Source organism: Aspergillus nomiae (assembly GCF_001204775.2).
Source record: "Aspergillus nomiae NRRL 13137 chromosome Unknown contig00036, whole genome shotgun sequence".
NCBI classification, from domain to species: domain Eukaryota; kingdom Fungi; phylum Ascomycota; class Eurotiomycetes; order Eurotiales; family Aspergillaceae; genus Aspergillus; species Aspergillus nomiae.
This window is the reverse complement of record NW_015378091.1, coordinates 1-134148: the sequence shown is the minus strand read 5'-3', so window position 1 is coordinate 134148 and position 134148 is coordinate 1. Positions and strand designations below refer to the sequence as shown.

Sequence of the window (134148 nt, the reverse complement as noted above, 5' to 3'; positions counted from 1 at the left end):
CCAGCCTGCTTATTTCGCTGGTTTCCAAAGAATCCAAATCCTTGGCGGCTAGGGTCCTGCGTCTGGGACCGTGGCAGACCAGGGGTAGCTTCGCTCTCACTTGTACCAAATGCACGATTGAGGCCCTTGGTTACACCCTTGGCAACGTTTTGACCTCCCTTCTTCCAGTTGAACTTGCGAGGTTGTCCCTTCCGAATGCTGACAACTTGGGGCCCGGGAACAATGGTGGCTGGCTCTGCCTCTTCAGACATGTTAGCTGTCGACATTGATGTGGCCAAGTCATTACTGCCAGCCTTAAGTGCATCAATGGAGGACAATGACTTCTCCTTTCCATGTGAATAAATACCGAGACCATTTGCGCCGCGGTTGCTCTCTGAAGAATTAGCTTTATAGAGCTCCTGGATTTGGTGTACCAGCTGGTTGTTCAATTCAGCCAGCTGGGCATTCTTCGAGGACAGCTGCTCGAACTCCTGGAAGCTCTTGTCCTTCATACGGTTAAAGTTTGCGAGTTCTTCGGCAGTCTCGTTGCGTTTCTGAACCAGTTCCTCGATCTGAGGTGTGAAGGAGTCCTTCAATTTCTGGATGGACTCGACAAACTCCCGCAGTACTTGATTCGTGAGCTTACCAAGGTCTAGAGTGCCGCCACCGCCGCGCTTCTCAGCTTCGAGATGGTCGGTCAACACCGAAAGTTCACGCATGACAATCTCCTTGCGAGCGTCCAGCACAACCATGGTAGAGCGCTTCTCATTAAGCTCCGTGTTGGCTTGCTTCACGTCCGCAGTGGCGTTCAACATTGCCTCCATTTCAACAATTTTATGGTCCCGCTCAAGGACTCGCTGGCGCTCCTTGCGCAGCTCACTCCGCAACCATGCAACTTCTTCAGGTCCGGCGCTCTCTGGGGAGACGGCGGTGGGACTTCCAAGGTCTTGGAACGGAGCGGTCCCATTGACCGGCGACTTGGGCCATTTGGTATCCTTGGACAAATGAGAACCTTTATCACTGAAGCTGCGACCATGACGCACTGAGTTTGAAACACGACGCAGGAACGACTCGCTATTCTGTGCCGACAGAGGGTCATCAGATGACATAAGTCGGGCCATATCCTCATCCATAGAAAAGTCGCCCGCACCACTATACCGTAAGACCGATGGAGACCCCGCACGGTCTACCTGGCGCTGTAAGTCGGACTGATGGAAGGTGTTGATTGAGTTCGGGCGCGGGGGCTTCGACTGCTCCAAGTTGGTATTATTGCGTGAAATCCGAGGGGATTCACCTAGTTTAGGCGAAGCCTTGGTTCGGTCGAGCCACGGCTCACCCGGGGCAATAGATTGTGGGCGAGGGGGCATACCGGGCTCCTTTCTGGTAAGGTGCAGCTTGCTTTCCAACGAATCTCCGCGTTTGGGAGGGTGTTGCATGCTACCAGAGGACAGGAACGACCGCGCAGAGTCCAAGGACCCGCTATTCTCGTGCAAGCGACGAAGCTCATGTGATGGCCGAATGGGTTGAGCTACAGAGCTATCTAGCGTTGATGTGTCCCGGTGAGGAGTAGCTGCCGACCTTGTACTCTCAGGACTCGAGTTGGAAAACGTGCTGGTCTCCTTATGACCCGGGGGCAAATCTGACCGAGAACTCTGAAGAGAGCCCGACCTCGCACGTCTTGGCAGTTCAGGCGGCGCTCTGGAGTCCTCACTAGTTGTTGGACGAGAGTAGGCGCTGGTATCATCTTGCCGCCAGCGGGCGGTGTCAACATCAACACGTTCACGGCCCTTCTCTTGGTACGCTATATGTGGTGACGAGCTACCCGAGGGCGCCGACTCCGTTCCCTCCCTAGGGGACCGATGCAAAGAACCGGGAGATTTAGAATGCTGAGGCGACCGCTGTTCTTCAGAAGGATCAAATGCCAGGGGAATAAGGAATTCTCCGCCATCTGCTTCGGGTTCGCGTTGTACCATCGAGTGACGGTTACTACGATATGTGCTCGAAGGAAGAATTAAGTTGTCTGAGACAGATCCCGGTCAGTAAGTGTCATCAACCTTTTAGAGTGAATCTTACCTTGATCAGCAGTAGTACGAGTACCAGAGGAACCCTGCATCCTCCCCGCGTCCAGCGCAGGCGTTATACCTCGCGACGACCCCTCTGGGACTGGTTCTGCATAAGCGTCCGGTCCTAGGTCGTCTGTGAATCGTGCGTGGTCGGCTTCCTCTGGGGGTAGCGAAGGTAGCGATTTGTCAAGTTTCACACCGGGCGCTGGCTTCTTCGAAGGCGCAGCTGCACGGTTTCGCTTTCTGCGGCGTTGCATTAAAGACTCATGACAGTCCATGCAAAAGATACCCTGTGACGTCCGTGCATAGCGCAGATTTTCGATTTTCCGTTTACAGTTTCGGCATCGGAAGCACTGCGCGCAAAATGCTTGTTCTCCGGTCAAGATGGCTAGGTCTTCAATTTTGTTTCCGCAAGAACTGCAACTGTACGTGCAATTGCTACAAATCAGCGAGCCGTCACCGAGTAGGAGGAGGTGGGCGTCCGAGTCGAGGAGCGTGCCACAAGTGCTGCAGCAAAAACATTCAATATGCCACCGATTGCCCGCTGCTAACTGTCAGCTTCCGATACGATATGGCCACTCCGAGTGCGAACCTACCCAGCTCGAATGCCTTTCCCTCTTCCAAAATCTAGTAAAAGGCACCAAAATTAGTATATGCCACGTATCTCAATGCCGACTGGGCTCGCATACCTCTCCACAGCCCTTGCAGGGAAATGGCGTGTCGTCCTGTTCCATAGGAGACTCTGGGTACACTGCAGGAGACTCCATCCTGTCCCGCTATGTGACGCCCGATAAAGGGTGAAGGAAGTATAATATGGGCTGCGACAGGTTCACCAAGGTACGAAAAATGCCAATATCGACGACGCTCGAGGCGCGCCCGCGGTGTTGCAAATAAACGCTTTGACGACACAGGGGTGAGGTATTAAGACCAGGTTTTGCATCCGATAGCAAAGAAAATCAAGATATCAGGCGAGAGCAAAGATGTTGACCGTAACGACGCAGGATGGGAAAATACTGGAACTCTAGCGAGGGGAGGGCGGTAGGTGACAGTTGTCGGTGGGAGGAAATAAAACACGACGGGGTGTTGAGTGGATGGCAATTTCCGCTAGAGAATGTAATAAAAAGCTCTCGAGCCTATGGTAAGCAAAGGAGACGACGTCAGTATCAGGACAAGATCGACAAGGTCCATCGCGGACGCAGCTGAGGGGTGGGTGCTCAAAAGTGGTGTTGAGGAAGAAGTACCCCAGATCGCAGGACCAGGGGTAGGGGAGAAGAGGGGGGACTGGACAGGGCTGGACTACCCATGCAGGAGAAGAACGCTGTAGATCTCAGTGATGGAAATCTGAGCTATCCCAATGGGACAAGAAAGAAAATATACACCAAACCAGACCAGAACTCAGACAAGGAAACAACAGGGGGAGAAAGGACCGGAAGGAAATAAACTGTGGTGATTGCGAAACCAAGAAAAGTGAGAGAGAGGAAAATGAAACACACTTAACGGTGAGCGACTGTTTCAGATAAACTTCGGCGACAGGACGCGGAAAAACGAACCCCTCGGAAGCAAACTCAGCTGTTGGCGCAACACTCAGGAACAGGGGGAAGTCCGATTTCAATGTGTCAATTAGGTCATTAGATATTAATGATGAAGAGTAAAACAGAGGAGGAAAGGAAATGAAAGGGAAAACAGGCAACCCCAATGGGGGAAAAGCGTGGAAATGAACAGGGAAGTGGAAACGGGAAGTGAGAGAGGAAAGACGGTCTGGATTCTCGCGTTCAAGCCCCAAGAAAAGTCACACCCTTCCCCATACCCTACATACTCTCTCCTTCTCTTTCTTCCCTTCTTCTCTGAATGAACCATGACAAAGAAATCAATAGATCAAATGCAATTCTCTCAGACAATTAGAATGCTGATTTCTATAGCTATGTATACCCTATTCTATCAATCCTTAACGCCAAGACACGCAATGGTATTATTAAAGTACTAGACAAATGGCCGTCCCAAGGATCCAACCCAGAATGCATTGTACAAATGCGAAGAAAGATGTGAACATTTTGCCCGCCTTTCATGGCGCAAATGCCTTCATTTGAAATTGTATGCCAAAAATAGTTATTTTGATGTTTGTATTTTCTCGGTTTATCGCTCAACGTTGGGGGCAACCTCACGTCTCCAACGACTGGTGGATCACACTCGTTCGGTATGTCTCACTCCGCTGGATCAACTCCTGATGCGTGCCCTGCTCCACACAACGACCCTCTTCAATCAAGAAGATCTGGTCGGCCCGATGAATCGTGTTGAGCCGGTGAGCAATTGCGACGATCGTGGTCCGTCCGGCCAGCGTAGCCAGTGCTTCCTGAATCCGCTTCTCAGATTCAACATCCAGTGCACTTGTCGACTCATCCAACAGCAACATGCGTGGCTTCCGCACCAATGCTCGTGCAATAGAGAGTCGTTGACGCTGGCCACCAGAAAATTGCTTGCCATCTTGGCTGCACATGGTCTGGTATCCTTCGGGCAACCCCATGATCACGTCGTGAATGTTGGCCATGCGGCAGGCCTGTTCGATCTCCTCCTGGGTTGGTTCATGTCCGGGGCAAGCTCCGAGCCCGATGTTGAAGGCCACTGTACCTTCGAAAAGCACGTTCTCTTGAGGCACCAAAGCGATATCATCACGGAATTCCGTCCCCAACTGACGCGTGACATCCACGCCGTCAATGATGACTGATCCAGATGTAGGCCGGTAGAATCGCTCCAACATGGAGAAGGTTGTGGACTTTCCAGACCCACTAGGCCCAACCAATGCACAAAACTGTCCCGGCCTGATGTTGATATCGAGCCCCCTCAAGATAGGCCGTTCGGGTCGATTCGGATAGGTGAAATGAACCCCCCGAAGTTGAGCCCCGATAGCATTGTCAGACGTCCGCTTGCGTGGACCACGGGGAGAGTCCACAGCTTCAACATCCTGCATTGCTGCCTTCTCCTCTAGGAGGCTGCTAGAGGCCTTGAAGTTGTAAGATGATCCGGGGGTGAGCTCCTCCTCTGCGGATCGAGTAGTGAGCAGCTCGACGATGTTGGATGATGCAACTCGAGCCTTGGAAATGTCCGGTGCCAACGCAAACATCTGGCCACAAGACTGGGTGCTAAATAACAAGGCCGGTAGAACAATGAAGAACTGGGTCTGGGAATAGAGGCCGGCGGCGATCTGCTTCGAACCCCACCAGTATGCGAGCGCATAGACCAGGTTACTAATACTGAACGCTAATGCCAGCCAAACATTACCGTGGACGATTGCTTTCATGGTGTTCCGGTAAGGCTGTATTAATGCCCGGCCAAACACTTCGTACGATTGCTTTTCCAAGGAGAATGCAGACACCGCACGAATATTATCAACGGCTTCCACAGTAATCGCCGTGGCTTTAGCGAAAGCCTTTTGGTGCCGTTCGGCGAACTTGGCCTGAACCCGAAGCTTCATCATACCGGCAACCAAAAGCACGGGAATAGTAGGGAACAAAACGATCGTGATTTTCCAAGCGATTGCAAAGGAGATCACCAGACCAGCCACCAGGTTCACCGCGGTGGCCAAGAGAAGACCGATTGTCGAGCCGGTGATTCCACTGAGAGCAGAGGCGTCACCAGTGATATATGTGATTAGTGTTCCCGGTGATCGATCATCCATACCGTGCCATTGCATCGTCTGGCCTAGGAGAGACCGCAGGGAAAGTACCCGGATGCGATATAAAATCTTATCAGCTGCCCAGCCGAAAACAGCGCCACCGACCACATTGGCGGTGAGTTCGACGAGGGCAAGGATGAAGAAAAGCAAACCGTAAAGGTTACCGCTGTGGCTGATAGCATCCGCACCATTGCAAGGGTTCAGACTTCCTACGGTATGACCGAAAACGATTGCTTCGGCGGAGTAGGAACCACCGATAATGCAAGACATGACCAGTCCGATTAAGATCAATGGCAAGTTCGGTCGCATGAGAGAGAAAGTGTACTTGGTAGTAAACCACCCAGATCGCTTCTTTTTCTTGTCTTTGTCACTGCCATCTTTGGACCCAGGCGGCGTCTCAGCTACAACTGTGTCCTCCGTAACGTCTGATCCGCCTGTACCAACAAGACCACCTTCCTTCTCGTCAACGGCCTGAACGCTTCCTGAAGTGGAGTAATTTCCGCGGGGTGCATCGCTGATTGCATCTTCCGAAATCACAGCATCTTCGGCACTCAGCTTTCCGAGATTCTGAAGACGCACCATCTCCGCATAGACGCCACCATGCGCGACAAGTGCCGAGTGGGAACCTTCCTCGGTAACCCGGCCACTCTGGACCACCACAATCTTATGAGCGTCCTTGGCAGTCGCTAGCCGGTGTGCAATGGACACAGTGGTGACATGTTCGGATACTTTAGCCAACGCCGCCTGTATCAATTGCTCACTGGTGGAATCAAGCGCGGCCGTCGCTTCGTCCAGAATCAGCAGTGTCGGCTCTCGCACCAAAGCGCGAGCCAGTGCAATCCGTTGTTTCTGACCTCCACTCAGCTGATTACCCGCCGTCCCGACACTGGTTGAGAGTCCGTGAGGCAGGCCTTCAATAAAGTTCAACGCGTTGGATGTAGCAGCGGCCTTTTTTACGAGATCGACGATCTCGACTACGCGACTGTCGCAAGCAGACAGGGCATCTTTTTCGGTCACTCCGCCCCTAATCTTCTCCGCGAGTTCCGGTAGGCTCGCATCCATGATAAAAGGTGCCAGTTCCTGATGCCTAGCATGTGCCGAAGAAACAAGACCGTATGCAATGTTCTCAAGGATCGAACGGTCCAGTAAAGATGGTTCTTGCTGAACGAAACCGATATTTCCACGCAAGTAGCGGACATTGATATCTTGGAATTTAGTCCCACCAATGGCCACATACCCGGATTTCGGATCATAAAACCTCTCCAAAAGAGAGACAACCGTCGATTTTCCACCACCGGAGGGTCCAACAATGGCTGTATGCTTCTTGGGTGGGATGACGAAGCTCATGCCCTGCAATACGGGAACATCCGGGCGTGATGGGTACGTGAAGTGGACATCATGAAACTCGATATCCTCCTCACCGAAAGGCGCCGACTTATCGCCCTCGTCCGACGTTCCATCAATAGCAGACTTCCGGTTGATGACCGCCAGAAGTCTTTCCGAAGCACCAGCTGCGGAAGCAAAAACATGGATAAAGGGGGCGACCTGACTCAGAATAAAAGAAGCATCGATGAGGACGAAGATTACTGTATACACAGCGCCCACAGATACGCCTGAGTTTTCATTGGCCACGGAGTGAGCGATCATCTGGGCACCTTCCCAGAAAGCCAGGGCGTTGGCGGAGTAAGCAACGAAGTAAAGGAAACCAAGCTGCGCAGCATGTGTGCAGGCTTTCTTCAAGGCGTCCATGTGAGACGCTGAGAGATACGAGGCGAATCGCATCTCCAGGCGATCGTTTGCATTGAACGCATGGACTAATGTCAAGTGCGACAAGCTGGATGAGGCGATGGATGTCGCTGAGCCTATGTTTTCAGTCATACGGCCGGCAAACTTCTTGATATAGTGGCCCCCAAGCAATGACATGACCATGAAGCAAGGGACCACCGAGATGAGCATTCCCGCGATTTTTGGCACTTTGATGAACGCCACGATATAGGCAGCCACGAAGTATGAGATAGTCGTGATAACCAGACCTACCTTCTCCGAGGTTCCTGACTGGATGACCTCAACATCGCTGACCAGGCGCGAGATGATGTCACCAGAGGGAAGAGTCTCAATGAAGTTTGCCTCCTGCTTGATTATACTCTCGAAATACCTCCTACGATAACGGCGCGCGAGTCGTTCGCTCACTGTGCACCAGCATGACGTGTGAATGTAGATGAAACAAAAATTCGCAATAGTGATGTATATCACATACAGCACCTTCTTGGTCACACTGTCCGAAAGCTCGGTTGTGGCTTCCGTTGAAGCCGAACAAGTGACTGTGTTGAGGTCGTTGATCAAATCACCAAAGACAATGCCGAGCAATGGGAAAGGAACTCCACCGGCAATAGCAAATATTGTACCACAGATTATAAGGAACACATCTGCTATGGTGTAGTCGAGCGAAAAGAGCAGGTGAATGTATGCAAAGCACTTCCTAAGGTCCTCCTTGGTCGGTGTGTATTTTTTTACGGCTTGCATCTGGTACAAAAGCTATATCAGCAACCGCCGGATTTCTCACAAGGCTACCCTGCAAAAGATAGTCAAAACAACCAGGACAGCAACATACAAAGCCATTGCTGGTATCATTAGGACTCTTCTGTCCATTTTCGACATTCTCAGTCTGTGACATGATGATAGGTGTTTAGGAAACCCCGCAAGTGAGAAATAGAGAAGTGGAACGGCGACAGCCTTTGCTGCGGGGTATTAGGATATACAAGATCCTATCAATCCCTCTCGTGCCCAGCGCACATTCAATGAGATGGGCAACAGCTTGTCTCGTGTTATTTCCGAGAGATGTTGGCAGTGCGGTCCTAGAATTTCGTAGTCGAGGAGCACTCAGGCAGTCAAACGACAAACCAAATGAAAGATTCAATGCAGAGTGCACTTGATCTCTCCAGCTAGAACTCAAAACTCCCCACAATTGAGCAACCAGCAATAGTGGGAGAGTGAAATGGTTCACTCAGACAAACACCCCCAATAAGCATCCCCTGGGGGAAAAACGATGCTCGAGAACAGTGGACAGACACCGCGTACAAGTGACACCAGAAAACAAACAGGAAGGGTCAAGGAAGGAACAGAGAAGGGGAAACCAAGAAGAAGGGAGAAAAAAGAATTTAGCTAGGAAACCATGACACATACCCATGCCCTCAATGGATACGCTAGAGGCGAGGGGAGTTTAGCATTAGAACGGCTCCGGTTGCGGCGTCCAGATGCAAGACTGGGACTAACCATTGATTGACGCCATGGACAACAGCGGGAGACCAAGAGATTTTGCTCTACAAAAAGCGGAGTAGCCAAAGAGCGAAACAGATGGGAGAGCCAGAGGTTACGAACTTACGAGGGGCATGATCTTCTCCACTTGGCAGGGGAGCGAAGAGGGGCGGCCTCTGGTTAGTCTCTCTCAGTGGATATCCGATAGATTGATAAATTTTTTCTTCATTTTTTTTCTGTCATTTCGTTTTTCCGCCCAGCAATGTGGGAAATGATCGACCACTTCAAGTGGGTTTTCAGGCAGTGTGAATTTTCTGATGCAGAAGCACGGCACGAACCGACTATTGGGCATCTTGTCCAGACCAGTGGGGCGAGTCCATTGGTAATGGTGTGGTTCCTAAAGCTGCAGTGGGTAGCCGAGGGTATCATCCTCGAGGAGGCATTCTTCTAGTTAGAAAAGGCGAGGCGGGACGGTACGGAGTACAGGGGTACAAAAAATTCAAGCAAAGAAAGAATAAAACTCGGTTGTGGAGGTCCTAGTCAAGTGGTATGCGCATCATCATAACAAAATGTTTCGATGCTTACTGCACAGTAATGATAACAGTGGCGATCAATTACAGTTCAACATAATACCCATTATGCAATGGAATCGGACAAATGTAACAAGACCTGCCGTGGGGTTTTTATTATGGAATAAAGTTATATGTTTGTTGCCAATAAGCAAGATGGGGGTCTGGGCGTGGGAGATTTCTCGGTTCGGAAATTCTCATCTGATAACTCTGTCGAAGAATCACCTGCAGCCTCGTCACCAATCACGGCCCGCGGGTCGTCACTTTTACTCGAGCCGAGGAAAAAGGACCCGATCGCAGCTTCAACTCGTCGTCTGCTTCTCCTTCCACCATCTTCTCTCTTTTTCTCCAAGTTTGTCCATTCTCAAACCCATCCCTTATGCGCCAATGATCGACCCATCCGGATTAATTTATGTTTCACAGCCTCACAAAATTAATCGCCCAGTCCCAACAGCCACACTAGATAATAATGTTATTACTTGATCGACTAGCCCCGTTCAAGGACCCAATTCTGGCCTAGAAACGACGAATTATAGACTCATGAAGTTTCCAAATTGGTTCATGATGGGCTTTTTTTTCACCCGTCAGCACCCACCTTCTGGGTTTGGGAGATTTGGATATACGTAGTACTTGTATGTACTCGTCACACAAGGAAGGAACCTTTTTATTGATTTTATCTAATCTGATCGATCGATAACAACTTCACCCCTTAACAGTTTCAGACGGATTCCTTGGCATACCTCGACATGGAAGTGCCCCCCTCAAAAAAAATAAAAATAAAAAATAAAATAAAATAAAAATAAAATACAAATTAAATTAATGTATATAGATCTACACAGTACAACTCACAGCCCAACATGCCCAAATGGTAGCGTGGTGGCAACTAATTTGAATGCAGGGCAAAAAACCATATGCGAGGAAAGCCCAACCAAGGAAAAGAAGTGACTCAAATTTTAAAGTCAATAAAAAGTGTCATTATGTGAATCAATTTTTATTCCCTCATTCCCGTGGTAGACACCTTTGGCTTGCGTCAACCAGCCGATTCAGAAATCAAAAAAGGGGCATCCCAAAAGCTGGATCTAATCAGATCGGCATCTAATCAGATTCGCAGATTTTACTTCATTGGATACCGCCGATGATCGGGCCTGTCCGGCTCTTCCGGCGTCACCTGTCGCTCCAGGATATACATCTTTCATCGATCATGATGAAAAGTACAAATAGCTGGAATGCTTCGGCTGTGGCAATTTCCCTTGAGAAATAGCCCCAGTACCTCCATGGCCGAGCTACCTAATCCTATCAAGAGCATTCTCTAGCATTGTACCTGCGTATGCAAAAATTATCTAGAAAAAATGGCACTCAATTACAAAATAAAGAATGGGCCAAGACCTATCCCTTCGCTGTGTAACACGAATATGAGGTTTTTGGTGGCGTCCTGCGGGTGGCCAATATAGCTCCAAGACTCTTCTTCAATGACGCTTATACCGTGTAACTGGGTCCAAGCTTGTGTCATTTTCTAGTGGCCTCTATTGGTACGTCCAATGGATATTCGTCCGCGAATACTCCTATCTCCAACAAGTCATCCAGAACCCGGTCCCCTTTTTATTAAATTCATTTGATAGGAGTGATCGCAAAGGGCTCGCACGGGTGAGAGTTGTTTTGGACAGTGTCCATCTTAGAGAAGTAGATGTTGTCAACGGAGAAAGTATACAGGTATGCCTAACTAACTAGATATCGAAGTAATATTGAGGAAGACGGATACAACGCATTTTGGATGATTTACGACTCAATGAGTGATGGTAGAAGTTCGTGCTCATTGAGCGACTGAGGTTTAGGTTTAAGTTAGCCACAAGGGGTGTCTCTTGAATAGGAGAGGAGCCACCTTTAAGTTCCGTAGCTTAAGTATATTTTACATGTTGCTTTAAACCTATTAGGTATGAAGTGATGCATTAGCTGATTGGATGTAGCTAACCTTTAGACCGCCTTGGTGTGGACATTGCCAGCGGCGCTCATTGATACTATATCATTGCATATTCATGGCATGCTGGGAGAATCTGCTGATATGTAGATAGGTTGTTGGTAAGCCCTGGGTATACCTTATAATGCTTGAATTGTACTACACTAGTAGTAGGTACACTAGTACTTCTTTATTGGTATCTTAATGATCTTAGTGGCTCCGCTTCCATCAAGCTCTCAGTATCTAGTATATGGTCTACTAGTACCAATGCTCTGTATCCTAGAAATAATCTTCCAATAACCCTAATCCAACGGGCCCAATTCTAATCATACAAAGGGGTATATAAGAAACCATTGAAAAGCCCAATTCAAAAACAACCAGAAACATATCAATACCCAATTTGCTTAACCAAAGCCTCCCCTCGCACCTCACCCTCGATATCAACATCAACATCAACATCAACCTCCACCGGCCCAAAAAACTCCTCAAAGGCGTTGACCAAAGCTCCTCACTCAACTGCATATGCTTCCCAGGAACAGACCTGAAAATCAATCTCCCCTCCTCATCCAGCTTCTTTAACCCAATCCAATCCTCTCTATAAATATCCCTCTCCCTCACGCCGACAACATCTCCTGTCTCCTCGTCCAGCTCCCCAAACCAGGCACTCTCCTTCGGATGCACCATCTGATCCTCTTCAAACATATACATCGCAAATGCATTCAAACGCCCCAAATTCTTCCGATACGTCTCATTCTTCTCCTCGCGCTCATTGTTCACATCAGCAAGGAAATTGCTACTGGCTAGGTACTCGTCCAGCTCGGTCGGATCGCGGAAATACTGTGCCGGGACGAACCGACCCTGCACGAAGGACGACCAACGTCCTGCCCGGAGGAGAGCTTCCGCACCGCGGCAGATCCAGTCGCCCCAGCCGCATTCTTGGAATTCGGCAATGCCGTTATGCTGGCTGCCGAAGGTGACGAGGTTGTGGACTGGCGGCGCATTGCAGCGTTCGACGTAGCCACGGAGGAACTGGCCACCTTGAGAGAATCCGAGGGCGTTAATTGCCGGGGCCGTGCTGAGGATGCGGTCGGAGGCGAGCTGGGCGCAGACGGTGTCGATTTGCTCGCTGACGTTGCCGAGGAAGGTGGCTTGGCGATCGCCGGAGGCGGTGTCTGAGAGATGGATGAGGTGGACATAGGTTCCTGGGTTGGTTTGTTCCGCGAGGGAGGCGACGGAGAGCAGGCCCTCGCGTTGGAAGTCATCGCCTAGGCCATGCCAGATAACCAGTGGAAGGGGTGCGGATTCGGTGGTTTTAGGTTGGTGGAGTGGAATGGCAGCTGTTAGGAGAGGGATAGCTAGAAGAGTGAGTGTGTGCATTGTTCTGGTTTTGTTGTTATTGGGTGTAGTTTGCTGAGGTGTGAGGTTGAGACAGATTTGGTATAAATTAGAATTGGCTGCTGTTGTTGTACAGTGAGGCTGCGGTCACGAGTCCCGAACATGTGATCATGCAATCAATGTATGTTATAGATCGACACCATCACTGAAACTAAAAGTTAGGTTACACTGCTCTATCCGCAGTATTCAGTCTTGATCAAACCAGCCTACACGTATCAAGGATACTCATTCGTGTCTTCCATGTATATACACAAGTTGTCCTTAGAAGTAGGGTATCTTTCGGTTCTGAGGTTATCCAGTAAGCGATGGCGGCTACATATATACAAAGCATCACAATGTCATGGAATGATAAACCGCATATATTCACAGAAGCTAACTCAAACCACAGAAAGCACGCGAGACCTTTTGATGCAGGCAGAAAAAGCAAAGCTCGGGTGGGTAACCATAGAAAAGTCTATCAGATCATACGCCATTATCGAGGGAGATAAGTGAGATGGCAAAAGCAGGGCAAGATTCGGACAAAAGGAACCCGAGAATGTGATGCAGAGCAAAAAGAGACTGTAATGATGGGAAAAAGGTATAAGATAAAACTGGATATGTGCAGGGTCAAGGGAACGGTAGAGAAGCTGCTTTGCAACCACAACAAATGAAAGGTAATGATGAAGGAAAGTCAAGTACACTAATACGACATCTATAGGTATGCCATCAGTAGGGAGGGCGGCCAAGCCCTCCACTCACGCCTCGTCGCCCTGTATTACTTCGGGCCTTCCGTCTGCTGCCCTTCGTCTCCGCATCTGCTGGCGACAAGAACCCTTCCAGTAGCTTTTGCACGTCAAGGCGAGCGCTATCAATATTCTCTGCATACGGCTCAACACCGTCAGTGGCAACCGCTGCCAAACCTGTGCTCGATCGACTTTTATCTCTGCTAAGAGACCGACCAGGCGACGTACCAGGCGTCCCTGCCTTTCCATTCGTGACAGATGGTCGGCGAGGTCCGGGAGCAGTTGAAGGACGACTAACCGAAACAGATCGCGGCTGACCATCTGAAAGACCTCCTTGAATAGATATAGTTGGAGGGATAGGCGGTACAGGCGGAATATCATCAGCATCTACCATGAAAGACAGAGCCGAGGCCCTGGGGGTTTCCTCTCCATCGAGAGAGATCTGCCCGCCTCTGACAGACTGGGGCTTGACCGAGGCACCATCTTCATACTCGGACAGTGAATAGCCACTAATCATACTGTCGCTACTGGAAGAGATAACACTTCGATTCGAGCCGTCAAGTCGACCCCTGAGCGGGCTCATTCGCCGGGCCTTGCCTTCTTCATTGACAGAGAGGACACGTCTCAATTCATTCACGTGGACCGGAGATTCTCTACTAGTACTGATGAGTTGTGAGCCGGACGAGTTCGGCACACTCGTTCTTCGGCCATTCTGCAGGCCAGCTACAGATGCGTAAGCACCTTGAGGCACGGATACGTTTGAACCTGCTGACGGAGAACTAGTCCCGTTCTGATGAACATGGTTGCGTATAACTAAGGTTCCGGTCCGCGATCCGCTCAGGGATTTGGCCTCTGCTCTTTCATTTTCAGCAGCTGCCAGGCAGGCTTCTCTTGACCATGGAGATAGCATCTGCTCCCTGACCGCAGGAGGAAGGACGTAAGCCTTCGGTGTAGTTGCGGGCGCGACATGTGCGGCAGTACAGGAGCTGTGATGCTTCGCGGTGGAGACCCGACAGACCCCGGAGAGCTTGGTGGGCTGTGAGTAAGTAACGTAATGAAGGAACCATAAGATGCTTCGATTCGCTGGATGAGTTCTTCACCGCCGTCAAACGGAATCAGGAGGCCCACGTCCTGAGCACCACGGCCACTAGCCTGGACACTGCTGCTGTGGACAATCTTGTCAAGGTTGACGGGCGGCAAACGGATTGTCTCAAGCCAAACACCGAGCTGTTGTCTTTTCTGAACTTCGCTCTGGATTCCGTTGCCAATCTTGGAGGTTTCCAAATCGAACTTCTCAGATAATGCCCACAGGTAGCCATAGACCAAGCTTCCAATATTCACCAGGGTAGGGAAGGACTGGCCATCAGCGGTAGTCATATTGTCCTGAAGTTTCAGTACCATGGGGAGTCCAAATCTAACAGCGTTCACCCCAAGATGCTTCACCAGGCTTACTAATAGTAGATGAAGCAGCATAATCTCGGAAACAGACGTCGGGTGATCAGTCGCAAGGTCAAAGATAGTGAGATGAAGTAAGCGAAGGAAGTTGGACTGCGCAATGAGAATCACCTTTTCTCTCTGGTTTCCGCTCATGCTGGCAGTGCGCTTTCCAGGCCGTTCCGTGGTGTCTGATAAGTCAGTCTTGACCGGTTGACTGGCCGGCCTGCCAGTTCTCTCCTTAACCTTAAGATCATCGGTAGATGTTTCCAGGTTCAGCCAGGTCAAAAAGGCATCGACGTATGCATAACGAACATCCCTGTCGGGTTCACTCAAAAGCCACTGCGTACCTTCCCATACATACAGACCCACCTGATGCCTGGGTTCTGCGGTCAGTGTGACTCCTAGTCGCTTCGTGTTTGCAACAAGGAGAATATTCTTGATCGCTTTGAGAGCTGCCGTTTTTGCGCTGGGCAGGGAGAATGCTATTGGGCCACCCTCCCCAGACGAAACCATACCATTGCCGCCTCCCAGGGCATCAGACTGTGTTGGGGACGAGGTTATTGCCTGCTCGTTGCCTCTTGAAGGTTTGAACCGAGTCAAAATCGTCCTGACCATGTCAACAACCTGCTCGCCATAGTAAATGTGCGTCGTGAGGTTGCCTATACAATCCTGCAGGAGTGAGACCACCTCTGCCCTTTTCGCTGAAAGCTCGAAAGGGGCTGAATGTCCGTTTTGCTTCTCGTCTGGTGTCGATTTGCCAGCCCTCGAGGGTGATATCAAGAACGACATATGACGCAAGAGACCCAGTAAGACATCAATAACACTAAGTCCGATCATATTCACGGGGGATTTTAACAGCCGATCAATCAGATAGATGATGGCGTATGATTCGTCCAGAGACTCTTCTGCGGGAGGAATGTCGTGCAGAATATCCATAGCAGCCACCAAAATAATGAAGCGAACCTGAACAGGACACCATTTGGCGATCAGTTCAACCAACGACGTAGCCCAGCTGTCCTTGTAATTCTGACCTAGGTTATTACCACTTTTGCGCAGAATAAAGTCCAGCACAACCTGAGTCGTGACACGAATCTGGCCGCGGCTGCTCCCGTTGACGACAATCTGCTCCAGACACCGCAAAGCGAGCAACCTCATATCCATCTCCGCTTTTCGATCCACATCAGCGGTATTCTGAGCCGCCAATGACGCATCCCCCTCCACCGCGTCGACCGTTTCCACGGTGGCCGTGCTAACCCTGCGTCGGTGCGCAGTCTCTGATTCGTTCTTGTCCACTTCGAGGAGCTTCAATTCGAGAGAACCAACCAAATTGTCATCCGGGCTGTAGAGGTTCTCCAGAATGACCGGGAGAATGACCCGTATCGAATCTCCGCCATCCGCAGCCAAACCCGCTTCGGAACTAACCACACCTTTGATCGCTCTCAATCCCGCCGTCTTCCATCGAACCGTAACCGGAGGACCCGCAGCAAGCTTCGATTGAGTAGAAGAGTCGCTTTCCGCAAAACCCGCATACGACCGCACCACTTCTCGGTACTGTGTAGCAAAATCCTGTTCGGCAGATAGTGCCGCCATATCTTGATGTCGACAGAAGGTCTCGAAGGTTTCAATGGAATCCTCGACCATGGAGATATCCTGCGAGCGTACGACCGTTTCGAGGACTGTCATGACCGACCGTGCGTAGATCGGCAAGTCACGGGGAACTTTCTCGATGAGCGCGCTCAAGATCTGAAGCGTAACCTGCACATTTCTAGAGGACGCAACCACAATGTCAGCTGACTTTCACCGAAATTTCCCGCAGACTATTTGCCAATTTCATTCATGACCTTTCGCTCGCCTTCCCCAGTAAACTCACCCTATCTTGCGGCGCCACACATCCCGAGCGGCTCTCTTCTCCAAGAAGGCGCCGACCTTTGTCAGCTTGCTGCGGCGGGTGCTCACATAGTAGAGCAGATAAGAGAGTTCACTTGAGTTCGGCTTGACCACCTGCACTCCTTTCTGGTACTGTGGATAGCATTTCAAGACCAGAACCTGATGTTTCGGTCTGCATTTCTGGCGTACACCCTCCATCGGCTAGGGTTCCCGGGGAGGTTATTCTATGTCCGTGTTTGAAGTTTTAGCGGTACAGGGCGTCAGGCGCGATTCCAGAAAGTGCCAGGGGTAGCGGCTGGGAGAGACAGAATTTAGTGGGTCAGAAAAAAGAGTCTGGAACCGGACATGGAGTCGAGGTAATTGAATGGTTTAGTGTACGCGTCACGGACACAGGGATCGGTGGGAAAATGAAGTCCAGGGCAAGATAGTCAAGTCACCAAGGGGTGGGGTCTGTCCATCGGATATATTAGGTAGTAGTCGCCAGTTATGTCGTGGCGGGTAGTCTGTACCAGGAACGAATGGCAGGTAAGGAGTGACGCTGCGGTCTTACGGAAGTTCAAGTGTGCTCAAGGAGTGCGCGGCAGATGGATTACGCAGAAGGGGTTGTGCGTGTGGAGAGGGAAGAAAGAAAGGACGAAAGAAAGACAGAAGGATGAGAGTTGTAACTAGTGACGGAGTTTAAGAAAAGGAACCTGTCGGGAAAATCAGTCTGTTCCTCTCTGGCCCCGTGAGACTTGGCGATCGTCGTCGTTAAGGAGTTTATTATTACCAGGCTTACTGGTAGATTGTATTTATGGCGTCTGTCAAATATTTTTGCTCGTTCTATTTTATTTTCTAAGCAATTTTATATTAAATTTCATTCTTGTCTTTCTTTACAAAGGAAAACAAAAAATGAAGTAATGGCCCACGTCATAGCGAAATGAACTCGTATTTGTCTAGAAGTCGACAAATGTACACAACAATTGGAACTTGAATATTCAATACAACTGAAATACTAAGAGCATCTAACATTCCAAGTAAAATCCATTCCCAATTCCATGCTACCGCCATCGGTCACAAGGCGCGCTCCCTGTATGCATGTATTCCCATAGTAGTTACTAGATACATACAAGCAGGTGCTCTCCACATTTAGGGAAGATACCGAACGATAATCAAGCTACATCCCGAACTATGCAGCACAGACATAGCGAGTACCCCAAAAAGGACGTTATGACACTTCGCAGGGTACAAATAGCCGACATTGACGAACTATTCAAGGAAAAGCGGCCGTGCCTCGGTCACACATGACGCTCCGCGCCATCGCGAACCAACCGGCATCAGTGTGTCCGCACCTCGATCGAAGCAACTTCGCGGGGAAGAAGCGAAAAGGGTTTGAGAAAACCCAATTCTTTTACCTCCGGTGTAGATCCCCTGACACTTCTCCGCCGCCCGCAACGATTTCCTTTTTAGGTTGCATCCGAGCAGACCGAGCGTGGAGACCGAGAGAAATGCCCGCGGCTCTTCTTTATATTCATCCCCTAAAGCCGAGCTCAGGTCTTTGAACTATTATTATTCCCCGCTGCATCCTGTTTCCCTTGTTCTTCCTTATCTTGTTCCCCCTCCTGTTCGATAGTTGCATCGCCTTCTTCGTTGCTAATGCCGGTCCCCGCTAGCCCTTCGATAACTTGGGGGCGAATGATATCCCGGCGGAATGTGTCTTCTTGGAGGAGTCGTAGCGCGCGGAGGGTAGCACCAGGATGAGTTAGGAATTGGGCATATTCGGGAGTTTTCCAGTATGAGTAGAGGTACGCAAGGTACGCGGCGAAGGCCTGGGCGTCAGGATCCGCAGCGTCCTTGGTCGCGTCGCCTTCATCGCTGGCGTTGGAGATTCCTAACAGATGGGGATATGTGACTGCGAGGTGCGAGAGATAGTATGGGTTAGCCAACGAGGAAACGAACTCGAGCTCGAGAGTAAAACGTGGATTTGTAAGAGTCGGCGGTGGGGGTTGCTCAGGTTGACCGGTGGGTGGTTGTGGCTGGTCCATGGCGTAGGATCAATACGTTTATTGGAACGCTGAGCGGAGGTAATTATAAAGACAGCTGCAACAACTGTGGGCAATAGATTGGTTTATCGTGGGGAAGTCATGGAATAGTGAAGGGCAAAGGAAAAGGTACGGTCGGTAGGTTCGAATAGGTTGTGGTTGTGGTTGTTGTTGTTGTTATTGGAGAGTTGGAGATCAAAGGTGATAACATTTCTGGTAGGCTAAGCTATGAAGGGAAAAGGCCGCGGTGTACGATATAAATATTGTTTGATCTTGACTTCACACTGACCCACTACTTTCTCCCCACTGTTCAGATTTGTGAAACTCAAGCTCAGACAGCATAATACAATACTTATAGGACATGATTAAATATTTTGCGAAATTGAGTATAGATGTTCCCTGCATAAGTTTACGTAAGTTTATAGTATAACTACCTGTACAAATTCTGATAGTGGGAGAGCTCACTTTGATCTCTTCCTAGAGATATTTATATCCTCCATATTATTGATTCTCATCTCCTCCATTTATTGTGAAAATAATGTGAAAATAAACCAATGTGTAGTAGATGCTCGATTTTGTCTGAGTTTAGCTGCTTCAAGATATATATTTCCTTGCATGCGGGCACGTGAGAGCCAGAGGGGTCCGAAGAGTATATATCAGGGAATTCATGCCACAAGTCAACAATCGAGAATCGAGCCGTCACTTGACCCTTCAAATTTAGACAACTAAAGCCACCGTCTACTATCCCTAAAACGTATGATGTATGAGCACCGGAGTCAAGCCCTACTAGGTAGTCGAGGAACATTCTATAAAGGTAATCTCACTTTGGTACCTGAGTCGAGCCTTGGCTATGTCTCCTGATTCTTGTCGCAGCCCTAGGGCAACCAATACAATTTCTTCGCTTAATCTATCCAGAGAGTGAATCTCGTATCTCTGCAAAGGTTTCTCGCTTTGACGGAGACCCTGAGAGTAAATATTTAGTAACCGAATCTACTCGTTGTCCACCCTCCTCCCAACATGGCCAACGGAAGCGTGAACGATGAATGACACCATCCAAAGCCCCTCTCATCCGAACATAATCAAAGGAAACCATTCCATTATTTCCCCCAGGAATAGCCCACGTGCCCAGCCAGAACCTTGGCATGGTACTCCGTGCCAAGCCACAGTTGGCTTGGCGGAGGACAAGGGCCGTCATCCAAGCTTCCCCATTGAACGCCCCCCTTCTGCACGTGTAGATGATGGTGGATTCCGATTTGTCTACGGGATCCTAGCTAACGGTTCCCTGGTAGAATTCGCCAAGCACAAGGTACAAGGATTAGCAGCTTTCGAATGAGATTATCTCCCACGTAGACTTAGCCCGTATCATTCCACCCAGTCAGAGATGGATGACCCGTACACAGGAGATGAGATAGCCATGCGAGGGTGGTATCTGGTCGTCGCATTCCCTTGGCATTCCATGTTTTAAAAGGACGTGTTTCTCCCGCCTGGGAATTGGTCTTCCTCTGTCCTTCAGCTGCAGGCCTCGTGTTCTACTTCTGCCTCGAGATCACATCATCTGCATCACGATGAGGCTCGTCTCAATTGCAGGTGCGGCGATCTTCGCCTCCTGCGCTGTTGCCCAAACTTACCAGCGTTTGGGTGGCTGTCCAACCTTGGGCTGTGTTTTCCCTCCTGACCAGTATGCCTTTTATCCTTTGATAGTCGTGACTTCAAGTCGGTGTAATTGGCGGCGGTAGAGCACTAGGGCTAATTATTGTACTCCTACTAGGGCGGATTTCCTCCCCGGACAGTACTTTGACATCCGCCTTGAAGTCCACTCGCCTGTCAATGGCTCTGAAGCTCGCCAGGGCCAGCCTGATCCGGACTTCAAATTCACTATCGCGAAGAAAGGTGAAGAGGGGGTTGCCGCGGCAGAATATTTCGAGATCGACGAGCCGGAACTTGAGAGATGGAACTTTACCTGGTATGAAGGTAGGTTTTGAACCGCCCCGCTGGATAAGAATATAGCATCGACTAAGTGGTGTAGACCTGTTCGCGAAGGATGCGCATAAGCCCTCTCTCGTCAATGTCACTGCCAAGGCATACAGAAGGGTCGCTCTCTACGAGCCTGGCGAGTACGAGGCGACGCTGACCTATTACGGCCAGGAAAAGACGGTTGCCAACTGGCTGGTGCGCGACCTCCCAGAGAAGCGACGGGCGAAGAACGTCGTTCTCTTCGTCGGAGATGGTATGACAACTAACATGATAACGGCCGCTCGTTTGATCGCTCACCGCAGCATTAATGGCAAGTACTTGACCAAGTTGCAATTGGATAAGTTCCCAGTCTTGGGCCACCAGATGACCCACTCGATGGACTCCTTCATCACGGACTCGGCCAATTCGGCCACGGCACTTTATACGGGCCACAAGACCACAGTGAACGCTCTGAACGTGTATGTGGACTCGTCGAAAGATCCTTTCGATGACCCGAAATTCGAGACCATTTCCGAGATCTTCCGCCGCCGGTACCCCGATGCCGGTATTGGAATAGTCTCGACCGCTTTCCTGGCTGACGCCACCCCTGCTGCCTTGGCTGCTCATACTCGGGACCGTGGCGAGTATGACCACGTTATCAGCGCCTATTTTGAAGGGCTGACCAAGTATGAATGGACGAACTGGGACGGTCCGGACGTCCTCCTCGGCGCCGGTGCGGAGAACTTCATTACCAGCGAAGACGCGCCTCGGGATTACTACAAACTGTTCTCCGAGAAGGAATATAGTATTAGCTGGAACAAGACTGCTCTGCAGGCTGCCCCGAATGACACCAAGACCCTGGGTGTTTTCTCCACATCCAACCTGGCTACTTGGCTCGATCGCAACGTCTACCAGGAGAACCTTCGCAACAAGAGCAACTATCCAGATGGCTCAAAGCGTGACGCAGAGGATCTTCCTGGACTGAAGGAGATGACCCTCAAGGCAATCGACGTATTGAACGCCCGGCACGAGGATGATGGCTGGTTCCTCATGTCAGAAGCCGCCAGTATCGACAAGCAGATGCACACATTGGATTACGACCGGTCTCTAGGCGAACTGCTAGAGCTTGACGATACCGTGCGCGCCACGATCGAGAAGCTCAAAGCCCTTGGGCAGTTGGAGGACACTCTTATTATTGTTACCGCTGACCACGGCCACGGATTCGACGTCACCGGCTCGGTTGACACCGAATACCTGAACGCACAGGAAGATGATCGCGACAAGCGACGGGCTGTCGGAACCTATCAGAATTCGGGACTCTCGCAGTACACCGTGCGCGGCCCTAACGCCTTGCGGTACTCGGAAGGGGTCCATTTCCCGGCCCGCTGGGATCCGCGCTACACTCTGCATGCCGGCGTGGTGGCGTTCCCCGACCATCAAGAGAATTATGAAGTGCACAAGGAGGGACCTCGGAAGCCCGCGACGAAGCGCAGTGGATCCGACGGCTACTTTGCCAACTACAAGGACGCGGTGACTGGGTTCCTGATCAACGGCACTTTACCCGTCGATGCGGACCAGGGTGTGCACTCATTGACGGATGTACCGGTGTTTGCGCAGGGCCCTTGCCAGGAGCTGTTTGGTGGCGTGTACAGCTCGGTGGACATCTTCTTCAACATGGCCGAGTGTCTCGGGTTGGCTGACCATGGAAAGGATTAAGCTCTGGCCGTCATTTGTTTTTCTTTGCTGTTTCCGGGGGTGGTGTTAATTTGATTGTTGATTGTAGGACAGCGGGTCATGTACAGTAAAACTCTAATGAGAGATCTCAGATGAATGAAATAAACTTCGAATTTCTGTTAAGCCCCTTAGAGGAATGTTGACGCATGTCCTAGGATTTTCCCCGACGTCATCCTTTTCAACGCGGTCGCTGGTGATGCAGTACTCTGTGCTCCCTGCAGAGTGCAATCGGGGGCTGGGCCATTCTTCTGTACTTTGGTTAAGCAAAAAGAAAGGTAAAGCGCAAGCTTCCGTCATCAAGCATCCAACAGGCACTGTCTGCCAGGGCGTTCCGATGTAAGGGTCTCAGTGGATAACTGCCAAGGAAAAGGATAACGTAGGACAGAGACTAATAATGTCGATCATTGAGGGACGAAAAGCCAAATCAACCGCCGATCCGCTGCAGAGTGAAGCTGTTTTGTGTGATTGAGGGGTCCCTGATGCAAAGTACCTGGTCGGGATAGAATATAAATCGAAGAGAACTGATTGCATTGAATTAAAAATTGCATCTTACTCTTTTTGTATACTCCGTACATTCCTTGCGGAATGTTATTTTGAGTAATTCATGTATGTGGAAGGGTTAAAGTTGGTGGTGGTGGTGGCGTATTTTTCTCAAAATAGAATGGGCTTCAATCATCCCGTGATATCGCTCAATACGAACGAAAGTCTGGAATTGGTTGGTTTGCTCTGTGTCTGAAAATCAAGGAAGTAAAACAATCAATAGGAGATTTCTCTTTGCTTTTTCTCCTGCCCCAAAACTGGAAAACCTCCATGTACAAGAACCTGTTCCTGTGCCTAATGCCTAAGATAGTTTAGTGGTCTGGTTTGATGATTGATTTCTGGGGTACCAGCAGGCAGCAAGTTAGCCCCGGTATTAATATACGGAGTCGAGCATGGCGGGTAAAAAATTCAGGTCTACCAAACGGATCCAATACATTGACCAAGTGCTGATGGGGAGCAATCCGCCACTCAGGAAGCGAGGTTTCTGTTCACCGGTGGTAAATTACAAGGGCTAGGGTAGTGAACCTCGGGAGGAAGAGACGGTCTACATTAGTAGGTTCCTTACTACTACTACCTAGTATGTAATTACTGTAGTCACTCAAGCTATCCATCCCCACGGGATTGACTCAGTGGATCTTGCTCATATGACTGACTGTTCGGGTGCATTGGGAAAGGAACAGGGAAAGCTGTGTGTATGTGTGTGTGTGTATGTGTGTGTGTGTATGTGTGTGTGTGTATGTGTGTGTGTGTATGTGTGTGTGTGTATGTGTGTGTGTGTATGTGTGTGTGTGTATGTGTGTGTGTATGTGTGTGTGTGTGTGTGTGAGAGAGAGAGAGAGAGAGAGAGCTCCTTTTGCCGAGCAATTTAATACTAGTACCTAGTAGGATATTACAAATCTACTATATAAATACCCTTGTATTGGAGGCAGTAATCCCAATCCGGCAGTTGAGTGGATGATGTCGATCTGTATTTTATTACCAGTGGTGGTGTTGATATTGTGGTCGTTATTGATTGATTTACGCTGTCTATTGTTTGTTTGTTGGGGTTGATTTATCAAAGTGTGTTTGATATCTCGATGGTTATCTCTAATAAATTGTATTGTATACGTATTAAATTTCTCTCCCTCTCTGTGGATAATCTGAATAACAATAATAAAATCACAACTCAAGCTAAAGTAAACCGAGAAAAACAGAGAAAGAGGAATTACAGCTCCTGTGGGACATCTCTTGTCACTTTCTCTCACTTTCTCTGTGCTCTTCTCCAATGATGGAGAATAAATCTCCATGAATCCACCTCGTTCCTTCCTCCCACCCCCCCTTTTTATTAATTCCCTCCGACGATCCCTTCTACTGGACAGGCTCCAAGGGGCGCTCCGCCGCTTCGTTTCCCGTCAATCAACCATCACTTTACTACTTTACTCTACACAACTCTCTTTCCACTCCTTCCTTTCTACTAACTAGGGTACTAGTCATTTCCCGTTTCTCTCTTTCTTTCCCCTTCGCACGTTTCCTTCCCTTTCTGTTCTTCTTTTCTTCCGCCACACCCCTACTTGGTTTGGAAAAACACAGAAGATCAAATGAAAAGAGACAAGGGGACTTCGCCATCCACGCAAGCTAAAATACTAGTCTCAACGGTCTAATCCATCTCCATAACTGCATCTCCGAAATCTCCTGCAATAAAAATCCCCCTCCAATCGTCACCGGCCCCCTGACCGACTTCCGAGGCATCGCTGTTTCACAAACCACCGGCTGGGATTTTTCTTTATTATTTTCTTGTTTGCTAGCTCGGCGCTTGCGATCGATTATCGCATTATTAGAGCTCTCCTTTATTTCCCGTGATCGTGTTTTATGCTTCCCCTGTCATCCCCAATCGTCGCTTTTCACTCGCCCATCCTCGTGGACGCATTGCGTGTTCCGCCAACATGAATGCCTCTCAGCAACCTCCCACGCTCTCGTACGCTTATCCACCCGCCATGGCGCTGGGTCCGCAAGGTTCGTCATCCGCCTTTGTTTGGCTGGGCTCAATCGCAGAACGTTTCACATCGTTGCGGGGCCCGACTCCCCTTATCAGTGTTGCTTCATTCCGTCGTCATTTTAGACCGTGTCTGGCCTGCGAGTGCTTAGAGATAAAACTGACATGGATTTTCTATTTCTTGTACAGTCTCCCCGGTTCGTCAACCGTCGCCACAAGTCCCAGGGGTGAATCTGGGCTCCAACAACCCCTTCAGGAACCGTGCTCTCTCACCATCAAACTCGATTGCCTCAGGCAGTCGCCCAGAACGACCAACCTCGACGAATCCTTTTCTCGACGATTACGGACCCCTGTCGCCACAGTCGGCGCCCACTGGCACTGGAAGCATCATCTCCCCCATCGATCGGTCCGATATGACGAACAATACGCGCGATCTCTTTGTATGTCTCCTATCGATGCCACACCACCCAAACGGATCTAACTGTATATCTTTCTCGCATAGGAAAACCTCTCACTCAACTCCAATTCAGCCCCTCAACAAACGGGCTACCGACCCGCTCCGTCTCGCCCCGATCGGCCTTCGCAGAATGGTGGTGCTTCGAGCGGTCACCGCCCAACCACGTCGAAGGAACGTCCGGAGCGCCGGGGGAAAGATCCGCTAGACATCTTCGCTGACCCGCCGAGTGCAGGCCTGCCGAGGCCCCGGGACCGTGATCGCCGGCCTCGTCGGAACTCGGAGTCGTCCATCATGGAGCGTCCCAAGCTGCTTGACCCAGAAGACGAGCGACGCCGACGGGAGAGGAGGCGGCGGGAACGGGAAGCTCGTCATCGAGACGGCAAGTCTCGTTCCTCGAAAAAGACCAACTACCAACTTGACATTATTGACAAACTCGATGTGACTAGTATCTACGGCACTGGAAGTAAGTGATCCCACCTGACATGGTACTTTATATCTGAAGCATCCGACTAATTTGTGGGTAGTGTTCCATCACGATGGACCGTTTGATGCGTGCAACCCGAACCGTAACCGCAAGGGCTTACGCACAGCCCCCATGCAAGCCTTCCCTGCAGATTCTGCCAACATGGCCTTAGGAGGCTCTGGTCCCGTCAACCAGAACATTAATCTGGATCTGTTCCACGGAAGATCGGAGCAAGGTTATAACGATTATGGTGCAGTCGAGACTCGTAAAACAGAAGGTGTGAACTTCGATCCGACCTCGCGGATCGAGCCGGTGCATGGCGAACAGAGTATGGGATTAGGAACCAGTACCTTCTTGGATGGGGCTCCCGCCAGTAAAGCTGCCATCCAACGCCGTGAGAGCGAGAATGATCAACAGATCAAACAAGGGGCGGGAGGTCTGCAACGGAAAAAGAGTTTGGCGCAACGACTCCGCGGAGTGGGTAATCGCCCATCCAACGGCCGCGTGGTATCACCTGAAGCATCCTATATGGCACCCGCGGGTTCCGGTAATATCGGAACGATCAAGGCCAACGAGAAGAACCCATTCTTCCAGGATTACGATGATGCGTGGGAGAAGAAAGGTGCTCGGATCGCCGAGGAATCACAAGGACTGGGACGAGCTCGCTCTTCTAGCAGCCCGAAGCAAAGTTCCGGCCTGGAACGGAGACATACAGAGGACCGATCATACGGATACGACGAGGGTCGTAATGCCAGCGGGGGTGGTGGTGGCGGCGGCTTTATCAATCGGATGAAGAGCTTGCGCAAGCCCCGTCCCGAGAGACGAATCAGTGACGACTGAAGGCTTTGAGATGTCCTTTTTATCATCATTATTCTGTACTCCTTGCATTGGGACCGCACGACTGGTCGTTTGGGAAGACACAGATGGAATAATACTGGAACGCATCATTTCACGGCCCACTAGGACACTTTCCCAAAGGTAGATAGCAATGTGGCTTGGTCTAGTACCTCAGGAAACCTTTCATCGATTGACATCAGGATATCATGACTACAATGATACCCTGTAAGTCTGGGAAAGTTCCATTCCCGCAGGAGGGGTGGCAGGGACAGGCGAATACAGGATAGCCTGGGGCTGTCTATGGTGGGTGGTACATGGTTTATTTTATTCACTTGGCAGCGCGGACGAAAATGGACGGCGTTGGTTGATGGTTACTCTGGGGCTGGGAACGGGACTGGTTTTCTGTAGTTTCTATGTGGTTTTTTTTCTATTCAGTTGTTTCTCTCAAATCACATGCTGTATGTCTTATCTGACTGATAGTTGATCAACGACATTCACTTCCAAATCCACAGGAGCACAACACTGAAGACCCTGAACTCCACACACTGAATGTAAAAATATCTCACCATGAAACCCATAAGAAAAGATTCATCCAAGTCAAATCGACCCGAATTAGATCAGGTCAAATGAATCCAGAATCCACACACATTAATGTATCTCGTTCAAATTTCTATTAAAAAGGAAATAACAAAAAAATTTGATATCATAGCAATCCGAATAAGCTCCCATTAATTAACGTAAACCCCGCACAGTTTATATTCACATAAGATCTAGTAAGCCCGAGGCGCAGCCGCCTTAGGGATATACGGATTCGGCGCAGCAATACCCGCTTTCCGTCTCGACTGAGGCTTAGGTCTAGATAATGTGTACCTGTTTTATAATTGTCAATACCGTATTACTTGCAAATGAAATGAAGGCGGTGAAGGAGAGGAAAAGAAAAGGGAAAAGGCAAAAAGGACATACTTGGCAAAAGCCCGAGAGAGAGCCTTCTTGCAGGAAACCTTCTGACTGCCGATGAAAGAGTCGACTGTTACTGCTATTGCGCGGTCGATGTCTTGACTGGAGCAGTATTCCGATAGACGCATCTTGCAGAAGGATTCTGCGATACGCATGATGGCTTCCAAGTGACGGACCTGTTAATGTGTTTGTTAGTTTGCTTTTTATCTGATTTGTAGGGTTTATTTGTGGAAGCTTACGGTAATGGGGTATGCGCCAGTTGCGAGGGATTCGCGACGCATGTCTGCGAAAAGACGGGCAATCTTGTCTTGATCGATTTGGTAGAGCTTCGGGTGGCAGCGTTCACGGGCGTAAAGAATGTATTTGCGAAGGAGTTCCTGGGGGATTTCGCCCTCTTTTTCTTCTTCGATTTTGCGGTTTGCGGCTTCACGAGCGGCGATTTCTTCGGGGGTGAATGGCAGGCGGTTCCCATCCTTATCGAGGCGATAGCCTTCTTCATCGATGCGGTTGCCGTCGCTATCGATTAGGTTGCCTTCTTCGTCTCGCAGGGGACGGGCTGGGTTGGCGCGATGGTGGGATTCTACAACGAAGTTGGCAAGGCGTTCGTCTTCAGCAGGATCCACGAGATCGCGGACGACGCAAAGGATGTCGAAACGAGAGAGAATGGGTTCAGTGAGCTCGACGTTGGCGTTGAAAGGTGCAGTACTGTTGTAACGGCCGCCGATGGGGTTTGCTGCTGCGACAACGGCGCAGCGAGCTTGCAGTGTGGTGACGATACCAGCTTTGGAGATGGAGATTGTTTGCTGTTCCATGGCTTCGTGGATGGAGGTACGGTCTTGGTCGTTCATCTTGTCGAACTCATCGATCAGACATGTACCGCGGTCTGCAAGAACGAGAGCACCACCTTCCAGAGTCCATTCGCTGGTTAGCGGGTCGCGGCGCACGCTGGCTGTCAGACCGACGGCACTGGCACCTTGACCCGTTGCAAAGACAGCACGGTGGGCGGTCTTTTCAACGTATTTAAGGAATTGAGATTTGGCAGTACCGGGATCACCGAGCAGTAGGACGTTGATATCTCCACGGATCGACATCTTTCCTTGGGCTTGCTTGCTAACACCACCAAAGAGGGAGAGAGCGACGGCTGTTTTCACGTCTTGGTGGCCGTAGATACTGGGAGCAATGGAACGGACGATCTTGTCCACGATTTCTGGGTCTCGCGAGAGGGCGCGGATTTCACGCTCATCTTCTTCAGTCAAATGGAAACCAGCCAGCTGGTCGTGAGACTTGATAACATGATTTGCTTCGATAATAGTGGCGAACACAGGGAATCCATTCTTGTTGTTGAGCTGGGCATCGTAGCTGTTGCGGTAGATACCAGTCACTTCAACTTCGTCACCAGGCTTAGCGGAATCAATGAGGTCTGCAAGAAGGATCACTTCACGTTGGCGTGGAAGTCGTCCAGCGGGGACGGAGCCAGGCGATTCTTGAAGAGTCATCTTCTGGTAGTTGCGGTAAACCGTCTTCTCTGAGTTAACGGTGAACGGCCCCTTGGACTGGCAGTTCTGGCAGTAGGAAATCTTTACTTCCTGGCTGGCTTCCTGCTGGAACGGCCCCAGAGTGATATTACATTTGCCACAAACGAACATGATATACTTCAATTGCGGGAACACACCACTGCGGCGCGTAACGACACCAGTGACACGCACAAGGGAGTTGAGATGAGACTGGCGCAATTGACGGAGAGTACTGATGGTAGGAAGATCGATGATGCGAACGTGGATCTCATTATGGATGTCGTGGTACTGGGGGTAATGGAATAATGTGACATCGAGAGCAACTTGATCGAAAACTTTCAGAACCTCGGTGGGCTCATTGGCCACGAAGTATGCCAACACAGCCCTGGTGCTGGACAAGTGATCGTAGGAGACTTCGAGAGAGGCCGAGTTAACCTCACCAAGAGTCTTGATCTTGTTTCCGTACACCGAAGCACCGGAGTCGTCAGTGAACTCGGTCAAGAACGCCTTGAATTCTCGGTAGATGGAGCGCAGGACTTGGGGCTGCAACACCCAGTCTGTGACATTAGGGGCCTTGATATCCATCATCTCTTCCAATGACAGGTCTTCCATGCCACCTTCACCCATGTCAATATCTTCTCGGTCCTCGTCGTAGTGATGCCTCCGCCGGCGAGGCTGGCGAGTAAGATCTATGTTTTGGTCATCGTCGTCTTGCAGAAAAGCACGAGGCATGCGACTGCGCCGTGCCAGTTCCCGGTCTCTCCTGTTCAAGCGAGCTTCCAGTTGGCGACGTGTGCCTATGTCTAGCTCTTCTTGTTCTTCGTCATCAATGTCGGCTCCCTGATAACGATCGTCTTCTCTGCTCGTGTAGTCTCTTTCGAAGCTGTCGCCGAACAGATCAATGCCCTCTCCTTCCTCTGCCATTTCGTCAAGGTCGTCAATATCTTCCAAAAGCTCTGCTTCTTCATCGCGGTCGTCATCTTCAAAAGGAAGCATGGGAGGGGAAGAGGGGGGGGCTACGAAGTCAGTAAGGACACAGAACAGATTCTTTCTTCATGCTTCTACTTACGACTAGAGGGGGGAGCGATTGAAGATGTTTCATCATCGGGCTCTCTGTCTCTCTTGCGACGGTTCAAATTGCCTAGCCCACGGTTTGCGGCGGTATTACTGGGGCGAAGTGGTGAACTGTGTAGCTCTTAGCCTTGCTCGAAAAGTTGAACAGCAGGGAGAAAAAGAGAGAAAAAATTTCGGGATGGATAATGCGCTACATGCAGGATATATTTTGGTACATACCTCATTGTGTGTGTGTATATTAGTGTGAGGGATTCTAATTTGAAAGAATGACAAATTGAACCAAACCCACAAATGTTTTTGAGTGAGGGTCTTTTTGGTGTGCTGCGAGGAGGAGCAAAGGGAGGGATTCAATCAATCGGTTGCTGGGGCGGTGATGCGTGCGGGTATCGAGATACGCGTCAAAACGCGACATGACGCGTCTTTTCAATTAAACCCGGTTTAGGAAAGTCTATGACTTGGTGCCTGATAATATACCCCAGAGGCCTAGACATGGTCTGGTTGCACTAATGTAGAAGCTCTGGAGCAAGTCTCTACGCGCTATTCCCTTCTTAGGATCTCGCTCAATGAGTGAGACTTAGAATGTTCATCTTTCGTCGTTCAACGTGATTATCACGATGGTGGATATAGTCCTGGAACAGACATACGGTATGATTCGCGATGCGCTTCATAACCGATGTTTCCATGGTTTAAAAGTAAGTAAAATTCAAATTATACTCTCATCATTGATCTAAAAAAGAAGTATTTATATGTATATAACAATATAAAATGTAAAGCAAATAAATCACGCTCGGCTCATTACTAACTGCAAACAAAGCAAACACTTAAAGTGCTCTGGCGCCGCGCCGTGTCTGAACGCATAACGAGAGCTAGGCGCAGAACAGTTTTTATTCATCCTACCATCGCTGTTTGATTAGTATACTTATATCTAAATCAGCGGCTCATTTAATTAATATGGATAACTCTGAGACCGTGCCGTCTGATGCCGACCAGACGAAGAACGGCCACAATGCCAGCAACCGGCGCGAGAGCTTCAGCTCGCAGAACTCGCAGACTGCGAAAGAGTAAGTACCCACTCCATGTCAAAGTTGATGAAGAGTACACTCGTGCAATGGGCGATCCAAAATAAACCAATATCTAACAGTTCACTTTAGATTCATCGAAAGTCAGATGCAACTCGAAGCTGATGCACGCGAAATCTTACCTTATGTGAGCATAGCCTGCGATATACCACGACACAAGGAACTGACCTTTTAGTCATTCGACTCCTGCACGAAAGATTTAGGGCCATTGCGACAAACTTTATACGCTTGCTTAACCTGCAACCCTCCTCCAAAGACCGCCGATGCGCCGCACACCGCAGCAGGAGTGTGCTACTCCTGTTCCATCGCCTGTCATGGCGAGCACACACTCGTCGAACTATTCAACAAACGAAACTTTGTATGTGATTGTGGTACGACTCGTATACCATCGTCCGCTCCATGCACGTTGCGCAACGACCCAAAGACCGGCGCGAAGGGCGTCCATTCTGAACAAGCGCATCCCGAGAACAAGTATAACCAAAATTTTCAGAACAAGTTCTGTGGCTGTAGCGAGGACTATAATGCGGAAGAAGAAAAGGGAACTATGTTTCAGTGTCTTGGACTGGGAACCGTTGAATCGGGCGGCTGTGGAGAAGACTGGTGGCATCCAGAGTGTCTCATCGGGCTGCCGCGGGATTGGTATAAGGACTTCAAGAAAAACGCGGGTGGGAATGGTCAGATTGAGGATGATGAAGAGACGCCACTTCCTCCGGGATTTCCTGGGGAAGACGATTTCGAGACTTTTCTCTGCTACAAGTGCATTGACTCAAATCCCTGGTTGAAACGATATGCGGGAACGGTGGGCTTCCTTCCCCCTGTGTACAAGGAAGGTGGATTGTCCAAGACTGCCGGGCCTACACCAGATACTACAACTACAGATGTCAGAGAAGAACAAACCACTAATCCTAAGAAACGGAAAATGGAGGATGAGGAAGAAGGCGAGCCGACTACGAAGCGGACCAAGGAAGATACTGAGAATACCCCCTTGGACTCGAAGCCAGAGCCCAACCCAACACCAAAGGAAGAGCTTACCCAACCCCCTTCACTGAAGAACAAGCATGACTCTCTCCCCGACCCTGCTCCTTCCGGTGCATTCTCCTTATTCTTGAAAGAAGACTTCCGCGACCACTTCTGCCGCTGTCGCGACTGTTACCCCAATCTCTCCCCGCACATCCAGTTGCGTGAAGAAGAAGAAACCTACGAGCCCCCGCTCTCTGAGAATGGGGAAGCCAATGGTGGTGGCAGCACTGGCACCGGTAGCCTCCTTGACCGCGGTGAAGCTGCATTGAGCAACATCGATCGTGTGCGAGCCATCGAAGGCGCAATGGTATACAATCATCTGCGTGACAAAGTTAAGGAGTTTCTAAAGCCATTTGCGGAGACGGGTAAGCCTGTGGGTGCGGAGGATATCAAAGCTTATTTTGAGAAACTTCGCGGCGATGAACAGCACATTCAAGATGCTGCTGGCCAGGCGTCTGCACTCTCAGGTAAGGACGATGATAATGATAACGATGAGGGGAACGGACGGAGAGAACAAAATGGTACGTATAGAAACAACCCTTCGTTTTCTGGAATGATCGCTAACTATGAATCAGGCTACTAAGCCGTTTCATTTGATGTAATTACTTCTGATCTGAATTTCTTCCAATTTCTTCTCACGTTGTTTGACATTTGGCACTGGGTTCTTGGCGGGTAGGTAACAGGGATATTGGGCGCGAATGTGGGAATGTATCTTGATTGTCTAGTTTACTACATCATAGGTGAATCTTCGGTATATCCATTTACAATGAAGATGACGCTGAACGGCTAACATTCTACTAAATGTTCTATATTTATCTTATATACTGTAGATATGCTAAATTTACCATGCCATCTCGGCAGCAAAACCAAACGAACGCCAATGCAAAATGCCACAAATGAAGTGTATGCAGATTCAAAAGCCCGCAATTACTCCCGCTCCAAAGTATAAATAGGTTCTCAACGTATCGACTATAATTAGGTTATTCTTTGAGCCGTTTCGAGGCGCGTCCCATTAAACTATCATCTGGTAGCCCGCTCCGCTTTGTACCAGGCAGGCTTCCAGACCGGATATCATTGTCATCCTGAGTGACACGACGGTGTGGATATTTCCCTTCAAAGCCCTCGAAGCAGTTGGCGGAGATAGGCCCTCCGTTCTTAAAGTATGGGTGCTCTAGTGCCTCCTGCGCAGTTATCCTCTTGGTAGGATCGTATTCGAGTAATCTCGACAACAGATCATAGCCATCTGCCCCAGGGGTCCCGGCACCGGACGAGGTGGCATACCCGCCATTTTTCAAACAGCTTTGATACCAGCCTTCCAGGTTCGAAGACCGGGGAAAATGTCCGGGAGCACGTGACATGGCTAGTGACTGGAGTTGGGAGTATTCGGGCATCGACACTATGCCCGGCCAAATGTCTTTGGTGGGGAGACCCATGATTTCGATGATTTTCATCATTTGATTACGTTGAAATGGCACCGTTTTCTTGCTGTCCATCTTGGCCTCCTCGCCTTTAAAAATGGGGCGGAGGGATAAAAGCTCTGCAAAAATGCATCCGACGGCCCAGAGATCGACAGCTGGGGTGTAATGACGACTACCCATCAGTAATTCTGGGGCACGATACCAAATCGTGACCACGACTTTATCGCCCGAGAAAAGAGAGTTGAGGGGTTTGTAGAAGAGACGAGCCAGACCCAAGTCTCCGATACGAATGGCGCCACTTGACGTAACCAGAATGTTGGCTGGCTTCAGATCTCGATGCAATACCCAATTAGTATGGAGATAGAGTAGACCGTTGAGAAGCTGAAACAGAATCGACCTGACCATTGGGGCTGGAATAGCATGTCTGTGTGGTTGCGTATGATGATGAATAATCTGCAGTAAATCATGTTCTGTATATTCGAAGACCATGAAAATGGCCTTGTCCTCAAGGATAATCTCTTCTAGCTGTACGACATTGGCATGATCCAGTTCGGAACACAGGGCCATCTCTCGAATGGCAGACTGTGAGAGGCCGGTGTATTGGATGATCTCTCCCTCTTTATCCGGTTTAAACCTGCGACTGGTCAGCGATCCGAGACTAACGGAAGAACGGATGGATCCTGCCAACTTTTTGATTGCAAATTCACCCTTCTGACCATTTTTGCCAAGGGCTTTGTAGACTCGTCCGTAAGTGCCGCTACTAATGAATCCCACGATGTGGTATTTGTCGCGGACGCGGACTTTGCTGGTATATCCAGTTCCAGACGGCTTCCTTGGATCTAGGTGCTCTTTAAACATCATAATAGCGTTAGCTTCCAATAGTCATTTTCCACAACATGTAGATCAACAGTCCAAATACTATAGCATAGTACCGATAATAATTTTCAGGGAACACAAGGAGTCATTAAGAGGGAAACGGTATTTGGAGTCTTTCAATCCAATGCCAGTCAGGGAAAGCCATTACCACGTGGATAAAACCCGCCGATAGAGTTGAAGAACGGGAAGTTCCTTCCAAACATGATGAAAGAAAAATGCAAAGAATATCTTGGTGGACAACTGATCGCCTTCTTTGTGAAGGTGTAATATAGAAGTGGTACTATAGGTGTTCATACGATTGCAGACAAGAATATCTTTCACTCAATCAGGGCACATCGTGACATGGCAACCCTAAAAAATAAAAGAAAATCGATTGAACAAAGAGAATGAAAAGGTAACAGGTTATGAAAAAACGAGAATTATAATAGAAGATAATAATAACTGGTATTACCATCAACAGCGGCCTGCAGGTTCTTTTTCAGAGACAGACTCTGGCTGACGGTGGCCGCAGTGGGCCTGGACGAAGCAGCAGTTAACGGGCCGGAGGATGAGGGTGGGTTTGTCAGACTCATGGAGAGAGAGGCAAGAGGCGAATGTGGAGATGGCCGAGGGTTAGCTTCAATAAATCAGGAGACAGACCCATGGAACCCAGTGGGTGGTGTGGTGCGAACAGTGCACGAAGATAAAAGGGAGGTACGGGGGGTCAGCTCCACCGCTAGACCATGAGACCTGCAGGATGCAGTAATAATGGTGATAGGGAGAAAATGGTATGGGGATCTGAGAAGCTGAAAACACGATCGCTGATTTGTATTTGTTTGCATCTGGATTTATGCCCTGGATTGTTAGTCAGCAATCCTAGTGAATTGACCAATGAGTTGGTTCTTCCACCCCCATAACCCTAGGTGCTCAGTAGTCAAATCCATCTAACTGTATCCCTATCCAAGGATAATTCAAGTGACATTGCATGATAAGAGCATTTTTTCTTGGTTTTATGTACAACCAATCTTATTGGCTATTCACTCATATAATGATTCAACCACGCAAGGTACCCGCAACTTACAGCTTGACATCTTCACTCTTTACAGCAGCTCTACTGCCCGAGCAAGGAACTTCAACCCTGTAAGACGTACTTAACAAAGGTCACGTCATCTTCTTCCAAGGTCAAGTCAAACACATGCTCCTCACCATCTGCCAGCAACAGATCTGTAACGACCCCCAACCCCTTCAATTCTTCATGAGCCCGTTCACTATAACGATGGTGGGTCATTTTAACTGCTGTACCATAAATATGGTTCGTGGAAACGAGGTCGAAAGCCGAGCCGTACCGTCAATACAACTCTTATCTTCATTCTTGACTATCTCATCTAACAAGGTTCCCTGTTTCATATAAGTAGCGAACCATGCATCCCTCGGAGGAAGAGTATCGCTCCCCAAGAAACGCGCCGATGCGGAAACTTGGTACCCCTCGTAGATCTTGTCGGTGTACTTTTGTGGCCAGGAGGATGATTTTTCAAACTCGGGAATAGGTAGTCGCCACATTGGATTGGAAAAGTATTTGAGGCCATAGAAGTCAAGAATCGCTGTGACTGGGACTTCCGGTGTACATCCCTATTCCTCGGTTAGACAGTAGTGACCTGCTTCTGTAAGTCTCATAGATCGGATGCACCATCAGTAAAGCCAATGTACCACCTGCAGAATGTCCCATGGTAACAATTTGAGTCGGATCTACTTCCATAGACTCATTTTGCAACAATCCAGGGAATTCGTTGGCTGCCCACACCAAACAGTCCCGAGAATCCGTGATCGGTCCATTGTAAACAGGTATTTGTGGACATAGTCTGTAGTTTGGCGTTAATACCACGAACCCTAATTTTGTCAGAGTAGAGATCTCGGATTTTGGAACGACCTCTTTGGACCATTTAACAAAACCACCGGCATGGAAGATAATTGCTGTATGGCCAAGTCAATAACGAGTACCCTAATTCCCACAGTGAGGTTTACCAACCAATGGGACCTGCTACGTTTGAAGGATAATTCTGACCAGTACACGTCAACAAGAATATTCTCGTCTTCATTTCCTTTCTTATAGATATATTCGCGAGCTTTCATGATGTCAGTCGATATGATAGAATGATAAATGATAACGTTGATGACTGAAACAGATAAAAGAAAGTATAGCCTTATTTATATTGCTTTTAGGATTCTTGAAAGGAGTATTTCAAATGATTTTGTCTGGTGATATCTTCTTTAGTCCCATAGAGGTAAAGGAGGGATCGTATTTCGGCCATGTCACTTGTAGTCTCGTATAACATTCTCAGATCTACTACCCTCGAGTGCAGATTCCTATTGGCATATTGCCAAGTTTATTAGTCGAGACGCATTTGTATAACATCTCCCTTGCGGGATTTGGTAATGAATTCGGAGTAGGTGTTCTGGACACTTCCAAGGATAGCTGAAACATAGTGTGGACCATTAAAACAGCTCCCTAAAATGATCCAGATTAGTATATATACCAGCCTGGACTGTTTTCCAAAATACTATATAAAACCAAAGCCTTCGTTGGAGTGTTACTCTGTAATTATCTAGTAGATGTATGTCTGGACGTAATGGGCTGATCCTTCAGTTCAAGAAGTCCACTTCAATGAGGTACAAGTGCGTATCAATAGAATCCTTAGGTATATGCATCTGGAGAGTTATACAGAAACAACAAGAATGGCAAGGAACAGACTCATATTTGACATGAAGCATGGAGAATCAACAGATCAAAAGGATCACGTTCTGTTTTTACTTTCCGCGACGGAGTTTCCTTATCCCGATAAGTCCGATAAGGATCCAGATAACGTCATTCCATCCCATGAGATAAAGGGGACTCCACCTCAACAACTAATCATCAAATCTCCAATCAATATCAATGAACCCGAACCAATTTTGAAAGCTCTCGAAAAAGTAGAGGGAGCTCTATTAGCATATGCACCATGGTCCTCGGTGGACCAAGCGGGTCGAAGGTCACTCCGTACCTGATCTACCTTGTTTTTATCACCACGTTGGGGCCACTTCAGTTCGGATATCATTTGGTATTACACACAGTTTGATGCATACTGGAGGCTCCAATACATTGGCTGACAATATATTATGATAGGCTGAGCTCAATGCCCCCCAGGCCGTGATCACCTGCGAGCGAAAAAGCATTCATTCGACAGCAACACCGGGCCTTCCGCAATGCATACCTATGAACTCATCCCAATTCGGCCTGGTATCCTCTATATATACACTTGGTGGCTTGCTAGGAGCTCTCCTGTCGGGTCCAGTTGCCACCAAACATGGCCGCTTGTTCACACTGCGAGCGACCACCATCTTCTTCATCCTAGGCCCTATAGCGGAAACATTTGCGTCCAATATACCCATGTTGAGTCTAGGTAGGCTTTTATCTGGTATTGGCGCAGGCGCTTCCATCGTCGTGGGTCCAATATATATCTCGGAGATTGCTCCTCCCAGTGCTAAGGGGCTTTTCGGCGCTTTTACACAAATCATGACTAACGTCGGTATTCTGCTGACACAGTCACTTGGTTACTTCTTGAGTAAAGGAAGTATGTGGAGAATTATACTTGCAATTGCTGGCGCCATCGGATGTCTGGAGCTTTTCGGCCTCTTCTTAGTCCCGGAAAGCCCCATCTGGCTCGCAGATCATCAGAAAGGGAATGTGGCCAGACAGGTGCTACAACGTATACGGGGAAAGGATGCAGACATCGAGCCAGAGGTTGAAGGCTGGAGAACATTTGCAACGCCTGAGCACAGCTCTGGGGAAGAGCAGTCCCTACTATCACCACCGTCTGGAAACATGCCACCCAAACAACCTCCGGTTACCATGTTGCGGGCTATTACTGATTCTTTTTACCACCCTGCCATCATTGCAGTGGTTGGAGTCATGGTTTCCCAGCAGTTCACTGGTATCAACAGTATCATCATGTACAGTGTCTCCCTTTTGCAGACCATCCTTCCCACCACCGCAGCCCTGTTGAGTGTGATCATCTCGGCTATCAATCTTGTAATCACCCTGGCCTGCTCCCCACTGCCTGATAAGATCGGTAGACGCTCCTGCCTACTCCTAAGTATCAGCGGTATGGGTCTTAATTCCGTCCTGTTGGCGCTAGGCATCTACTTCAACCAGAAAGCTTTATCCGCCATAGCTGTTCTACTCTTTGTTGCTTGTTTCGCCGTCGGTCTAGGCCCAGTCCCTTTCATTCTAGCCTCTGAGCTCGTTGGCCCGGAGGCGGTTGGCGCCGCACAGAGCTGGGCGCTGGGAGCGAACTGGATTGCCACGTTCATCGTGGCACAGTTTTTCCCGATGCTGAACGAGTTGTTGGGTGGACGAGGCAGGATCTACTGGATCTTTGCAGCGATGGCCTGTCTCCTTGGAAGCTTTATCTACTGGTGGGTACCGGAGACTAAGGGGAAGGCTAACGCGGCCGAAGTTTGGGGAAGGACAGACCAGCGGAGACAGGATTAAATTCATCTCTGATTGTTTTTCTCCGGGCCCTACTCTGCCGCCAGCATTCGGACTCCCCGTCAGTAGTCAATTCTGTACCTCCACAGAGGGGCCTATCATGTGACAATATTGAAGACAATAGAATAGCAATAATTGGTGCTTTCTACCTAGGAGTCAGTCGGTGAGAGCGAAAGCGTCATACTTGCCTCGGCTTGTTCAACCTAGTCGGTCGGGCAGGTTTAGGTCGACACTGAGTGAAAGCAATACCAATGGTCGATCTTTATCTTCAAACTGTATTGCGGAGGTGAGACCAAAGAAGTTCTAATACCTCTGCATAATGTACAAGTCGCTGACAATGTCCTTTATCACTACCTATTGAAGGCTTCTTTTGATGTCTTGATCGTCACAAGCGGGTTGATCATCTCCGATCGACGTCACTTCACACCGCACACTGCATGACAAGTGCGGGGCAGAGGGAACAGCTGGCCCAAAAAATTAGTGATTTGAAGCAATGCTGTTACATCCTTATACCCCTCAATCCATGATAAGGGAAGGAAAGAGGCTGAGAGAGGGTCACTGCCACGCTAGACTGGATTAGTCCGTATATGCAGGTTTCAATGCACGCACAGGGGGCTTCGTGCTTCTTGGCTATGCACTACGAATTACTAGTAGGGTGTATTAATCCACGTAGATAAATTGGCCTGCCCGGTGTAGATATGAGGAAAGTAATGAGAGTTGCACTTTCGGAAATAATAGTTGTTGTAGAAAGAATGACAGACAAGGAGTTTTAACGGTACTACTGTAGTAAGGGGGGCGACGTTTGAGATATTTTAAGTACAAGTTTTGCAACAGTGAGACATTTATGTAGGGTAAATCCAAGAGGAGCCTAGGAAAAAGTAAAGCCACACCAAAGAGTACTCGGAATACGTGAGGGGGGAGTGAATCTACCGCGGTATTTGTTGAGAATCTAACCCAAAGTATAATTGACCAACCCGACTGACGGGAAAATAGGTCCAGGAAGGCAAGGGGTGCTTCAGCTGTGGACCTTGGGATAGATTTGTTTTTATTGTGATACTTACTGTTTCTCCATTGGACACTCCGTATCGTGGGCCATATTCTTTTAGAAGAAACCCCAGGCAGAATACAAATTCCCTCAGCTTTACCTGTCAGAGATGGATGTATGGAGTATACCTCATACATCGTGCCTGGCGCCAGGTTAGCAGTACCGGATGCAGTAAGGGTACGGTACCACCTTAGCCACATTAGGCAGCCACATTTATTTGTACTCCGTAGTACATCAAGTCATTCAATTCAAGAGGGTGGAGACAACAAGAGGGAGTGGATCTTAGTTGAGAACCAGTAAGTGACGTTGTTGGGGTTGGCCAGTGCCAAGTCTGCTAACCGAAGGTTCCGTAGGAATCCATTTGATTGATTACTGCTTGGATTCATTTAGAAGCTTTGTGGTTTGGTTGGAGACTTACAGACCCCCAGAATTATGCAGTGATGATGACTTGCTTTCGCGGTTATTTACTAGTAGTAGACATGTACACCATATAAATGTTGGACAAGATTCCTGAATAAAACAACCTTGCAGCAACTCAAAAAAGAAAGAAACGAAATTAATCTAGGTCGCAGACCCAGTAATTTAAATCCCTCCCCTCAAAAAACCCAAACGCGAAAACTCCTGGTCTATCGGCATTGTCACAGACCTCATAGTGAGCTGTGGACAACTGACTGCCATTTAGCTCGCCCACTTCTCTCGCCCATCTGCCCACTCCCTCGCTCTTTTTCCCCCATCACACAGTCTCGAAACAAGCAATTGTTCTTTGTGTCTTTTGATTCCCCGGTTCTCAAACTGTGGTCCTCCCGTCTTGGTCTTATTGATTGTTTTCTTGGTTCGTCCCGAGTAGATCGATCGGCCCAGAACTTGACATTTCCCGCGACCTCTCCGGACTTGGAGCGACTTCTGCCTACTAATCAACCATATACAACTCATACCCTTTTAAATATCCTCAATTATATTACTTGATTGATTGACTTCGTATATCCTGGCCTTGTTCCATTCCAACCCGTCAGCTTCTGCTGTTGACGCGACGTGTCCCGTCTCCATCTCCGTCTCACTACACCCCCCACTCGACGGCCATCATGGTGCGGTTACCGTTGCCACAACGGCTCAGTACTCATTTAACTTCACGGAGTAATACTCCTACTCCCGGACAAAGCAGAAGTACCAGTCCCATGAGGGTACCAGACGCCAAGCCGCTGGTCCTAAAGGTGGTTGTCTTACGGGTGAGTGCGACCTCCCCCTGTATATCGGGCAGGTTATACCGTCTCGGTACATTCCGGACTGCGAGGACTAACATGCTGATCGTTCAATAAATAGGGGAGGTGTCTTGCTGCCAAAGATCGAAATGGAACGAGCGACCCAGTAAGTGGCTCCTTGACACCTCGACTGTTTAAAATCCTTAGAACCGGGACTGACCACATGGCTCGATTACTAGTACCTAGTTGTCACACTCGGAGATGCACGACAATCGACACCTACGATTCCGAAGACCCTGAACCCTGAATGGAACGTGACTTTTGAAATGCCAATCGTCGGTGTGCCATTGCTCGAGTGTATCTGTTGGGATCACGATCGGTTCGGGAAGGATTATATGGGCGAGTTTGACATTCCTCTGGAAGAAATATTCGCCGAAGGCCAGATACATCAGCAGGTGAGTGTTGGTTATGCGACCGGAGACGAGGGACGTCCAGGCTGATGAAGCGCATAAGTCCAAATGGTATACCCTTACATCGAAGCGGAAATCGGGAAAGAAGAAGGACAGCAACATTTCAGGAGAGATTCTACTTCAATTCTCACTCGTCGATACTGCAAATCCAACAGCCCCTCCGAGCGAGACATATCAGAAGTTCAAGACACTGATCGGCTGTGGGGAGGAAGACGATGATTATCCGCAAATTCCTGCGACCATATCAGATGAAGCCGAAAGATCCGAAGACATATCCGATGAGGCCGATGACTTGGGAAGACCCGAAGTTAACGAGAAGCGCCGGAGAAGGCTACGTCTCGCGCGACTCAGGCGGAAGTCGCTGGCAGCGAGGGCGTATCAGTTCTCTGGTGCCGGCAATGGCGTACAGGGTATCGTGTTCATGGAGATTGTCAAGGTGACCGATCTCCCACCGGAACGCAATGGTATGATACCATCAATCTGTAGACAATGTGTCCTAGCTGACTTATCCTACAGTGACACGAACTTCCTTTGATATGGACCCGTTTGTTGTGACTTCGCTGGGAAGAAAGACGCTTCGGACTCCGGTCGTGCGCCACAATCTCAACCCAATATACCACGAAAAAATGGTCTTCCAAGTTATGAAGCATGAACAGTCTTATACCATTAGTTTTACAGTCATGGACCGAGACAAGTTCTCTGGGAACGACTTCGTTGCCTCGGCTAGTTTTCCCCTTCAAACATTGATTCACGCTGCTCCCGAATCAGACCCGGAGACTGGACTCTATAAGTTCCTGGACACCGCGCTTGATCCTACAGGGTCCACCGAGTCTCTCTCCAATAACAAAGCTGGAATCAAGATCGGGATTAGCCCATCCCCATCGACTAGCAGCCTATCAAAACTGTCAAGGCCAGGCCTGGTCAGGTCAAGAAGCTCTACAGCTTCCTTGTCGAACCAAGCCACGCAGGAGCAGTCGACACTACCACCACCATCAGCCCCGAAATCTATCCCGACATCAGTTCCATCATCACTCCCAGAGGAGGGTAGTAGTAGCTACTTGTCAACAACGCCAACATCAGTCCAGAACGAGGGCAGCGTGATTGCCCCTCTTGAAGCAGAGGGCCTGGAGACATATCGGATTCCGCTGCTGATGAAGCATAAAGAAAGATGGGAGGACAAGCACTCTCCGGAGCTATTCATCAAGGCTAAATACATGCCCTACCGGGCACTGCGGCAGCAATTTTGGAGACTAATGCTCAAACAATATGACGCTGATGACAGCGGCCGCATTGACAAAGTCGAGCTAACTACAATGCTCGATACCCTTGGTTCCACACTGAAGGAATCAACTATTGACAGCTTCTTCGAGCGATTTAGTGCGGAAAATGAGGCTAGTGAGACAATGGATTTGACTTTTGACCAAGCTGTAATCTGCTTAGAAGATACCCTGCAGGCACTGCAGAAAGATTCCAGGACAACTGGCAGGGGGCTCACTCCAACGCCATCCACAGGCAGTCAAGACAGCGAGGAGCCATCCAGCGACGACAATGATCTTTCCCTCGAATCAAGCACAGGCATGCCGGTCAATGCTGACCCTCAGAGAACAGCCATTCCCACACTACCCACTGAAGAGCAGTTAATGACGAACGAGGAAGACCTTCAGCCCGATGACTTGGGCGATGAACGTGGTGAAGAGCATGTCATTGAACTCCGTGAATGTCCCCTTTGTCATCAACCACGGCTCTCAAAACGCTCAGATGCCGATATCATCACACACATCGCTACCTGTGCTAGTCGAGACTGGAGACAAGTCGACAACCTCGTGATGGGTGGCTTCGTGACCTCAAGTCAAGCGCAGCGCAAATGGTATTCTAAGGTGATTACAAAGATCTCGTATGGAGGCTACAAGCTGGGTGCCAATTCCGCGAATATTCTTGTTCAAGATCGAATTACGGGACAAATCAATGAGGAGCGGATGAGCGTCTATGTTCGTCTTGGTATCCGGCTGCTGTATAAGGGGCTGAAGAGTCGAGAGATGGAAAAAAGAGAAGTATGCTCACTCCAATTAACTATCCGGAAGTCCCGGATGAAGCTGACCATTCCTGCAGTTCGCAAAATCCTCAAGTCGCTTAGTATCAAACAAGGCAAGAAATATGATGACCCCGCTTCCGCAAGTCAAATTGAAGACTTCATCAGCTTCCACCAACTCGACTTGTCCGAGGTTCTTCTTCCTCTAGAGAAGTTTAAGACTTTCAATGAATTCTTCTATCGCGAACTGAAGCCAGGCGCTCGACCTTGCTCGGCTCCGGACGAGCCCCGAATTGTTGTGTCCCCAGCTGATTGCCGATCAGTTGTTTTCGACCGTCTTGACGAAGCAACTAGTGTTTGGGTCAAAGGAAGGGAGTTCAGCATTGAGAGACTCCTCGGTGATGCTTACCCAGAGGACGCCCACCGCTACAAGAACGGGGGTTTAGGAGTGTTCCGTCTTGCACCCCAAGATTATCACCGTTTCCATATTCCCGTGGATGGCGTCATGGGAACGCCCAAAACCATTGAAGGTGAATATTACACGGTGAACCCGATGGCCATCCGCTCCGCACTAGATGTCTACGGAGAGAATGTTAGAGTCCTTGTCCCCATCGATTCGGTTGCGCATGGTCGTGTCATGGTAGTCTGTGTTGGAGCCATGATGGTCGGAAGTACAGTCATCACACGTCAGGCTGGAGAGAAAGTCGCTCGAGGCGAAGAGCTGGGATACTTCAAGTTCGGTGGAAGTACCCTCCTGCTTCTCTTCGAAGAAGGAGTGGTAAATTTTGACAGCGACCTGGTGGATAATTCGAAGGGCCCTCTCGAGACCCTGGTAAGAGTTCCTTCATTTACCCCTTGCTGGTGGTGGACTGTTTTTACTAACATAAGCCGCCTCCGTCTTAGATTCGTGTGGGCATGTCTGTGGGCCACCGTCCTGATATTCCTCAATTCGAACCTGACCTGCCGAAGAAGGCAGAAAACGTCACTGTAGAGGAGATGCAGGCTGCCAAGCGCCGAATCGAAGGAAGCTTGGCTCCACCAACCGATGCGTCTGAGTTTGCATGAGACTTGTTCATTAAGTGAGAAGCGTTCATTCCAAGGCGTTCCGGTGTGATTTCAGGGGTCTGGTGCCATTCGTTCTGAGCAACTATCTAGCACAGTTGTCTGCATTGCCACTACTAACTAGCATTGATGGATTATGAGGGTCGACTATCGATGGGTGTGTAAATGTTAGATATTTTTGAACATATAAATTCCCATGCCATATTAGTAAATTATTTCAGGTCTATGTACCATCTATTTGATATTTCTCAGAAGATTATTTCAATATCAGACACTGTTAGATATATTACGTAGTACTAGCCAAAGTAATAGACTGAACGATGCCAATCCCAAAACGGCTTAGTGTGAGTCCCCCACGCGCCACGACCAAAACAACCGCGTGCTGCGGCGGCGGACTTGAAAGAGCCAAACCCCCCAGAGCTTAAGCACCGCCGCACAAGGAGCGCTTTGCGAAACTCGCCAATCCAAGAAGTCGGCAATTCTCATTTTAAATGTCTCGAGCGGTCGCTGTCAATTGCGGCTTGAAGTTAACGGTGTACTGGAAGGGCGCCTCCGATGTCAATCGACACACGTCCCTCAACAGCCCCCGTTCCTATTGAAAGATACTGCCGGGTCAGGTTCCTGCGACCGCGCAACCATTCTATCCCAGATCACCTATAAGAAATATATGAGGAAACAACACAGCTTTAGCGATTGCTTAGATTCAATTCTCTATTGAGTGGTAAAAGGGCTCCAAGCGAAGCGATATCCAATACCGGCAACCAAATTATCTACGGGAGGATAAACCTACACCAAATTCCAACACTACAGTTATTTCTCTTCCTTCGAAACAAACAAGGTCGCGCTATATTCATCCAACTCTCATTATCTTTATTGTGCATCTACGTCGCTACTCGCTTCCCCACCTTTCCGAGGTCCTGACATGACCGCCACGGTTTTGGAAACTCCTAGGATTAAGACGAAGTGTCGCGTACCTCTGAAGTCTATTGATATGGCAACGTCCCAGGCGCAGGCGCGTCCTGCGTCTTCTGCCGCGCCTGGCAGAAAGGGGACAAGGTCGAGTGCGCGATTGAGTTTGAGCAGTGTGGAGAAGAGCGAGGAGAAAACGGCATCTACCAAGAGAAAACGTGAGTGTTCTTATTCGCCTTGAAGAGTTGTGCTACGGATGATTTGTGGGGATATGCGCTTGTGTGTGATGAACTGTCTGTGTGCTAATGTTATTTTATCGCTATAGAAGAGGTTTTCGATGAAGAAGATGAGGGGTTCCAGTTTACTCGCATTAAGACTAAAAAATCAAAACCGACGGTGGATTCTATCCCGGAGATTCCTCAACCAGAGATACCCGCTCCTAAACCGTCACCGAGGAGGGGCCGACCTCCCAAGAAACGTCCGGTTGAGAAGTCAGAGAGTACGATAGTGTCGAAGAAGTCATCGGAGAGTTCGACCAGGCAAACGAGGGCGACTACGAAACCTACTTTATCTGAGCCAGAAGCACAACCGGCGAGCGCCACGCGCACAACGCGCACAACGCGCAGGCAGGACAATGGTGAAACGGCACCGGTGGAAAAGAAGAGGAAGAAAGGCAGGCCGAGTAAATCTCATGATGGCGAACGGAACGGTTTTGTTTCACCCGAACCGCAACATGCTGGGACATCGAAGATCACCTTACCTATGGCGGACACACCGGTCATACAGCGGAACAAGGAATTGAGGGGTGCGGCGAAGTCAGGGAAAGGAAACAGACGGAGTAGCTTGGGGATGCGGGGACGAAGGGCCAGCTCGCTAATTGACTCCGGGGCGTCTAATGGTGGGTAACCTGTTCCGCGAGAGCTCAAGATGGCACTGACGGCTTTAACAGCGTTGCCTCATGACCAAGTTGACACTGCAGAATTCTACAAACACATTGCGGCTGACTTGCCGGAACCACGGAGGATGCGGCAGCTCTTGATTTGGTGCGCGACTCGAGCAATGAGTGATAAACGAGGGCGCTCGGAGGATGCGAGCGCTCGCCTAGCGGGTGCGTCATGCCGACCTGGAAGTTTAGTCTCAGACTAACGATACTTTAGCGCGTGTAATCCAGGAGGAGCTACTCAAAGATTTCTCTACTAATTCCCAGCTTTCGAACTGGTTCGAGCGAGAGGACGTGAATCCGCCGGCCGTCATTGTTAAGAAGCCAAATCCGAAGAATATTCAAAACGCAGATAAGATCAAGGAGTTGGAGGAGCAAATACAAAGGTACATAATCCTGAAGCATAGCTTCTCGGGACATACTGACAATGCAAAGGCTACAACGAGAGAGGCACGCTCTCAACGCACTTCTTCGACCACCTTCTATTCCACAGATCAAACCATCGAAACAGCAGGAGACGGCACCGGATGGCCAACAAGAACCCCGGCAATCCGACGCTGAACCCAAACCTCGGTCAGAACCCGAACCGATTGACTTATCTTTATTAGACCCTTCACAGCAGAATATCTACGAATCGATAGATCCCGACTCCGCAAAGTGGAAACCTCATTCTGAGACTCAGGCGGCGTCATCATCAGAACTTAGCTTACCACCAGTAACACCATCGGCTATATCCACGAGGCTTTCCCGGATAACCCATACTCTAGCGCCGACCCTCGATTCATTGGCGGCCGGCATTCACGATATCGAACTTTACCGAACCATGTCAGACACCGTATCGTCGCGAGTACTGCGCATCTGCGCCGAGCGACTGGATGAACGGGATGCAGGAAACGCCATGCGTCGACTTGCAGCAGAGGAGGGCGAGGGCGAGGGCGAGAGCAAGAACCTCACCCTGCGGCCACGGCCGAGAGAAGACCTTGGTCTGATTCTTGGGGCATTAAGTCGGATAGAGAGGTGATGGGGACATATCGATGTTCAATGGGGTCGAATGAACGTCTCCCTTCTTTGTTATCTATTTCATTTGTATCCGGCCGGATTACAGTGGCCGGAGTTGTTGGGTTCATTCATTGGCGGCATACAAGCAATGGAGTTGGGGTGTTCTGGGCGATGCTTGACGTGGATATGGTGGCTATGGCTATGATCGGACAGCAATTCACTTTGACACTTTACAAGGGACTAGAATACATTTTCCTTTGAGGATTCCTTATCTAGTCAGGATGCCACTGTAAACATACCTACATATGACAAACATCAAAAACGTTCTAGATTGATGCTACGGCAGCAGATTGTTTGATACACGGTATACTTCGTCCGGGTGTATCTCAGTCTCCACTTCTGTGCTTTTTGCTCGGTTGATATCTTCCTTCGTTCCTTATCTATGTTCGTGGTGAACCTCCCTGGGTCACCCGTACTCTTGCAAGAGGCTTATAGCAGCTGAAGGGCTAGTAGACACTGAATTTTGATGTGCTTGGACTAATGTCTGTGTCGAGTCATTTTCTCTGTTGCGATTATTTAGGGGTGCCAGGCCAAATCTTAGTCTTTAATTGATATATATAGTTGTTATCTCAGTAAGCCCAGCTGCTGCACCAAACCGTCTGACTACTCAGCCACTGTTATAAATTTTGTAAAAATGCCTGATTAATTTGACACAACTCAATTAATATTAATCTGTCTTAAAAAATGATTATATATTCAATATAGTATTTAAGAAAAAATAGGACAAATCGCACTTACGAGGAGGAGGACGCCGTTTTCGGTAACCCCCCATGTTGGGTTTAGTGTCATCTCGACCGTTTAGCTTCCCCAGCTATCCCGCAATGGGACATGGCGCCTGTCTCCCGTTCGAGGTCCGCCTTCACAGGTCCTGGTCGAGTATATAATCCTCTGGTAGGTCGTTCGACGACATCTCCTTCCTCATCAATCTGGTCCCCCTGAGGTCGGATGCCACCGCTCCGGCCTCTGCACTCTCAAAATTGACAGTTCCCAGAATCTGAGGCATCTGGTGCAATTGATATGCCTAATGATGAATGTTTCCATGCCTATGGTTTCAGTTAGCGCCAGGTTCTTTCCTTTTTGGCACTTTGTGGTTTTGGACTGGGCATCCACCAGTGATAATTGGCCCTTGCAATAGCTGCGCCTTTACTGTTGAAACTCCGGGATCTTTAGTTTCGCACGTCAATGTACTGTAAGCGCCAGCAGCATAGTTGGGTCTCCACAATTCACCTGAACGCTTACTTTTGCCATTCGACTTGGGATGGAGGTACAGGGCGCTTTGGTTGAATTTGAAGCTGATATACATTTGAATGCGCGCTATAGTACGAAACACCGCTAGAACTACGCATCAAATGAAGTCACTCCGCATCTTAGCCAATCAGCGTGATTGTATCTGCCAGGAAGATCTCCTAGTAGTATATAAAGAAACAGCCTTGGCATCCCTGGCCGCTCACCTCTGGAAATGGACGCAGTTTTAGCCTAACCACTACTCTGCAAGGTACCCAAATCTTGTGAACACTCAGCTTATATTGAGGACTAGTTTATCTCAAAAGATGGGGCCCAGTACGTCCTATCTTTAACTATTGAATATCAAGCTGGCGACTAACCTTCCGCAGCACCTCCTCGTGATTGCAGACCTATCGTCATTTCTGGACCGTCGGGCGTTGGCAAAGGAACACTTGTCCAGAAGCTTTTTGACGAACATCCCAACACGTTCGCTTTCGCCGTGTCTCACACAACACGTAAACCCCGAACTGGTGAAGTCGAAGGAAGAAATTACTTCTTCGTCACTCCCTCTACATTTGGCAACCTCATCTCCCAAGAGGCCTTTGTTGAACATGCAATGTTCGGTGGGAATCAGTATGGCACGAGCAAAAGAACAATTGCGGACCAAATGGCCAAGGGGCTAGTTGTTGTGCTAGATATTGAAATACACGGTGTCAAACAGATGAAGGCTAACTCGAGCATTGACGCACGCTATGTCTTTATAAAACCACCAAGCTTCGAGACTCTTGAGAGGCGTCTGCGAGGACGTGGCACTGAGAAGGATGAGGACATTCAAAAAAGACTAGCGCAAGCGAAGGCTGAAGTTGAGTATGCGGATACTAAAGGTGTTTATGACAAGATCATTATCAATGATGATCTTGAGAAGGCATTTAAAGAGCTCGAGGAGTTCGTTTATGGCTGAGTTTTTCAGACCATCAATGTTCATCAATTTTTTGTTGATATACGAAAATCCGAATGAATCATGCAACGTGCACGTTGATCAACTCGCTGGGAAGGCATACACTCTCTCGCAAAAGAGGACATTAACTAATGCAACAGTGTATATCTGACCGCTGAGTCTCTGCAATCATTCATGCCTCATAATTCGTGTGCACAGTACCATTACTGGGACATGGAATGCAATTTATGAGGCCAAATGTGACTTGGCGGACTCCTGCCTCTGTATATCCTGTGTCTTATAGCGTTCCGACACATGACAGAGATCACTGGCCCGCAAACACTGGATAAAATTCTTAAATGCCTACCCGAAACTATTGCGACCAATACTCTACTCCTTCGCCTATATCCATGAATACAGTTATGAGCGCAAAAACCCCAGCAAGTCCCTAGCATTCCGATAATTAATAAATTCTAAGAGTCTGGCTTAGTAAACGTACTCTATATTGCAAATTAAGGGTGAGCTCAGTATCCAAGGCGAGATGGCCGAGCGGTCTAAGGCGGTTAGTACCACTAAGAAATACCATCATCTCAAACAAATAACTAATAATCTCTCAGCTGGAGTAAGGTTCCAGTCTCGAAAGGGGCGTGGGTTCAAATCCCACTCTCGTCAACATCCTTTTTTTACTTCTTGAAGTTTTGCTCGTCACACTGAAGTGGTGGGTACCCGGATAGTTGTGGGGAACGAGCAGAAGATCGATGTCGCATAAGAATTCGGGTATTAATTAAGGTCTCAATCAGCACAACAATTACATTTTACCCAGTACCTTTGCGTAACCAACTCATGTAAAGTCCCTGCACTTCCATCCCTTAACCAGGAAGTTCCCTCGCCGTATCCCCATATAACTCCTGGGGTCGCGCGGTAGAGGGCATCTCTTTCGTATCACCGACCTGTACAGGATACCCGGCGACTGGAGGAGCATCCGCCTCTTCCTTCCTCCTTCGCCGGAGCAAGAACCAACCCAGTAACGCTATGAGCATAACACCGGCTGCAGACCCAACCCCAATGCCCGCGGCTGCACCTGCGCTTATGCTACTCGAAGAGCTGGGCTCAGAGGTATCGGAGGGTGACGGTGTTGCACTCGAGTCCGCTGGGTCTGTCGCGGTCTATCGCGTTCGTATACACATGTTAGCTAACAAGACCTCAACGCAGGGATTGGAATCCCACTGCATACCGGACTGGTATGGCTGATGCCCATCGCAAAGAGATGGAGATTGGTTCCCTGATTAACATCCTTAAAGTCGATTGTATTCGCAGCGAAATCGGTCACGGTGACCCTTCGTTTCGTGGAATAATCATACTGTGACATACAAGGAAACCAGGGACCGTGGGGATTCTTGCTCGCGTTATCAACGCAACTAAACGAATAGACTCTAAAGCAGGAGCCATCAGCTGATGTACTTTGCGTACGGATCGAACCCTATGGCATAGATTAACCGTACGTGGGGCAGCAAACTGTCGTTGTTGGTGTAGCCGACGACCCAGTCGACAGACAAGCAGACGTGTAGCCCGTCGGGCATTGTGTTCCGGCGTACGCACGCGAGGGATCCCAGGTCGATGGGAGGCAGTTGGTGGTCTGAGATGGGCCTCCTAGTACCGTGCGTTGATCGTTTTGTGCGTGGTAATCCCAGATCCAGAAGTCACCTTTCCTGTTACAGCCGTATACTGATGGTGTCCAGTCGGGGTCGAGGGTGGGGCTGGGCGTTATTGTTGACATGGTAAAACAGCTCTGACGGGCGAGGATATGTCTGTCAAGGGGGAGAATTGGTGATTGCAGAAGAAGCCAGCCTTATGTGGTGTAATTCCTATCCCTAGCTCGTATCTACCGTTCTTGGCTGCATGCTGTCACGGGGGCTGGGATGACCATGTTTCTCCGGTCAATTGCCCAGCTGTTTTGCCAGTGAGGTTGTGAATCTCGGAAAAACCAGGCTTTGCCAGGTACACTCAACAGTCTTTAGAATAATATAGTCAGCGTGGCCGAGTAATTAGGGCCAGACTCGAAGAAATCCGAAATATGTGATACATTCCGTGCGAGTAGTTGATGAGGAGGTGCCGAGCCGCTAGCATGCATACTATATGACAGCCAGTCATGTTAAAGGCGCCGCCCATGCCAAGGAACGCCGGACGGCTGCCCGGGATGTGCTGCTCCGAGGGGTTCGTCCCCCCAGCTTACAATGAGTTCTTGGTGAAGCCTTTAGGTTATGAATACAACAATCCCCCCTACCTGGGCCTATCAAAATTTTGGGACCCCACTTTTAACAAGCGATCGCCATGTGTACTTACTTGTTCCGTTTCTCCAGCGTAGTCTCACTCTCTGAGCGCAAGCTCTCTGACCACCTCCGCCATTGTACTCGCGTGTTTAACCCCAAGATCATCGCCTATGACATCCAGCTGGCCTGCAATCCACATTCGCTGAGCGGCATCTACCCCCTCCACAATGCCTGCTACGTATAATGGCCATGCGACTTGAGATGCCGACACTAACCTTGCGTACTTTCCCTGAGGATACGCCTCGATCGGGTACTGTCGTGCAGCAGACCCCATGCATCTATAACCCAAATGGTACAGCATGGACGCGCATATATCATTGGCAAGGTTGCGGATCTTCACACGTGCCGTAGACACATCGCTATAGAGACTGCTCCGAGGAATTGATGCCGTATTGGTGGCGGCGAGGAGATGATAGAAGCGGAGACATAGGTGACATGCACATATTTGCAATGTGCGATAGCGCGCCCAGTCATTCGCGACCCAGAACGATGAGTAGATGTGTGCTACTGGTGTCCATAGATTCCAATCCTCGGAAGGGACTATCATGGTTGTATATATCCAATCTTTGGGGACGGAGCTCAGCCATTGTGAAAGTTGGTGGGTGATGGTGTTCATCGAATCGAGTATACCAGTGATAGTAGTTGAGGAGATACGTCCTGAGCTCAGGGTGCTAGCAGCCTCCGAGATTTGTAAGTGGAGAATTGCTAGCTTGCAAAGGTGAAGCTGTAGCTGGGACCTCGGAGAGACGAAAGGGGTCCGAAGCAGTGCATCATGCAGGGTGAGAAGCTCTGGGATCGTGAAGGGGAATCCCTCAATACTGTGGGTTATGTCGGTGATGAGGCAGGCGGGCATCTTTGAATGTATTAGATCTGGCGGGTTACACGGCAGGTGGGCCTTACGAATCGGGTGAGGAGTGCTATATATAAGCCTTTGCTCGTCTCGTCCTGGAACGAGACTATATCTTGCGTGGACTTCACAAAGGCGATAGCGCCTCCGAGATGTGGATTGAATATGGATTGGTTGGAGCAGGGGTTAGTCAAATCCTTGACATGGTTAGCGACTGTTGTATCAGAGAAAGGTGTGCTTCTTCAACAGTTGAGGAAAAAAGCATCTAATGCAATAGGCACTATACCTCGTACATACTAAGCACCAGCATAGTGAGAATGACTTCATTTCGCCTACTTGTAGTGTTACTACCAATTATCTGGCGGGTAAGCTGGAGAGCCCTGTGGTAACTGTCTATGGCTTGCTCTTGTGCATGTCGGCCGTTATCCTTTCGCACGATGAAGGTAAGGATGAGGCTGATAGAGCCGGTAGAAGTGGCGAGGAAGGCATTGGTGACGGACTGAGTTGGGGTATATAAGTTAAGCAACCACCGTAGACGCTGGCGGCCTGTGGGAGACGGACAATGTCTACATAAAGACGATGTAAATTGGTTTGATCAAGTGCCGCAATAGGAGAGCGTAACAGAGCAGTAAATTGTGCCCTCATCCAAACGCTCCCCCAGAACTCACTACTTTGAGCAGTAGTCTGGCTATTCCATTTAGCCACGAGCATGTCTACATTTGATCCTGGCGCTGTGCTCTGTTTCTCAGGCGTATGGTTGGCGTCTGAGTCACAATAACCCTCACAATGACGTTTGGCTTTCGTGCATCGCAGACATATTGGCTTTCTCTCATCGCACTGGACTGTGTGATTAGCTAGGTTGAAGGTGATATCAAGATAAATCAACTCCATACTTTGACTTTGCGAAAGCGACAGGTATAACATCCACGACTCGGGTGTCCCGGGTAGACCATAGTGCTCCTCTCCCAGAAGCGCTCACTTCTGTAAGTACCTACGCAGTGGAACCTTTCTTCCTGGAGCAGTAAAACAGTAAAACAGCTCTCTGAAGTAAGGATATCTCCCTGATGTTTAACCCCTCATTTTTCAACATTCAACATTTGGCTAAGACCTTTAATGGAGTTCAAAGGTCGCCAATTTGTCATTTTCATCCTGTCAGTATAGGGCATCGGCACGCACTGCCCCGCTTGGCGGCTGATCCCCGCCTTGAATCAGATGTCGCCCAGCGCTATTGGGAGTTTTTGATTCGATAACTACTTAGAGCCGGGAATCCAGGCTACAATCGAAGAACATCAATGGTTTAGAAAAGCATGTCATGTCGCCGCTGGCTGGCCAAGGAGAGGTGAACTCGGTAGCCACACATCTTTCGAAGACCATTTATAATGGATCGAGCGGGGTTACAGATTTCTCAATTGCCCCGGCAGAAGTTGCATTGGTATTCGGTGGGAGGTTATTCATTTGATATGGATCGGCTTGTGTATGATTAACACCAGTGGTTGCCAACAGAGAGGATGGAACTCATCGTCAGGGTATACATTCCATACTCGTTATTGCAGTGGACAGAAGCTTGTTCTCTTGGCTAATCAAACAAAGTATCTTATATGTTCTCCGCCTGTCCATTGCCTGTGACGCTGCTTAGTTTCCAACTACCATGACTGAAATGGAGAGAAGCCATACCTTCGCCTTGATTATCAGTGCCTCATATGCCTATAACATCAGCCTTACCCTAGTATTTCACGTTGGCATGCCCATGGCGCGCTGACTTTAGGCTCTGGAACATGGACTTGGGACAGCCTCTTGCCAAAAGTCAGTAAAGCGAGTGTTTAGTTATGGTTCCAAGCGTACCATAGGGAGGTCAAATGTCAGTGAAAATCATATTAACGAGCTGCCTTGCTTGTGACCAGGCTTAGTTTGGACCGGAAACAGAGGGCGCTGATAGACGTTCGCCTATTTATTGCCTCACAGAGAATCCTTGTGCCATAAAGGAACTTAATGCTCCTCTGTTGCAAGAGGTGTTTCTGGACATAGGGCATATAGTTAAGAGAGGCCATATATGATCTTGATCATCAGTATGAAAACATGTTCGGTCTCTTCGAAAACACAGTGGTTGTCAATAAAATGAATGACAAGGTTTGTAGCAACTTCCTTGCCCTCCGCCATGCTCTATTGCTATGGTATTGATATGGACACTTGAGGGCTTTCGCGTTATACACAAAGTTGTCAATTGGGAAGGTTCAGTATTAAATAAATAGTAGAATTGTTTTATATGAATCAGACCTAGTCATTAATCAACCAATTAGTTCCCACGATAGGTACCTATTTCGCCCCCAGAGTGACAAAGACGATGGAGCATATATTGGCTTGGCCGGACTACTGACACTCGCAAGGCTCGTAATTCTTAGGGCCTGGCCGTGCTAAATTGCAAGCAAACACAAGTAGTGTCGACATCAATCTTCATTGAAAACGATGATAGGCCACCACTATGTACCAGGCTTGGGCCTGATGCTGACATGAGCGACACAATTGGAAGTCTCCTGATAAAGACATTGGCAAAAGTGATTTGAGAGTAAACACTCGCAAGCAAACTTCCGACACATGCAAGAGTGTCTGAACAAAGCTCACTGATGTTAGGGCCGGCCCCTCGCAAGCTTCGTTTATACAAACACCAAACTAAGAACAGCCTAGCCCAGTATTCAGCAACAATGATGGCCATAAACTTTGATACCCCGGATTATCGAATGTCTCCTAATACGAAACGCTCGCAAGATCCCTGTCACCTTTTAAGGGAATGATTGGAGGAAATGAAACTCACTGTGGGTCTTGAGATGAGGAGTTGAAGCCAAGCTGCAGATCCGCGCTGTGAACACCAGCTATTGGCCAGTGTAAGTCTGATAGATTGATCTTTGAATATCTGAGGTAAAGTAGAATAATGTGTACCCTATGATATATATAGCGCATGGCGGCCGTCGAAGTCCATGGTATCAGAAACACCAGTGAACAAAACTGGACACAATGCTCGGAAGGCCTTTATCAATTCATTTACTCCTGGTGTCCATCTCTATGGTGGCATGCCTTGAGCATATCAATCCGAGTCCGGACGAGGCAACTGTATTCTCCTTGGTTGTATGTTTTACTGTAGCATTTGAAGTATGGATTGAAGGCGACGACTGACATACTATCTAGTATGGCTATCCACTGGTTTCATATGCCACATTTGCCCTCCGAACGTTGGCCAGGCTGAATTCAACCAATAGCTTCTATCATTTGCGAGAGCTGACAACGCCTGAAACTACAGCTGTGGTGCGACCCAATGTTGACACCCTGTATTCGGCGGCTATCCTTGATCTATCACATCAGGATCTCATTCTGGATGTTCCTGTTGTTGATGAGCGGTTCTGGGTATTCCCTTTCTATGACGTGTGAGCTGGAGCCTTCTAATCCCGCAACAATATATCTCTGTAGCTGACTTCCCACGAGGTACGGCAACAACTATGCAAACCTCGGTACTGTCTCTAATAGCTCTGCCGGCAAGTATCTATTGCGTTATTCGCCGAGCAGGAACGAGACAGCCGGAGTACAGCTTTGCGATGAGACGCAATCTGAGGCGTATGGGGACTGTAGAGGTCTTAGAGGATGGATTAATGCGCCTACTCCTTATGGTGCTATCCTTGCACGACTTGTCCTTAAGAATAACGGAACAGACGTCGAAAAAATACATACTATTCAAGACCAGATCCAGATAGCTACGATACCGAGGGAGTGTGCTCAGAATATCCCGCCGCTAACGGTCCCTATGCTGAACTCATCTCTTTCTTCGGACCTGGCTACCAGAGTCATGCAGATGACAGCACGCTTTGCACCACACAACCCGCCGCGCAACCTTTCCGACCTTGCTAGAGTGAACCGCAACCTCAACGCGGCCGGTATCCGGGACGGCATTTACAGATCCCAAGTTCGAAACCTCACAGAAGCCGCTGCCACTGCAGCCGCTACTATTTCGAAAGCTTTTACTCTTCCTGCCAATCATATTGACTTGAAAAACAAATGGCAATCCGTCTCTGATACCGCACAGGGCGACTATAACACGAACTATGAGATGCGAGCGTTTGTAACTGGTTGGGCATACCTTATCGTGGATGCAACCGTGGCTTTGTATCCAATGTATGACCCGACGGCGAGTAGTTCGGTTCACGAATTGGGTGCCAACGAGGCATACGTCTTCACCTTCAACAGGAAACCTCCACTCGATAAAAATGGCTTCTGGAGCCTGACATTATACAACGCGGATACGTTTCTCATTGAAAACCCACTGGATCGGTATTCCCTTGGTGATAGATCGAACCTTACTTACTCCGATGGCATACCTGTGTATGGGGAGGATGACCGGGATGAGCCTTTCCAGATTCTCATCCAGCCAGCCGATGTCGAGCCCCTTTCCAATTGGACGTCTAAGTGAGTTAGCTGATATGTCTATTTCACCAATTGCCTGCAACGGCGACTAATAATTTGCAGCTGGTTACCGGGACCACCTGGTGGGGGGCAGATTGACATAAATCGTAAGCGTGCCGCATTCTTTTCAGCTTTGCAATCTTGATATTAATGCAGCCGATAGTTCGCTTCTATGGCCCGGCCGATGAACTGCAGGACGGGTCTTGGGAATACCCAGTAGTGAAGAAGCAGCAAGTGGTGGTCTCCAGTACCGATGCTCGGAAACAGCACTAGCTATATAGGATTTCATTTGGAGCCTCTTTTCTTTATATGGTTGTTGACACGAGGATTAAAGTTTATGAGATATTGGAAAAGATTCAATATATACCTCGGGGAATGAAGTACATCATATAAATTGCTGGTACAGCTAGCTATAACATTGAACCACTATTTGCCTTGTATAAACGCAAAAGTACTGGGCTCGTCTCAGACTCATATAACCAAAGTTGTGTGGGTATGTATGACTGTGTATCCTATCGGAGATATTCTGGACGCCATTTTTATCATTTATTATGAAAATTTATTGATATTGAGGTGACGAATGGTCACCAGCCAACTTCGCCTTCTCTATGCATAGCCTAGATTCCAAAAGTTCTCAATATTTTTCCTAGTGTCCTCATCCACATAGGCTGGAGGCTCTGCGAAGGTGACATGCTCGCCGTGTAATTCCGCAATCTTGCCCGTTAACGACTCATCAGCTGTGAATTGCGCCACTGCATTTGTTGCAGTAGACATCGGCGTTAAAATCATTGATTTAAATAAATCATTACTTGGCGCAATATTCGTTTCTATCATGCATTAGCCAGTCCAATGTCCTATTCCGCTGGCGTGTAGAGGACGGGCGAAGTGTTCTATGTCAACTCACCGATCACAGCAGGAGCCAATGCATTGATCCGGATCCTTTCTGCTGCCAGTGGGCGAGCCAGAGATCGTACGAGCCCGACCACTCCAGATTTCGTGGTTGCATACATAGGCGCCATAGGGAATGGGTATAGGCCTGCATTGGAGGCGGTGCAGACGATCAGTCCATTTGAAGAAGCGGACGGATCACTTGTGGCATTTTTGTACATGTAGTGAATGGCAAGATGGACAGCTGTTGAGATGGAAGAAATTAGAATCAACAGTACTACTTTGCCCACATGTAGCTGTACAGTTATCGACTAGGATATAAAACTTACTGTATATGACTCCCACTAGATTTATATTCAAGGTAGCGAGGTTTGGCTTGGGCGGTGCCTCGTTGCCATCTTGTTTTGCGGGCAACAAGCTTCCCTTCTCGGTAATGCCCGCATTGGCGAAGACAATATCGATTCTGCCTTGCTCGGCATATATCTTCTCAAATACGGCAGCTTGGCTTTCCCAAGAAGACACATCGCATTCTTCGAATGAGATGCTAGCCGATGGATGCTCGGCTTGGAGCTCCTGGAGAGTCTGAGTACCGGTCTTTGGGTTGATATCGAGGATGGTGATGTGAGTCTCAGGCTGGGAGATAAAGTGCCGGGTAATGCCCAAACCAATGCCAGAGGCCCCTCCTGATCGAGAAATTGATGATGTCAGTTCATTGATCGTTTCCTGGGAGGGGTTCTCTGATGTCCTTACCGGTGACGATGATGCTTCTCTTCGGTGACATATTGCGATGCGTAGAGTTCAATAAAGAAGGCTGGGATTGGATATTTCTATGGCATCTTTACATTCCACACCGGTGACAAGCTCTGTCACTGATTCAAAAGCCCCTCCTCGACAGTTCCCCACATCGCTGACGGGGTATTCCCGGGGTCGGCGGGTCTCGATGCATTTTGACAACACGGGGATGAGTGTCCCCCGGATCCTGTAAGCAGTTCTAGCCGATGACGCGACATTAATACCCTCACAAAGTGTGGAATGCGTAATATAATACAAATGGTGGTATAATCTCCGCAAAGTCACCGTCCTTGTGTTGAAGATATCCCAATTGGTAAGGCAAACAACTGTGTACCACCCTGGGAATAATCTCACACTGTCCTGCCTGAGACAGAAGGAGTTGCAAGCAGAAAAATGCTATTCTTCGAAACTTCTACTTGGGTCAAAGACGGTGAATGGTTGAAGGCTTACCGGGAAACTTTGTCCTCTTTGGACCCATGGTGGCTCCTCGGTAGTTGGAATCTGAAGGTCAATTGCCGGGCGTAACTATGGCAGACGATCTTTGCTCCACAGTTCCTCGCCACATTACGGCTTTCTCTCCAGGGTTGACTCCGCGCGTTCTTTGAATCGCGGAGTATTCAAGACTACCTCGCAATATGTGGAGGACATGTAACATGCTCTCAGGGTAGTCACCGTTGAGTTGATAGTTCATTGAATGTAGTTTTGGCCTGTTCCATATTATGAGTTAACCCTGTACGCAATAGACTTAGCTAGTATATTGAGTATGCAGACACGATACACGCTTTCTCAAGTCGGCAAACCCCCGTGGGGAACCCCAGATTCATCGGAAATTCCCCATGACGGGGCTGCCAGGCCCCATATCACCGACAAGCAACATTCACTCTGGCTTCTCAGAGCTGTTCAATTGTAATTCTAAACGAGACGGACAGAGAACTATATGGAGGCGTCGCATTCGTGTTAGTGAGGGGGGTGTAGAGGTTATAAACAGGGGGTTGACCTCCTAGCAAGGATCATCCACACTGTGCCCCATCTACGGAGCAATCAATAATTCATTCGAGTTACTTACCAGGCTTAGTATCTCTACTAGTACTAGTTCGTCCTCTTGCATGGGCCCCATCTGTTGCCATTGATTTTTTTCAACCTCTTTGTATCCAGTGAGAGGTGTTCAATCCCTAACGAACAGTGCAATTATTTAAAGCTGTCCGAAACTCTCAAGATGCCGCTTGGTATTCTAGATGATAGTAAACTGGAACATGTTCCAGGAACAGCACCGTTACATGGCCTTCATGAGACCAACACCTACTCCGGCATAAACCCCAGTCTTCTGAAACACGATTCCACCGGGCAAATCGTGCTTGTTCCTCAACCGTCCGACTCGCCGAATGACCCTTATAATTGGCCCCGGGTCAAGAAAGAGCTTTTCACAATTGCCTATGGATGGGGTTGTGGCTGCGTTGGGGGTAAGATGCGGCGAGATGCGGTCCTCGTCCTGATCATGGACAAAGCTAACGCTTCATCTTCTACAAAATAGCGGTCGGTCCACTCCTTGGTGGCGCATTTGTCCCACTCGCTGCAGACTTTGGGGTCTCTTTATCGACATTTGTTTCCGCCGTCCAGGGCGGCCTGATCTCGCTATTGCCGTTGGAAGCTTAATATTCAATTCCTTGGCTGTGAAATATGGGAAACGTCCGATTTATCTTGGAACAACTGTTGGGCTGATGGTGTCATGTTTTTGGGCGGCTGAAGCCAAAAGCTTTCGCTCATTTGTCGCTTCAAGAGTCCTTTGTGGGCTTTGCATGGCACCTATGGAGGCTTTGGTTCCGGCCTCCATTGCGGATATCTGGTATTCCTAGCTCTTGCAGTTGTCTGTCTTATATGTATTAACTAGCCGATTAGGTTCGTTCATGAGCGCGGGTTCCGTACAGCTATCTTCAACCTCGGCGTACTCGGTGGAATCAACTTGGCGGTCCCGATAGGTAAGGTTGTTTGGAGCAATCTTGGTCAATACATTTTCTAATATCCCACAATAGCGGCTGCAATCATTGAGTACGGATCGCATCGAATTGCATTACATGCGATGGGTGGTGCCTTTGCTCTGGCATTGATAATGGTCTTCTTCTGGATGCCGGAATCCGCATATGTGAGAGAAACGCTGAATATCGATACTGGAGAAACAAATGTGCGTGGTCCTCTCACGGCCTTTTTATATCCTCATGCTAAGTTTTGACAGGGTGCTGCCGAAGAAAAGCTAGACGTGGAGCAGCTCGAAAACGCTCCAAGCACTAGAGTCCAAGCAGCCGATGCACGCCACTCCTGGGCCAAAGAGCTACTACCGTACAACGGTTATGTCAACCATGTCTCGTTCTGGAATACTATCATCCGGCCATTCTATCTTTTGGCTTCGCCACCCGTTCTTTGGGCTGTGCTTCTTTTCACCAACTGTATAGCATGGCTCGTGGGAATTTCCCTCACCCTATCCCAGATTTTTTCCGCGCCACCCTACAACTTCTCCGTGATGGGCGTTGGAGCAACGAACCTGTCGTCCTTTGTCGCATCAGTCCTTGGTACCTTTAGTGCCGGACCCCTGATTGATGGCCTAGTTACCAAAATGTCCAAAATGAACGGCGGTATCTTCGGTATGATCTTTCTCTGCCGATCTCTTCATACTTACCACTTACCAATATCTATGCAGAACCCGAGTTCCGCCTACCGATTATGGTTACGTACCTTTTGTTTACCTCAACGGGTTTCTTTGCCTGGGGCCAGTCTTCCTATGCACAAGACCCGTGGCCTGTACCGGTGGTTGTGTGCTTGGGCATGATTAATTTTGGTGTCCAGCTGGGCACCACTGGCGTCGTCACCTATATTGTGGACTGTCACCGCGAGAAGGCCGGTGAGGCCTTTGCGACAATGAACTTTTTCAAAAATCTCTTCGCATTTGGGCTGTCGTTCTACCTCAATGGGTGGATTGATAACCAGGGTGTCCGCAACTGCTTCTTCACTATTGGTGGAATCACAATGGCTGCTGCATTGTTCACTATCCCTATGTGAGTGCCGCCTTGCGTGAATAATTGGTTGATGACATATATTAACATGTATTTACGCTAGGTATATCTACGGGAAACGAGCCCGAAGCTGGGTACACCGACATGGAATTGCTGATCGACTGTAAAGCACTGGGCTGTCCATTGGTTATGAAAGTGTGTTAAAGTCACTATAGGCTTTGTATAGGAGTCACTCAGTGTCCCTCTATAGGGCCATATGATATTGGTATACATTACTCTCAAGTCTCATACTTTATTGTCCAATCCCTTTATATTCCAGTTCCTGCAGAAATACCATCGACCCAGCCACTCCCGTCACTGCCTCTCAAGGCAGGCAATAATATCTCCAGCAAGTACCGGATTCATTGTTCATTATTGAGACGTGCAGATACTGAGGGAAGTTCCAATGATGTCTGCCTTCACGCAACGCAGATAAGATGAGATAGTAATCATACTTGAGTCCTTATAATACCAAGCCAGGTATTATATCCAGCCCCTGGTTGTTTGTCGTAGCCGTAGAGTGAGTTTGTCAGCTTTATACATTTCAAGAGAACAAAATCCAGTAACGTAGGGATATAAGCGTCGCAAATATGTAGGACGCGGGCCTGTCATCCCCGATTCCCACCGTCGAATGGATGCCCAACAGCTGAATTACTGCCATCCATTGGGCGTTGTGATAGCTGTTCTTCATTCCTTGGTCGCTTTACAGCTATTTTTCTATTTGCCGCAGTAGACAGGCTAATTTATGTAGATATGACAAGGGCACTTTAACAGATATAACAACGAACGGTTCTCGATAATGGTTCTTATAGAAACTTCAGATGTTTTTTACGACAAATTCCTAAAAAGAGTGTTTTTTATGAAGTGCAAAGGAAAACTCTTCGCAGAGGTAGTCTGTACATTACTTCGTACCAAAGAACCTGTGATTGACTTATATAGACACATGGAAATTATCCTATGATGAAGCCGTAGATATCCAACACTCATCGAGTTCCTAATGCCCTGTTTGACCCTTCGTACTAAGGCAATTCATCCAGTCGACCACCGCGCTAGATATAGTTGATAAAAGAACAACACCGACATGCATAGAAGAACTTAACAAGGTGTCTGCTGATGGGATACCATTTTCCACGCCCCCTCTTCTGTTTTCCGCCAGGTACTGGAACACAGTGCGTTAAAAACAACAGTTTCTCTTGCTTCACTGCGTTCCTTCTGTTCAAGCTCCTTCTCTGCCGTGACCTTATAACAAATGACCCCACTGGCACCGTGGCAATCAAGAAGTCGAACGTGGCTATCTTCAATGATGTATTTCTTCCAGGGCGTAAACATCTCGCTAGCCAAAGTTGATTTCAGAGTCGGGTTCGATTCGTTTGTAAGCAGCATGCCTCCAGGGAAGAGCATTATAACATCATCGGCAAGCATGGGAAGGAGGGCGGGGCCCGAAGCACAGAGAGCCTTCCAGGCTTCTTGCTCACAGGCCAGAATTTCGGCAGCAGAATCCATGGTCTTCACAGGATACGTAGAAGTAAGCGTTGGCAGTAGTTGCTTTTTTTCAATCTTTATGGTCTTGAGACCCCGTGCTTGAACCAGAATCGAGTTCTAGAGGGAGCTGGTAGTGGGGTTGACCCCTCTGTTTGCCGAATACGAGGTTCATTCAGGTTGTTTCAGGGCGATCTTCAGCGTAGGGCTCGGAGGCTGTAGCCTCCGAACACCAAGGCCTTCCTACTCTGATGGAGATTATGATACTTCTACCAAAGCTGTATTCTCGTGAATGTTACTATATGATATCTTATAATACGCTCACGAGCGTCTAAATACGCCATCCAATATGATATTAGATCTCAAGTGGTGAGGCTAACTTATACTCCAAGCTATGTGATATACAAACCAAACAAGTAGAGGTCAAACCAGCATTACTTGATATCAACAGCATCCATCAGCATACAATACCCGTGCTTCTGCCCCGTCGCACCATACTTGGCCAAGTTAAGGTCTAGATTCTCGCCGACATCACGGAACCCACATCTCTTGTAGAGCGTATACCCAGCCTGCGAAGCCTCCAACCATGCGGGTAGCCGGAGCCGTTTCGCCTCTTCCACCCCAGTCATTAGTAACTTGGTTCCGATTCCGCGACCCTGATACTCCGGATGAACGACCAAGACCTGCAGGACTATGTTTATATCTGTCAGATGTATTCACTCACCTCCACAAGACAACAACTAAACCAAAGAAAGATGGAAAGAAGAAAGCAAGAAAATACTCACTAGCCACTGGTTTACCCCCAATCCACTTTTCCCTCTTCTGCACCACCATCTGACGATACTCCAAACATGCCTGCGGACAAATCGACCTCGGCGGTGGTGTGGCGCGCTTCTTCACTGCTTCCTGTTCTGCTTTTATATGGGCCTCTGCATCGCGGTAGATAACCCACCACGACCATCCCACAATCCGGCCCGACTCATCATCAACGGCCTTCAGAAATTGAGCGTAGGGGTTTTCGCGGATGGTTTTCTCCAAGTCCTGAGCCAAGCCTACGGCGTTTTCTTCGCGAGGGCCGTACATGACCTCAAGGAGAATGTCATTGGGGAAGGCTTTGCTGTGGATTTCGTCGAGGGTGGTGGCGTCGGTGGGGAGAGCGGGATGGAGCGATATGCTCTTGCTTTGGGACATGATGTTTATGGTTTTATCAGAAATGAGAGGTGATGTCTGGGTTATATTTTTGGGGAATGAGAAGGGGCTTATCTTGGGGGGATATACTTGAATCTCATTGAGATACTTGAATCTAACAAAATATTATGGGAGAAACAATCGATTAGGAACGAGATGGCGCTAGATCTTATTAGGCAGTGTTGATATCAATACTCTATTCATCGATTCAAGGGTTGCGGAAAGTTGATGCCTTCGACTAAGTTGCTAAATTGCGACGCCGATGAAGCTAGCGTTGGGTCGCGACGTTCATAGGTTCGGACTCTCCCGGGGTCAGAGAATGTTTAGCTAATATCTGCAGAGTAAGCACATACCTCCAGGTCCACTCGGTTGCACCATTAAAACGGGGCTGCCTGGTGCAGACGTCAGTAACAGACCCGAGAGCTTCTTGGATAGCTGGCTGGTCTGTACGTGTAGCAAGGGAGTCAGGGTGAATAGCTAAATTAGAGTTTCATAAAACCTTTAAAAGTGTAGTCCAAAGCTGAAGAAAACAATGCACAGGGTTTGATTACATATAATTAGCTATTAGACATTATAAAAAGGCCAACGTCGTATATAAATAGGAGAAATCATCACGACGTTGCAGCATTGGTTCAAGCATCTCGGCTCCTCGAAAGCGAGACCGAGCCATCAGTATCATACCAGACTCATACCGCCATAATCCAGTGAACGTGCCCATTCATATAACCTCATACAGTACGGCTGAGGTCAATATCCTGATCCTTCGAGTCGCTTTTCCGCATCTTATGAGTTGCACGACACGCCCACACGAAAAACCCAAAATGGATGACACTAACCATTAATTAGCGAGAGAAACTGGAGCAGGCAAAGTTAACCTACAGCGCAATAAAAGCCATGGCCGTGCCGAAATGCTCGACATTGGCCACAAGCTTTCCATCACAATCAGGTCCACCGTTGACACCACAGCTATATCCGCCTCCAGTAAAATATGGCTCCATGAACACCAGGTATATTATCAGAGTGCTAACCAGCGCGGCCCAAGCGAAAAGATCAAAAGTAAGATAGATGGCTGGGTGGATCGGGACGGGAAGAGATAATTCAATAGATGCTATTATCAGCGACCAAACGAAGGTGTACTCGGTCTGTAGTATAACATCAGCAACCTGTCTGCGTGAATGAGTCTTCAGATACTGACCGCTCCGGTGACTGGACTGACCAACGCATGGGTCAAGTCTGTCACGATCACCATATCGCCTTCAAACATTGATTGGGAATACCCGAAAGCTATCAACGCAGCGAGGGAGCTGATAGCCGCTGCGAATCGCAGGTAAATTGAAGTACGCGGTGTGTGCATCTTGTGTGTGGCAGAGAAAATTATGGTTACTATTCAACGGGTTAATTTTCTCAAGCAGGTAGGGTTACCATAAGCAATTTATTATTGCAAGGTATTTTTTAATGACCACCTACACCTCTTAAATAAGATCGATCTTTGGTTTGGTGAGCATCACACATTCGATCCTTTACAAATAGCATCAGCCAAGACTTAGATACGAGGCAGAGCCACTTGCCCCCAGTGCAGATCACTACACCTGTCGGGAAATACCAAGATATGCACAGCCGCCAACCTACCAGAGGTCTGTTCAGGCGAGCCAGTAGTATACCCAATGGGGTTAATGCTGGACTTTGATTTTTCTACTGCGCCTCCCTTAAATATCTCATGCGCGACTGATCAACGTGTATTGCGTACCTGAATTTTGAACACGCCTGCATAGCTTGGTACATAGATAAGCTAATATCAGTCTCAATAGAGCTCCACTCTGATCTTGATTGTACCAGGCTACTACTCAAGTTAGTTAGATGGTTGCAGATATCGCACTTATTACCTGCTGTGCTTATTTTAAATCTTCTGCTCTATTCAACACTATTACATCATTTATGTACATCATAGGGTTGGGAAGGTAGGCTTCCTACGTACTTAGTTATATTAAGCCATGTACTAGTTAGCGAATTTGTACTTGTTAATAGATCGCTACTATTATATGTCGATGCTCATCTATTCTTTCTTATAATTTATTAGGCTTAATCTCCTTTTTTTCATTTCTAACCTACTACCTTTTATTTTCTATTCTTCATAATTTAAGAGTCCGCTGGGATGGATTCCCCCTTTCTTGACTGAAACGTGGACATCTACACTTTGGATGGGGCGATGTAGCTCTAGGCTTGTAGCATCTATTTGTTTGTGTAAGAGTAATTGTTTCCATTGCTTACTATGAGTCAAGACAGCTAGTACCTGGCGTCCGGCTGTTCAAGCGCTACCATTCATTTCAAGAATTGCCTAACAAAGTTCTGCTGTACCATCATTGAATTTTGAGGACCTCTATCCCTGGTTCAGCGTTTTGTATATTATGCCATATGACCGTGACAAGGGTATAAGACAGTGCATTATGTTTACCTCAAGACCGTAAAACTCTAATGGAAAGAGAGGAGTACGAAGATGCCGTGCCTGACTATATTTGACGGCTACTGCACGTTATCAAATCAACACTTACATAGGGAAAGAAGTCCACGAGATTGAACGTACAGGTTAAGACAGTTGAAAAGCTTCAATATAAGCTTCGAACCTGTATGTTCCCTACACATGAAGCCAGAAACCGCATACAGAACGAGACAGAGATCCATCAACAGCATTCAAGACCAACGCCAATCAAACATACAAAGAAACATGCACGGGAAAATACCACAGGTTTAATCAATGTTGGGATGGAGGTTGTCCTTGTATCCATGACAACTGATCGCGCCATTGCTCGCGACTTTCACCTTTGGGACTATAGCCTTTCAGTTAGAAAGCAGTCTCAACCATGGTATGGAGAATACTCACCCAACTCGAATCTCACATCAGCTTTACCTCTCTCTCCTGCCTTCCTGTCACATTTACATGTGAGTGTGAATGACATCCCTCTTTCTGCTGTCTTCCCCTTGTCTGCCCTCTTCCCTTTCCCTGCCTCGCCTTCCGCTACAGATTGCACCCCTTCTACCTTGCATTCTGAGCAATGGCCTTTCTCAATACCATTCCCACTAGGTCCATTAGTTGTCCATCATAACACGAGAAATGACTAGATAGCATGACATCTTATACGTACTCAGCTGTCCAAGTAAATTGTCCATTTTGCTCATCCCAACCGAGGCATTTGTCCAGGGGAAGCCTTGAAACACCAATACCCGGGTTTTGATCGGCGTTACTAACACGTCGGGGTGGGTTCTCCTGAGGAGGTTGGCCGTCTTGCTGGGGTCTTGGTTTGGTGAGTTTGCCGACATCTCGGGGTGGACACTGCGCCACAAGGTGCCATCTACTGCGATCCCATTGCTTTAGAATAGTTGTCTCAACCTTGGAACACACGTAAAGCTCCCTTTTAGGGTGTTTAAGAGATCCCCCTATTTTGGAACCAACACGGTGTAGGCCACTTCTGAAGCCTCCCCCGCCTGGTGTGGAGCTCTCGCCTGTGGGCTGAGTTACAGCCAAAACGGAGAGGATTAAAGTGATGATAACCCAAGCGCGATACATTTTTGCTGGCAGATCTGATAGCACCGGTACGAAAACAGAATATATATATATATATATGGGATATATGGGGAAACGACAGAAAGCGGATAGAAAGGAAAATTCAGAGATAGTATGCTTTTGGAAAGACCTCTCCTGGGCTTCAGGTAGGGGTTTATATAAAATAAAGGATTTGTACGTACTTCGAGTCTCTGGTTGTGTTTGAGCAGCTTTTTGATAATTTAGCGAGCTATTTTTAGCCCTTTGAGCCATTCAGTATAAATTTTCAGCCGTAAGAGAGGTCCTTGCTTCCTTTGTTCAAACGGCCTGGGGCGCTGGGCGACTGTTTCGGGAGTAGTACACTACGCTTTTGTACATCGGTTGTAGGGTACTGTAGTTGTTCAGGGGGTAGTTTAAGAAACGTTTAAGAGCGCGAACCTCCTTGCAATCTCCATTACCTTACCTAGAGGAGGTATGTCTTGATAGTTGTACTACCTGAGGTCACACACATCCTTACCGATTGCCCGACGAACGGAAGCCCTTTGAACGCAATGTCGACCTCTGTAATATAACCAAATTAAATCAAAATTTAGAGTCGAAAGTTACTAACTATACCTTGAATTAGAAAAGAACCCTTTGCGATGTGTTAATGGGTCTCACATTATGATTTTACTATAGGGATTGCTTATAGAATTGTATCGCTGATCTTAAGAATTGTGAACTCCTGATTTGCATTCCTTGACAAGGGTTTTGCAAAGCTTATTTTTATTTTCAATTTCTTCACCCTTCACCATATATCTTGGACTTAAGCGCAATGGATTAAACAACAGGATATCGCCTATCTTGTTGGTATTAAGGGTCAGATTGCCCTAGAATCAACCACATTTCAACTCGGTTCAGGGGTACAACTTAAATATCGTAACGGGAATCGATTTATCGGCAATATTGGAGACTGAAACTTCTATCCACTCTGAGGTTGTAACGAGAAACCTGTTGCTACCTATCATAATGCATTGATATCAGTGAGAGTGATTGGTGTTTACCGCAAACCTCTTTTAGAAGGGGAAAGCAAAGAAAAAGAAAAGGCTAGATTCTACTCCTTCCCCAACAGCTGTGGATCATTCAAAAATTTCAATATAGTTCTAAACCGAAGAAGTCGCTTTGTGGGTTTCAAAATTGGAGCTTGGCTAACTACTCAACATGTGGGCCCAGATTCCGGAGAACAACTTGGCCTCTACTGTGCCGAATATTGGGGTCAAAGTTACCCCCAGCAAGGACCCACATAAGGGCCTTCTCATGTATATTCATAAGGGTTACTCCGTACATGAGCCGAGAAGGCTTTGACAGAAAAAATCTTCAGCCCCATGACACCCTGGACAAAGCAACATGCCGATCGTCCCCATTCAGTATGCCCCCCTTCTCTTCACATATCCTGGCCACTCCACCGCAACTGGTTTCCGATACCCTGACCAAATAGGCCGCGACGCGACAAGTTGCAAGCCATTTGGCCCAAGCATCGCTCCACCGTCCAGGCCCCACAGCGTCACTGCTATATAGTTGATCCCATTGTAGTTGAGGATTCCCTCGGGCACAGGGAAATCCGTTTGCGGGCCAAGGTTGTTGACTGATTGCAATTAGCAAGTACAATATAGGTAGACGTATAACGTAGGACAAGTCAGAAAGGAGTAGGAGATATTCTGCGACGTACCAAATTTCCCAAACTGAAAGCCGTTCACATAGAGTTGACAACGATAATTACGCGTATGTACGTCGTCTGTCGAGCCATTGAAGGCAAATACAAACCGTAGCGGAATGTCATATCCTGTCGGTAGGTCCAGGGGAAAGGACGTGGTGAAGAATCCAACCCCTGGCTTCTCGATCCCTTTCGTAAACGGGCTTCGCATTTCCCATGTATTGCTCGGAGGATAGGGTAGATGGTAGCCCTGTCGTTCAGCAAACATGGCGCCCTCGTTGAGAGGGCCACGGATGAGATCGCGATACTGCTCGCCGCCAAGGTTTCCCGTCATCTTCCAGTGTAGGTCAGACTGATGCTCATGACCAGAAAGGGAGTAGTCCAAGATGCCGCGCGGGAACTTTATTGCGTCTGTGCCTGGGGCCTCCTCGTCGTACCCCATGTGGTCAATTAAGATGCTGATGGTGTAGGGCTTTCCCGGAGAGAGAGCCGCAAGGTTCGCAGTGGGAACAAGTGAAATGTTCTGCGCATAGAACGAAGTATCACTGCTTCCTGCCCAAGAATCGAGATGGTTATCGTTCAACCAGATGGAATACCCGAAGCCCGACCCGCCGGAGATATTTAGAAAAAGGAAGCTCTCCTGCCCGTTAGCAATAAAATGCCCTCGGTAAAGGAAAGACCCAGTGTGGTAGCCGTAGTCAAGCGCATAAAGGGAGGTTGGAGTAGTGAGGTTCCGAGGGTTGTTGGTCCAGGATTGATTGAGAACCTTCCAGGCCTCGTCATCGTACGAGGGATCAATCTCCGGAAGGGTATCGAGATACCTCCATTCAAGATCATGGAGAGTGGGAAGGGTAATTGTGGGCGGATTGTACTGGATTAGTCCATGAAGCTTACCTCTGGATGAAAGCGTAGTGTTGAGAAATTGATCATTAAACACCACACCATTTACTTCTTGTGGCGTGGATATGACCTCAATGGTGGTTGTTGCATTGACGTCTCCACTCAAAACTAGGAGGTTGTTCTGAATTGTTGCAGTCCGAACAAGGTAACCTGCTTTCACAATGATGAGATCTTTTGATGGTGAACTGTAGTTGTGTATAGGCCCCACGCTGGTGCTTCCAGTATCCAGTAATTGTACGCATCATTACGCCATAGAAGATGAACCTCAAGATCTCCAACCTGGATCACCCTAGGAGTAGCTGTTACTCTCCATTGAATAACCCATGCACCATGTTGTTGTCTGATTACAATACCAGAGACTGGACCGCCTAGAATGACTGGTTTGGATAATGCCTGCGAGAGTGCAATTTCATGCACTTCATCTTCTCCACCATATAGAACCAATACGCGGGTCGGGCCAAGGCTATGTGCCCATGTCAATACCTCCGCCGTGGAATAGATCATGTTAATGCCTCCAACATCATAATCTGTGACGTGTAACTTGGAATCACGTCCGTTCAATGACAATGTTGTATTATGCAGCTGTGGAATGGTGAAATTGCCGATACTGGTCGACGCAGTTAGTCTGTATCTTGCACTGCCCGTGAATGTAAAATCAGCATGTCTAACAACGTAGAAATTTGTTTTGGTGCCATTTCCAACCAGGGGAGTGACAGCGATTCCTGGGTTGTCTGTGTACGAGCCGTTCTTGCCAATCCCTGGGGTTGCCGTTAGATAGGCCGGTGATACTTTAAAGAAGTTGGCTTGCAGTTTCTGTTCGCTGTACTTTTCACGCGTGAGGGTTCGGTCCTCAGCGATGGAGGCACCGTAGTCATAGGAGGTATAACCCCCATGGTATCCCAGATTTCCCCAGTTTGTACCACCGTAAGTCTGGGGAAAATTAGTAAGATTTCGTTAGAGATGCAAATTTGCGCAATCTGACCATGTAGATGTTGAAGATCTTAACTCCAAAGCTGTAGTTGTTCTTGTACACCACTCGAGAGGCTTCGTGATTGACCAGCATTGCACATCCTTCCTCAGTGACTCCTCCCCTGGTTACGGTTAGATCGGTGAATATAGTGAGAGTGATTTGCTCTAGAAGTAAATAAAAATATGTACGCCATAGGACTTACCATCCCCCGCCTGACCCTCCTTGAAACTCCATAATGGTAAACGGCGTCGTGGGACTCTGCTCTTCATGCAAGATATTCCAATCATAAGGAAATCTGTACGTTGGCCAAACATCCGGATGTGCACCTCAATATAAGTTAGCTCCTTGCTTGTCTCAAGCAGTCAACCCAACAGGAGCATGCACATACAGTCATACCGCATGGGGTAAGCATCAATTCCATAAATATCTACCTCACCCAGTCCGGTTCCAGGTGCGAAGTATCCTTCCACTTCGTTGTCGTTCATTGCCATGGGCACTTCCACACCCGCAGCACGCAACTCTTCCGCCATCAACGCCATAACTTCACGATTCATCTGTGATGGGAATTCCTCCTCCGTCAGCCCTGGCCAAGTAGTATACTCATTCTCTGGCTGGACCATGATAACCGGCCCCCCTCGCGTGATCTGTGCATCGGCAATGACCTTTCCAACTTTCGACATGTAGTTCTTGATGGAAGCCACATAGTCGGGACTCATTGATCGAATGGCTCCTTTAATACGTAAGACCCATCCGGGGATGCCCCCAGCAGAGGTTTCGGCATTGATATATGGACCGGGTCGTGCGATGAGATAGATTCCGGCCTCAGAAGCAGCAGCGAAAAATTCATCAAGATTCCAGATATCAGTGCTATTGTGAATACCGTTGTCGCCGATCATAACATTTCCTGGGTTGCCTTCCAAAAGACCCCAGTCGGTGTAGAAGGAGACACCGTTGAAACCCATGCTTTTGATCTTCTGGAAGACATCTAGCCACAACCCAGGAACGGGAAGGCGGAAAGGGTGAAATTCGCCCGAGAAGATCATGATACGTTCATCGTTGATCATGAGAGAGTGTTGATCCCAGGTGACCTGCCAATAGTTATTAAATGCCGTACCGGAATTTCCTCATGTGATTTATTAGTCCAGTCTCCATACCCTAGTTTGAGTGGCCCCTGATCTCTTGTCATGATTAGAATTAACTGCATTTAATGCTCTCGTTGTGAATGCATCGGCAGATCCACAAATCACTACAAGACTGATGAGCAACAGCAGTGGACAGAAATGTAGGAGGCGTAATGGTAATCGCATCTCTGTTTCTATGGCAAGAGTAAGAACGGTTAACGCGTAAAGTGACGGCACATAGATATTTAATGGCGAAGGATTCTCATCCAGCTCTCCTAGGAATTAACTACTAAGCCCGGCCCGTATCAAGACACCAGGCAGAAGAGGATTGTGGTTTGTCTTTCACAGCCCAAATTCAACTGAAACCACTACTATAAGCATTTCCCTAGCCCTCATGGTACAGGCGGTTAAATGAATAATGAGGGATAAATTACACTGGTATTATTGAGCTCCTGCTGGCTTTGCTTCAAGCAGTAAACGTGCATTATTTGGACTCCGGCTCGAAGTTGCTTGGAGATTGGTGGAGAAAGTTGCACCAGCGCATGATATATCTTGGTTCTAGACTTTACTAAGATGCATTATGATCTAAAGATGTATTCAGGCTGAATTCTGGTACATGCGGGGTTAAGTATTCAACTGACGATCTCGGGGATTTCTCCGAGATCGTGGGGTTATGGTAAGCATGGCATTCCACCTATTTTGGCTTAGCAAGAGCTCGATAAATTTTAATGATAAGCACAGCAGTACGAGTTTGTTTGAAGTTCATGTTACCAGAAATTATCACACGAAGATCACTAGGATTGTGACAGGAAGCAACATATGGGGACTGGAAATCCGAGCCAGAACATGGAAACAGAAGTTCTTGAGCAGACTTGGTGTTGATTGGTAGAACAATATGGAGGGCTGAAAAGTGCTTTTCAGATTATCCTACGTGGTGGACCTGGACTATGATTAACGAAGCTGTAGTCCAGAGAGTATTGTGCTGAGTTGAGATGCCGAAGACTTACATGATCCTCGTTTCTAGCCTTAGATCTAATAACAAGCACAAAAGCGAGACAATGTATGGGCTTTACTCTTGCTTTCTGGCTATCTGCCAATAAGTTTGTTGTAGGTGATATACGTAAACTATCCTCGCAAGTCTATCTTTAATCCTTGGCCTCGTTGCCTTGAAAAATATGAAGATATGTTATTTCGTCAAGAATCATATTCCGGCGAAGTTAAATTTCATACATTGCTTGATTTGCTACCATAATGCACTTATACATATTGTTATTGTGATGGCTTGATTCAAACGCTAAAATGAACTACATTGTGCAAATGTATGACATTCACTTGATGTCAGATTTGTCACGTACCACAGAAATTGTTCAACGACGAGAGGGCGACATATAAGCTGACCTGTCTTTTCGCATAATGCGATGTAGCCATAGGCTAGCCACACAAGGGTATGTGGAATGTATAGGAATGCAAGTCATGTTACTGATGACTGGATTAAGCTCACTAGGGTACGTCACGATTCTGGACAAACTCACCCTCCATCGGGGACCTCGCTTTCATATTCTCGCCTTGGCAATCCCCGAGCCAGTTGTTCTCTCGTACGTGATACATCTTATTCGTATTCTGGATGGTTCAGTATACACCATGCTGGCAGCAACATCCATTTAACATGTACGATGAGGGTGTCTTCTGATATCTTGTCTTGATACTGGATTTTTGAGGAACCTCTCTATGAACTGCAGCTCTAGTGGACCTTTCTAGACCATGAAAATAATGGATACAGACGAGCCTAGTCTTCTAATCGGCCATCATACGCAGTCAATAGACATACCTTGGCTAACGTTTGGGTTTGAGAATCTGATCTCAGTATCTCTCGCTGTTTATTTATATCTCGTGTCTCTCTTGAATAGACGATATGCTTGACCTAAGTACCCTCAGCTTTTACTTTTGGCAAATCATATTTCTCCTTTTCTATCTCCCTTTCCTATATAGTAGTTGTCCTTGAACGATAAGAATCACCGACATCATGGATGGGACATCTCAGATTCCAGTTGGAGACACTCTTATTTGGCGAGCCTATGGCCAATTCGTCAAAAGGTTGTTGCTCGGCCCCAACACCCCTAAAGAGGGCTTGGACTATGTTTATGTGTGCCCTCCCACAGAGCATGGGCTCCGTGGGGGACGGCCCATTCCGGATGCAGTGACCAACTCAAATGTCTTCTCCGTTGCCGACTCTTTACAGAGGGCTGATTCGCCTCTGTTTACGGTTCGCACGGACCTAAGTTACTTTGAGTCCCTCGATAAGTATGCAATGATGGGTATCCCAGTTTAAGAGCGACATACTAAGAATAGCAGTTATCTCAAGGCTGTGACAGTCAAGACTATCACCCAGGAACAGAAGGCCGAGATCAAACAAGCCATTAAAGAGCAGATTGAAGCCGAGGAACAGAGGAATATCGCAAAGGCTGCTGCTCTAGCAGCATGGAAGAATGATCCCGACGCTCAGGCTAATCATAGGGCTTTTCACGACTGGGCTATTGACAATGCTGATTCGTACCTGGAGCTAGAGGAGCAGGTCACCCTGACTTCAGGCCAAGTGGATCTACTCCAGAGCAAGTATTACGGGGCGATGGCAGGAACGCTCCGAGAAAAAAGGGAGAAGCTGGAAAAGTTGGCAGCGGATACGAAGTACAGTAACCCAGGGTAGGGCCACACGCATCTCTGGTATTCCGCAGACTAACCCCTTTCCAGGTATAACATGCCATGCTTCATTCGCGACTACGCCATTGACGAGGCGGCCCTCGATGCAGATCGCAGGGTGGAAGATATAGATGGGCGGGATCTTGTTTATCAGCCCCTTTACACCATTGACGGATATGAATCATCCTGCGACTCTTGGATCAAGGGGACTGCTGGAGATGATACAATTGTCACGCTGGACCTCACCTCGTCCAGATACGATGATTGGAAAGAGCTTGGCCATTCTCAAAGCATCTCTAGGGAGGCAAATAAGTTCTTTTTCTTTTTCAGCAAGTCAAGCAGCACTAGCACTGCTGAAACACACCTTAACTTTGACGGGAGCGAATGGAAACAGCAGACAAAGATTACGTTGTATATGTCTGGGCCTGCGCAGGTTTTCAACATCACACCTGGCTTATGGTGAGCTATTCTGTGCTGTCTATTCATTCTTACCCAAACATAACTCTATTTAGGGATGATAGTGGTGTACGGAGGACGTTTCCTAATCTTCTTGAGGGGGAAAATGACGCTGCACTTGGTCTAGTCCGCGTCTCCAAGATTCTTGTCGGTTACGAAGTGTCTCTGAAGATCCGTTTCGCTGAATCCCTCAAGACTCAAGTAAGGAACATGGTGAGCCAGGCTAAATCGGAATCCAACGGTGGACTTCGGATTTTCGGTTTCCAATTTGGTCCTGACCAAGCTTCTGGTACCTCTTTTACAAGAGATGTGAACTCAGTCAAATACAACGAAACTAGCAACGAGATTTCACTTCCTGCAAGTCCTCGGGGCTGCCCGGTGATTCTAGGAATTCTCGGTCGGAAAATCGGTGTTGAACAACATTGATCTCTAGGTATGTGTACGTGAACTTTGAGCTCTGTGTTAGTTTATCTCTCCATTTGGTTGTTTCAATCCCTCACCACTATTCGATGCGTGGGTAGGATACGTTATAAGGGTGGACGTATTGGATTAATTTGTCCTATTCTGGGCCTTTGGACTAGCAGGAGGTTGCAGAATTCAACTTCTGCAGCAGGCCTCATTTTTCCTATTATATTCGCAGATGGGGCTTCCAACAAGCCCATGATTATCTAGCTTTTGCCAACCAATCTATTTCGGAGGCAACACAGAATGTTATGTGGAGGTAGTCATTCTCTCTCTCTCTCTCTCTCTCTCTCTCTCTCTCGGTATGTGCCGACTGTCTCTTCTGTAAGATCGTACTTAGTCTTCAAACATACCAGCTCTCGAGGGTTGAATACAAAGATAGACTCCTCTTCTTCCTCCTGCAAATCGCATGACCCACGGGGTTTCCACTTGTTCATCCTATTTTAACCGCCTAGCCCGAAAGGATTCTTACGAGACAAGCTCGAAGGGAATGAGTCTCTTGGCGATAGGGGTAAAACTGGAAAGTCGCGAAATGTGCATACGCCCTGTGGACTGTCCCACGCAGAATGCAAGATACCTGCGCATTTTCTATTGCATTGAGAACCCGATGCCCATCTTTACAGCATGCGTTAAAATTTTGTTAAAGTTCAACGATGAAGCTTGGTTTGTCAGGGTGGATCTCATGCGGCGAATTTGTGCATGCTTGATGTTGAAAAGTCCACCAATCCAATTTCTTGGGGTGTGCTAGAAGGGAAGAAAAGCCGGTAGCAATTTAAGGACGGAGTTCGGTCGGCGAGAAGGAATAAAGCTGTCCCCACAAAGGCTCAAACATCGAGTTCTCCCCTGTCTCGGAGCTTTCGGGAGTTGAGATTCAGACAATCTAACGCTTCCTTCAATACTTTGCCAAGCTAAGGTAATATCTCCTAATATTTGCCAAAATTGCAATACAAATCATGACTAGGAGGGGCTGGGCCTGCTCTCTTTTGGATTAATTGGGTTGATATTCGCTCTAATTAAGAAGAAGTGGCCGAGAAATAAAAATTGGAGGAGCCGGGCCCACTAGCTCTAAAGAAGCTTCTTTAACAGCCGGACAAATTACTTAACGCCCTTAGCCATTTCACATATAGTTATCTAGGTTCTGAGGAACCCCCACCGGTGTCTCCACTAGGAGGTCCTGATCGATCTCAATCAATAGGGCATGATGGAACACGCGTAAGACATGCTTCCCTATAAAAATAAGGTACCCTCGCGCCCTCTAGTTCCTCCCTCAATAGCAAACTTAGATTCGTCGATCTTTTTTCCTCGTAGCAAGCATGGTGAAATCACTTTTGGTGTCCTCTCTCTTTGCCGCGTCGGCCCTGGCCGCGAGCCGTATGACAGCTCCTGCCGGTGCGATCGTTGTAGCCAAGTCTGGGGGTGATTATGCCACGGTAAGCATGTGGAAAATGCAGATTGAATACCTTTGTATATGCTCTGACGGACTGTTATGAATAGCTTGGTGCCGCCGTGAATGCCCTGAGCACCACCGAGACCGCGACGCAGACCATCTTCATTGAGGAGGGTACCTACGACGAACAGGTGTACATCCCATCGTTGACTGGGAAGCTGATTATCTACGGTCAGACGGAGGAGTATGCAATGATTCTGTACTGAGCAGCAAATGACTATGCCAACTAATAGTGTATTTACAGCGACACCACCTACACGGGCAACCTTGTCAACATCACTCATAACATCAAGCTAGCTGACGTCGCTAACGATGACGAAACCGGTCAGAACTCCATCATGCACTCTAGCCTATGTTCTGGTTCACTGTACTTACAGAACATATAGCAACTGTTCGCAACCACTCCCCCAACTCGTCCATCTACAACCTCAACATTATCAACTCATGCGGTCAAGTCTGCCACCAGGCCCTGGCCGTGAGCGCCTACGGCAATGGCCAGGGATACTACGGATGCCAGTTCACCGGGTACCAGGGTAAGCAACAGAAAAAATGGAGGAGCAAAGAGCTCTGCAATACTGACTCGCCATCAAATAGATACACTTCTCGCTCAGAGTGGAAATCAAATCTACGCCCACACCCTCATCGAGGGTGCCGTGTAAGCTCTCCTATATTCTTCCGTCAGGATCGCAAGAAAATAGCTCACACCCATTTGCCAATTCAGTGACTTCATTTTCGGCCAGCACGCCCGTGCCTGGTTCCACGATTGCGACATCCGTGTGCTGAAGGGCCCCAGCTCCGGCTACATCACCGCCAACGGCCGCTCCTCCGAAACCGACTCGTCCTACTACGTGATTCACAAGTCCTCCGTCGCCGCCACTGATGGCAATGATGTCCCCTCGGGTACCTATTACCTCGGTATGTTCTACTATGTTCTATACTTCTATCGAAGCCGTACTTCCACGCTTCATGTTTATTGACAGTCTATATCACAGGCCGCCCCTGGTCCCAGTACGCCCGCGTTCTCTTCCAGGAGACTTCCATGACCGATGTGGTCAACCCTGCCGGCTGGTCTGAATGGTCCACTACCGAGGCTAACACTGAGAATGTTACCTTCGCTGAGTATGGCAACACCGGTGCTGGCGCAAAGGGTACGCGTGCTAGTTTCGCTGAAAAGTTTAGCGAGCCGGTTTCTATCTCAACCATTTTGGGCTCGGATTGGACACAGTGGGTTGATACTAGCTATGTCAACTAAGAATCTCCAGTACTTCAAGAAGGTGAGGATATTAGGATCATATTGGCCCTTCTTACTGGCCGATTTTATATAGTAAGTAGTGTTTGACGTGGATATGTAAATAATACTTTTCGTTTGAATGACTTGCTGTAGTCAACATTGTTGGATTAGCTTTGATGTCATGATACTCTTCTCTTTATCCCGAGACGTACTGGCTATGGATAATTGGATATCCCAAGTAAATTAGGACAAGCTTAGAGGCCATCGAGTCATAATTCTTGAACGAAGAAGATGTTGAGATATCCATACTACGTAACTACGTGCGTGTTCGGAATATTGCCCTTGATTCAGCTCTCCTAGTATTTGACCCTAGTAAGACCCAGTCACAACTGACAGCCGACCACCATCAGTGACATGAACAGAGCCATTCGTAAAACTACCCGCCCGACTAGCAAGGTACAGAATTGCACCCGCCATTTCCTCATCACCGCCGAACCTCCTGGCGGGGATGAACCTCGGATCATCGAGAGTCTCCTCTTCCGGCTTGCGGTCTTGGGTCAGGACGGAAGCCAGTTGGGACGGATAGACTACAAATAATTCCTTATCAGCTCCCTGCACTGAACAATAATTGTTATACCGGCAAGGGACACATACCTCCCGGCGCGAGAGCATTCACCCGAATCCCAAACCGAGCCAACTGGGTGCTAGCGTGTTTAGCCACCTGCATGATGGCTGCCTTACTGGCCAAATACGGGGGCGACGATGAATGATGCCGACTGAAGGCTGAGATACTGCTAGTGAAGATAACCTGGCTCTGGATCGACGGGACGCCGCTGCCCTCTGTGATGGGCTTTCCAAAGCCGCCTTGCAGCGCGTTCCTGTTGCCGGCGTCGAGAAGCTCAAGGAATGCCGTCATAGTGAAAAAGGCGGCCGTGATATTGAGATTGAGGGTGTCGTTCATCTCATCCATAGAGAAATCGGTGAATAGGGTCTGACGCAGCTCTGAAAGAGAGGCGGCTGGGTTGTAGCGTGCTAGAGGCCCGATGCTGCCGGAATTGGCGACGACGAGGTTCACATAACCTACCTCGGCCGTGATGCGGTCTACGGCAGATTGCAGATCTTCTTTCGATGTTACGTCGCACTGCTGCGGGATCAGGCTGGGGTGCTCCTCGGCTGCCTTCTGCAGCACCTCCAGACGCCGGCCTAGGATATACACTTTTCGTGCTCCGTTGAATGCGAGGGCTCGTGCCATGGTTAAGCCAATGCCTGTATGTCGTGACTATGGGTTAAGCAATGGCCACTCTGTGACGGTTCTCATTACCAATACTGACCACTGCCCCCGCCAGTAATGACGGCCACCAAACCATCGACACGGAAAATGGTGCTTGAGTCAATGGATGATGTCATTGCTTCACGCGGAGAAGTGTTTGAGTTGTTCTAAGAGGTGATGTGGTGAGGGGCAAAGACCAAGATGCCAGTCGATGAGAGAAGTCACTAATATCGGGGCCTTATTAAAGCTTTTATGTCGTCATGTACCACATCAGCAAAGTGAGTACGGGGTTATAATTGGTAAGCAACTCTTTGCGTAACTTAGGCTTCCAACCTCGTAGAGTCTCTTTAACTGTGTGGCGAACAGATTAGTTGGAAATGTACATGCGATAGAATGTCGGGGACTATCGGGAAACAAGGCCAATTTCTTGGTTGTGAGAGCATTTATTTACCATATCGTTGAACAATATTAGATGTAGTAAGATACAGCTGGACAGGTCCAATGATCCACTAAACCCCGCAGCATCCTATCACATGTATATCCATTCTTACTGCAATACCTGGTATAGTATAGCTTGGCGGCCATATTCCCGACGGTGGCCGACAATGCTTAGTGTAGGTTACTAAGCTTACAGTGATATGTCCACATAAGCAAGGAGGTTCCCAGCTTACTCTAAGTCTGGCGATAAGAGGTCTAAGAACGACGGAAACACGTTCCTAAGAGGTAAACAGTAGTCAGGTACCTGGATTAGGGGCTCACAAGTAGCAGGCTAACAGCTTGAAGGTTCTTACTAGACTGAACTTATGTTATAGATGTGAGGGCCTTGGTTCTCCCACAAAGCTTACACGCAGAAAAGCACTTCACTACATCCCATTGACTTGGCGTAAGCTCTTAGATGGAGCACTTTAACTTCTTCTGTGTGGGGTGTTCAATTATAGTGGCCAAAGATATGCTAGGTTAGGAACTTCATGTATATCGATTCACTTTGAATAGACATATATCTACAAAGGACCAGATCACCTGGATAGATAAAGCACTCTGGCCACCTTTTGAGGTGCAGAGCGCTGCGGTTCATGCGAATAAGAACGGTTAAACAGCTATTAGTGATGATATCATGGCTTATAGAAGAGCTACTGAATACGTAGATCAGATATATAGCCATGAACTCCAGCACTACGCCCCAGGCACTAATTATGGTTATGCTTGCTCTGCTCCATCCTTTTTCATATCGGATGTGTCTCGCACCGAAGCATGCTTAAGTTAGATGTTTTCATTTCACTGTCTATCAGCTGAGAAAGGTGGGCCCATGCGGGGTAAGACTTGCCAGAAAACAACGCTAAAGGCGTCCAGACAGCAACCCTTGTCTTAATGTGGCATATTCGGTTCCGGCAGCTTCCATGACTAACGATTATAAAGCATCGGGAATACTTTTGGATTGCTAAAGCATTTTCCAAAAGAGGAAGGTCCCTGTATATCTTCAGTCTAACCCTGTGGAAATGCAAGTTGTCAGGCTTGGCTTGTTCTCAACAATGTAACGTCAGGATAGGCAGCTTTGTCAATGGCGATTGTCGGTATACCCATACTACTACCCATACAACACCAGTTGGAACATAATTGCTTCAGCTTTTGTACCCAATGTAAGAGATGCACATGGAGTATATGAGTCCACTCGTAAAGTTCAAATTTATGAATCTAAAACAGCTGGAAAGGGACGAGATGCATTTCAGGGGCACTACGTACAAGAGAACCATCAGTGCAGGGAGATTAAATCTTAGCTCCATTTCGGCTAACTCCGCCATTCTCCAGAAAATCTATACTACATGCCCCACATGGGTCGAGATTGTCCTAGCTATAAAGCTGCTCATTTACCTTCAACATGACGAAAACAAATCTACCTATCCTGTTAGAACAGTGTACTTGCATAGTCAAAATGAAGTTCTTCCAGGTAATCCCCAAACCTCATGATTCCTTCTGTGCTTGAGCTTAACAGATCGTCGACAGTCCTTGACCGTCCTCCCAGCCCTCGCCATGATGACAATGCTACGCCGCTTGTGTCCTACTCACACTATCTTTATGAGAATTGTGACGGTCTCATCACATCTGCCAATCTCGCGCCATCCCATTGCGTTGGTGTGGAAAATTTCCCGATCAAGTCTTTCACGGCGTATGTATCTTCTGGCGCCTGTGACGATTCCAAATCTCTGGTCTTGAATATCTACTCCGGAACGAATTGCGAGTCTGGTTTGGTTCAAACTGTGAGCGTGAATAGCGAGAAGCAGTGCTTCGCCGCGGATACTACAGTTCAGAGCTTGGGGGTTCAGTGTGTTTGATATAAATATGCATGATGTATGTATTTACGATATTGATGATAAGGGTACTGGAATCTGGGGTGTGTACCTACTTGGAAATGAATTCCCAAGGAAATCAATATAAACCTCTGGAGGAACGGTATAAATTATACATCGCCAATTGTATAAAGTTCAAGATAGCGACAGGACATGTCATGTATGCTAAACAACATACAAGGCAGATAGAATCAAGAAATCAACCGGCCGGTATCTCAAACCTCTCTTCACATCCAACGTCAATCTGATATCAAGTTGCGAAATAAGTAAGCCAAAAGTCGGCCAGCTACCCACCAATCTCACACCCTTTCTGACCGCAGCTGCCTGATAGTCAAATTACTTAGCTTTTCCACTGTCCAGCATTCTCCACCCCTCTCGCAACCCTGTTTGCTCCGTCCTCGACTCCCGTTCCAATACTTCCCAGTCCATCGCCCAACGGTTTCCCGGCACTTCCTGTAGCACCCGTGATGGTATCGCCGATTCCTCGAGTAGCGGCGCCTGTGACCCCGCCAACGGTGCGAGAGACGCCTCCGACCGTGTTCCCAAGCGTCGAGGTCACGAATTTGGCGGCGCCAGTGACGCCGCTGTCTTGAGAGGAGGAGAAAGTGTTGTTCGGCATGATGCAGGTGTTTCTTGGTCTGAGCTTTTCTTCGTCCGCCTAAGAGTGGTCTTTTAAGGCACAGGAAAATAAAAGGTTATGAATATGAATGTGGATATGGATATTGTTTGCTTGTTTGAACGTGGCTCTGGCTGATCCATGGATTCGGGCGCGCTTGATCCTTCTTATCTTATCATGGATCTCAGATGATGTCATCGTCCAGGGCCCCTGACGTTGGTGGCGGGCCTTTTATTATTCGACGATGAAACATGTTAAACAGGGAGTTACGGAGGGCTTTCACCACACTATTTCCAGCATGTGAGACCCAGACTCTATATCCGAGTTGTTTTTCTGGCGGAGTTGCGGACCACCATGCTCATGTTCATGTCTGGCCAGCAGGTACTAACCCACCTGTTGCTTCTACACTTCCAATGAATCGTCAAAGAGGGTATATATGAGTACAATAAACCCAACAGTACCTCGTATCTACCATTGGTTACAGTTTGCCATACCTATCCCAACAACCCACATCAACATGTACCACCAACGACCCGGCAGAACCCGGACACCGTTATTCGGCACCCATGCAAGAGTCTGGTTGCGCGACTGAATGTTCAACGCCTTGGTGGAATTGATACTATCGAATTGCCCCGAAAAGGTAACGGCAAATTCGATATGTAGATTATCCTGGGGACCTTCATAGTATTTATAGTCGGATGAGGTGTTACCCGAACCAACAAACCTGAGCTCCAGGGTAGTGTTCGTCACGGTCCCATTCAACATCGTTGTAGGGGGCCAGCCCATGTGTAAGCCGTCCGAATCACAAGTACGCCCAGGGAGACGCACCGCGCCCTCACCCACACCGAATGCCGGTTTGGGGTCGGAAGCAGTAGTAGCATTGAAACGCACGGTGGCTGAAGCAGTTGAATCCGAGGAGACATTCATGATCATCACGTCCGAGGCACCGAACGTATGAGCCTCTAAGTCCGTCCAACCTCTAGTCGTGACAGCCTGAAAGAGATCCGGATCCGTAGGACAAACACTATCCTCTGTCCACTTGATAGGTTTATAGGAGGTGTGGATCTCGCTGACTGGCGCGTCAGATTCCCAAGCCTTGAATCCAACGATGAACGGGTTGAGGGGCCCGGTAGGATAAGGCGGTTGGGGTCCAACCCAGGCGTATCCTAGGAGCCGAAGCTCCCCGTTTGCGCCAGGACATCGCAATCCACCCGTAATGTTGTACGAAAGCTGTCCTTCTCCCTGGAAGTAGGAGCCGTCGTATTCTGTTGGGCTGGCGTCTGTTTTTCTACTGCCTTGGGATGTCCAGTTCCAGGCATTTCCGGGGACAAGGTATGTCGTGCTCAGAAGGTTGTTTGTATTTTCACATTTTGGTGAACCTGAACCGCCGCCGCTTCCACCACTGCTGCCATCGCCGCTGCCGCTGTCGCTGTCAGAATCACCTCCCCCGCCTCGTCTGGCTAGTGCGTTGCCGCTGAAGATAGTGAGAAGAAGCAGGAGCTGGGTGAGAAAGGCCTGCGGCACCATTAGGACTAGGCTATGCTATATGTATTGCAGGGTAGGGTAGACAATACGGAGCAAAAGGAGAAAAAGGTTGGTCGCGACAGATATGGAGTGAAGCGTAGATCACGAAGTTATAAACAGGCGTGTGCATAGACTGCCAAGTGCCCGACCTCGTATTGCTTGGGTCAGGCTACAAGACCACATTATCCATTGGCGGATCGTTGTTGCTGAAGCAAATGAGGGCTTGGACCTATATTAAGCGTCCTTGGCAAAGGAAGACCTAGTGATAGTTGGTTGTGGGAGTTAATGATCAGCCACTTGTCAGACGAAATGAGTTAGGGCGTCTTGGAATAGTCACATTGCGCTTTGGTGTCATGTTAGATACCGAGATTCTATTCATTAATATCAATTTGGCTCTTCTACATGCGCATAGTCAGCCTCACTTCCACGATGAGGCTATGATAGCAAAACACCAGGAGGGTGACTGTATACGGGCCTTAGCGCATTTTCGGCGTTTTATAAGGAGAGTCACCCAATTTAATGCCCTATCACCGACAAAACGTCATAAGACCAACCCAAAAAATAGATGCAATAGTTTGTCTATTATCATGTTGACATTAAATGACTATAGCTTACCCTGCATATTCTCCCTTAATATCTGCTGATTTAACAAGCCCAACAGTACATCCGGCGCATCGAGTTTATTCATGAAAACTTCTACCATCCGCAAACCCTTGCCGTTGGCCAGCTGGGAATCGTTCAACACAGAATCCAAATCTGCCCAGGTCCGGACCTTCCATGTCAGTGCCTTATACTCTCCCTCCTGATCCGCGCCGAAAAGCTCTGGTGCTTTGAGATATCGCCATGGAGCGACATCGTTATATGCCTGGTTGCGGCCATGAATGCACCGCTCGATGGTGTATCCATCATTATTGATCAAGAAGATAATGACATTGAGTCTTTGGTGGATGATAGTACTGAGCTCTTGAACTGTCATTTGGAAGCTGCCATCGCCAATAAATAAGATTGTACGGGGGTTAGATAGACCGTGGTACTCGCTGCAGGAGACTAGATCCCGCTGCGCATGGCTTGCTCCTAGCGCGGCTGGAAGCATGTACCCAATAGATAGCCAGGTGGCCGGCTTGAACAGACGGGCATGCGGGGGTAATATAAACTCATTAACGCCATAGCCCGGTGTTCCAGTTTCACCAAGGACAATGTCTCCAGTACGCAAAAAAGGGGAGAGTCGTTTCCAGAAACCCCCTGTCTGTGTGACTAGGTCGGTAGGAGACTCTTCGGAGAGTGTCTTGAGTGATGGGTGGACAAGGTTATGCTTATGCGTCGGTAACCTGGACATATCGAGTCGCTGTATGAGCTGCTGAATGAAATACCGGACGGGGAGATCGCGGAAGACATCTTTGTTAACCTGGATTGAGTTCGGACTAAACAGGATAGCTGCATCGTCTGCTGGCTTTAAAAAAGAATTGTAGGTGTTGGTGTTGCTGAAGTGTGGCCCGAAAACCAGAACTAAATCACAAGAGTCCAGAAAGGCTTTATGAGGTAGCGTACATACTCCGTAGACGTTTGGTAGCGTTTCATCAATTAAACCCTTGCCAAACCCAGATGTGAATGTTGGCCAGCCTATCATCCGCACAAGGTGATCTACTCCGTGGAGCATGCCGAACGCTCTTGTCTCTCCATCAACCAGAATCATCGGCTTCTTGCTGCTGTATATTCTGTTGAGGACAGAATTAAGAGCTGTTTCCTCCACTTGTGGCTGGCGCACAGCGGGCGGAATCTGGATCTTCGACGACAAGCCCGCCACAGGGACAAGCACCGGCACCATGTCAACAGGAATAGCGATACGAACAGGTCGACTGTGCAACAAACATTGTAGCAAGATCCTGTCAATCTCGGAAGGCGCCGTACGATGATCGTTCAGGTTGACCTGTGCTACAGTGACATGTTCCTGTATGGCGTCAAATCGCTGATAGTCACCGTCATTGAAGGTGTGATGGATCAATGCGCGCGACTCCTGCGAGGCGCGCATGGGTGTCCCAACAATATGCACAACCGGGGCTCTCTCTGCGTAGGCTCCTGCTATGGCATTAATGGCAGATAGCTCGCCAACGCCAAAGGTGGTCACCACCGCACCAATTGCTAAACAGTCAACCTCTGTCAACGCAGGAAGAAACTGAGTAGGGAGTACCTTTGATCCGAGAGTACCCATCCGCAGCATATCCCGCATTCAATTCGTTGCAGTTTCCCACCCATTTGAGTCCCGAAGGTACAACATGATCCAGAAGTGTCAAGTTGTAGTCACCGGGTACTCCAAAGATGGAGTCCACGCCCAATTGGCGCAGACGCCTGAAAAGATACTGGGCGAGGGGTAGAGCTTCCCCTTCCATATTTGATCAGACTGTCCCTTGTCGTAAGTGACTTACGTTGCTCTCTCCTGTATTTTAGGCTTCATTCTTATTTATATATGGCAGAAGGAGAATTCAATCGTCCTATACATCGATCGTAACCTAGGATTAGCTACAGCTATTGCCGATATCCGAAAAGATACATTTCGGCGATAGGAAAATATGGCGCGCAGCTTCATGCCGATCGGAGTACCTAACGCCGAAAGCCGATGGCCTCGGAGGCCTGTTCGATATAGACGTGTAGACATTATTGATGAGAGTCAAATGTTGATCTCCAGACTCCAATACATAAATAAGGAAGCTAGAACGATGATGAGGAACAATCCAAGCAGCAACAAACACTGCGAACATACACTTGCATCATGACTATCCAACAGACCACCATGCAGCCGACTGAGCGCCAGCACAGCACAGGCTCTCTTGACAGCTTCGACCCGATCATGGTAACTCCTGTGATTGGTAACGAGTTCGCCAAAGGAACTTGTAATATCGTTGACGATATCCTACAAGCCCCCAATGCAGACCAACGTATTCGCGACTTGGCCATCATGAGTGAGTACTCCCCTCAAGAAATCGATCACTCAAAACCGCGTTGACATTAGCAGTCGCCGAACGGGGTGTTGTTTTCTTCCGTGCCCAAGATAATCTTACGAATGATTTACAAAAAAGTTAATCCTACGCATGGGCGAGCTGACCGGTCGTCCATCCACCCATGGCCTGCACATTCACCCGGTCACTAATGATGCACGCGAATTTGGTGACCCGGACCCTCAAATCAGCACCATCAACTCCGAGGGCCGCAAGACTCTCTACAAGGGATCTGATTATACCAAGATGGCGGCAGTCTGGCACAGCGACATCTCGTTCGAGAAAGCTCCCGCCGACTATTCGAGTCTGCGACTCGTGCAACTGCCCAAAACGGGCGGCGACACGCTTTGGGCGTCTGGTTACGAGATCTATGATCGCATCAGTAAGCCCTACCGGGCGTTTTTGGAGACATTGACAGCCACACACGCAGGTGTCGGGTTTATGAGGCTGGCACAGACGGGAAAGTTCCATTTGTATGAGAAGGAGCGCGGGGCACCCGTGAATATTGGAGGAGACTTATCGGCTGTTCATCCGGTCGTAAGGACAAACCCAATTACAGGATGGAAATCCATTTTCCCTATTGGTAAGACACATTCTCAGTGTTGTATATACGGATGCTGATTGAGCACTTAGGCTCTTTTCCTACCCAGATCGACGGGTTGACTCGTAGAGAGAGCGCCAGCATGCTGCAGTGGTTTCATGATATGATCACTCACGGGCATGACCTCCAGGTTCGTTTCAAATGGAACAGCCCTAATGATATTGGTAGGTGTCTATGTATCCTATACTATATACTATGAGCTAACTTTCTAGCGATCTGGGACAATCGCAGCGTCTTTCATACCGCGACAGGCGACCATGAAGGGTTTGGCCCCCGAAGTGGTAACCGGGCTGTGGGGGTGGGCGAGGTTCCGTACTTTGATCCGAGCAGCAAATCGCGCAGAGAGGAACTGGGTATTGTGGATGATCTCGCTCCCTGCCATTGGTAGCCTTACGCTGTTCTTGATGTCAAAGTTGTTTATTATATTCATTAATTTCAAGTTCTTCCTTGCTCTGAATATAAGTTATCCCAACCAAAACCAAACACATCCAACGTAGGGAGATTCAGACTCTCGTCAGCCCAGAAGTCTTCTAAAGACACACTTGCGAATGAATTTCGCGCATTAAGGGAAGCCTCTTGCTCTTGAGCTTCTATAAAAGCTGCACTCTGTAGATCGAGTGTGCTCGCCACGGGATCCTTGGAATTCTCAAGATTGGAGAAATGAAGCCCTGATGATCCTTCCACGCCTGCTGTTGACTGTTCTGGTATACACAAACTAGGGGTTGACGCCTCATCGACAAAGGCCATAACTCGGTTGATCATATTCTCCAAGTCGTCGCGGTATTTCCTGAAGCTGGATTTCCGCTCAGCCATAGCAAACATGGCAGACGAGCACGCACGGAGATCATTTGCCACGTTCGTCCTCCATAAACGTGGAGATCGAAACAAACAAAAACTATGGCCATGATTAACTCAACGGAACTAGATAGTGAAGATAGTACGCACCACATTGTGAGTCCGGCAATATATACCGAATTTGACAAGAGGAAAGAGTACCCCGACAGGCCCTTTTGTTGCGAGCGCTTAAACAATTGGCACATTTGCCCCGATACATGCAAGCATGTTCTGATGAGGTCATCTCTTGGATCGAGTATACTCAGAAATGGCTGCAGCAGCGCGCGGACACAGTTGTTCCAGTGCATTTGGATGAAATCATTATCTTGAGGTTGTAAGGGAGGTAAGCCCCTTTTGTACTCCTCTAGCGAGGCTAGCAATGGGTACAGCTCCTGAATCAATGTAGATGCGTTTTTGTCCACGCGGTAAATTTTAGTGTGAGTGCGTGACATGATCCGTTGCAAGTGTACTGTCGCAATAAACCGTCTGATGGCCGGTATATTCGCCCCATCCGCAATACCCAAAGACAATTCACCCCTGTCCTGTTCTACCCCAGCATACTTGCTGGTCAAGTCATCAGTATCAGACGGAATCTGCGCATCAATTTCATCCTCTGCTATACTGAATGGCCGTCCGAGGGACCAGGACACATGTCGCTCAATCACGTATACGCTCCAAAATAGCCTTCGACGCAACTGCGCCTCCAATGGTGTCATTGTCCTGTAGTGTGACTCTCGGTGCATGCCCAGATCGATGCATATCCGCATCGCCGTGCCGATGGTGTACCACAGACTTGAGCTCGAGCTCGATCGCAGCTCGTATATGATCATCAACATGCGTCCTTCGATACCTGTGATAGACAGCGACTCTCGCAGTGCACTATCAAATTGCATTGCAGTAGCATAATATGCGCTGGGTGTCGTCGACTCGTACTGTTCAGTGAGTTGTGGCATCGCTGCGCCAATGGCATATATCATAAATAGCTTGAACATTCCATATTGTTCTTTTTGGCCGGCGCCGGGCACATCGTACCGTCTAGAATGTAGCTGAAGCATATCCGTGCAGTTGATAAATGGCAGTCGCGTGTGCATGTTAACAAAATATGCGTCAAGGAGCTGCCTCCCGACCGTATCGTCAGGCGGTACAGCCTTGCCCTGTTCAGCCGTGGGAGCCGGCGATGGTGGTTCCTGATGTTCAGTATCATGAATAGGAATCGATCTATTGGTCCAGGCAGCATCCTCCACAATAGAACTTAAATTTTCCGTAAGAGTCACACCGGATGAAGGTCCAAAGTATGCGGTAGCTCTGCTTTTCTCGCTAGGTTCTGCCTCGGTCTGTTCTTCAGGCGCAGATGGTGTACCTGCTGGCGACCCAACAGGCTGCCCTCGGCTGGTAGATGGCAATCCTTCAGTAATCGCTGAAAGATGCGCTTCCAACGCCTCAATTCGCTGCGCCAGTGCGCCCTTGGACATCCCATGATGCCAAGATGGAGACGTCTCCAAGCGCAGGCAAGGCTCATTTGCCGCGGTACAGTTGGCGCAGATGGGGAATCCAACACAGCGTTGTTTCCGTCGGTGGCAGCGACGACAGGATTTTGGGACTCTTTTACGAATTCTTGTCGTCTGTTCCATTTGGTATGGCTAGTCGAAAGACGTGAAATCTAGGAGAAGGAATGTCGAGTCGGCTAAGCTTCCCCGCACTTTGGTGCTTTAGTGGCGCTAATTTTAGTGTTGCTCGTCGCGTTGCCGACTTGGATGCAGAGCGAGCACCTTGTGTGATGGCTGGTATACAGTTCATGTCCATCTGCAGCACATAGCTCTTAAAGTTTGTTTCGACACTATTTGATTGTATTTGGGTATAAAGAGTTTCGTTCTGGAAACAAATAACAATAAAGGCTAGTGATATAGAATCAGCAAAGTGACAAATGGCGTGATCGACAATCTACTTTGACGGGGCACGGTGGGGCTGGCGGTAGCATTCGGTAGTGATATGAAGGTATTCAACATGATTTTTATTGTATATCGTAGCCTTTAGGGTATCTTTTATAGCAGGTGGTGAACACCTATCTTTATATGTAATGTCAGTAGATTCCAGGATCATGGTGATTATTTAGTCCTCTTGTTTAGTTAATCTATTTCGGCTCGTGCCGCAGTAGATTATAAAGTGATCTACGAGTAAAGTTACCTGAAAGCTACACGATTTAAGCCCTACCATAAGATAGTATCACTCTGAGATTCTTTCATTCTCTGTTATAGCACCCACCGTTGTCCAATTTGCTATTACATTAAAGACCCTTGTATCTCAGCCAGTACAGATCCAACCGAGGCCCTGCAAGTTATTGGTCTTCGTGAACAAAGAGTCCGAGGAGAGTATTGGCCCGGGACTGGAATGTCATTAATCCTTCGGACTGGAGGTTAAAGGAGGCACATCAACTCTTTCGCGTGGTTCTAGGCCAACACCCTTGTGTACATCTGCCGTCTACATCCTTATTAACCGAAAATGAAGTACTCATTAACTGATACATTATCTCTCCATTTGAAACCGCCAAATCTCCCGTAGGAAAGGTTTCTAGACAGGTCACGCCCATGATAAAGTGTTAATTTTCACAATCATCCAATGATCTTCCCTAAGACGGCCGACAGCCAAGGGCAGAAACTGAACACATTTATAACTTCTTCATTGGCCGATCTTTGAAACAATATAGTAGGAGCCGTAGCTTTGTTCTATGATTTGGTATCAATCAATATAACAAACTTGGCAAACCTTATATGGCTATTGATTGTAGTCTAGAACAAGTCAGGTACCTCTGGGTAGAGCCCACTGAACCGTTGCCCAGCGCCCCAGGCCGTCTTGACAAAGAAAATAGCCACACATATATTACCCTGCTTGATCCCGGGGCAGACCAGGGGTCAATAATTAGAGGCAGACAGTAGTAGGATAACTAAAACTTTGTAGAGTTATAAAGAACCTAGCCCGCTGGAAGGTTATTGCATCAAATCACTGCAATTCTCATTATCATTCTATATTGCAATCAGACTCTCTGTTTAGTTCAGAGAATATGGTTCGACTTATAGTTATCGTCGTTTTCTATTTAGCAGCTCTGGTTGCTGGTCGACACATACACACACACGCCGAAAGAGGCCTATCCATGTTTTGGTCCAAGGAAACGTTGCACTCCCTGTGTCAGGACGTCAAAGTAGAAGAGGAACAGCTACAGAATGGCAATAAGAAACAGTATATGAGGGCAAAATGCAGGGACAACAGAGGCAACACATCTCGGCCCCAAACTCCGTCGGGGGCGGTTGTAGACTCGAGGCTTGACCTGGACCAATGTCTGGCTTGGAACAGGCAGACACACAATTTTAAATCAGTACAAGGGTAGGTATATAACTATTTTATGGCTTGGTTATGCTTTTATTCGTATATAAGTAATAACTAATGAGCATAGTGGAAATGGGATCCAGCAAGGTGGTTGCTATGGCTGTCGTTACTACGACTACAGGCAACTTCTCATCCCTAATATGCACAACTTCCAGTGCATGTGCAGGAACGCGCCGGGGGGTTCATCAATAGAAACTCCGGACTCTGAGTTTGTGACCGCAGGTTCTGTATCTTTTGACATGGGTAAGCGTACCTTCGTGGAAGAGACGAGGCTGCTTTCTAACTAAGGCCCAACAGATGGAGTAATAGGAGCCGTCAGTGGCGTACTGAAATGTCATGGCAGACAAGGGGAAGTTATTCCTCAACAGTATTCTTGACTATTATCTATTTGTTGAAATTGGGTTTGGTTTTAAAATTTTATTAATGATTTTCTGTCGAACTTGGCTTTGAACTGTCCGTTGATACCTGCCATGTTGTAACTCGTCATCTAAGAGACATTATGGATGAAATTTTCTCGTTTCTATAGAATCTAGATACACCGTACGCAATACTCATAAGAGCAACACATATAGCATAAATCTAGTTATCAATAGTTAATTGTCTCTTGAGGATACTGTACAAAGTTTAATACAGAATCCAGTGTATGTATCAATATGCCATACATACTCGCAGACTCGGTAAGCTTACCCAGAACCTGGACTTTTATCCGAGAGCAATTTCTTATCTCAAAAGTACAAGTGTGCCAGCCGTACAAACAACAGCTTAGTGGTTTCTTAGTCAACATACTTCGGGGGCACAGAAAGTTGAAACCCTAATAATTGATGATTCTAGAGCCTCGCATTCGCCATTCTAGAAGCGCATACGTCTCGTAAGTCTCATTCCTTGACTACTCAACATGAGACATTATCACTTGGAATATTCTAGACGCGTGTATGTTTCAAAGACTGAGATTCTAATTCGGTTGCCAAAGGCACTGTTTGAGATGCTGACTGAGGCCCCGAAGAAAGCTCGTATTTGTTTCAAAGCCACAGCATCATGGGCTTAATTTCCAGCTGCAGTCTGATATATATGGATTATTGCTTGATACAACTCCGGGCTAGAATCTCTCCTAGAGTAATCTCTCAACGTGTCTCAGACCCCTTATCAATAGTAGTAAATTTAAACCTAACATGTATCACCAATGCGAAGCTACACACGAGTGCTACTTGGTGTACAAGTTTCTGCATGATATCATCACGCATGAAGATCGACCCAATACCTGTCCAAAATGTCCCACTCCGGACGAAAACGCATGCGAAGACCGAGAAGAGCCGAGGGGAGAGACATTCGCATCTTGTCTATGACTAAAGGCCACCATCCACGAGAGGTGATAGAGGCGGATGACGCGTTTATGTGGATAAGTCCCGAGTAGAAGAGAAGAGAAGGAATGTGCATACCTATTAAGATATCGCTGGCTTGAAGGAAGGTTGATTACACGTCACCGATTGGCGGATACTTGATTCGTCCATATCAAGTTATATCATCGGGACGCTTTTGATACTCAAAATGAAAAAGGAAAAGGAAATGAATTCTCGTTCATTGATTATCAAGGGTATTAATGGTAATGAGCGGTGCGCTAGATGATTTGTTTGAACAGATAGCTATTGCTTCAGCGTATACCGAGAGCACCTTGGAAGCAAATAGTATACGGAGCAATGGATGCTATTGCTAGAATCCTGCAGATAGACATAGGTACACCGCTTCAAGCGATGTTGCATGAAGCAATGATTACAGATACTATGATATAGCCACAGGTTGTCGCAATTTCGCGATAACCACAGTTCCTAGCATGCAACAAGGCTGCATCCTAAGCGTCCTCTGACCTATAGTTGTAAAGTCTTTTTGGATCCGCTCACAATGCGATGCTGGGTAGTATCGATGGACAACCAGCCGGTTCAAAAATCAATTGGCACAGCTATGCATCCGTATGACCCTCTTGCTAGCTCAGTCCCTGTAAGTGCCGAAGTCCGCCAGAGCATTGACCATTGGCCACATGATGTATATTTGTAAGGCTCAACGGTCTATCTGGTTACACCTTTCTCGGGCCGACATTAGAAGTCTTCGGTATCTACCCTGAAATGAAAATTCGGCGTGATAATTCTGCATCATGCACGGCGCGATTCCGTGATTCTGCAGGGAAATTAGCAGGCGCTAGATCGCAAGCACTGACCATCTGCGTGAGAGAATTAAGGGGAAGTAATGAATCGTTGGGCAGCAATACATTATCAAGTTTTTTACTCTAGCAATAAACTGGGAAATGGGTCTAGTGCGTGGTTTCTTGCTTTCATGGGTAATGCTTTATACCCACACAGGGTAGCTACTCCCCAAATTGAAAATTTATATGACGCCTGTTTCCTAGGCAATAACAGTTTCAGTAAATCGCACAGACCAAACTAGTTGATTCTTCTTTCCACGTGGAACACAATCAGGCCGTTGCTCTAGTTAGTACTGCACTTTTGTTGGGAGTTGGTGATCTAGCTGCTTCCACTATAGATCATGGCGCATCGGGCCTTCCAAAGTATTTCCTGGCGCTAGTGATCGCCAACAGGGAAGAGAGATAAATCCCTGATCAATCAGTGGGGTCTGTGCACCATTTTTTTTAAAATTTTTCGTAACCGTCGGGAATTTTATGTAAAATGCAAGTGGTTGGGGATGTAACATGTTGCTAGCACTTTTGTGTGACTGAGATCGTGATAGTGACTTAACGCAATGGTCGGTCTGGAGCAGTCTATTAATTTTTTTATTATGTTTTCATTTCAGAATTATGTACACAGAAACCTCTGCAACCCGTTAGGTACAATGGAAAACTTACTAGTTGATAATGCCAACGATGGCAGATGGAGTAAAGTAGGGCTAGCTTATCGGGGGTGCCGGAAAAAAAAAATTTTGTCCAGTCCTCCCTCAGATTCTTCCCATGTGATTCATTCTATGGCGACGCATCGGTCGATCAGCCGGTGATCTGTGCTTCTTTTGATCCTTTCTTTTTCCAGCATTGTTGATTCGTTAATTTAATCTTAGCTTTTGTCATTTTTTCGCCGAGAGCCGAGATATCTTTGCAGACCACCTGACCCAAATCTACTGGGGCGGCACAAGATCTAGAAGGTCGATGGTGAGTATAAAACTTTGGAAATGTCGGTGGGCGGGTGGATGAGTGGATCTAGGGACCGTTAGTTGCTAAGCTAGCTCTAGTCTGGCTCGCTTACTGCACGGTGGCCACCGTCCTTGAGGGTAGATATCAATTACCTGCTGAACGCTGACTCGGTTTCCTGGCTCTAGTCCCTGCTTACCCAGGTCAACGGTACCACTATCAGGGCTGTGAGTAATTATCTAGGGGGCTACAGTCTGTTAGTGCTTATTATCCGATTAGTCGCTGGTGGCGATCGATAAAGGTGTGGGTTTTTGAGACGTTGAGTCATAGAGAGGTATTTCTCACTCGGCTTAGGACAATGCCACTTGTCTAGTCTTATCATTCAATAATATTTTGCGAAGAATGTGTATTGTTTTGGGAATGGACTTGTCAGCAGTACCATGTTCGGTCAATTTCCATGGTGTGCTGGTGGACCGGTTATATCGACAACATCATACCCCTACACATAGTAATAGCATATGAATATGATTGTGAATGTGAACCATAATCTCAATCAACTAGAAAACCATAGGCATCATTCTATGACAGCCCACAATGGCGTAAAAAGATCACGAGGGTAAATAAGCTCGGCTCCACTCGTTCCAGAAATAGCATCCCGGCCGCCCGATTATTAAGTATCTATTCATGGGCTTGTTGATGTTGGTAGCGGTAATGATTTTCCTCAAGATATTGCTTGACATTTGCCAATCCTATTACCTCCTCAACCCCACAGTACCCCATGATGGGAAGAAATATTCCTGTAGGACATCCAAAGTCACATACATGCCGTTCCGGCTCGGCATCACCTCTCCCGCCAATAACGGTGTTCAGTGTTACCATTTATTCTACTAATTCGAGCCTAATCGGGTATTGGTCCCTGTATTAATATGGAATGCACAGTCATCCCCGGAATCTGGGCTTGAGTCGGACTGCTATTGAAGAATGTGTCAGGTTACACTGCGTTGACCGATATACTGCTTTGGCAGTGATAAGACCGACAGATTACTATGTACTGATGGAGGAAACAGGGTAAAAACAGTCTTTGTTATGCAGTATGCGCCTTGTTCGAGGCAGAGTTTTTTATGTCGAACTTGACAGTGATTAACAGGGCGATGGAAAAATGGAATATATCAGGGTAGATTGCACGCATGCCGTGGCTTAGGTACCTAGAACACACAACACAAACAGCCAATGTAGATTCTCTCTGGGAAAACGTTATATAATACCTTTCCACATATTCTGGTATCTAAACTGACTTTTCTAGCATCATAAGAGAGCAACAGTAGAGCCACAGCTGTGAGAGATGTTGTGCTACAGGAGTAGGCGCGATCTCGGAATATACAGTGCAATGTCTGGGGCGTCTAGTATGATACTTCCAGCCATTCAACGTAAAGTATGGTTGTACTACGCTGTTATCATGGTAAACACTACAATGAGAGGCGTGAGCGATATAACTGGCCCGCTAATATTAACAACAAATAATTATGGATATGGATGTGGGTCTCGCTTCTGTCAATCATGAAAATTATACGTATGAAACAAATCAGTCGAAGCATGGCTGTGCGATGATGAAGTCGAGTGGGCCATGATAGCTCAAACATCATGTAAGGAGCTGTTACCTGAAACCGTGAGCTCCATGCTGACAGAAACAAACTTTATGCCAAGTTAGACCTTGTCTTTCTTCGCAAGGTTCGGATTAGTAGAAGCGAGACCGAAACGGTTTCAGTCATCATGTCAGATAGAGATCCCGCCACGTGAATAGAAAACAGATAGGTGTTTTAATTCGGCAACCACGAAGTCAAAATTTTTAATATCCGTAATATACTCCGTATATCATGTGGGAAAAAAGAAATCAATGGTTGGGCAGAAATCAACGGTGGAAGCCTCCGGAATACCCAATCCGGTGCGCCGCTGAAAATCACAGACCTACCGGTGCCCTGTGCATATTCAGAGAGCTGATCAGCGGCAAATCTATTAGTCCCGGTTTAGAAGCTGATCAACAGGGACAGCTCCATCTGCACAGGGGTCGCCAGCCATCGCTGATAGGGGGGACAGCAGGATTCGTAACCAGCTTATTGCCATTAACTTGCATCTTGCATCTGATATCCAATCAATTCAATTCCAACCTCACCTCTAGAATTCTCCCCCACCATGCCCCTCCTCTGCTTTTCTGTCCCTTATCTCTCACTGTTACCTATCAGTCTCCTGGTCTTACTATCTTGCTACTTCATACTCTAAAAGTTTTTCTACCGCCACGTGACGATGACGACGGAGCCCCAGGGAGCTTCGTAAGACTGAACTGCCACCTAAACTATCACTTCTTTGTCCCCACCACCATAACTTGAAAATCTCCTGTTGATGATCACGATTGTGTGATAGGAGAAAAAGCAACCCAATCATGCCGTGCATGTCAAGCTAAACAAGCTTCGTCATTTCCGCATACGCGGTCGGCATTCTATCGGCTTCATGAGCCAACATCGGGTAGCCGAACAAGAAAAAAAAAACAAAAAAAAAAACACGAGATGCCAGTATCTCTTCTTATTCGCACAGCTTATTGCCTTCCGAATAGGAACTCCGTGTCCAGACCGGCCGAACCTTCCGTGGGTCACTTTCCTTATCCTTGGGTTTCTCTTTAGCGGTCCGGTTCGGGCGCTAAAAAAGCAACTGCTATCTCTTGATAAACTTGCTCCTTCGGATCCACTTCCGGTTTTTGCCTCTTGAGAGGATCCATAAGGGAAAGAAGGAAAAGAAAAAGGAGGGCCTGACTAGCATTGTGCTTAGTCCTCTTCTTCCACTAACGCTAATGGATCCAGTGATCTTCTCTGCTCTAAAGGTTCCAGAAGGATGATCGAGACTGTTCGACCGGTGGAGACCGTCTGACAATTCAGCTCAAGATTTTTGAATTTTCCAACCGCACAATAACAAACCCCAAAAACATAGAAAGGCAAAAACACGAGAAAAGGAGGGGAAAGATGACAAAAATCATGTAGAAACAAGAGATTCTAGAAGAACGAAAGGGTCCCAATCTATTCTCTCCATGGACCGGACAATCTCCATCTAAGACTTAATGTGACTCCCCTTTGGCCACTTGTGGTACCATCGTGGATCCCGTGGAACCACTGCTGTCGACCGTGGTCACAGCCAAGATAGTCGCAAAAAAAAAAGCTACCCTGACTATGCCTAAGCGTTGTTCTAGTCCATCGAAATTGGCTGTCACACTCAGTCTTGTTTCTCTGTTGGTAATTTACTCCAACTAAATCCCCTGAGGGTTGACGCCATCAAAGGAGGGGCTAGACGATTGAATCCTTTTAAACGCCGGAGTATGAACTTTTCTTGTGTTTTTGATTTTCCTATCTGGCAACTCTAATCGGTGATTCAACTGCCAGTGGATATCAAATTTCTCCCCAGCCGGTGATTTATCATCGTGGCGAAGACACTGCAGCGATTTGATACAAAACTCCACTTCCCTCCAGCATCTCTCTCACATCCCCTAACGTCAGGACCCTGGGTATCAGCAATTTACTGCAACTTTAATACTTCTAATATTCTTACCTTGAATGACCTCAGGTTCAACGATAGGTCGCACAATATCCAATATCTTTACGGTCCTGATTGAATATTCTCAATCGGCATTCCCTGTTTCGACTCTTAGTCACTACTCCATATCAAACGACATCCTTCCTTCCCTCCTCCTATTCGGGTCTTTGGATCAGTCTTCCGTGGGGCAAAAAGAGGATACCAGATATATCTCCTCCTTTCTCCTTGTACCTTGCAAGTGGATTGCTTTTCAAGGCCCTACCTAGATTTGGAGCCATGTCCCCGTGACGTACTATCATTCCTTGTGGCGGGACCTCTACCCCTTCTTTCCTATCGATCCGACTTTTCCCTCCGGGTAGTTGTGTCCAAAGTACCGCTACACACAGGTTATCCTGTCCGTGCTCAAGAGCTTTTCCTGTCACAAGATTCCACGAAGGTAAGCCCTTGGCAAAGCTTCTTGCTAGCAACCCAGTACTGATCTAACCGTCTCGGTAGGCTACACCCACGCGCTCACTCAGCCAAAGCTCTAGTCGCTGGCTCGACATAGGCCAAATAAAAGGCAAGCAAAGAAATAATACCTCACGAGGGGCAATCAAGAAAAGAACGCCGAAAGAACACAGGTAACACAAATACCCAAAGAATTTGCTTGGACCCTGTTTGGCGAGTCACGTAAAGAACCCAAAATGGCCGGTGGTTATTTCGACTTACCAGTCGCCTCCTCGAGGCGTTCGAGCGTCACTGAAGTACCTGAGGGGGCAAGTAGATCCTCTGCAGGGCCGCGTGTATCCTCTCTAGCATCGCCCAATAGTGAAGCCCTTCAGGACCGATCGATGGACCTCCGCGGAGCTCAGGGCAGGCATCGGAATGCCGGCATTCTCAAGAACACCAATCGCGTTAAGTTTACTGTTAGCGAACATGGGCTTGGCGAAGTTCCCTCCGGATCAACGTCAGAGAGCCTGTTTGATGGAAGGGGTACATCATTGCCGCAAAAGCCACTACCCACCGCTAGCATTCCATCGACGGATAAAGCATCCGCCGAGCCCCAATCGTTTCCTTTGGTTGATATCAGCGGGAGTTCACCAACGGGTGTCACCGGCCGAACGATCCACTCTCAGGCTAGCTCCCCAGGAGTCACCGGGGACAATGAGGTCAGCTATGAGAAGGGGAGGGCCATCTACTCCGCACAAGAGAGAGCTCAGAGGCTCGCATCCCTCCTTGGCCGCTCCTCAAAGTCTCCAAGGCCAAGTCCTCGTTCAAGTCTGCCGTCATCAATAGCGTCCACACCTACAGAAGTGGCGCTACCCTCCGAGGATGGTGACGAGATTCCTATGATCAGTCTTCCTGAGAAGCAATACGACTTCTTCTCCGACGATGAAGACAACCTCATAGATAAGCGACAATCTACACGCACTGCAGAAGCCCATCAGCTAGTGCGACAAATGACTCGAAAGGACTTTAACTTTTTCTCGCGCATTCGCGCTCCCTCTCCCGGTCTCCGCTCTGGTCAGATCACTCCTCTTGAGGAGAGAGATCCTGACGCCTATGTCGAACGGCCAACTCATTATCGCGGCGGCATTCTCTCTTCCCTCCTGAAGCTCTATGATCAACCCTCTCAGCAGAACTATCCTCGAGGCCGGTATGGTCACTCCCGTCAGAGCAGTTCGTCAGGGCTTAGTGGGCGAGGCTTGTCCCCGGACCCTAGCTGGAAGCCCCAGCGGCCAAGGAAGTGGTACGAGAAATCTCCGAACCAATCCAGCATATCTCTGTCTGGATCGACAGCCAAAAACTCGTCTAGCTCTCCTATTGCCATGCTCAAGCGCTCACGAAGCATTGGTGCTATACCCGGTATGCCTAAGAGGATGGGAAAACCACAATTGGAGGATGAGATCCGGATCACTGTTCACATCGCCGAGCTCCTCTCACGTCAACGTTATCTACTCTTACTTTGTCGTGCACTGATGAAATACGGGGCACCTACACACAGGTTGGAGGAGTATATGAGGATGTCTGCTCGCGTTCTAGAGATCGACGGTCAATTCCTGTATATGCCGGGCTGCATGATTATTTCATTTGACGACGCGTCTACCCACACCACCGAAGTAAAGCTGGTCCGCTCCCACCAGGGTGTTGACCTGAGTCGACTATCTGACGTACATCAAATCTACAAGGAGGTGATTCACGACGTCATCGGCGTCGAGGAGGCCACCCAGCGGCTCGAGGAAATCATGAAGCGACCGAACAGATACCCGGTTTGGTTCCTGATTTTGATTCACGGTTTCGCCAGTGCCAGCGTCGGGCCCTTTGCCTTCAATGCTCGCCCCATCGACATGCCCATCGCTTTCGTGCTGGGATGTCTCCTGGGTATTCTACAACTGGTCCTGTCCCCTCGGTCCTATCTCTACTCGAATGTGTTCGAGATTTCGGCAGCGGTCTTGACGTCATTCCTAGCTAGGGCTTTCGGAAGCATCCGCTACAACGGTGAACGTCTCTTCTGCTTCTCTGCTTTGGCCCAATCGTCAATCGCCCTCATCCTACCTGGCTACATGGTGCTATGCGCCAGCCTGGAGCTACAATCCCGCAGTATCGTTGCGGGCTCCGTCCGCATGGTTTACGCCATCATCTACTCCCTGTTCCTTGGGTTCGGTATCACCATTGGTACCGCTGTATACGGCCTCTTGGATAGCAATGCCTCCTCAGATTATACATGCCCCGCCAGTCCGATCACTAACGAATACCTCCAACATTTCCCTTTCGTCATTCCTTTCACCATCTGCCTTGCCGTAGTCAACCACGCCAAGTTGAAACAAATTCCGATGATGATTGTCATTGCTTTCGCGGGGTATGTGACCAACTACTTCGGCGCGAAGCGATTCTATTCGAGTACACAAGTGTCCAATGCGTTGGGCGCCTTCGTGATCGGTGTCATGGGAAACCTCTACAGCCGACTGCGACACGGCTTCGCAGCTGCCGCGATGCTCCCTGCTATCTTTGTTCTAGTCCCATCCGGACTCGCAGCTAGTGGATCCCTGATCTCCGGGATCGCATCAGCAGAGCAGATCACCAGCAAGATCACTCCTTACTCTGTCGTTGCCAACGGCACACAGGGATTCGTGGACGCAGCAAAGAACATGACCACAGCAACGAGCAACGATCAATTCCACGGAGTCGTCTTCGACATCGGATACGGCATGGTCCAGGTCGCAATCGGCTTCACCGTCGGTCTTTTCCTCGCTGCATTGGTCGTCTATCCTCTTGGAAAGAAACGCAGCGGACTGTTCAGCTTCTAAAATACCACGCAAACATACATACATGCATATACACTCATACATGCATACATACTCATGCATTCGCATTTTCATTCCGTCATTTATCTATGTTGAAACTCTACCAAGTTTTTGATATTGATTGCATAATCGTCACGCAGCAAGCGAGTTCGTCGTGTTATTCAGCGTGCCCTCTATCTGTTCTCTATTTCTTTTGTCTTCTGTTTTGTTTATATACCAGCGTCACATGCTATCTCTTGTATTTCTGTTTCTGGTCAATTTTCTCTCACATTGAAGCCTTCTATTGCATCTGGGATGCCACGATATGATTTGAATTGGTCGGATTTAGCGAGCAGTGGACGGGATATTCAGCAACTGTGATTCTTTCTTTATCTTTTCTTTGTATGTCGTTTGGTTATTTGTATCTGATTTTTGGGGTTTGTTGCTCTGGGCTACGATAAATATAAACTGGGTCGGCGCAGGTGGCTGCTTAGATTGCCTTTAGCTTTTTCTGGGTATATGTTTATATCATTTGAAGAATATACACACGGATTTCTGCGGTTTCAGATCGCAGATTCTTTTCGGGCTACCCGAGTATCATTTTACCTCATGTAAGATCATGTTTGGTTACCGGATTATCACTCAGGTTCTGGGTTGAACGTTGATAGCATATCCAGCTGTATTATAATGTCCTATCTTGTACTCTAACCAGCACATGAACTTATTGTATCCAGTAGTTACCTGTCTTTTATCTCTTTCTCATTCAGTCATGTTTTGACATTCACCAGATACCATAGCTATCTATTAATAGCAACAATAGTATAATGTATATGTATCTACATAGTCTATGCCAAATCCACTGATACCCAAAAAACTACAACTTCACCCCAGACCCATCAGTCTCAGTCCTGGCCAACCTCTCCCTCCTCCACCGCGGCCCAAACCTCACCACAACCCCTAAAAGCGGCGCCGTGGCCAACATAACAAACGCAATAAAAGTAAAACACCATCCCCTCCCCATGGCATTCAACATCGGATCAATCAACGCCGTAGCGCCGGCACCCAGCAGACAGCGAACAAAATTATTCGACGCCGTCGCGGCACTCGCATTCCCGGGATAGAGATCCACAAGCAAGGTACTTACTGTGTTAAAGGCGCCGGTCAAGCCCAGCCCCATTACGAATAGGATTGTGGTGGGCGCCGCCAGATGGACGCCGAAGTGCAGGACCCATCCAAATGCAATGACAGTTAGACTGCCTATGGTTAGGAGCGGGAAGGCGAGTTGCAGGCGGGCTTTTTCGATGGGGAAGTCTGTTTGGTCCCTGGAGTTGTCGTGGAGGGGGACGCCGAGTCGGTTGGCGAGACGGCGGTAGTTGTAGTCTAGGAGTTTGCCGGAGAGGATGGAGGCGATTGTGGCGCCGAGGCCGAAGGGGATGTAGCAGAGGCCGATTTGGAGGTCGTTGAGATCGTACAGGTCTTCGTAGTTGGAGGGGATGGAGGCGCTGACGTCGTAGAAGCCGGCGAAAAGGATGGCGTTGGAGAGGAGGATTAGGCTGGTGTCTTTTTGGAAGACGATGGAGAGGGTTCTTAGCGGGTTTGGGAAAGTGATCTTATGCCTTGCTTCTGCAGTGTTGTTGTTTGCTTCCTGTCCTTCTTCTGTTCTTCTTGACCTGGTCTGGTACCAGTTGATCAATGATAAGTTCCATGTTGGAGGCGGGATCGAGCCGTTGCCGACCACTTTCCGCGCGGTTTCAGGGAAGAACAGCAAGAACTGCAAGGCGAAGGCGCCTGCGAATATAGTCAGAAACCAGAATATGGCTCTCCATCCTAGATACTGCGCCAGTAGGCCTCCGATGACCGGACCCACGGACGGGCCCAGTAGCGTGCCGGCAGTTACGAAGCCCATGTATGAGCCCCGCTCGGCGGCAGTTGCGATATCCGACACCACCCCCGAGCCGAGCGCAATGGTGGTGCTGATTCCGGCGCTTTGCAGACAGCGGAGAATGAAGAGTGCGACATAGTTGTTTTGGAGTGCAAGTCCAATATTGGCTGCTATGTACAGGATGAAGCATCCGATGTAGGCTGGTCGTCGGCCTGCTTTGTCTGCAAAGTCCCCCACGAACATGGGCGATAACCCTTGGAAGATCTTCTTGTCGTAAGCACTTTTATTCACGGACAGAAGGGGAAAGGGAATTTTACCATATAGCTCATGAGGGTCAGATTGATCAAGCCACTTGAGACATGTAGGTCATGGGCCAGAGTGTTTAAGGCTGGGTAGTAGATCTGTGAAGAGACCGGAGAAAAGAAACCAGCCCAGGATGTACAAAAGACAATATATCTCTTCTGCGCTTTTGAAAATGCAGAATACACGACCTCGCTAGCTCTAGATGGTGTGTGAGTTAAGATGGCATTGCCCGAGGCCTCCCCCTGAGTCTTTTCCTCAGGGCCACCCGGGCTAGATAGTATCCCATGGAGGCCTTCTGCATCATGACAACCCGAAGTCATTTTTCTTGTATGAAAACTTCTACATTAAAAAGAAAGCAATACAACTTGCGGGGCCTAGGGCAAAACCGAAGTGGTCTGTGCTCTCTATAGTCACCTGACTTTATCAATATTTGGGGTCAGTTGCATGATTTGGTGTTCCTTATAGTAGTATAGTAGGTTGCGTTAGTCGATACAAATATTGACGATAGCGGCTGTTGGTCGCTAGGTTAAGTTCTTAGCAACTGGCCGTGGTCCCCTATCGGACAAGGACTCATCCTCGGCTAAGTCTTCAATGTAAACCCCTAGTTTTTAAGCCATGCGCTGCACTATAGCAAACTGATGAAGAGGATCACAAGAAGTCGATACATGAATACTCATTTAGTACGCTCTTAGAGAAATGGGAATAAAAGCTGATAACCCTTGACGGGTTAATTACAAGCGAAGACAATACCCAAGAAGGAAAGAACCTGCTTCACTTCTGTTCTTGCACATTGAAATTTGAAGGCGAAAATAGCCCTACGAGAACGCGAGCACTGTGATATAGAGACTAAGATGGCCCGTAAGTGTAGGCAAACTATGTGATCTAGACAATCAATTAAAAAGATTAAGTCCCCTACCTTTGTCTTTTATTCTCGGGGGTCCGTGACATCATATATGTCCTTTAGGGTCACGGAAAAGGCATATCATTGCTAACAATTTTACTAAAGAAGCTGTATATGTTATTAACGAAGGGCCCATGATTCGGCATGTCCTCTTTGACGGAAGAAGGGACAGCCTGCCCATAACATAAGTAAGGAAGCAGTCAATGCAGCCGTCGCAACAAGGTATAGTAGAGGGCCCCCTGTCGCTCTATTTAAGAATAATCTGACGAGCAAATGCTAGCACTATAGTATGGATAAAAGACAGGACTTTTGCTATAAATGGTAATCTCTCGTTCGATGCACCTGCAAAGAAATACATAGTATGACTTCTCAGAAAGAGGGTAGATACAATATAAAGCAGTGATATCTAGATGGCAGAAAGCACCTCATTGTTGTACTATAGCTAGTCCAACCCAGCATCCAGCCCCAGCTTCCTGCCAATGGGTCGCTGTGCGAATAGATACTAACTAATTGTGACACACCCAAGTCGAGTTATTGGAATAGGTAGTATGCGTGGCTGGTATGCCGAGACTGGAACAGCCCCGGATTGGCGACGGGATGGGAAGAAGGAAGTGGTGTTGAATTAATGGATGTCAGAATAGAAAAGGACGGATGGTAAATGTATTATTGGACGTGCATCTGTATACTCCGTATATCAAAAGCAATGATAAAGGACAAAAAAGAAATTTGACTCCGATACGGGGAATCGAACCCCGAGCTGCCGCGGAACTTGCTTTCATTTTATGAAAGGCGGCGATGTTAGCCGTTACACCATATCGGATGTTGTTGACAAAACCTTCCTATCTTTGGTATCATCAAATACGACCTGGTTCCACTAATGCCCTTATATAGACTTACTCCCAGCGTCGAACTCATAGCATTGTTATATAAAAATCTCGTGGTCTTTAGTGATTTCAACCACGTTATTTTCTTCTTTCTGGTAAATGGAATAGATTTTGGCCCGAGTAGTCAAGGAATAGTAAGAGAAATAGTCATCTTATTGTAAGATTAATTTCTTAAGAGGCACTCTTTCTCTACAAAACTCCATCCTTCTATACAACAGATGTATAGTAATGAATCCGATAGACCGTGCTGGATAGATATACACAAGCATGATACAATACATTATCGATATCATTAATATATTCTATTAACGTAGTATGAACTTATACTAGACGACTGTAAGAATATATGGTCAATTGCCTCATGGTTCGCTCTTCAGTACTAGCCGGTACTTATAATGATATCCTACGATCCGACTTTTTTTCGCAAACCGCTTCGAATACACGGTAAAACTTGAAATGCTGGTTCCTATAAAGTCCTTTCACAAACACCAGCCCTCAAGATTCATGTAACCACTATTTTGCTCAAAGAAAGACCAATTCGAATCTCACAATTCAGTGGACTTCAGTCTGGGATGATTTATCTTGCGTCACATCAACAGCCAGTTCCAGTTCTTTCTTTGCTTTCTACTTCATGACTCGGAGCCCATCACAAAAATCGCGCATCCCCGATGAGACTATGACCAACTTAGCAAGGTCAAAAGGATCAAGCTAATGCCAAGCTAATGCCACGGTAATACTAAGACTCCAACGGACAGGTAGATTGCACGGCCCGATCCATGTCTGACTTAGAAGCGATGATACACCAACCCAAGATCTCTACGGAGTAGTGGATAGCGGATTCCAAAGTTCCCCACTAGGACTCTCTTTGACGACGAACCCATTTCTTTAGAACCCTCATCGGAGCTCGAGCCAGCTTGGAGACATGCAAAGACTTACCATTAACTATGGTGAGCACGAAATAGGTCGCCTCGCTCAATTGAACTACATAGTCTTATCTTAGAGCCATCGGTGGAAGTGAAGACGACGTTGCATCGTTGAGTTGTATCTCTAACTAGGATCCTCGCGCTAATCGTGATTACGGCCAGCATCATACAGTAGGCTCAAAATTAGGGACACTTGGCGTCTCGGACAAGTGTGGCTGGACTCAAATCGGCTGGACAAGGCTGGCTTTCCAGGTACATTTCTCGATGCATTAGCAGGGAGGTGGGGTTTTTATTTTGGGAATAGGCGCATGCATTTATCGAAAACTTTCATCGAGGAGGAATCAGAGAAGTTCATAAGAATCGAAGATACCCACCTCGTAGAAGAAAACCCTCACATCTCATTTTGATTAACAATTGCCTTTTCGACAATCGGAATTCCATTGGGCCAAAAGCTTTCTCGCGTCACTTTTCATTTGCGGATTCTCACCAAAATGCAAAAAGCTATCCTTGTTAGTCTCCTTGGTTTTGCATGGATTCCGAGCACTTTAGCAAGTCCGATCGTTTCTACAAGCCCTACAAGCATTATCGTCACACACCGTGCTTCTGATATTTTTCCTGAGTTCGAGGGCGATCTGAGCCCCTTCGACGTAGATGTTGAATACGTCGGCTACGAGGCTGAGACTCGCTCCTGGCTCGCTTCTCTGGACCCCAGCTCGGGAAACACCGACGAGGAAAAGGCTGTCCTTCTAACCGAGGCAGCCTACGCCCAGAAGTTCGACGCAAATGACCCAGGCATGGTCGAAGATGTTCACGATCTGTTAGCCGCCTTGGGAGGCAACTCTACTGCCATCGAGAAAAGCGCTGACCCTAGATACACTCTGAGTTCGCGACACGCTATAAACTGGCCGAAATGTGCTAATATTCTGTCTTGTCTATCTGGAACGACGTGTCGCTTTTATCTTGATATCGGAAAGGCTCCTCGCAGCCGCTGCGAGTCCCGGGGAAAATCAAACTGCTGCATCAGCTGGTCCACCTACCATGTTCAAGCTTCTTTCTTCCCTACTACATGGACTTCCTGCAACAGCAAGGTCAGTACAGAGCACAGATCTAGTGCCTCTTGCCAGGGCCACGGTGGCTTTGCCCAGGGAGGTGATGTTTGTTTGAGCAACCGCGCCAACGGATGTACCTGATTATCTTTTGGTTATGCCTCAGCGAACAGGTGGAATGCTTCGTCAATCATCTCACATCCTACTATAAGGCTGTTGATCCCAATTTGGGGTAGCGGTGATTGGGGTTAGATGGAGCCTACGAATTCGGAGAGGTAATGCCTACTATAGGGGGTGGAATCGAATAGGGTTTCCCTTCTTCGAAGCAGTTCTTCTCTAAAAACTTTATCTTTTATGCTATAGATATATAGTAATAATAAGGTAGTCAATATAGAAATACGAGAGTAGTCATAATAGATGTGCATAAGGGTGATTGTCAATTGACGGTATCATGGTCATTTTCTGTTAATGTACAATAGACAAAAGTAAGGCTAGATATTGTCATACTGATCTACAACCATTGGCATTCGGCTTTCAGATCAGTACTGTAGTAAGGGTGTGATGGAGGTTATGAAATGTTAAACAAATATGATTGATTGGACCTGAAGCACTCCAGGCTCATAGTTCTGTTCCTAGAATAACTTACTTAAGATTATCTAGCCAATCATCATCTTTATTCAAGCACTAGGACCCATCCATTAACACCAGAACAGCTTAGCGTCAACAGTAAGCCAAAATCACCAGATAGAAAGACCACGATATCTGAGTTACCACACCAAACCGTGGCCATTCCATCGTCACCTCCGTTTACACCTCAGCTTCATCACTTCTAGACCAGTCCTTACCGTTACGACCACTATCTAATCTTCCATCATCTCTCGGTTTGCGTAGCAAAGCAGCATTCCCCGAATTGATCGTATTCTTACCCCTTTGCTTTTCTCAACAATCTGATGTTTGCGTGATCGAATGCTACCTGATTTTCTGGGGGGTAGGTGTGATCAAAACTATTGTCACATTTCATGAAATATGTGCCGACCTCCATCCGCGCGTCTCTGGCGCTGCATTCAGAGTATAATACCAAACCAAAAGCAACACTGCCGCTCAATCTCTAAAGCTCCAACGTTATCCTACGATCACAGTCCCACGAGCATGGGCATGGACTCTTCTCAGGTTGGTAAGCACGCCAATTTGGGCGCGGTTTAACATAATACTCATCTGCATCAGACTGGAATTCAAACGTGAATTCTTCCAATTCACGCGTGGCCGCTTCATTATAGATGAGGTCGAGAATCTTCGAAAGCGAGAGATCAGATTCGACATGAATAGGCTCGCAAGTGTCGCAGCAGACTCAGTCGGAGCCGCTCGATGTATTTCCATCAAGAAGTACCCCGACGGCATGTTCAATAAAGCATTCCTCATGTCTATGGACAATGGCCGGGAAGTCATAGCCAAGGTGCCTAACCCAACTGCTGGCGTTCCACACTTTACAACTGCCAGTGAAGTCGCCACGATGGACTTCGTAAGTTCATCCTCAACTCCATCGACACCAAGTCTTGCTAACAAGGTTGATTTGGGAGGCCAGAAAAATTCTTGATACACCAGCGCCTCGCGTATACGCATGGAACTCGCAAGCAAGATCGCACCCTATTGGGGCTGAATTTATCATCATGGAGAAAATTGAAGGTGTTCCGCTGTCACAAGTCTGGAGCACGATGACATTACCCCAGAAGCTTCAAGTGCTTCTTGCCTTGACACGTCTCCAGAAGCAGTGGCTGAGCGTCTCATTCTAGCATTACGGCAGCTTGTACTACACGAGAGATATGCAGCCACCCACAGGCAACTACTACGTCAAAGATGGTAAGACCGTCAGTCGGAGTTCGCTATTGGCCCGACTACCGGCCGGGATTGGTTTGATGCAGGCAGATCAATTTTGGACGTCGAGAAAGGGCCATGTACGTCATAATTTGTATCATCGTCATGCAGCCGCTGATAAATTTACAGGGGCTTCTCTAATGCAGTATCTGCAAGCAGTCGGGACGCGAGAGATGAAGGCAATCCAGTCTTTAAAACCTCCGAAACAGATTGCCTTATTCTGTGGCCCAAAGCTCTACCGACCAGGCATGGAAAAGAAAACTACTGCTTTAGTATGGTACCGACAAATTGTCGATGTCCTTATCCCAAAGGATACAGCCATCACCAGCCCCTACCTCTGACATAATGATTTGCATGATGACAATGTCTTCGTAGACCCGCATAACCCCGAACAGATTACGGGTATCATCGACTGGCAGTCTTGTCACATCTCGCCCCTCTTCAACCACAATCCCGATCCAGCCTTCCTCGACTGGGATGGTCTTGAGCCTGAGACGCTCAATCTGGCCCCACGGCCGAAACTCTCCGGGCTTTCACCGGAAGAACGGTCCGCGGCTGTGCATGAGTATACCATCCAAAACGTGTTCATTGGATGGCGGAAACTCATGCATGTCAAAAACCCAGATCTATATCGAGTAGTCGAATTCCGAAAGACGGCTGCATACGGGCTGATATTTCTTGCCCACCGAATGTTCGAATACGGCGAGGCACACTTCCAATCGCTTCTGGTCGACCTTAAGGACACGTGGGCGGACTTACCTGCCGTCACCAGCGACATCCCGTTTCCGTTCGACTTTTCGGAGGCAGATTTCGAGCATATCAAACTGGATAGCGATGGTGCTGTAGCAGGAACCGAGCTTGTTGCGGAGGTCAAGGGGAGGATGGGCGATCTGTGGCCGGACAAAGGCTTTATCGAGCACGAGCGATATGATGATTGCAAAGCTGCCCTCCACGAAATCGAAGATCAGATATTGGAGCACTTGGCTGAAACTGACGAGGAAAGGGCTGAGTACGAGCGTCATTGGCCATTTGAATGACCTCTATTATATCGAAATGGCGTGATTGTGAGGAGACGATAAAAGAACCTATAGGCAATAGGGAGAAGGTGCCCATTTACTTTCCCACTGGATTGACGACGATCTTTCCAATACTTCTCGCCTTTTCATCCAGATTGGGGTAGTTTCTCAGATATGGGTATCGTGGCGCGGTCGGGTGGAAGTGATCGGCCAGTTCCTCCGACCAAGGCCCCGCGAGACAGAACCGGTCTAACAATAAGGGAGTATAAATCACTCCATATTTTCCTCTCACTCTTACCAGCGAGACGAAGCAATAACCGTCGTCACTCTCACTACTTTCGTGGCCATATGGAGTTATATCTTATGATTGTCAGGTTCAGACTTAGTTGTGGTGTTTAACTGTCCTATGTAGGCTCCCATCGGATTGTACTTAGGGCTGCGGGTTACGACTAGTAGACCTGCTATGATAGCCTGCTGTCCAGCCAGTAGCCCTTTGCGGTGAGGCTGCGAGAGTTTCTGGGCATCATAGTTATGGTGGCATCTTGTAGCTGTGAATGTATCTTGAATTTGTTGGCCCACCTCTCGGCTGGTGTTCCTAGCAACATGATACCTTCACATGATTATATATAGCTACAAAACGAACAGCTCTCCAAACAACACACCTCCTAAACCCATCAAATTTCATCCTCCAGAAGCCCCAATGACCTGAGTATATTACATACGCCTACAAAAATACCCCAGCACTGCATCTCTGCTCAAAACACCGCAGGAGAAATGTAACATTTAGTCATTGAAGCGAATATTTAGGGCTCGTCAATATAGCCAGGATCATGTCTTTGGCTTTTATATGCAAAGAAAGAGTAATATCTTCATCAAATCCGATATGGTGTAACGGCTAACATCGCCGCCTTTCATTAAATGAAAGCAAGTTCCGCGGCAGCTCGGGGTTCGATTCCCCGTATCGGAGTCACAAGATTTCTTTTTTGGTCCTTAGGTCTCTTTCTCTGTCTGACATTTCTTTTTTTATTATTTTAGAACTGGGATTGATTCCCTGCTGAATACCGGGCGGGGGCGTTGAGTTTCTGTATAATATTGCCGGCCCGCACAGTGTAGGCAATCTGAGGAATACCACGTATCACTACCCTAGTGATGTTGATATTCTCTCCCACAGAGCGCTCTGTAGCTTTATCAGAGATTTACTTTTGGTTTCAGTTGTGAAATCCACGGGTAGTGTGTCATGTCACCACTTTCATTCGTTCATTATAGTACTGCTTGGACAAGCTACAACTAGCCTTGTCATTTTTCAAGATCATACATCATCGATGGGTATCACTGAGTAATAAGCGGAGCCATTATTTCGCCTGAACTGTTTCCCTCACTACATTCTTGTCGCCATAGTCCGTACCAACACCATGTGGTGCAGGACCCTGTTCCTCATCTTGGCCTATGGCGTACTTATCATGTTCAACCGGAGCAAATTGCCTAACAACCAACCAGGTCGGGAACACCGCGAGACCTAGATTAGTGTTCGGGTTAGTCTTCCCTGTGGCTGGATCCCAAAGAACATGTGAAGAAATGGGAAGAGAGACACATACCAAGCAGAATAGTATTCACAGCGAGCGGAACTCGCCCGCCGTACCAGTTCCTCGTGTTGATGCCGTATGAGACGGCCTGGGAGAAACTTTCCTGTCCACGGAGGACACCAGAGTACCGGGCTGGATGGTTATTGTTAGTGGTTGGATTTCATGTTGGTCCTGGGAGGGTACACATACCCAGTTCGGAGATGTTGTCCGTCATCGAGGAGACGAGGTAGTAGAGCCAGTTTTGGAGTGCTTGTTGGGAGAATTCTGAATGTGTTATGGGTTAGCGAGGTGTGTCTGGGGGGGGGGAAGATAAAACGATTTCGAAAGGGAATACTGACCCCAGAGAAGAATGACGAAGAGTCCCTCGGTGAAGCCCTTGTCGGACCAGTCGTAGGAGGGTGGGTTCGCGGTGTACTTCTCTTGTACTACCCAGGCGTAGACCCAGGTGGCGATGTGTACGAGGACGACATAGAAGAAGCTGGAGTCCTGGTTAGTTATAACCCCCTGGTGTCGGTCGATGCTTCGTGGTGGACGGTCATACCTGTATGTGACCCGGTTCTTGGTCGAGATTCCTCTGTAGTCAAGGAAACGACTTATCATTCCAGAGGATAATAGCCTTGCGAAGTTGCCTGGCTGATGTTAGACAGGGCTCGGACTTGGAGCTTATATACCCAGGCTGTGAAAGACATACTGACAAAGCCAATCAAGGCACGGGCTCTGACGCCGAAGTAATAGGTCGTAAAGTCTATGCAAGAAACTATTAGTGTTTCCATGTTTAGATATAGGTGACTTGCAAAACCATACTTCCACTGTATTGGTTAAAGTACGCCGCCCAGAAGATCGGCAATAACAGAAGAACCTGAGCTGGCGTCAGCCAAACTATCAATGAAAAGTGAGAACAGTGACTGACTTCTTTCCGACAAGAAAGCTTCCAAAGCTCCCGCATCTCCGCACGCCATGAGTCCTGCAGAACAATCCTCACTTTACTCCCATCGCTACGCTGCACCTTCTCAGGTGGCGAGAGAAATATCGCCAGGGGAACGGCGAGGCACTGTAACGCGACGAAGATAAGATAGGTCTCTGTATAGGCGATTAGCAATCATCCTCACAGGGGAAATGTAGGCTCAGCTAGACTTACGCGAGCCAACCTTTCCTTTGCTTTTCGCTTCGGCAGAACTATAACTGAATGAGCAGAACATCTCAACATATCCTTATCTTCCAAGAAACTTACTGGTTGAGCCCGAGGACGATTGCGCCGCCCAGCAAAGGTCCACCGGTACGAAACCAAAGCCAGATACTGTTTATTGTCAATGATATTTCCATTGAGCCAAATTGCCACCCCTAGATCGACTCACTTCATATATCTGCCCCGTTTTGTTGGCTCCGGATATCCTAGTGCCACAGCACCCTCAGAAGCCCAGAAAAGACCCGCCCTGGTTGTTGCGTAAGGAAGTGGACAGCTGTTGATCGGACATCTCATACTTACGACAAACCACATGCTACTGATCCAAGAAGCACAAACCACACATTGCCCTACACTTGTAATTAGCGTTCCGCCACGAACACACCTGGTCCGGCACGTACATAGCGGTTATTCGTATACAATGCGGCCCTATACCATCGCTCGTTAGTTCAAATCCAATAACTCTCAAATAGAAACGGATGAGAATATACATACGAGTAAATCGGATACCCAACGGCACCCAAAAGCAGGGTCCAATTCAACCCAATGCGGTTCGCAATCGGACCGCCGAAGAGACACAAAAAGCCCACTATAGGAACCCGCAGAGATCAGCACCGCAAGCCAATACAACACCCGATCACAAATCATCAATGGGGCAGCATACTAAGACCAAAAACCAATGCGTTGGCAGCATTAATCAGAAACGGCGACTGCGCGCCACCAGCACCCAAGGAATTCATTGCATTCCACAGGCCGGGCGCCATAAAGCCCACTCCGCCGATAATGAAGGCATTGAAGAGCGTTGAGTGATACCATACTCGCTTCTCCTTATCTTCTACCGGTATATCGGTGGGAGAAACTGAACGCGATGATGGTTGTTCGGCCATGGCGTTGTGTAGTCTCGGTCAAAGTTCGTCACACTGAAGAGAGGCAGTCCGAACAAGAAGCTCGTTTGAAGCCATGATCAATATAGCATGCTTTATACCTCTCCCCTTGTCATTCAAATTTCTCGTTGAGGAAATCCTCATATTGAAAGAAAATTGCGTGCTATTGTGAATAGCACGATAGCGTGCCATTCCCATGCTACTATAACACTTGGTGTACAGACTCGAAACTGTAACGTACGGTCGAGGGGCCAATCAATGACTGGTGGTGGAGAAGAGCTTTGATGCCAATCGGCCTGAGCCGCCCCTTAGAAGAATTTAAATTGCTGCTCATGCAAGTCATGCAGAGTCGCAGACCTATGCAGCCTTCAAGGATGGCGTCTGTTTCGACAACATCAGGCTGGTCGGGCTAGATCCTGCTTTTGGATACAACCCAAACGCACGCCATTGACTTATCAAAATCCTCGAGATGATACAATATCTACGAAACTCGACCGGCCGTTCTCCTTAGTTGTACTGATGCTGCTCAGTATTGAAAACTAATATAACTAACGCTTGTACATACATGGCCAGATGATGTACACCGAAAGAATGCAACATGGAATCGCTCTGGGCCCAAGATGATCGACTCAGTCCGATCAAAAGAAACCTGTTGCAGTAACAGGAGCACCCAGGTCACGAAATCCATTACATAACGTAAATTGGATTTCCCGTGTTCATCAGCGCATTTGGCAGCGGTAAGGAGTGGATATGAACCTAAACGGAGGTCGGAGAATAAAATGATCTGAGAAAGAAAGGAAGGTAATAAAAAAAAACATCATCGTCCAAGGCTGATGCTGGCGCAGGCCGCTTATGTGTCTAAACACATAGGAAAAGCAACATTACAGACAATTTCGACTATCACATGAGAGTATCCATTTTGAACAGGACAGAAGCTCTGGCCCACTGTCCAAGTACAACAAAAGAGTAAAGGTAGGGTGTTGAAGAAAAGACAAGAAAAAAAAAGGCGCAAAAAGTAATCATCCAAGTGTGCACATCCGTTACGTCTCAGTCACATTATGTACGATGTTCGCGTTACATGATCGGGGTCTTGCGCTTTTCGGCGCTAGATAGCACAAGCATCGGGGTCTTGCGCCTTTCTGGACCCTGCACTGCTGTCTTCTGGCCAGCGACGACAGCAGCCACCGAAGGTGTTCCCGCGGGCGAAGAAACCGGATCCGTGCGAACATCTGCCAATTTTCCACCGAAGAAACCACCATCCTCGCTGATCGGAGTGGTCGTGTACGGACTATCCTGCGACCGCCGTTCCCGAGAAGATCTCTCCTTCCTCTCGGATCCGATGGCGCCATTGGCTGCGGCACGAAGGCTTCCCAAGCTGGGTTTGCTCGAAAGACTGCCACTGCGAACGGTAGCATCATCACCATCGGAGAATGTGAATTCCTTCTCACTCGCCGGCGTGTTGGTGCCACCGCTACTATGACATCCGAAGCTGCGGCTATCTCCGCGTCGTTCGAGGCCTGCACGCACAAGGTTGTGAACGGCGCGACGGCGCTGACGGGTGGCAAAGTTCTTGCTTCCTTCATGGTTTGATGTAGGCTTAGCGACAAGTTCCTCCAACGAGGGTGGACCCCGGGGTTGCCGGATCGGGTGCTCTCCGGCGCGATTCTGGCCAGGTCCAAAAGTCCCAGTTGCCGGTGTCTGGGAAAGGGCAGCTGTTTTGGGAGCGGCAGGGGTTATGTTTGAGTTTGCCTTGGCTGTGTCGATGGAGAATCTGGCAGGGTTAAACGACGAGCTTTTCTTGTGACCTCTGCGGAATGCATTGAGGGAGGGAGGAGGCAAAGGAGCGGCTTCCTGTGGAGGAGAAGGGCTGGCGCTGGGAGGAGAGGCCGGCTGCGATAATTGTTTCGTCTCCGGGGGAGGAGAAACTTCAGCTCGGAACGCTGGCACCTGCATGGCAGGAGGTTGCGTCTCCTCTTCCTGGTAAGGCGAAGAACTTTCTTGCTGGTAGGAGTTGTCATAAATGTAATTCTGTTGACCAGTGAGGGGGTTGTAGACGGAGAACAGCCCTGGTTGACCCGGTACTGGCTGCACAACTGGCTGCACACCTTGCTGGAGCTGTTGCTGATAGAAGCCCATTCCCGGAACGGCGAGAGAAGGATATTCCTGCTGCTGGTTTATTGGCATTCCCAGGTTCAGACCCTGGAACTGCTGGGCCGCTGCGGTCACGCTAATCAGTTGTTGCTGTAGGCGCTGTTGTTGGGCCGCCAGGAAAAGATTTGTGGACATCAATTCCGCGTACAGACTCTCGTCAATTGGCATATCGCCGGCGATGTCAATAGCCGGAGGTGCGAGCACCTGCTCCGGCAGAGTGTACACGGGGCGACCGGTGTTCATGTCCAGGCCCTGATTGAGGGCCATTGAGTGCCGAGGGAAGCCAGTTCCCATGGCAGTTTGTGGAACACGATCAGCGGTGCGGTTTGAAAGATTCCCATATCGATCACCCTCCACGCCCAGGTGCTGCTGGCGGGCGGAAGCCGAGGGGACGGTAGCGGATTTCGGAGCCGTCCTTAAACCTGCCAGGAGATGCGAACGGCTGGTGCGCGGAGTGGGAATGGGGGCCGATGGCTGCGATTCATCGATGGTGGAGATGTGTGGAGGGGGCACACTCAAACGCTTCACATTAGGGCCCTTTCTCCGAGACCCGAAACCGGAACTCGGGGCCCCAAGCGAGCTTCCGTTATTGAAAGACGGATTGTAAGTCATCTGAGCAAGACCGCCAGTGTCCATACTCGTAACTAGTATAAAGGAAGAAAGCCTCGAGGGTACTATGTGCAACGGGTAAGAATCAAAGAGCCGTAGTGAACCGAAGGCACTATGTAGTCGACCAAACGAAAAGCCTGTGTATTAAATTATTACAAGGAGGCGATAGTAAGAATGAAACACTCGAGGATCGTTCTGACACCAGAAATCGTGTCTATTATGCGAAGAGTTGAGACTGCGGTCGCGAGTCCTAAACTTGGCCGGTGTCAGCAAGATCATGAAGGCGACCGACATAGGATCGACATACCTGAGAAATATGCGATGAGAATGAATAGAGTTGCAAAAAGAGAGCTGGTAAAGACAAAGACTGATTAATAGCCAGGCGTATAGGGAACGATCGACCTGGTGTCAGGGCAGAGTTGCAGCTGCCAAAAGGAGATCTCGTGGTTGAAGTGATGGACGACAGACGCGACCGGACGTCAGGAACCGAGACAAGAAAGTCGAGAGAGACAAGGGAAATGAAGGTCTCTGTAATTAAAGACGATGATAAAAATGGGTGGGAGATGCTCTGCAACTCCCGACCGAAAGGATGCTTGAACACGAAAAATGGGAAAGGAGGAGAGACTCGAAGATTGACCGTTGAGAACAAACAACGGAAAACGAGAATAGAGCCGCTCAAGTGATGAAGTAAGGGATCGTCGAATGGACTTTTATTTATTCTCTCTCTTTCTTGCTCTGACTTTCTTTTTTATTTCTATTTTTCTTTGGCGTTTTTAGCCTTTTTTTTTGTTTCCTCCAAAGTATCCCGTGAATCGTAGAGAGGGAAAGAAGAGAGAAAAGAAGCGAGTCGGTGATGATAGGATAGTGTATTGAGGAATTGGTCCGTTCGGCTGTTGGCGCGCGTTGGGTCGCCTTTTTTTTCTTTTTCTTTTTTTTTTTCTTCGCGCTTTTCCCTTCGTCTACCCGCTTTGGCCGTCAATAGTCAAGCCAAAAGGGCCTCAAACAAGTTCCAATTCACTTTCTGTGGATTAAATAAAACCTTTCCGGATTGATAAGCTAACAATCCCGTAAAGAAATGAAAAGGACTGCAGGTGGAAAAGAAGACAACGAGGATAAGAGAAATTAGGTTGAAGCAACACAAAAAGGGGGAGGAGAAGAAGTGAAGATGGGACTGGAGAGGATGGAAGAAAGCGCCAGTTGAGAGAAGGAACAGGAGGGGGAGGAAAAGAAAGAGTGGGTGAGGAAGAAGAAAAGAAGCGAGAGATAGAGAGAGAGAAACAGAGGAAACTATCCTCCTATTGTGTTTTTGCTACTAATACTTTCTAATACTGTCAGACGCAGAAGAATTAAGGTGCTAATAATACAAGACCTGTAAAATCAGCATCATGATCGGAGGCCCTGAGACACTGACTGGTTGGCCACTTCAGACACTTCCATTCTGACTGGTTCGCTTGAAGAACGACTAGTCCTGAACAGGGTTAGCCATGGGGAACTGGTGATTCTCAGAGTGGATGATTTCTTGATAGCCATTGTTGGGTGATCTCATTTGCGGTTAGCCGTTCTGAGGAGGTGCCTGAAATAGTAGCCAATAGATCGGGGGAAATTGTGATGGTCCTCAGGTTCTCCATCTAGCCCCATGGTGGCTTTCATTATTTAGAGGCCGGGACCTTAATGTGTGTGAGATATACCGTAGCCTTACTACTTTGAGGTAGTATTGAATTGTACTGCAAAGTATGGAACGGTAGATACTAGTAGGTTAGTGAGGTAGATCAAAACTGATCAAAGATTAACCAAGAACATCTCATACCTACCAAGTTCTCTAGTGCAGTCCCTGGTTTAATTAATCTCATTGCCCATAAATCCACTCCTTAGGTACTGAGTACTAAGTTATCATGGAACACAGACAGCGCATCAGCCGCTATGACTAGCCAATCCGCCCCCAGAATCGCCTCTGCAGCCTGACAGTGACGCCAATATGCACCCCATGCCCCAACCCCCATTGGTTCATCCCCAAGCTCCTTACCCACTCATCCCTGGGATCATCCCCGCTTAGTGCCATCCAACGTGGCCTCCCTCGCCGCCAGCCAACCGCTTCCATTGCAGACCGATTCCCCTCTTCTCCTTGCCCCTGACTGGCCTGGTTCTCTCCCCTACCACCAGTTCGGTTTGGTATTGCGCTATCCATGGACCACTGCAATGTGAGATCGAACCAATTGGTTTGGGAGAATTGGATGGAGGTAACTTGAGAGTATCTGTGCTCATGCACCTAGGCATGCATGGAAGAAATGCCATGCTCATCAGTATGTCTTTGACCGATGTATTTGGATACCGAGCTATTGATGGTTGATTTTGGTTCAAGTCACCAGACAATTCTAGAAGTGGGGTTGTACTAGTCCAATGCATGTCCCATACTCCACTATCGCTTGTACATAATGATACCATAACATTGGGTTTTATGTATGCCTGTATGTACACCATCTATTCATGCTGTAAACCCTCAACGCCAGCTAAATTCTTCCTGTAACTATAGTAGTTTCTGATCTGTCACCGCGCCATGTCAGAACAGTAAGCACACTGATAGTCCTGACAAACTCAAGAAACACATCGGATGCCTCCAAAGAAAAGAACAATTGGGTATCTGCTGGTAGGACAATATTCCTCAGTCCCCACCAGAAGCTAATTATGTTAAAAGACAAAAAGAAAGAAACGAAATCGTAAAGAACGGCATGTCCATGTAGGTAAAAATAACACATCGCAGAGGTATGGGAGAAACGTGATTCTCTGCAGAATTAGAAATTGCGTGAAGCATCATATCCAGTCCTTGGTAGATACAGTAATACAGAAACCGATACGCTCACAAACAAATCGAGCTGAATGCGGAGCATTAGAAATAATCCTGTACGTTCTAAGCATCAACAGACACTGGAGGTCCAGCTAGAGGAAAAGTCGCTGACCCCTGGGGCTCTGGCTCGGGGGACTCGCCCCCTGCACCTTTTCCGTTCATTCGGTCAAATTCCAAAGTCTCTACCAGTTCAGCAGCCATGGGATCTAGTTCCTCTTCTTTCAGTCCCGTAGCGAGTGACACGAGCTTCCGATGAACATCAAACTTAGTGCTAACACCTGCATCTGCCGTTTGTTGGGCGAGATCTCTGACGGCGGCACGCCGTGCTTTTTGTGCCGAACACAGCCGTCGAGCTAACTGATAGACGGTAAGCAACTTGTTCTGGTCAGTCGAGGGTGGGTTCGGGTCCTCGTTAGTGGGTAACGTTGACGATGCGATCCGCTCCTTTAAGCGGGCTTGTTGAATCTGTTCCAGTAGCGATTCGTAGCGACCCCTCAACTGTTCGTAACGCTCGAACTGCGCATCGATGCGCTCTTCTTTGGTTTCCTTCGCCGCCAGGTCGGCTGTTTGTTGTTGAATCTTCTGCCGATCCAACTCTAGCTGTTCGTATAGTGCCTCTGGATTGGCAACGTCATCTGGATCCGGCTGATTAGCCTTTGAGCTTCCGTACCCAACTGCAAGTTTCTTATTCGCTTCGGCCATTATTACCCCAATCTTGGCGAGGAGTGCAGAAGTGGAGGGGGAGGAATCTTGCGGTGGCGCAACGGATTGATCGGCGTTCATCGGGCCAGCAACTTCCCCATCAATGTGGTCATTGCCCATCGTGATAGAGGAAGGCGGCGGCGGGATATGTCGGTCCGACTGATTCGCTCGCTGAGTGATACTGGCAGCCGTCTCGCCCTTCTTATTTACTAAGTCTCCAGCCCGCGAGCAGTGCGTGAGGAGCAAGTGAACCAAGCGAAATGCACCATTTCGAGCAGCCACCAAAGCAGCTGTGTCTCCATTGGAGTCTTGGCAAGATAACAAAACATCGATTTCCTCTGGCGCACAAGTAACACGTAATTTGTCGAGCAGCACCTCGCAATAGTACCGAGAGCTCTTCCATTTCCCTTTGCTTCTAGTGGTTTCTGCTATGTGATGGAATATGGTGGCGCCGAACCAGTCTCGGAACGACACTGTGTCCAGGAGTAAATCCAGGAGCGGCGGGAATGTCCTCTTTTCATAATTGTTTGTAAATAGAACAGCACGTACAAGCGGCGTTTCTTCATGTACTGAGAGTGTCTTCACATCTGCTCCCCTCCGCAGCAGGTCTTTCACTATTTCCAGATCGCCCATCGCACAAGCCCAATGGAGAGCAGTGTTCCCTGAATCATCTATTGAACGGTCCACTTGAAAATTGGCTGGTGGTTCTGGTGGAGGAATTCGCGTTGCTTCTGGAGCATCTCCTACTGTCATGAAGTAGTCCAAGAGCTGGTCGCCGTACAGTATATGCTCCTGTTCGCTTATTGACATCGCGGTTACCTCATTCATGCCACGTTTGCGCTTTCGCGAATAGTTGCCATTTTGGGTGATATGCATCATCTCCTCATCTGCAACCATGGAAGAAGATTCGAGGGTTGCTTGTTCAATCGATTCGTCTTCATCGAACCCGGGATTCATCTCATATTGCTCATGAGTGAAACTGGGTGGTGCCATGCTGCGATGCGGCTTAACCGCACTGAAAACCTCCTCATGTACAACCCTCTTGTTAGCGGCCGCATTTTTCTGAGCCCTTGGTTTTGACGCGGCCGATGTATGTTTCGGAGCAGGTGGTGGACTGCGATCCCCAGCCACGTAGTCGAAAATTGGCCTTAGCTTATCAATGATATTATTGCGTTCAGCGAGCATCCGGCCTTCAGGAAGTGGAATCCATGTCCCTATTTCGAGCTTTAGCACGGCGACCACCATGAGCGTTGTATCAAAATGGACTTTCACTACCTTGATATTTACCATAACCACCTTGTACTTTTTCGTGAACCCCTTTCTGCACCTCACGTTCGAGAATACGTGTCCGCGCTGGCTTGTCAAACCCAGCGACTTTGAGGATATGTGTAGCATTGATCCAATCATCAGCCCGTCTTCGCATAACACTGTCGTTATCGAGTTTGAACTCGTAGACCGGAACCTGATCGGAGATATTAGACACATCATCTAAGCGGTCAAGGGTTTCCACAAAAGTGAATCGATAAAAAGAGCGAAGGCACAGAAAGAAGGAGGAAGCTCACACTGCTATACGTCGCAGAGTAAATTTTTGAAAAATCCACTCCCGCCATGATGTGCGTCTCCGAAAGCCGGTGTAATCTAGGTGGTCCCCGGACAATTGAAGGAAGATGCGACGCGGTCACTTTTCACAGGGAATTCAATGGTCCGAATTCACCTTCTCTCAGGCGTAAAGTATAATACACAGGCTTTGAGTTCGGTACATCACATATAGCGTATATTGAAGTCACAAAGATACCGTATCAGCCACTGGTGGCTCGTCCTGCGCACAGTAACATCCCAAAAACGCGGTGGATTGCTCAACAAGACGCGCTCCGGTCGGCAGAACCGCGTAAAGTGGAATCGGGACCACTATTCCCGTTGCGGCATAGAATTCACGTGATATCACCTGACTGTATCCGGAAGGAACAGCACTTCGGGATAGCTGCAAACCTCGCTGCTCCGCCGCCTATCTTCAGAAGGACCCTATCCCACGACGCTTTCTCATACCAAAATGACCGTTGCCGAGTCGGTTAAGAGTGCCGTTGGACTGGCGGATACTCCCGGTACGTTTTCAATGCCATTGGCCTCCGCGCTCAAGAGCAAGATCAATATAGTCTCATTGACTGAGCCGAGCATTGACGTTCCATTTTAGCCACCCGCCAGGAGATGTCCGATGCTCGTCTGCCTATTCAGTACCGCGACTCTTGTGGGCACCTCCTCATCCCATTGAACCGATGCCGGCAGCAGGAGTACTACCTTCCTTGGAAGTGCGAGGTATGTCATTGCATTCCGTCTCCGCATAATGCTCCTGCGTACATATCCATGCTTTAAGATTTGATCTATATAGCTAATATCCAATTTCTACTCTAGGATGAGAGACACAGCTACGAGAAGTGCCAGTATGAAGAATTCAAGAAGCGTGTTGCCAAGATGGACGAGCTGCGAGCTGCTAAGAACGGTGCCCGCAGCAATTGATACCAAACAGATCGGCTTATGCATTTGATATGGACGAAGCAGCAGGTTATGTACATAAAGTTCTGAGATTGATTGATCATGCACCGACTTTGGCGTTCGGATTGAGAATAAGCTTGCCGATACCATCCCTTTGTGTCTCGGACTCACAAGGCTAGTACCTTGTCTGTAGTACATGAAACGATCATCTCTCGGTGTGATACGGACCCAGTGCTTCCATCCCCCGAAAGATTTCTATGCATGGAATAGCCTCGGGACTGCGCAAGCGGAGTATTTGGGTTTGTCCGCTGGCCCAGCCTTACCGAATTGGGGTTGTATTACTGCCTATAGGTGGTAATCGCTGCTGGTTATATCATTCCAATTTTCATCTCCTTCCCAGAGGAACTATTCTTACAATTGTCAGCTACTAGCCGTAAATGGCAGTGATTTTTGAGGTATGGATCATGAGTAAGAGTAACTCGTCAACATGGTTATTCAGCCAAGCGCCATGTCATGCTGGTCCTTGGTATATCCACATCCGGCACTTGTAGCTTAAGTCTACCTACCTATTATCAAGTGGATTGCTTGGTTCCTTGGTGTTTGTGGGTCGCGAACTAGATGATGCTACGTCTTGCCTCGACGATCAGTTTGATGTGAGGTATATTTTATAGTCTCGGTTGCCCGGTTGCCTTAAGAAAGTTCATGAACTTTGTTTGCCTTGCTGTATTTTTATAGAGAATGTCAGTGATCTATTCGATGGAATCACATGACCATCCAGTTAAGGAAGCTGCTTAGAAATCAATGCATCGGCTTCTCGTGAATTCCGCAGCGTTAACGGCGTTATCAGCGTTAATGGCACTTAATGCCCCGCTTGGGGACCAAAAGATGCCCCCCACTATTGGCAAAAGTTCACTGCTTTACCCAATCACCGACAACAATCACCGTCTCCGAGACGCCGCCGGGAAAATCAGCATAAAGGCGACAATACCAATCCGACTATGACTTTTTCCCCTTTCCTTCCATCGTCTGTCTCTACGGTTCTTCATGTTGTACGTATAGTACTCTGAGGTGTCAGTTCTATCTGGCATTGTATAATTTCATTCGGCCGATTGCTTCCAACAACCGGACTCTGGCGCATCTTCTGCCACCAGAACTTCCCCTCACCTCCGCGGGGCTTGCAGATCGTGTGATCCAGGGTTTTGTCGTATTACGGAAGACTCTCTTATAATTGAATTCTTACACGCTGGTTCCTCGGACGTGGTTATGACATTATGGGTTTGCTGTACGTCGCGACTCCTACCAGACATAATCGTGCGGCTTACCCCGGGCTAACATCCAATGTTCTTATAGAGCACTAGGAACTGCCCTCGATTGGCCCGAGGCGAAGAAGCGAGCGGATCAGGTGCGAAAATGGGGTATTGAGGTACGTCATTTCCTTCTATTTCTACTATCTAGCGATACATGAACGGGCGTTCACCTAACGCGCATTAGCAATTGCTCGCCAATTGGCGCCGAGCGAAAGGGAAAGAGCGCGATGCTCTTCTTTGGGGCGATGAGGTGAGATTCCAATGTAAAAAAGACTGTAAAGCTCAAAGCTAACTAATCCATCATTACTCAGGTCGAGTACCTTGTGGTTGCCGTTGACGACGAGGCGAAAAAGGCACGGTTATCTCTCGCTCAGGCCGAGATTCTCAAGTCCCTGGCTGAGGATGAAGCCAACTGGAAGTCTGAAGGGTCAAATAGTATACAGAACAAGGAACAGTAAGGCAAACTGGTCTTCTATATCAACTCCGAGGAACTTTTCTGATGACGCCTAGTGATGGAGAGGATCCCCCTCATTTCCACCCGGAATTCGGTCGCTTCATGCTGGAGGCTACTCCGGGGCGGCCATGGGGGATTGATTTCAAAGACCTTTTGAAGGTAGAGTCAAACATGAAGTGGAGGTACGTTTATCCGTCCGAAAATTACTAGCTGAGCCTAATATGGCCTTAGACGAGAGGTTGCCAAATCTCACATGGCACCAAATGAATATCCTATTACTCTTACCACATTCCCCCGCTTGGGTACGAAAGACGACTACATTCAACCATACTATCCTCCATCTGGAGCCGCACTCCGATCCCAGTTCGTTCCTGATGAGATCGCCAATCCCCACATTAGGTTTCCAACGCTAGCCGGTAATATCAGATCGAGACGGGGTCGAAAGGTCGAGCTGAATGTACCGGTTTACAAAGATACAAATACCCCTGAACCTTTCAATGACCCAACGGTGAACTATGACCTCCACAACTGGCCTGAAGACGATGATGTCAGAAATGGAGCCGCTAAGGAAGGGCATGTTTATATGGACGCCATGGCGTTTGGCATGGGCAGTTGTTGTCTTCAGATCACCTTCCAGGCAAAGAATATGACGGAAGGGAGAAAGTTATACGACCAACTGAGTCCGTTGGGACCCATCCTTCTTGCACTTACGGCCGCAACCCCCATATACAAGGGCTTCCTTGTCGACACCGACGTTCGGTGGAACCAGATCGGTAATGCTGTAGATGACAGGACACGTGAAGAACTTGGTGAAGCTGTGAGTTATCCCTCTATTGATTGCCGGTCCCGAGCTAACATCCCAACTAGCCTTTGAAGAATGATCGGTGGAGAATTCCCAAATCTAGATACGCATCAAACTCGACTTATCTTTCCCAGGACCCTAGGCTGCGGAAGGAGTACTTGGATCCTGATTTGATCGTGGACGAAGATATCAAGAAGCGCTTGATTGAAGGTGGTATGGATGAATTGTTAGCCACACATTTCGCGCATCTTTTTATACGCGACCCACTAGTCATCTTTTCAGAAGACCTGGAGGAGTTGGACCTAAACAAGGCAGACCATTTCGAGAATCTGCAATCGACAAATTGGCAACACATGCGCTTCAAGCCACCCCCACCGGAGAAAGACGATATTGGCTGGCGAGTTGAGTTCCGCTCAATGGAAATTCAAATGACCGACTTCGAAAATGCGGCATTCAGCATATTTATTGTGCTTGTCACCCGCGCGATTCTGAGTTTTGACTTGAACTTCTATATCCCTATCCAACGCACGACCGAAAATATGGAAACTGCACATGCACGAAATGCTGTTTTGGACCAAAAGTTCTACTTCCGCAAGGATCCCTTCTCTCCTCGTGCACGCAGACCGTACCCACAGTCTTCTACTAATAGTGAAGTGTCGTCTGCCACGTCATCCGCCGTTAATACGCCACCCCCGTCACCTCCACTTAAACCAGTAGAGTCGGAATATGCGCTCATGACTATCTCAGATATAATAAACGGTTCTGCTGATGGATCGTTCCCCGGGTTAATCCCGCTTGTCGAATCGTACCTGAACAGTGTCAATGTGGACGTTGAAACGCGCTGCTTTCTGGCAACCTATCTCGATCTCATTCGGAAACGGGCAAACGGAACTCTCTGGACTGGAGCGCGGTGGATCCGTGAATATGTCGCTTCGCACCCTGCGTATAAACACGATAGCGTCGTCTCAGAAGAAATTTGCTACGATCTCGTGAAGGCAGTTGAGGAAATGTCTGTAACAGAAGGAAAGAACGGGAGTGTTGGATGGGAGCTTCTTAGAGGCAAGAAGTAATATGGCAAAAAGTTTGGCTCTCTATAGACATGGAATTTTCATTCCGGTAGTAGATAGGATTGTTTCTCCTGATATCCTCCTTCATGGTTAAGAGTTCTTTTTTTTTTACCGTGTGCACATTGCATCTAACCCTATTACTATCTTTCCATCTTATTCCTCACAGCCTCATCCGAGGCTCCAATGCATATTAACAGGCAGGATTGGACAAATGTATCGCTTATAGCAACGAATATTTCTCTTCTTCAGTTGGCCATCGACATGAATCAGCTAACCCAGTTACCTTCCATTCTCCGTTGAGTTTGTGAAGCACGAAAAGTTCGATACCCACATGGTTCACAATGCCATTAATCTTAGATCTGAACGGTGCCCACACCGCGGCCAGATTACCTGATTCGTATACTTTCAACTCAGGGTCCCAGATCCGCTCGTCGATGTCGTCCTGCACGTTTACAATTTGCTCCACAAAGACTCCAATTGTACAGAAACGGGGTACCATGGGCGGCGGTGGACAAAGTGACATGCCTCCTGCTCGGATGCAGTATTTCTCGAAATCGGCTGCCGACTTCGCATTCAATGCCGCAAGGAAGCCGTGCGTGACGGCGATGATGGCTTCTTCCTCAGGTGATGGAGGCGATGGAGAGACTGGAGTCATAGGAAGAGGCTCAGGTGATAACAATGCCCACCACATTCTGCAGATACGGCTGAACAGCGAATATATGACGCGAGGGTAGATACACGATGATAGTATCCTCTCGCTCTCTTGATTTTCGAGACTTTGGAAAGCCGACAATCGCATAGTCGATCTGCGATTCTCAAGTTGATGGTGCTGAGAGGTGCTTCGATTGGATGCGTGCTGCTTGACGACCGCGGTCCAGGAGCAAATTTTTGGTGCAATGAAAGGAGTTTAGATCACCGAATGCAGTTATACTTGAGCCTTCTTGCACTTATACTGTGCTAAGGAGCATGGGGTAGTTGGGATAGACACTTGCTCAAAGATACCGATTGCCACCCTTATGTGAAGAACCAGGTTCTCAAGCAAGCCCTTAAGCCAGACCGTCCAGGGGTGCTACAATGCTAAGACTAGTACGACTCTGCTTCACCGGGCAGCTCTCACAGCCGATGCATGTCAGGGCCACATAAGGGTCCCATGTAGATCCAAGGAGGCTAGCTAGCCGGTTGTGCCACAAGCATGCCCAGAAAACGAGGATCTATAACAGAAGTCGAACATGATGCTCAATGAAACCTCTGTTTTTGAACCCTTTGTAGAATGGACGGCGCCAGCTATTGAATCCTGTACGACAAAGCAATACTGGTCAGGGGTTCTCCATGTGACACACTATCTCATCTAACATATGTTATCTTGTGCGGGTGTAGAACGTGGCTAGATGGTTGATTACTGGTACATTATAGGATACGAACCATTTCAGTAAGGTATATCAATGAGTGTTCCATCTGGAAGATGCTGTTTCAGGAAAGCTACCTGGGCTATGTGTTAACCCTAGGGATGTGCCATTCACGTGCAGGGAAGCCTTCTACTTACACTCCAGGCAATCCCACATACAGCTTGTAACATGTCATCGTCTCTACAGCCTATTCAAGTGAACCCCACATATTCAAGCACGCAACTCATCAAGCCAGCTGCCCGAGAGAAAGAAAAAGGAAGATGGGCAATTAGCTCCCTAGTCTATCACGTTATACCCAACAAGAAGAGGCCTCTGGGGCGACCGGCAAATCTTCGGGACATTCATCAATCAAACTTCAACCGCGTGCACTATGAACAATCCCACACCAGAAGCCCCACGAGTCGTCCCTCCACAACCAACTCGGGAGCCGACAATCTTCTCTACAAGGGGAAATTCTCTTTAACCGGTTGTCCATTCATTGAATGCCAAAATTCACCCCCGCAACTCTATAACCCCAAATACTCCGGATCCCACTGCGTCATCAACTCCACCCCCACAATATGCACTTGTACGATGAAGTCGGACCTCGACCCTTTGTCCCTCATCGCTCAAGTCCCGACTCAAGTCCCGAGAGCATAGGGGAAGTTTCATATTGGGCTGTATACCCCGCAACTGATGGCCTTCCATATAAAGAGCGCAGGGTGGGTGTTGCAGGATGCGCGAGTTGGCACGGCCGTGTAGATTTTTTTATTTGAGGGCACACAAGATGCTCAAGACAATATTCTGTCTCTCTGCGCTGTGGGTCGCTGGAAATGCTGCTCCGAGTGGTATACCAGGCCCAACAGCTCATGTCCTCAATGGGACATATGTCGGGGTAAAGAACGACCACTACCAGCAGGACTTTTTTCTAGGCATGCCATATGCGCAGCAGCCAATTGGTGACCTACGGTTTACGGTACCCCAATCGTTGAATGAAAGCTGGGATGGAGTACACGATGCGAAAGAGTACTCCAAGATCTGTGTGGGATATGGCGTAAGTGATGATTGACTTGATATGCCTGCTCCCGACCTCAAGATTGGCAAGCTAACTAGGGATATAGACGGATTCAATCTGGTATCCGATGTCTGAAGCTTGTCTTACCTTGAACGTGGTCCGAGGGTCATCTGCGAGTGAGGGCTCTGATCTTCCCGTGGGTGTTTGGATCCACGGTGGTGGATTCTATATGGGTTCAGGGTCAGATGAGCGGTATAACATGTCTGCTATTGTGGAAAACTCGTATAAGATTGGTAGGTCGTTTTGGTTGAGTTGTCGAATAGATACTGATCCATGCAAGGCAAACCGTTCATCGCCGTGACCTTGAACTATCGCCTCTCCGCGTGGGGCTTCTTGAGCTCCAGTGAAGTCGCCAGTAGCGGAAACACCAACCTCGGTCTCCGGGACCAAAGACTGGCGCTACAGTGGATCAAAGAAAACATTCGGGCCTTCGGGGGCGATCCAGAGAAGATCACGATCTGGGGAGAGTCCGCAGGGGCAATGTCCGTTGGCGCTCATCTCCTCGCATACGGTGGCAGAGATGACGGTCTCTTTCGCGGAGCGATTATGGAATCAGGCGGATCCATAACAGCCAGTCCAATGAATGACACCGGCTACCAGGCGATGTACGATGAAGTGGTGGCAAAGATTGGTTGTTCCAATGCCGCCAATACGCTGCAATGTTTGCGCGAGGCTCCATTCGAGGACTTGAATGCCGTTTTCAACGGCACTGATGGCAACCCAGTGTACTCCTTCTGGCCTGTCGCTGACCAGGATCTCCTGAGGGGCCGGGGAAGCGTCCAGCTGGACCAACATGAATTCATCAAAGTTCCCATTCTTGCAGGCACGAATACAGACGAAGGGGCTAGTTTTGGTCCCACGGGGATCAATACCACGGAGCAGTTTTACGCATACCTCACCGGTTAGTTTATGAATTACTTCTTCTCGCCTCTTTTCCCTGGTCACATGTATATGTACTAAAAAACATCCACATCACCAGACGGAACATCCGGCTTCAAACTCCCATCGTCTACGGCAAACCAGATCCTCGATCTCTACCCGGACGACCCATCACAGGGAATCCCGGAGTTCCTCGGTGACCAGCGGGTACCCTCGAAGGGCTACCAGTGGCGCCGTACATCGGCCTACGCAGGGGACTACTCAATGCACGCGAACCGACGACGACAATGTGAAGCCTGGACAGAAACCACAACCCCCGCCTACTGCTACCGATTCAACATGCGAGGGGCGGATGTTCCATATCTGTCCGGCGCTGCGCACTTTGAGGAAGTCGCCTTTGTGTTCAACAACATCGAGGGGCTTGGGTATCATTACGGGAAGCCGTTCGCAGGGATGCCCGAGTCGTACAGCCAGCTGAGCACACTGATGGCGAGCATGTGGGCGTCGTTCATCCACGACTTGGACCCGAATTCGGGCATCAAGGACGGGGAGGTTCGCTGGCAGGCGTATGGGGCGGAGCAGCCGGTCGATCTGGTTTTCGATGCGAATGTCACAAGCTACATGGAGCCGGACACGTGGCGGAAGGAGGGGATCGATTATATCAATTCGATAGCAGGGACATATTGGCGGTAGTATAGCTGAACAGGAAGTTCTGGCTTGTTCATTACCAGATTGCACACTCCCCAATCCAAGTTAAAGTGAAGTCATGACGAGATCTCTTCAAAATGACAATTCGCCAAATCGGGTAAGGCTAGTGCTCCTAACCAGCCACAAACACAAGCCCCAGCAAGACCTACGAACATCACCTTCTTCATGCAATTTCATTTCCAGAAATAACCAAGGCGCAAAGAATAAAAATAAACCCCCCAAAAATATAAATCAAACTACGTTAAATTAAATTAAACCAAGACTATAATTCCAATAGACAGAAGAAAAGAAGAAAAGAACCCAAAAAAGAAGCAGCCAAATACCGAACCAGCCAATTCCCGAACGCACTGTCCAAAAATAGCACGCTTTTAAATTAAGCAATTAAACCAAGTGCGCGTGATTATAAATGCTTACAAGCACAGGGAAAATCGACCAAGCAAGCCCCATACAGACTACGGGATGTCCGATAACGCCCCCCATTCCCGCGTCAAAGTGCTCCAACGCCCCAGTCCCCGAATTCAATAGTGCGCAACGTTCCAAGTGGACGACTGGAGTCGCCTGTCATGGCATGTCCCGAGGGCAGGTTGGAAAGCGGGTATTCAGGCAGAATTTCCTCGGTAGCGAATGAGACCTGTGATGATGGGGATTGCGTCAGGATCTTCAAGTCTACGTTCTCTTCTCGACTCGGGAGAGGGGCAAAGTAAAACCAACCCATGTTTCTTGTTTCTTTCCTGGTAATTTTACTTGAAATTTTGCATGAATAATCTCAACCCACCAAAAAGAAATCCAGAGATAAGCCAAAAAAAAAAAATTAGCCACGCGTAGATTTAGACCCGAACGCCCGGGACTCCCGTGCAGAAAGAAAGCTATTATCAAAGAAACCCCCTCAACCATGGTACGAGCCACGGATAACACGTCTTCTAGAACGTCACAAGTCCCTGAACACGGAAATGACAAGCGAGGATCCAGTGTCTTGCTTTCCCTGGTTGAAGCAATGAAATTACCCGGTTGGCAGGGTCTTGACTCTTGAACACTCAATTGGGATCGCAAGTGGCGGTGCAAATCTGTGGTTAGTTTGATTATATGCTGTCGATCAGTGATTGCAGATTTGTATGTGGGTAATAACTGCTCTCGGGGACCTCGTCTGGCTGGCCCTCCTCCTCCTTCTTTCTCTCTAGCCGCCCCTTCCATTTATTTATTCTTTTTTTTTAATTTTATTTTTGTCCCATCTGCAGACCATTTTCTTATTTTGGCGCGACAATGGCATTGTTGGCAGCGGATCTTCCCTAGTTTCTTGGTTCACACGTGTCGTTTGTATGGGGGATTGCGCATTCTAGAAGACTAGAAGGTGATGGTTCCATGGAACGGAGTAGGGTATTGGGTTTCTTGTATTTTGGTTTTGTGTATATCCGTTTAATTTGTCAATACGTTCTGTTACGTGTACGGGTGCTTTTACAGTTCTGAGATGAGGTAGGTTACGTTTATGGCTGGTTTATGGTGTTGAGGGGCTTTTCTGGTGGTTCTTGCCTCATTATTCAGGCAGATAACCTTGACCTCGGTCGATATGAGAAAGGAAGAGGGGGAGGGGGGCTAATGTGGTATTGTGCACCAAAGGGAAGATAGGTAAATACATAAAGGGTGAATAGATGAATAGATGAAAAGGGAAATGGAAACGACATACCTAGCTAATGTACTCGACCGAGGCATATTCGGCGTCGTTGCAATTCCTTCGAACTTGGAAGTACGACTCCATTTATATATATATATGCATTCAAGACCTATATCAACCACCACCAAGTAGACTCGTATAATTACCCAAATAAAGCCATAGCCCTCATAAACATCTGCACTCAACAAAGCCCTAGACTCCCCAACCAAACCATACACCCCTACCTCGCGTACATGCATAGTTTGAAT

The 134148-nt window shown here is 48.2% G+C and overlaps 44 protein-coding genes across 44 annotated transcripts in view; 18 read left to right on the top strand and 26 right to left on the bottom strand.

Annotated features, from left to right (window-relative positions):
• Positions 1 to 2809, bottom strand: part of ANOM_002575 (putative Rho GTPase activator Rga) — a gene marked incomplete at both ends in the record, with an annotated part of 3561 nt that extends 752 nt beyond the window's left edge. The window contains 4 exons of the mRNA XM_015547832.1: positions 1 to 1999; positions 2053 to 2586; positions 2639 to 2669; positions 2732 to 2809. The exon at positions 1 to 1999 is cut by the window's left edge and continues 56 nt beyond it. Of these exons, the coding sequence (XP_015410098.1) occupies positions 1 to 1999; positions 2053 to 2586; positions 2639 to 2669; positions 2732 to 2809 (2642 nt within the window). The remainder of the gene's footprint in view (positions 2000 to 2052; positions 2587 to 2638; positions 2670 to 2731) is intronic.
• Positions 2810 to 4200: 1391 nt separating this feature from the next.
• On the bottom strand, positions 4201 to 8386 carry ANOM_002574 (ABC transporter ATP-binding protein; the record flags this gene model as incomplete). The annotated part of the gene is made up of 2 exons (XM_015547831.1): positions 4201 to 8235; positions 8324 to 8386. The coding sequence occupies 2 exons, from the start codon at positions 8384 to 8386 to the stop codon at positions 4201 to 4203; spliced, it is 4098 nt and encodes a 1365-aa protein (XP_015410099.1).
• A 2926-nt stretch (positions 8387 to 11312) lies between these two features.
• Positions 11313 to 12867, bottom strand: ANOM_002573 (palmitoyl-protein thioesterase family protein; the record flags this gene model as incomplete). The annotated part of the gene is made up of 2 exons (XM_015547830.1): positions 11313 to 11357; positions 11923 to 12867. The coding sequence occupies 2 exons, from the start codon at positions 12865 to 12867 to the stop codon at positions 11313 to 11315; spliced, it is 990 nt and encodes a 329-aa protein (XP_015410096.1).
• A 723-nt stretch (positions 12868 to 13590) lies between these two features.
• Positions 13591 to 17129, bottom strand: ANOM_002572 (uncharacterized protein; the record flags this gene model as incomplete). Its single annotated transcript, XM_015547829.1, has 3 exons — positions 13591 to 14593; positions 14659 to 16809; positions 16915 to 17129. 3 exons carry the CDS (start codon positions 17127 to 17129, stop codon positions 13591 to 13593), a joined length of 3369 nt encoding a protein of 1122 aa, XP_015410097.1.
• Positions 17130 to 18460: 1331 nt separating this feature from the next.
• ANOM_002571 (mediator of RNA polymerase II transcription subunit 31) lies at positions 18461 to 18955 on the bottom strand (the record flags this gene model as incomplete). Its single annotated transcript, XM_015547828.1, has 1 exon — positions 18461 to 18955. The coding sequence occupies one exon, from the start codon at positions 18953 to 18955 to the stop codon at positions 18461 to 18463; it is 495 nt and encodes a 164-aa protein (XP_015410094.1).
• A 1539-nt stretch (positions 18956 to 20494) lies between these two features.
• Positions 20495 to 22621, top strand: ANOM_002570 (alkaline phosphatase; the record flags this gene model as incomplete). Its single annotated transcript, XM_015547827.1, has 3 exons — positions 20495 to 20630; positions 20721 to 20923; positions 20979 to 22621. The coding sequence occupies exons 1-3, from the start codon at positions 20518 to 20520 to the stop codon at positions 22619 to 22621; spliced, it is 1959 nt and encodes a 652-aa protein (XP_015410095.1). The 5' UTR covers positions 20495 to 20517.
• Positions 22622 to 25083: 2462 nt separating this feature from the next.
• ANOM_002569 (Pal1 family protein) lies at positions 25084 to 26911 on the top strand (the record flags this gene model as incomplete). The annotated part of the gene is made up of 4 exons (XM_015547826.1): positions 25084 to 25171; positions 25341 to 25591; positions 25654 to 26071; positions 26133 to 26911. The coding sequence occupies exons 1-4, from the start codon at positions 25102 to 25104 to the stop codon at positions 26909 to 26911; spliced, it is 1518 nt and encodes a 505-aa protein (XP_015410123.1). The 5' UTR covers positions 25084 to 25101.
• A 767-nt stretch (positions 26912 to 27678) lies between these two features.
• On the bottom strand, positions 27679 to 30677 carry ANOM_002568 (MCM DNA helicase complex subunit MCM2; the record flags this gene model as incomplete). The annotated part of the gene is made up of 5 exons (XM_015547825.1): positions 27679 to 27778; positions 27872 to 28041; positions 28105 to 30395; positions 30449 to 30564; positions 30673 to 30677. 5 exons carry the CDS (start codon positions 30675 to 30677, stop codon positions 27679 to 27681), a joined length of 2682 nt encoding a protein of 893 aa, XP_015410122.1.
• Positions 30678 to 31404: 727 nt separating this feature from the next.
• On the top strand, positions 31405 to 33210 carry ANOM_002567 (putative metaphase-anaphase transition protein (Mlo2); the record flags this gene model as incomplete). The annotated part of the gene is made up of 4 exons (XM_015547824.1): positions 31405 to 31514; positions 31605 to 31659; positions 31708 to 33073; positions 33128 to 33210. The coding sequence occupies 4 exons, from the start codon at positions 31405 to 31407 to the stop codon at positions 33133 to 33135; spliced, it is 1539 nt and encodes a 512-aa protein (XP_015410116.1). The 3' UTR covers positions 33136 to 33210.
• A 322-nt stretch (positions 33211 to 33532) lies between these two features.
• Positions 33533 to 35418, bottom strand: ssn3 (cyclin-dependent serine/threonine protein kinase SSN3; the record flags this gene model as incomplete). The annotated part of the gene is made up of 3 exons (XM_015547823.1): positions 33533 to 34604; positions 34659 to 34818; positions 35298 to 35418. 3 exons carry the CDS (start codon positions 35416 to 35418, stop codon positions 33533 to 33535), a joined length of 1353 nt encoding a protein of 450 aa, XP_015410115.1.
• A 539-nt stretch (positions 35419 to 35957) lies between these two features.
• On the bottom strand, positions 35958 to 36955 carry ANOM_002565 (alpha/beta hydrolase; the record flags this gene model as incomplete). Its single annotated transcript, XM_015547822.1, has 4 exons — positions 35958 to 36118; positions 36172 to 36454; positions 36513 to 36796; positions 36868 to 36955. The coding sequence occupies 4 exons, from the start codon at positions 36953 to 36955 to the stop codon at positions 35958 to 35960; spliced, it is 816 nt and encodes a 271-aa protein (XP_015410117.1).
• A 784-nt stretch (positions 36956 to 37739) lies between these two features.
• On the top strand, positions 37740 to 39353 carry ANOM_002564 (putative MFS glucose transporter; the record flags this gene model as incomplete). Its single annotated transcript, XM_015547821.1, has 2 exons — positions 37740 to 37920; positions 37986 to 39353. The coding sequence occupies exons 1-2, from the start codon at positions 37822 to 37824 to the stop codon at positions 39351 to 39353; spliced, it is 1467 nt and encodes a 488-aa protein (XP_015410105.1). The 5' UTR covers positions 37740 to 37821.
• Positions 39354 to 41391: 2038 nt separating this feature from the next.
• Positions 41392 to 45158, top strand: ANOM_002563 (putative phosphatidylserine decarboxylase Psd2; the record flags this gene model as incomplete). The annotated part of the gene is made up of 6 exons (XM_015547820.1): positions 41392 to 41621; positions 41716 to 41760; positions 41834 to 42049; positions 42090 to 42528; positions 42581 to 44925; positions 44997 to 45158. Coding segments are annotated over 6 exons (3417 nt in total), but the record flags the coding sequence as incomplete, so codon positions are not given.
• Positions 45159 to 46077: 919 nt separating this feature from the next.
• On the top strand, positions 46078 to 48025 carry ANOM_002562 (Mis12-Mtw1 family protein; the record flags this gene model as incomplete). The annotated part of the gene is made up of 5 exons (XM_015547819.1): positions 46078 to 46282; positions 46390 to 46962; positions 47014 to 47172; positions 47222 to 47390; positions 47440 to 48025. The coding sequence occupies 5 exons, from the start codon at positions 46078 to 46080 to the stop codon at positions 48023 to 48025; spliced, it is 1692 nt and encodes a 563-aa protein (XP_015410118.1).
• A 1588-nt stretch (positions 48026 to 49613) lies between these two features.
• Positions 49614 to 50248, top strand: ANOM_002561 (guanylate kinase; the record flags this gene model as incomplete). Its single annotated transcript, XM_015547818.1, has 2 exons — positions 49614 to 49623; positions 49677 to 50248. 2 exons carry the CDS (start codon positions 49614 to 49616, stop codon positions 50246 to 50248), a joined length of 582 nt encoding a protein of 193 aa, XP_015410121.1.
• Positions 50249 to 51093: 845 nt separating this feature from the next.
• ANOM_002560 (uncharacterized protein) lies at positions 51094 to 52001 on the bottom strand (the record flags this gene model as incomplete). The annotated part of the gene is made up of 3 exons (XM_015547817.1): positions 51094 to 51390; positions 51459 to 51657; positions 51727 to 52001. 3 exons carry the CDS (start codon positions 51999 to 52001, stop codon positions 51094 to 51096), a joined length of 771 nt encoding a protein of 256 aa, XP_015410120.1.
• Positions 52002 to 52591: 590 nt separating this feature from the next.
• On the bottom strand, positions 52592 to 54354 carry ANOM_002559 (Zn(II)2Cys6 transcription factor domain-containing protein; the record flags this gene model as incomplete). The annotated part of the gene is made up of 5 exons (XM_015547816.1): positions 52592 to 53407; positions 53455 to 53598; positions 53688 to 53900; positions 53963 to 54238; positions 54295 to 54354. 5 exons carry the CDS (start codon positions 54352 to 54354, stop codon positions 52592 to 52594), a joined length of 1509 nt encoding a protein of 502 aa, XP_015410084.1.
• A 2056-nt stretch (positions 54355 to 56410) lies between these two features.
• Positions 56411 to 58120, top strand: ANOM_002558 (uncharacterized protein; the record flags this gene model as incomplete). Its single annotated transcript, XM_015547815.1, has 5 exons — positions 56411 to 56521; positions 56582 to 56817; positions 56876 to 57850; positions 57911 to 57954; positions 58011 to 58120. 5 exons carry the CDS (start codon positions 56411 to 56413, stop codon positions 58118 to 58120), a joined length of 1476 nt encoding a protein of 491 aa, XP_015410085.1.
• Positions 58121 to 58453: 333 nt separating this feature from the next.
• ANOM_002557 (putative short chain dehydrogenase/reductase) lies at positions 58454 to 59479 on the bottom strand (the record flags this gene model as incomplete). The annotated part of the gene is made up of 3 exons (XM_015547814.1): positions 58454 to 58674; positions 58752 to 58979; positions 59065 to 59479. Coding segments are annotated over 3 exons (828 nt in total), but the record flags the coding sequence as incomplete, so codon positions are not given.
• A 1264-nt stretch (positions 59480 to 60743) lies between these two features.
• ANOM_002556 (cycloheximide resistance protein) lies at positions 60744 to 62699 on the top strand (the record flags this gene model as incomplete). The annotated part of the gene is made up of 7 exons (XM_015547813.1): positions 60744 to 60987; positions 61145 to 61370; positions 61424 to 61503; positions 61558 to 61706; positions 61758 to 62163; positions 62220 to 62574; positions 62636 to 62699. 7 exons carry the CDS (start codon positions 60744 to 60746, stop codon positions 62697 to 62699), a joined length of 1524 nt encoding a protein of 507 aa, XP_015410087.1.
• A 967-nt stretch (positions 62700 to 63666) lies between these two features.
• On the bottom strand, positions 63667 to 64074 carry ANOM_002555 (nuclear transport factor 2 family protein; the record flags this gene model as incomplete). The annotated part of the gene is made up of 1 exon (XM_015547812.1): positions 63667 to 64074. One exon carries the CDS (start codon positions 64072 to 64074, stop codon positions 63667 to 63669), a length of 408 nt encoding a protein of 135 aa, XP_015410088.1.
• A 410-nt stretch (positions 64075 to 64484) lies between these two features.
• ANOM_002554 (GNAT family N-acetyltransferase) lies at positions 64485 to 65352 on the bottom strand (the record flags this gene model as incomplete). Its single annotated transcript, XM_015547811.1, has 2 exons — positions 64485 to 64741; positions 64836 to 65352. Coding segments are annotated over 2 exons (774 nt in total), but the record flags the coding sequence as incomplete, so codon positions are not given.
• Positions 65353 to 65966: 614 nt separating this feature from the next.
• On the bottom strand, positions 65967 to 66592 carry ANOM_002553 (uncharacterized protein; the record flags this gene model as incomplete). Its single annotated transcript, XM_015547810.1, has 3 exons — positions 65967 to 66069; positions 66118 to 66380; positions 66434 to 66592. The coding sequence occupies 3 exons, from the start codon at positions 66590 to 66592 to the stop codon at positions 65967 to 65969; spliced, it is 525 nt and encodes a 174-aa protein (XP_015410090.1).
• Positions 66593 to 67983: 1391 nt separating this feature from the next.
• Positions 67984 to 68800, bottom strand: ANOM_002552 (uncharacterized protein; the record flags this gene model as incomplete). Its single annotated transcript, XM_015547809.1, has 3 exons — positions 67984 to 68063; positions 68117 to 68313; positions 68379 to 68800. The coding sequence occupies 3 exons, from the start codon at positions 68798 to 68800 to the stop codon at positions 67984 to 67986; spliced, it is 699 nt and encodes a 232-aa protein (XP_015410091.1).
• Positions 68801 to 70179: 1379 nt separating this feature from the next.
• On the bottom strand, positions 70180 to 73403 carry ANOM_002551 (glycoside hydrolase family 35 protein; the record flags this gene model as incomplete). Its single annotated transcript, XM_015547808.1, has 6 exons — positions 70180 to 70400; positions 70485 to 71554; positions 71608 to 72299; positions 72352 to 72460; positions 72542 to 72665; positions 72728 to 73403. The coding sequence occupies 6 exons, from the start codon at positions 73401 to 73403 to the stop codon at positions 70180 to 70182; spliced, it is 2892 nt and encodes a 963-aa protein (XP_015410092.1).
• Positions 73404 to 75483: 2080 nt separating this feature from the next.
• Positions 75484 to 77039, top strand: ANOM_002550 (uncharacterized protein; the record flags this gene model as incomplete). Its single annotated transcript, XM_015547807.1, has 4 exons — positions 75484 to 75761; positions 75813 to 76160; positions 76209 to 76616; positions 76670 to 77039. 4 exons carry the CDS (start codon positions 75484 to 75486, stop codon positions 77037 to 77039), a joined length of 1404 nt encoding a protein of 467 aa, XP_015410093.1.
• Positions 77040 to 78388: 1349 nt separating this feature from the next.
• ANOM_002549 (putative pectinesterase precursor) lies at positions 78389 to 79774 on the top strand (the record flags this gene model as incomplete). The annotated part of the gene is made up of 7 exons (XM_015547806.1): positions 78389 to 78505; positions 78570 to 78706; positions 78767 to 78846; positions 78909 to 79055; positions 79117 to 79177; positions 79244 to 79437; positions 79515 to 79774. 7 exons carry the CDS (start codon positions 78389 to 78391, stop codon positions 79772 to 79774), a joined length of 996 nt encoding a protein of 331 aa, XP_015410104.1.
• A 348-nt stretch (positions 79775 to 80122) lies between these two features.
• ANOM_002548 (SDR family NAD(P)-dependent oxidoreductase) lies at positions 80123 to 81160 on the bottom strand (the record flags this gene model as incomplete). Its single annotated transcript, XM_015547805.1, has 3 exons — positions 80123 to 80340; positions 80408 to 81019; positions 81085 to 81160. 3 exons carry the CDS (start codon positions 81158 to 81160, stop codon positions 80123 to 80125), a joined length of 906 nt encoding a protein of 301 aa, XP_015410106.1.
• Positions 81161 to 83708: 2548 nt separating this feature from the next.
• Positions 83709 to 83987, bottom strand: ANOM_002547 (uncharacterized protein; the record flags this gene model as incomplete). The annotated part of the gene is made up of 1 exon (XM_015547804.1): positions 83709 to 83987. One exon carries the CDS (start codon positions 83985 to 83987, stop codon positions 83709 to 83711), a length of 279 nt encoding a protein of 92 aa, XP_015410110.1.
• A 465-nt stretch (positions 83988 to 84452) lies between these two features.
• ANOM_002546 (uncharacterized protein) lies at positions 84453 to 85511 on the bottom strand (the record flags this gene model as incomplete). Its single annotated transcript, XM_015547803.1, has 1 exon — positions 84453 to 85511. One exon carries the CDS (start codon positions 85509 to 85511, stop codon positions 84453 to 84455), a length of 1059 nt encoding a protein of 352 aa, XP_015410109.1.
• Positions 85512 to 86112: 601 nt separating this feature from the next.
• On the bottom strand, positions 86113 to 87895 carry ANOM_002545 (alpha-keto acid decarboxylase family protein; the record flags this gene model as incomplete). The annotated part of the gene is made up of 2 exons (XM_015547802.1): positions 86113 to 87647; positions 87697 to 87895. The coding sequence occupies 2 exons, from the start codon at positions 87893 to 87895 to the stop codon at positions 86113 to 86115; spliced, it is 1734 nt and encodes a 577-aa protein (XP_015410108.1).
• Positions 87896 to 88275: 380 nt separating this feature from the next.
• On the top strand, positions 88276 to 89490 carry ANOM_002544 (TauD/TfdA dioxygenase family protein; the record flags this gene model as incomplete). The annotated part of the gene is made up of 5 exons (XM_015547801.1): positions 88276 to 88465; positions 88516 to 88535; positions 88583 to 89084; positions 89135 to 89266; positions 89315 to 89490. 5 exons carry the CDS (start codon positions 88276 to 88278, stop codon positions 89488 to 89490), a joined length of 1020 nt encoding a protein of 339 aa, XP_015410107.1.
• Positions 89491 to 89537: 47 nt separating this feature from the next.
• ANOM_002543 (uncharacterized protein) lies at positions 89538 to 91567 on the bottom strand (the record flags this gene model as incomplete). Its single annotated transcript, XM_015547800.1, has 2 exons — positions 89538 to 89997; positions 90048 to 91567. The coding sequence occupies 2 exons, from the start codon at positions 91565 to 91567 to the stop codon at positions 89538 to 89540; spliced, it is 1980 nt and encodes a 659-aa protein (XP_015410114.1).
• A 9136-nt stretch (positions 91568 to 100703) lies between these two features.
• On the top strand, positions 100704 to 103307 carry ANOM_002542 (threonine/serine exporter family protein; the record flags this gene model as incomplete). Its single annotated transcript, XM_015547799.1, has 1 exon — positions 100704 to 103307. One exon carries the CDS (start codon positions 100704 to 100706, stop codon positions 103305 to 103307), a length of 2604 nt encoding a protein of 867 aa, XP_015410113.1.
• Positions 103308 to 104157: 850 nt separating this feature from the next.
• ANOM_002541 (MFS transporter) lies at positions 104158 to 105788 on the bottom strand (the record flags this gene model as incomplete). The annotated part of the gene is made up of 2 exons (XM_015547798.1): positions 104158 to 105429; positions 105483 to 105788. The coding sequence occupies 2 exons, from the start codon at positions 105786 to 105788 to the stop codon at positions 104158 to 104160; spliced, it is 1578 nt and encodes a 525-aa protein (XP_015410112.1).
• A 2879-nt stretch (positions 105789 to 108667) lies between these two features.
• On the top strand, positions 108668 to 109366 carry ANOM_002540 (uncharacterized protein; the record flags this gene model as incomplete). The annotated part of the gene is made up of 1 exon (XM_015547797.1): positions 108668 to 109366. The coding sequence occupies one exon, from the start codon at positions 108668 to 108670 to the stop codon at positions 109364 to 109366; it is 699 nt and encodes a 232-aa protein (XP_015410111.1).
• A 1174-nt stretch (positions 109367 to 110540) lies between these two features.
• Positions 110541 to 112131, top strand: ANOM_002539 (uncharacterized protein; the record flags this gene model as incomplete). Its single annotated transcript, XM_015547796.1, has 4 exons — positions 110541 to 110741; positions 110800 to 110958; positions 111013 to 111079; positions 111470 to 112131. The coding sequence occupies 4 exons, from the start codon at positions 110541 to 110543 to the stop codon at positions 112129 to 112131; spliced, it is 1089 nt and encodes a 362-aa protein (XP_015410130.1).
• A 1331-nt stretch (positions 112132 to 113462) lies between these two features.
• Positions 113463 to 115763, bottom strand: ANOM_002538 (uncharacterized protein; the record flags this gene model as incomplete). The annotated part of the gene is made up of 15 exons (XM_015547795.1): positions 113463 to 113626; positions 113706 to 113825; positions 113883 to 113957; positions 114032 to 114171; positions 114235 to 114322; positions 114385 to 114438; positions 114498 to 114552; positions 114604 to 114773; positions 114832 to 114869; positions 114925 to 114990; positions 115049 to 115126; positions 115180 to 115226; positions 115278 to 115305; positions 115372 to 115465; positions 115541 to 115763. The coding sequence occupies 15 exons, from the start codon at positions 115761 to 115763 to the stop codon at positions 113463 to 113465; spliced, it is 1440 nt and encodes a 479-aa protein (XP_015410131.1).
• Positions 115764 to 116834: 1071 nt separating this feature from the next.
• On the bottom strand, positions 116835 to 118547 carry ANOM_002537 (uncharacterized protein; the record flags this gene model as incomplete). Its single annotated transcript, XM_015547794.1, has 1 exon — positions 116835 to 118547. One exon carries the CDS (start codon positions 118545 to 118547, stop codon positions 116835 to 116837), a length of 1713 nt encoding a protein of 570 aa, XP_015410126.1.
• Positions 118548 to 121425: 2878 nt separating this feature from the next.
• On the bottom strand, positions 121426 to 123674 carry ANOM_002536 (putative APSES transcription factor; the record flags this gene model as incomplete). Its single annotated transcript, XM_015547793.1, has 3 exons — positions 121426 to 123278; positions 123352 to 123526; positions 123627 to 123674. The coding sequence occupies 3 exons, from the start codon at positions 123672 to 123674 to the stop codon at positions 121426 to 121428; spliced, it is 2076 nt and encodes a 691-aa protein (XP_015410127.1).
• A 384-nt stretch (positions 123675 to 124058) lies between these two features.
• Positions 124059 to 124798, top strand: ANOM_002535 (NADH dehydrogenase [ubiquinone] 1 beta subcomplex subunit 7). The gene is made up of 3 exons (XM_015547792.1): positions 124059 to 124166; positions 124256 to 124377; positions 124474 to 124798. Exons 1-3 carry the CDS (start codon positions 124115 to 124117, stop codon positions 124576 to 124578), a joined length of 279 nt encoding a protein of 92 aa, XP_015410124.1. The 5' UTR covers positions 124059 to 124114; the 3' UTR covers positions 124579 to 124798.
• Positions 124799 to 125825: 1027 nt separating this feature from the next.
• ANOM_002534 (glutamate--cysteine ligase) lies at positions 125826 to 128187 on the top strand (the record flags this gene model as incomplete). Its single annotated transcript, XM_015547791.1, has 7 exons — positions 125826 to 125836; positions 125905 to 125977; positions 126046 to 126111; positions 126173 to 126315; positions 126372 to 126497; positions 126547 to 127132; positions 127183 to 128187. The coding sequence occupies 7 exons, from the start codon at positions 125826 to 125828 to the stop codon at positions 128185 to 128187; spliced, it is 2010 nt and encodes a 669-aa protein (XP_015410125.1).
• Positions 128188 to 128404: 217 nt separating this feature from the next.
• ANOM_002533 (uncharacterized protein) lies at positions 128405 to 128875 on the bottom strand (the record flags this gene model as incomplete). The annotated part of the gene is made up of 1 exon (XM_015547790.1): positions 128405 to 128875. The coding sequence occupies one exon, from the start codon at positions 128873 to 128875 to the stop codon at positions 128405 to 128407; it is 471 nt and encodes a 156-aa protein (XP_015410128.1).
• Positions 128876 to 130356: 1481 nt separating this feature from the next.
• ANOM_002532 (cholinesterase) lies at positions 130357 to 132216 on the top strand (the record flags this gene model as incomplete). The annotated part of the gene is made up of 4 exons (XM_015547789.1): positions 130357 to 130623; positions 130691 to 130877; positions 130925 to 131545; positions 131624 to 132216. The coding sequence occupies 4 exons, from the start codon at positions 130357 to 130359 to the stop codon at positions 132214 to 132216; spliced, it is 1668 nt and encodes a 555-aa protein (XP_015410129.1).
• Between the last annotated feature and the right edge of the window lie 1932 nt (positions 132217 to 134148).

Bases quoted from the DNA above. Each gene is read 5' to 3' on its own strand.
- ANOM_002535 (XM_015547792.1), top strand. From the start codon at position 124,115: ATGACCGTTGCCGAGTCGGTTAAGAGTGCCGTTGGACTGGCGGATACT. The intron at 124,167-124,255 runs GTACGTTTTCAA...GTTCCATTTTAG, and splicing joins TGGACTGGCGGATACTCCCG to CCACCCGCCAGGAGATGTCC. The intron at 124,378-124,473 runs GTATGTCATTGC...TTTCTACTCTAG, and splicing joins ACCTTCCTTGGAAGTGCGAG to GATGAGAGACACAGCTACGA.